The 144,179-nt window shown below is 37.5% G+C and overlaps 1 protein-coding gene across 2 annotated transcripts; it reads right to left on the bottom strand.

Annotated features, from left to right (window-relative positions):
• Window positions 1–55,945: 55,945 nt before the first annotated feature.
• ARSJ (arylsulfatase family member J) lies at window positions 55,946–120,547 on the bottom strand. Of its 2 annotated transcripts, XM_060298739.2 has the most exons (3): window positions 60,643–60,683; window positions 58,416–58,424; window positions 55,946–57,956 (listed from the first exon to the last, which is right to left on the bottom strand). In XM_060298739.2, exons 1-3 carry the CDS (start codon window positions 60,681–60,683, stop codon window positions 56,558–56,560), a joined length of 1,449 nt encoding a protein of 482 aa, XP_060154722.1. In that variant the 3' UTR covers window positions 55,946–56,557. The 2 variants fall into 2 exon arrangements, with proteins under 2 accessions (XP_060154722.1, XP_030719849.1); XM_030863989.3 differs by lacking the exons at window positions 58,416–58,424; window positions 60,643–60,683 and adding an exon at window positions 120,147–120,547.
• Window positions 120,548–144,179: the final 23,632 nt, after the last annotated feature.

Below are 144,179 nucleotides of genomic sequence, written 5' to 3'. Positions count from 1 at the left end.
CCTAGCAGCGAGAGTTTAAAAAATTATCAAATCCTTTAAGAGAATGTACTAATATATCCTGTATGTAGAGTACATATAAAGTTGCATGTTAAACTCGGTGTATTTCTCATTACAAAGTATAGGTTCAGTTAATTTAAGTAAACAGTTTGGTCATTTTCATTAAGTTCATAATGAAATAACTCATTGTTTAACATGGATTCCTAAATGCAATGACTCATATCTGGCTATTAGAATTAAAATTCTGGTGCTTTGATTGGCAAAACCAGGAGAGGGGAAAGTAACAGAATTAGGTCTTTATGCCGCATGTAATTCTGTTAAATTAGAGAATAACTTGAGGCTTAGAGAGCACAGGTAGCTTGTCCAATGCTACCCACACATGTAGAGAAAGCACCAGTCTCCAGGAATAAGATTGTTTAATGTTCAGGGTGTTTCCATAATTCGCTGCTGCTTCGAGTCTTAGGAATTACTGCGTGCCTTATCCTTGAAACTATTCAGTGTGTAAGGCACTATTCACAATAATTTTCCAGTGGATAGAAGCAGACTTTCTGTATTTACTCACTAACCATTTTTGTTCTGGACATTGGCCCCTCTTGATCTTTAGCTGTAATGTAAATATCACACTATTTTAAAAAAATATCCACTTATGATGGGAGGAGTTTACAAATGATGTTGAAAATAATTCTTCACTTTAATATCTAAGGAAAAATATACAACAGTTATCTATCAGCATGCTTAGAAATGTACAGTCTGGCTAAGTTTAAAGTCTTTTGCTGAATGTCTGACTGAAAGTGACATTCAGCCAAGGTATTAAAGATGGTGAGAAATGTAATAACTTCTACCTCTGAAAGGTCATTTGGTTCTGAGGAGAACACCTTAGCTTATGATTACATGATTATGCCAAAGTGTTTCTGCAAGAATGAATAGGCAACTACTGTCTCCATCTTAAGAATTATGACTTTGGTAAAATACATCATTTTCGGGGACTCCCAGGATCTAAGACAAATTATTCTTTAGAACTGCAGGCATTAATAATATCTAGTTGGAAAAATATTTTCAAAAGTTAGCACTTTTAGAATAGGCTTTAGCTTACATGTTTTTAAACTATTCACTTAAAAGAAAATATATGCCAAATGCTCAAAGCAATGATTTTTCTTAAAGTCTTGCATTAGGGAAATGATACAGACTCAACTTAAGTACACAAAAATAATCAAACAAATCGCCTTAGGGTCTCTAGCCTGTCTCTTCCAGCTTAGGCAACCCCTAATTTTATGTAGTTATCTTTAAGTCCACCACTCATTCTTTTTCACAAATATGCGTGAAAGTCATGTGGTAAATAGCTTTCAGGGCATTCTCAATCTCTTGGGCCAAATTCTTAACAGACTACTCCTATAATAGTCCCAAGAGCACCAAAAAGGTTTCTGCTGTTTTCAAGGGCAATTGGCTCATTAGCAGGGGAGCTGACATGACCAATTTAAGGCATTTTTAAGTCAGCCCCCACTAAAATGGACACAACTGGATTATCTTGCTGAATTTCACATAGCTAATTCAAAATGCAATTTAATGACTTAGAAAACATCCCATCTTGTTAAGCAATGCAGTTGGGCACCCACTGACTTAGGAATTGTATCATTCAAGAGCAGCCAAATGTGTGTATATACGTCAAGGGAAAGCATTAAGACACTATGATAAAGGTTAACAAGTAGTTTTTAAGACTAAATATGTTGCAGACGTGTTTAGATCAGTAAATATATTTTGGTTAAAGTTTTTTATATTTCTTGATTTATTGAAACATATAGAATAAAAATATAACTCACATGCCTATATGTAACTTAAAAGTGTTGGTAAATAGCATTAAATTGAATTATTTAAATTAAGAATATATTATGTATGGTTGTAGAGACTTGGATAATTTGGACCAGAAGGGATACTGGTCTTCAGTGCTATAGAATAATGGGAAGAGGAAAGAAGCTGGGGCCAGGGATGAGGAAATTAACCTGGCTTTGTGTCTGGGTTCCTGGCAGAGGGATGGCCAGCATCCAGTATACAGTGTTCAAAGGTGTGATGAAGACAGCTTGAGATCCCAGCTTGATAATGCAAGGCAGGAAGGCTTTGCAAGAGGAGGAATAATCAGTACAGGGTAGATGGCCCTATCATGGTTCCAGATGGTCTCTCCCTAAGCTGGGATTACAGAGAGCAAGATGCAGCCAGGACCCCCAGGTTCTAGTCTCAGTAGGAGAGAGTGCTGTTAAAGGCCAGAAATCACAGTTGTTATTATGGTTGTGGGCTTTGGAGTCAGTCAGACTTGGATTATAATCCTGGTGCTTCCATGTACTCACTGTGTTTTGTAACCTCTTTAAACTTAACCTCTAAACCCCAGTTTTATCATTGGTAAAGTGGAGCTAATAATATTTATTTCAAAAGATTTTTTGAGAATTAAATGATGTATAGTAGAATCTAATGGCTAAGAGTGCAGGAATTAAGAATGTAAAGATAAAAGATGTAGCTTTGGAGCTGGACTCCTTGAGTTTGCATGCTAGCCTGTGTTTTGGGGCAATTCACTCTCTTGGCCTCAGTTTCCTCATGTCTATGGAAGGAATGCTTAGTGAATCTATCTCTTAGGGTTTGTTGTTAGAACAGTGCCTATTATGTAATAGTAATTTAAAAAGTTAATTAGGGCTTCCCTGGTGGCGCAGTGGTTGACAGTCCGCCTGCCAATGCAGGGGACACGGGTTTGTGCCCCGGTCCGGGAAGATCCCACATGCCATGGAGCGGCTGGGCCCGTGAGCCATGGCCACTGAGCCTGCGTGTCCGGAGCCTGTGCTCCGCAACGGGAGATGCCACAGCAGTGTGAGGCCCGCGTACCGCAAAAAAAAAAAAAAAAAAAAAAAAAGTTAATTAAATTATTTATGATATTATCTCAACATACAAAATAATTTTTATTGTTGCTATTACTCTGGTTGATAAGGCCAGTCATATAGAGAGCTGAACATGGTAGTGATGAGGAGACAGCTGTGATTAGCAAGCATCTGTGAAACCAGGGCTCTGTCTAGATTGTAAAACCACAAGCCTCACCCCAGATGGACGAGGAGTCTGTGCTGTTCATGTGCTGTCTGCCATCTCCAAGAAGTCAGCATCTGAGTAGTGAGACCCATTGCTAAATGAAATGTCCATAAACTAAGGCTCAGCAAGGTAGGGGAAGTGAGGAAATAAAGACCACATGGTCAGTATTATAGTTTTAAGAAGAAAACCATATGTGTCTGCCTAAAATTTTTTTTTTATTATTCATTTATTTAATTTTTGGCTACATTGGGTCTTCGCTGCTGCACACGGGCTTTCTCTAGTTGCAGTGAGTGGGGGCTACTCTTTGTTGCGGGGCGCAGGCTTCTCATTGTGGTGGCTTCTCTTGTTGCAGAGCACGGGCTCTAGGAGTGTGGGCTTCAGTAGTTGTGGCACACGGGCTTCAGTAGTTGTGGCTCGCGGGCTCTAGAGCGCGGACTCAGTAGTTATAGTGCACGGGCTTAGTTGCTCCGCGGCATGTGGGATCTTCCCGGACCAGGTCTCGAACCCGTGTCCCCTGCATTGGCAGGCGGATTCTTAACCACTGTGCCACCAGGGAAGCCCTCTGCCTAAAATTTTGTTATATCTTTCTCAGAATTATTGCTTCATTCCTGGCTTGTTCTATTCTGATAAGAGGCTCCTGAAGATGTTTCAAAATAGGTCATTCCTCACTGGGAACATAACTTTAATTGCATTCTTTTTGAATTTACACCAAAGAACATGATTATACACTCAATTTCTCAATATCCTGGTTTTCTTAGCTATAAAATGGAGGGGTTGGATGAGAAATTCTGTAATAACCTTTCAATTCATAAATTATATGATTTGATGATCATATATCATATTTGGCTTTCCTTAGAACGCCACCTTCAGAGACTAGGACATATGATTTTTGTAAGCATGTTTAATAAAGTCCTTATGGAACTCCATGTAACTAAAAACCTTTGGATTAGGTCCAAGGTCATTAAACTACATTCTGTGATAGAGTGGGCTCTATTCTGTAGAGATTTTAGTTTATAACATGTGTGCTTTAAATAAAGTAATTTATAATGAACTAAAGCCTGAGGGAGATCTGACTTTTTCAATATGCTCTGTCTTATCTTTTTCTATTAGATGGTGGAATTGCCTATAAAGGAAGTTACCTTGACACTTATATCAATTATTCCTATTGGAAGCTTCTCACTTCACCTTAATCTTTAGGCCTTTAGCTGTTCTGAATTGTGTCAGGCAAATTCTGAAGTACTCTTGGCTTTGTAAACATCATATACCTTAATAACCATTATTATTTCTTCAAAGCATTTTGCTTCTTTCTCCAATGATGTATTAGGTCATGGTAATAGCTGACATCTCTGGGGTGCGTGGTATGTGCCAAGTTCTGTGCTGAGTGTAATACATTGCATTTGCTCATTTAATCTTCATGGGAACCCTTCGGGGTAGTGCTATCATTACTCCCATCTTATGGAAGAGCAAATCAAGCTTTGAAAGGTTGAATATCTTGCTCCAGGTCACATAAGTGGTTAAGTCAGGACCTCAACTACCAAGTTCATGCTTTTAATCGCTCAGGTTTCTCGATGAGCACGAGGGAGAGGTTGACAGTGAGGATGTCAAAAGCTTATGAATTTAGATGTGTGACCTTCACTAACAGAAAAACCTCAAGATACTCAAGTGTACTTTATTTGAGCATTGTAGCTATTTTGTAGAACTTGGGGATTCTTTCTTATGGCAAGTATTTTGCTTTCTTTAAGTCTGTTCACTGTATTTTTTCTCAGTTGGAGCTTAAATCTATTTTCATCAAAACTAACAATTCATCCATGCTTTCAGAAAGTTTGGCAATTATTTCTAGTTGGAAATGGCTTACACAACTTCCCTGGAGGATCTTTGCCTTTTATGCTCTTGAAAAATAAATTATTTTGAGTTCCCTCTGTCCTCAAAGAGCTATTATTACTAGCTGAATCCTTATCACCACAAATAGGCCAAAGCATAAGAGGCTTTCATTGATACTGTTCATTAAAATATTCATAACTAGGAATTTTAGATGCATTCCCTGTTGAGTGTAACCAAGCTATTATTGCATGTGTATATCTTTTACCTACTTACTTTTTTTTTAACATCTTTATTGGAATATAATAGCTTTACAGTATTGTGTTGTTTCTGCTGTATAACAAAGTGAATCAGCTACACATATACATATATCCCCATATCCCCTCCCTCTTGCACCTCCCTCCCACCCTCCCTTTCCCACCCCTCTAGGTGGTCGCAAAGCACCGAGCTGATCTCCCTGTGCTATGTGGCTGCTTCCCACTAGCTATTTTACATTTGCCTACTTACTTTTCTTAAAAGTGATTTTCTAAAGTATAAAAAATATTAGACTTTACATGCATATTTTTGTTTTGATATAGGACGGGTGATGTGAAGAGGGCACATAATAGAAGATTTTTTCCTCTAAGACGCCCCATCAATTAATTTCTTAAGCAATAATTGCAGCATGGTACAAGGCATTGGGTTAGGTATAGCGGTAAATACATGGAAATAAAAGAATAGATGGTCTCTAGGGCAATAGGATATATATTTAAAGGAATAAAGTGCAATTTACAGAGTCGCAAAAGAATACTGACAATACTAAATGCTTTAAAGAGAGAGGAATTTGCGTAGCGTTGTTATAGAAGATATTGGTTGGCCAAAAAGTTCGTTAGGGTTTTTCCCTTACAGCTTAACGAAAAACCCCAGTGAACTTTTTAGCCAATCCAATATAACAGAAGAGGTAAGAATTGATCTTGTCCATAAAAGATGAACAGGCATTTGATGCAGGGAGGGGTACAATGAACTAAAACCACAGGCAGGACCATGACATCAGGACATGCTCAGGACAGCAACTAAGTCTTCTTGGTTCACAGGGAAAGAATATGTAAGGGCTAAGTTAGAGAAAAAATGAAAAGTGTAGCTTGCAATCAGATAGTAAAGAAGTTTGAATGATAATCTATGAAACAGGATCTTAATCAATAATTCTAATTCAATTCTAATGTAGGTGGGGGTTTCCCACACCACCAAGCAATTTTGCAACACCAGCTGGGTGTCCTACCAATCAACTCAATTCTGACACTCTTTACCCAAAGATAGCGTCAGATCCCACAGTATGAGGGCTCAGTCCTAACAAGACTGCATCCTTCCTCCCACTTCAGATACCAATGGCAAGTTCAAGTTGACACCTGTGCTTCTGACTGATCAGCTACAGATTGGATGTTCCAATTATCCTCTCCTTGGGTTTTATTAATTTGCCTGAGTGGCTCACAAAACTCAGAAGCATTTTACTTACTACATTACCAGTTTATTATAAAAGGATATATAATTCAGAAACAGCCACATGGAAGAGATGCATAGGGCAAGTTATGGGGAAAGGGCACAGAACTCCCACGCCATCTGCAAGTGCACCACTCTCTCTATGTCTCTACGTGTTCACCAGCCTGGAAGCTCCCTGGACCCCCTCCATTTGATATTTTTAGGAAGGCTTCATTACATCAGCATGATTGATTAAATCGTTGGTCATTGGTGGTTAACTTGACCATTAGCCCCACTCCCTTCCTAGGAAATTAGGGGGTGGGACTGAAAGTTCCATCCTCTATTTATTGTTGGTTCCCCTGGCAACCAGCTCCCAACCTTTTCACAAGTCACCTCATTAACATAAACTCTGGTGTGGTTGAAAGGGGTTTGTTATGAATATCAAGACACCTTTACTGCTGTCATCATTTAGGAAATTTCAAGGGTTTTAGGAGCTCTGTGCTAGAAACAGAGTCAAAGACCAAATATATACATGTATATATATACACATACATACATATATATGTGTATATATACATATAAAATAATTCACAATATCACATTCATCAAAGAGACACTGATTATTTGAAAGTGGACAACTAACATGTTGTTGTTTAGGGATACTTTTTTTTTTTTTTTTTTTTTTTGGGATCGCGGGTCTCTCACTGTTGTGGCCTCTCCCGTTGCGGAGCACAGGCTCCAGACGCGCAGGCTCAGCGGCCATGGCTCACGGGCCCAGCCGCTCTGTGGCATGTGGGATCTTCCCAGACCGGGGCACGAACCCGTGTCCCCTGCATCGGCAGGCGGACTCTCAACCACTGCGCCACCAGGGAAGCCCTAGGGATATATATATATATTTTTTTTTCCTAGGGATATTTTTTAAAGAAAGGTAAAATTATTATTCTCCTACAAGATATAAAATAAACATGTATTAAATATTTTATTTAACTTATAATAAGGGAACTAGGCAGATGTTCAAAAGAGAATCCAGGGGCTTCCCTGGTGGTGCAGTGGTTAAGAATCCGCCCACCAATGCAGGGGACACGGGTTTGAGCCCTGCCCTGGGAAGATCCCACATGCCGCGGAGCAACTAAGCCCGTGTGCCACGGCTACTGAGCCTGAGCTCTAGAGCCCGCGAGCCGCAACTACTGAGCGCGCATGTCACAACTACTGAAGTCTGCACGCCTAGAGCGTGTGCTCCGCAACAACAGAAGCCACCCCAATGAGAAGCCCACGCACCGCTATGAAGAGTAGCCCCCGCTCGCTGCAACTAGAGAAAACCCGCACGCAGCAACGAAGACACAACACAGCCAATAAGTAAATAAATAAATAAATTCTTAAAAAAAAAAAAAGAATCCAAAGAACAGACAGACACATTAATTGATCAGGAGTATTGGAATAAATGTAAAAATGGAGACAAAACTGTTTTCTAGGCGTGTGTGGGGTGTGCTGTCTCTCCACTGGACAGAATTTATTGGCATGTCTATAGGCGAGATTTATTTTGCATTTTTATTAGCTATTTCCAAGTTATAAAATTGTAAGCAGCAGAAAACCCAGAAGAGTGTATAGTGTGTGCAGGTCGATAGGGATGGTTAGGATGCTTATAGTGAATGGTAAGAGAGGAAGGAATTCAAAATATGTACAAGTAAACATGTTGCCTGGATGTAATTGCATTATCAATCATGAAATTACAAGGGAGAATGAGGAATCCATGATTAATCTCAGTTTCTAACTTGTATCACTGGGTGAGTAATACTATCATTGACAGCATTTTTTAAATTATAAGATCAATTTTATACAAGTTGACTCTGAAGTGCCATTTAAATGGGAATGTTCAACTGCATCCCTTTTATTTCCTTCCCACAGTGGGAACTGCATGTTCTACTGTCCTTTACTATTATACTTTCTTTAGGAATTTAAATTCTGCTATAATGGTGGGCCCTCTCCTGTGAGGTGAAACTTTTGGGATGGTAAGTAGACTGCAGGTAGAAGAAGGTCTACTACACACTAATGTGTAGGATCTTATCATTGGATAAGGCATTTTATCTCTAGAAAGGCCCTGAAATGAAAATATATTTCCTTGCAGGTAAGAGCTTCCTTTCAGAAGCTAAAGCTATCATATTAATGTGTTAAAGAAAGAACAGATTCCAGAATAAATGTGACTCAGGGCTGGTAAATGCTTGGGCTGGAAAATAGCAAACACTACTGTGTTTTTTTGTGTGCATGGAACCGTGCTAGGCACTTTACTTCCAGGCATTAGTTCCTATTATCCTTACAGGATTCATTTGGGGTAGGTGATATTATATTCCCCATTTACCAGTGAGGAAACTAAGAGAGTTTGTTACTTGCCGGGCCTCCCAGATCTAGTAACGTTCGAACCAGGACTGAGCTCGGACTTGTGATTCCAGATACCACACAGATTCCACCAGACTCCACTGCCACTTGAAAGGAATGGAAGATGTGCAGTTATGGTTTTTCAAGGGAAGGCAGACTTAGGATGAGGGTCATAGTGAGAAGTCTTGCTCAGAAATTTGAGGGTACTGAGTATCTGGGGATAGGGAAATCAAGGCGCACAATGAAAGAAAGATCATTCCAAGCAGAGGATCAGGGGTATTTGAATTCAAGTGAAAGAGGATACGACATTTGGCTTTAGGATCACGTCTTTGCAGAGTATTGTTCCTTTGTTGAAAACCATTATTCTAATGGTTAGGTGGTTGGGCTATGAAACACCATTCATGAGTTCATAAATATCTCTGCCACTTACTAAGCTGTTTTAACCCTGAGCGGTGTGCTCTCTGTGCCCTCAATTGTAACAAGGGGATGATAGCTTCTCAGCGTTTTTGTGAGGAATCAGTGAGGTAAACTCTAAAGCACTTAGAATAATGCTTGGAACTTAGCAAGCATTCAGTGAATATTTACTATTATCATTATCATTAATTATACTAATGACACAGTTCACTTTCCAGAGTATTTGAATACATCGTGGTTGTCTCAGTCAGGGTTCTCCAGAGAGACAGAACCAATAGGGTGTGTATATGTAAAGATATTTATTTTAAGGATTTGGCTCACACAACTGTGAAGGCTTAGTGCATCCAAAATTCAATGGGGGAGGCTTGGCAGGCTGAAGACTCAGGAAAGAGTTGCAGAGCGCGTTCAAAGGCAGTCATGCTGGAGATCCAGGAAGAGCGAATCTTGCCGTTAGAGCCCAATCCCTTCTTGTTGGAGAGGTCAGGACTGTAACCCACCCACATTATAGAAGACAATCTGCTTTACTCAAAGTCCACCAAGTTAAATGCTAATTTTATCCACAAACAGCCTCTCAGAAACATCTAGAATAATGCTTAACCAATATCCCCGTCCTTTCAGGCTGTTATAACAAAATACTGTAGACTGGTGGCTTAAACAACAGAAATTTATTTCTCACAGTTTTGGAGGCTGGGAAGTCCAAAATCAAGGTCCTGGCAGACTCAGTGTCTGGTGAAGGCCCTCTTTCAGGTGCTTTCTTGCTGCATTCTGACGTTGTGGGGAGAGGGAGAGGGAGAGGGAGAGAGCGAGAAGAGTCTCTTCCTCTTCTTATTAGGGCACTAATCCCAAACATGGATGCTCCATTCTCACAACCTCAATGAACCTAATTACCTCTCAAAGGCCCCACCTCTTAATACCATCACATTAGCGGTAGGGTTTAACATATGAATTTTCTGGTGGGGGGGACACATATTTATTCTATAACAAACAAATGTCTGGTATTTGTTTTACAATGACAGTCTCGGGTAAGAAATTATTTTCTTGTCCAAGGTTAATAAAAGGGCTTATGATAGAGTTTGTAGTTCAGCTGAAATCTGATAGTACAGTTATTTTTCTTCCTTATCACCTGGTTGGAAATGCTTTTTCCTGGGATGTTGACTTGATGTTAATTTTAAACATCTTTTTCTTTTCAAATTATTTTCTTTCATTTTTTAAAATAAATTTATTTTATTTTATTTATTTTTGGCTGCATTGGGTCTTTGTTGCTGTGCGCGGGTTTTCCTCTAGTTGCGGCGAGTATTGGACTACTCTTCGTTGCGGTGCACAGGCTTCTCATTGCGGTGGCTTCTCTTATTGCAGAGCACGGGCTCTAGGTGCATGGGCTTCAGTAGTCGTGGCACGCGGGCTCACTAGCTGTGGCTCACGGGCTCTAGAGCGCAGGCTCAGTAGTTGTGGCGCATGGGCTTAGTTGCTCTGCGGCATGTGGGATCTTCCCGGGCCAGGGCTCAAACCCGTGTCCCCTGCATTGGCAGGCAGATTCTTAACTACTGTGCCACCAGGGAAGCCCCAAAGTATTTTAAATTGTAAAATTAATATCTGCTCACTGTAACTAGTGAAAAAATTATTAAGGAAGCGCTAACAATTTCCTTCCCCTTCCCTGAGGAGACCAGTGCAAATAACTTGATATGCATCCTTTAACCTTTTTCTAAGTGGCAAGAGCTTGCCTGCAGGCAGTTTATTCTGGAAAATGACCCCAAGGACCAGGGGTGGAAGACTGGAAAGAATGAAACAGGAGAGGAGGAAAAGTCAACCAGCGGTTTGTTTTCAACCTGGTCAGAACTGTGGGAAGCTGGGACTTCAGAGGAGCAGTGTAGAAGGCATCTCAGAGTTGTTTGCTCAAGGGACAAAAGAGAAACCATTTGTATACTGGTTCCCACTCCCTAGTGGTCAGGATATGCCCTGTGCCCTTTTTGATTTCAGGTTTGCACCTGTGTTGGAATGGCTGCGTTCCTACAAATGTCTCAAGTGTTGATGATAAAGACTCAGGGCGCAAAGCAAGAAATATGTGATGCAGCTGAAGGAAGGTGCTGTCAATTACACCGACAAGCAGCTGGTTGCTACAGCAACAGCTGGAGTAAAATGTGGACTGAGAGAATGCGAGATGATACCCAGGAGATATCTAAAACAAATGCATAATGTTCCATAATGTGTATGTACCACATTTATTTAACTATACACAATTGGGTAGGTATTTGTGCTGTTTCCAGCTTTATTTTTTGCCACCGCAATGTTGCACTAAACATTCTTATGCATATATTCCTATTAGCTGGTGCTTTGAGGTCTATATAATATATTCCCCAAAGTGGAATTGCTGCTTCAAAGCACTTTTCATCTGTTAACTGATTCCTTCCTTCCACAGCACAGTTATTATTATTGTCCTCCTTTTTCATATGAGGAATCAGGAGCACGTAGGAGTCTAGGAAATGAAAGCAGTTAGAATTTTTTATCGGGTACTGAAAGATTTAAATTCCAAAAATTTCTTGGACCATAAAAAGAAACGATTTTAATGTTGTTAAATCAATGTGTTCTTATTTCTTTAACCTGAAAATCATGTTTCCTTGCAGCCATTTAAGCATCATATTCCCAGGGAAGGGAGGAAGGTGAGTGCTACTTCCCCAGAGAGGAGTTTCTGACCTAGCACAACTCTTTTCACAATTTTCAAATTTTCTCACAATTTCTTTAGGTCAGAAGTCCAGGTGAGCTCAGCTGGGTTCTTTGCTTAAGACTTCATGAGGCTAAAAGAAAGGTTTTGGCTCAGCTGCATTTCTTACTAGAAGCTCTAGGGAAAAATCTGCTTCCAGCCTTATTCAGGTTGTTGGCTGCATTCACTTCCCTGTGTTTGTAGGATTGTCTCTGTTTTTTTTTGCTGGCTGTCATCCAAGGGCCACTCTTTGCTCCTTGCGTTGCCTGCAATTCTTTTTCATGCTCTCCATGTGTCCCCTTTCACCAGTGGTAGACCAAGTCCCTCTCAAGCTTTCAATCTCTGACTTCTCCTTTTTCATAGATCTCTGAACTCCAGCCAGAGAAAGGTCTCTGCTTCTAAGGGCTCCTATGACTAGATTGGGCCCACCTGCATAATCCGTGATAAACTATTTTAAGGTCTGTAATTTTATCTGCAAAGTCTCTTTTGCCGTGTAGTATAATATATTCACAGGTCTCAGGGACTGAGGCATGGGCATCTCTGAGGGTTCATTCTGCCCACTCCACATATTATAATAATAGTATGAACAAAGTGTTAATGGGAACACAGAGGAAGAAGATGGTAATTCTATCTGGAAAAAAAGGTGCTGCAAAGAAAGTCTTCATCGCAGAGATAACATTTGAATTGTATTTCTAAGGAAGAATGTGATTTCACTAGAGAGAGTGGGTACATAAAAGTTATTTCAGGCAGGAGCTTCCCTGGTGGCACAGTGGTTGAGAATCTGACTGCCAATTCAGGGGGCACGGGTTCGAGCCCTGGTCTGGGACGATCCCACATGCCGCGGAGCAACTAGGCCTGTGAGCCACAACTACTGAGCCTGCGCGTCTGGAGCCTGTGCTCCGCAACAAGAGAGGCTGCGACAGTGAGAGGCCCGTGCACCGTGATGAAGAGTGGCCCCCGCTCGCTGCAACTAGAGAAAGCCCTCGCACAGAAACGAAGACCCAACACAGCAAAAATAAATAAATAAAATTTAAAAAAACAAAACAAAAAAACACTTGGTCATGTTTGGGATTGGCGAATAGTCTAGTATAGCTAAAGTGTGTCTGAGTTTAAATCCTAGCTGTTCTGCATAACTGTCTCTGTAGTCTTAGACAAATCCGGCTTAGTCTTGGTTTCTTCTGTGAAATGGGGGTAGTTCGTCATAGTGCTTATTTCACAGAATATGAGGATTAAATAAGCTAAAATACCAAAGCACATAACATAGTGTCTTTCACATTATACATGCATATCAAAGACAGCTACTAGTATTAACATTCCCGTTATTATTATTCCTAGAGCTAGAGATGATTGGGAAAGAGTGGAGAAGTGGCAGGAGTGAACGAGGCTGAAAGTGTAGTCTGGGGTCAGAGTACAGTGTCAGAGTGGGACTGAATTAATCACTGTTCTTTCTGAGTCATTTTCTTCTTCCAGTTTCTCTGACATCACTCTTCCATGGATTTTATCTTACTTTTTTCTTTTAATTTTTATTTATTTATTTTTGGCTACGTTGTGTCTTCGTTGCTGTGCACGGGCTCTCTCTAGTTGTGGCGAGCGGGGGCTCCTCTTTGTTGTGGTGTGCAGGCTTCTCATGGCGGTGGCTTTTCTTATTGCGGAGCACGGACTCTAGGCGCGCAGGCTTCAGTAGCTGTGGAGCACGGGCTTAGTTGCTCCCTGGCATGTGGGAATCTTCCCGGACCAGGGCTTGAACCCATGTCTCCTGCATTGGCAGGTGGATTCTGTTAACCACTGCTCCATCAGGGAAGCCCCTTCTTACTTTTGAAGGTCTCATCTTAATTTTCTTGAATTTACTCTGAGTCCTCCAAATGTCTTCTGACACTGTGTCGTTTCTCTAGACAACTTAGCCTATTTCCATGGTTTTAATGACTATATTTTTATTTCTGGCCCCCACTCTCCCCTTAACTGAGACCTGCACTTGGAAATTTCAACCTAAACACCTCCACCCTCATCCATTGTTCTTGTGTCTTGACCACTTGCTGCCCTCCTGCCACACCATTATCACCATCCCCCCACACACCCAAGAACTATTCATATTCCAGTGTTCTCTGTCTTAGTTCTTGATATCAACATTCCCATCGATGAAAATAATTGCAACTAGCAGGTCCTGGAATGCTGTTTTATTCTTATGTGCTTTGAATATGCCATTTCATTTACTTGGCATACCCATCCCAAGCTCAGATATCTTTCCATTCTGAAGCCCCTAAAGTAAGTGACCACTCGCCGCCCCCCCATGCTGCTTCTGTACCTAGTGCACAATTTTGTGGTTGCACATATTGCATTGCATTGTAAATAGCTATCGATATGTCTGACTCTCCTGGAAGTCCACTGTGGGCGCCTTAAGAGTCCATGCTTTTTCATCTTTGTGTTCATTGTCCTTAATAGACTACATGGCTTATAATAGTAGATACTAAAAAAATGGTTGTTGAAATGACTTTGAGTTTATCTTACAGGCAACAAGTCAGTTTTTAAGTCAACGAATGGCATTGTCAGATAAGTGTTTCAGCAAGTAATTCTGGCAGCTGTGCTAGATGGATTGGTGGAAAATGAAAGACAGGTGGCAGCGAGTCTATTCAGGAGGTTCTCTATAATCCAAATGAGAGAAGATAAAGGTCTAGCAGTGACGGTGGAAAGGAAAAGAATGAACAAATTTAAGAGATTATTACAGGCAGGATTTCTATGACCTATTGAGTGATTGGATGAAGTAGAGGGGAGAGAGAGGGGTACAGGACAATGCTGCAGTTTGGGATTGGCCTAGTGAAATAAATGTTGAGTAAGGTAACTTAGAAGGAAGGCTTTGTTCATGGAGAAAAAAATACAACGTTTGGTTTTGAACATGTCAAGACAGAGGTGCTGAGGGACACACTGGGAGAAATGTCTAAGAGGAAGTTAGAGTTAGAAGTCAGGTATGTATTTTGTATGTTTTAAAATGTTTTTCCAAAAATCTGTTGATTTTGAGTGTTTAAGCAAATATGTGAAGCATTTCTTATCTTTTATTTTCTAAAATATAAGCCTTTATCTCCTTCTATACTCTCTAGGCATAGTGTACTCAATGCTACATGGTGAGAATCAATAGAAAAATTAAGTTGACAAGGTGTTGGCACCTCCTTGTCCCTCCTTCACTCTGACCCCCTCAAGGAGGAGAAACAGAAACACACACAACTGATCACCATGGAAGCAGTGGATACGCAGAGGTCAAGAATGGAACTTAAAGCCCTATGGCAAATGATAGTAGAACTTCACATTTCCTGGCTCCTTAAATGTTTATCTCAAGAGAGCATTAGACAAATATAGTTTGAATTTCTCAAAAGATGTTGGAGAATTTCTCTCTTCTCTCCTATCTGAGATCCAGCAACAATGGATCCTTGAAGGGCTGTCTTAATGATATTGTTTCCAGGGAGTATTAGGCTGTTTTGAAAACCTGTGACATTAGTCCTTTTGTTTATCTGGATTCTTGCGGTTGTAGACAAAACATTTAGGGCCACCTACCCTCTGATGAAGTGGGAGAGGCTAAGTGGTACATGTTTCCCTGAACAGGAAGGAAAAGAGAATCGTGAGGGATGTAGCAAGAAGCAGAATCATCTCCCTGAGGAGTGTGATTGCATCATGCAGGTTTTGTGCCTGCTTAGTGTCTCCAAATGTGGATTTAACTGTACTGTGATAGCATGTTCATAGTTAGCAAGAATATGAAAACAAGTAACAGCTTTCTCACCAGTAAGACATCTTATTTACCTATCCCTTACCAGCTGCATAGAAACCACAGACAATAAATCTCTCTTGAACATTTGTGAGGTTTCTTCTTAAAATTCAGGAAATATAGCCCTCCTACAGATTGCAAGCAATTCCAAACTCTTTTCCTATGCGATTTCTACTTAAAATCTTTGTGCCAAATGCAATTTATTTTGAGTACTCTTGAGTTTCTTAGGACTTTAATGAGTTTAATGAATGTTTACAATGATTTTTCACATCAGTGCCATGAGCTTTAGAGGCTAGTTCTTCATTATGGTTTACCAGACCAGCTCCCTCCCTTGCTGGCAGGTGGACATTAGGCATTTAAAAAATTTGACTATGCTGTATGGTGAATATCAAAAATAGTAATAATGAGTTCATCACAGTGTTGGCACCTGCTTGTCCCCTCTCATTTGGATCTCTCAGAGAGGAGGAACACAGATGCCTATCAAGGACCACTGTGGACCCAATAGACATAGAGGCACAAAGATGGTTCTGTATATATGCAGATTGTGGGTGGGGTGCACTATAAGGTAATGTGTCACCTAGATCATGGCAGTTGTACACTAAAGCTTTTATGGCAGAAGTGAGGGGGTTATTCCTGTAAGAGTCCTGGAGGCTGACTTTCTTCATTTGTTATCTGACTAATGGCTTTGAGCTTGGTGCACTTATTTTCCCCAGCTTTATTGGAATATAATTGACAAATAAAAATTGTAGATATTTATGGTATACAGTGTGTTGTTTTGATATAGGTATAAATTGTGAAATGATTACCACAATGGTAATCCATCACCTTACATAGTTATCATTTTTTGTGGTGAGAACATTTAAGGTCTACTCTCTTAGCAAATTTCAGTATACAATACAGTGTTATTAACTATAATCACTATGCCATACATTAGATCTCCAGGACTTTTCCACCCTGCATAACTGAAACCTTGTATGCTCTGACCAACATCTCCCTGTTTCCCCTATTCCCCAGCCCCTGGCATCCAGCATTCTGCTTCTATGAGTTTGGCTTTTTTAGATTCCACATATAAGTAAGATCATGCAGTATTTGTCTTTCTGTATCTGACTTGTTTCACTTAGCATAATGCCCTCCAGTTTCATCCATGTTGTCCCAAATGGCAAGATTTCTTTCGTTTTACAGGCTGAATAGTATTCCACACACCACATTTTCTTTATCCATTCATCCATGTATAGACACTTAGGTTGATTCCATATCTTGGCTGTTGTGAATAATGCTGCAAAGAATGTGGGAGTGCAGGTATCTCTTTGAGATACTGATTTCATTTCCTTTGGATATATATTCAGAAGTGGGATTGCTGAATCATATGATAGTTCTATTTTTAATTTTTTATGGAAATTCCATACTGCTTTCCACAATGGCTGTATCAATTTACATTCCCACCAACAGTGCACAAGAGTTCCTGAGCTGGGTATACTTTGTTCCAGTAGAAAATCTTGGTTTTAGTGAGTTAGCTATATGGGAAAGAGAGTGAAGATCTCTCTTTCACTCTCATCTCTCTTTCAAATTAAGCCTGGGAAGACTCCCAGGCTTAATTTGGCTCTAAGCTTGAAGGAAGAGTGGCAAGAGGGAGGCCAGGTGGGCCTTAAGGTTCCAGGATTATCTGATGGTTTTGTAGGTTGGGAGAGAAGGTATAGATTTGAGACAAAATACCTAGCTCAGTATGAGGAGTGTACATTGGCCTGAGCCATCACTGGAATCCAAGGACCGGCACCCACTCAGCTGAGGAAGGAGATGTCCTCACATATGACAGAGTAAGTCTAGTGGAAGAGCAATATCCATAAAACCCTCACTATAAACTACAAACTGCAAAATGGAAAAACAGAGTTGGTTTCAGAAAAATGTAATTATGTACCAAGCCATAGCATCCTGATTTAGATATTCATGTTAAAAAAGGCAATTATGAAGTTTGTCATGCAGTATTGGAGAAAATTTCCCTGTTCAGCTCTGGTATTCGTCAAGACGATTTGGTTTCCACCTGGCTGCCCAAAGAGAATTGCTCGGCTGCTATAGTAACTGTGTCCCTGGCTATATGGCAGTTGACAAAAACACTCTTTATATGCTGACTTTTATGCTTAGAAACATAGGCTTGGCTGGTGGGATGGATAAAATTACAAGCTGGATGATAAAATTGCTGTAATAAAATTGTTATAATACTTCTTTCTTTATCTCATGCCTCACATCTCATTCCTCACCAAATCCTGTCAACTCCATCATTCCTACCCTGGTCTAGGCCATCACCATCTTTCACAGGGATTTTGCAGTGGCTTCCAGACTGATCTGTTTCCTCTCTTGTCTTTCTTCCTTCCACTCTCTAAACAGCTGTAAGAGTGATCTTTTAAAAATTTAATTCAGATTATTCCTTTGATTCAAAGTCTCCAGTGGTACATTAGTCAGCTCTTGCTTCAATCAGGCCATTTAACAAACCGCCCTTACTCTCAGAAGTTGACAATAGTAAGCATTCATTTTTTTTGTCCACAGGTCAGCTGGAGTGGCTCTGCTTCAGGCTCCAGGATGGGTTTTGGTTGGTCCATGAATCTTATTCTGGGCCTTGGCTGAAGGGGCCTTGACTTCCTGGAGCCTACTCTTCCAATGGTAATCGGGGTGTGGGTGTGTCCCAGAAGCCAAGAAAACCCATGTGAAAACATTTAAGGCCACTGCTTGTGTCACATTTGCTAACATTCCATTGATCAAAGGAAGTCACATGCATCAGTGGCATGAGGAAATATTCTCTACACATGTGGAGGATATTGCAAAGAAATGTGGCCAAGGGTATGAGCGTGTAATCCTATTACAAGCAAGTGAAAAATTGGGACCAATAATCATAACTCCCCAGAATGACTTCCTATGGCACTCAGAAAAAACCCATTCTTTCTTACCTGCTTAATTCTTTCTTCACAGCACTTAGCACAACCTGTCACGTATTCTAAACTATTCACTGGATTTTTCTGTTTCTTCCATAAGCTCTGGGAAGACAGGGACATCGATGTTCGCAGCACACAGTGGGAGCTCAAAATGTAATTGTGAATAAAAAATAAACTGAATTGCAATATCCTGCCATGTTCCATTCATTCTCTGTTGCAGCACACAACCTTTGAAGCCTTGGGAATATAGCAGCGACTGGCCACGTAAAGACATAAAACACTCATAGGCCAAGGGCAAACTTTCTTTCCTTCTATAGATTTTTACATATAAACTTCTTGCACAAATGGAAAATACTGATCTAGAGTCAAATTTTTTTCTTGTATTTTCCCTTCTGAGTAGTTTTTGTCAGGTTTTTGAAATTGAAGAAGGCGTAAGGATTTTGTATGAGCTTCTATCAATCACTGCTTGAGCCAATGCACTTTTGATTGTGTGTTTGTATCAGGGATTGGCCAACTTTTACTATTGGGTGCCAAGTTTACAATGTCTGCTTTTTCTTGGTTTAGTTTTACTTTTTTTGAGGTGTGGAAATTCCCTGTCATGAATAGGGTATGTGTATATTTGAGTATACAATTGATATTACTCTCCAGGTCTGGGGGTTTGACTGGGAGTAAGTAATCTAGCCCTTGAGAGAGGCAGTGAAGTAGCTGCTTTCAGAAACAGCATCTCTTTAAAAAGAGGTACATAGGTAATCAAACTTATAAGCTTTTGCACAGCAAAGGAAATCATCAACACAATGAAGAGACAGCCTACGGAATGGGAGAAAATATTTGCAAATGATGTAACTGACAAGGGCTTAATTTCCAAAATGTACAAATAACTCATACAACTCAATAACAACAACAACAAAACCAACCCAACCAAAAAATGGGCAGAATACCTTAAAAGACATTTCTCCAAAGAAGACATACAGATGACCAACAAGCACATGAAAAGATGCTCAAAATCGCTAATTATTAGAGAAATTCAAATCAAAACTACCATGAGGTATCACCTCACACTGGTCAGAACGGCCATCATCAAAAAACCTACAAACAATAAATGCTGGGGAGGGTGTGGAGAAAAGGGAACCCTCCTATACTGTTGGTGGGAATGTAAGTTGGTGCAGCCACTATGGAGAACAGTATGGAGGTTCCTCAAAAAACTAAAAATAGAGTTACCCTATGATCCAGCAATCCCACTCCTGGGCATATATCCAGAGAAAACTCTAATTTGAAAAGATACATGCACCCCAATGTTCATAGCAGCACTATTTCCAATGGCCAAGACATAGAGATAACCTAAATGTCCATTGACAGATCAATGGGTAAAGAAGATGTGGTATATATATACAATGGAATACTACTCAGCCATAAATAGAATAAAACAATGCCATTTGCAGCAACATGGATGGACCCAGAGATTATCGTACTAAGTCATACAGGGAAAGACAAATATCATATGATATCACTCATAAATGGAATCTAAAATATGATACAAATGAACCTATTCACAAAACAGAAACAGGCTCACAGACATAGGAAACAAACTTATGCTTACCAAAGGGGAAAGGGGTGGTGTAGGGGATAAATTAGGAGTTTGGGATTAGCAGATACAAACTACTATATATAAAATAGATAAACAACAAGGTCCTACTGCATAGCACAGGGAACTATATCCAATATCCTATAATAAACCATAATAGAAAAGAAAATGAAACAGAACATATACATACACACATATATAATGTGAATCATTTTGCCTTACACCAGAAACTAACGCACATTGTAAATTAACTACACTTCAATAGAAAAAAAAGAGGTAGGTAGGGAGGACTGCCGATGGCTGAGAGCCCAGTTTCCACTGGGGATGTACAACAGTGGCATGCACACCATGGGAGATAATCCTTCCCATATGTAAGCCAACCCTACAATATCTTGTACCTATTCTGTGGGCCAGGACTACCCAAATATCAGCTGCAAGGAAATGGTATGTGTGGGAGAAGCATTGGAATCATTTCTTAAAAAAGAGCTCTTTATCAGGGTATAATGTGAGATGAAGTTAGGAAGAAGAACTGTGATTCAAAGTGCAGGGAATGAAGCCAAAAGTCTGGAACTGGGATGGCAGCCAATGAGTGTGTTAAGCTTAACAGCAAGGGAACCAGGGAACAAGTGAAGGTTAACCACGGGATAACAAGAAAAAAAAGCAAGGTACGACAGGGCAGTTCTGAAAGTCATTCTGTGAATGCAGCATGCAGGCCTTGGCGTTCCTTTCAGGCACAGCTTGTAACTGAGCTAGACTGGGCATATCAGTTATGTGTGCTCCGTATTTTTATAGGGATTATGGTTCAATTTATTTATTTATTTTTAATCGCCATTACTGTTTAGGTAGAAAGGCATACTTCAAGAGTTAGATATGTTGTATAGTTTCTGGTATTTGAAGGAGTCTGGGCTGCAAAATAAAAAAATTCAAAAGTGTGTTTAAAAGTTATACCTCAAGTCATGTGGTCCGTGAACTCTTAGACCTAATAAGAAGCAGGATTGATGCTCATTACTCCAATTAAATGTGAAAGAGAAAGGATGTGAAAATAGATAATTGGGTCTGTTTCTAAGCCCAATTTCTTCTTTCAGAACTCTAACGATATATTTAGATCCTAACTGAGGTGACATTTAATGGAATATACATTTATAAATTATTAAAGTACATACATGGTTTAACTAAAACATTTTTGTATATAACCAATAAATATTTCAACGTCTTTAAATTTTAATTTATCATCACCATTTTTATATCTTTATTTGTAGCTTTAGCTCAGTATGCCGAGAAAAAGGACAAGCTTTTGAAAAAGTAATATATAATTATATTCGCAACATTAAAGATAATGGTAAGCAAACAGGCCTATTCATATAATTGTTTTGGGCATCAGGTAGTTTTAAATAAACACTGGTTAAAATTGTATTTCACTAATTCAGACTGGTTTACCCAGTTTTTTCTCTTTGTGGAAAATCACATAGCCCAGGGAAAAATCTTCTATCTGAAACACTAAGTCACACTTTCTAGGATTTTCTTGGGTTCATTTAATTACTATTTCTACTCTGCCTGAGAGCATTTTATTTCCATAAGTTCCTTTTCTATATTTTCTCTCTTTCTAAATTAGCTTTAGGCACTGGATACTTTCATATCAATTGTTTTAAATAATATAAGTACTTCCTTGTTTATTCATGTTAAGTCTTTATCATGGTGTCTGGCACAAAATATAAGTATTCTCTAACATTAATAGCCATACTCTTCCCAGACCTATACATTTCCTTGTCATCTTCTATGTACCCTCATTCAATAAATATTAACTGAGTGCGAGACAGGCTCATTAAAAAATTGTATGATAATGAACTACCCCAGTGGGTTGTATTATTTCAGAGTCAGTCAAGATTATGATCAAGTTATATGGTCCATTTATATTACCCAGTATTTCTAAGAGAATTGCATGTTTTCAGTTTTACTCTTCAATGGTTCTGTAAGCAAAAGCTCTTATGAATTTCCCTAATCCTGCTACTAATTTCCCCCAAATAAAAAGTTATGATTCATTATTCATTTATACACATTTATATGAATTTTTCACTATATAACATTAATTTATTTCACTATCATTTTATTAGTTATCTATTGCTGTGTAACAAATTATCCCCAAACCCTAGCAGCTTAAAACAAGTGTTTATTATCTCACAGCTTCTTAAAGTTGGGAATCCAGAAGCAACTTAGCTAGGTGGTTCTGGCTCAGGGTTTCCCATGAGGTTACAGACAAAATGTCAGCCAGGCTGCAGTCATCTGAAGGTTTGATTGGGCTGGAAGATCTGCTTCCAAGATGGCGCTATCTCATGACTTTTGGCAGGAGGTCTCACTTCTTTTGGCAGGAGACCTCTTCATGGGGCTACTTGACATAGCTTCTAGCTTCTCCCAGAATTAGCAATCCAAGAGAGAAAGGGACAAGTAGCAATGTCTTTTATCACTCTTCTCAGTCACTTTCACCATATTCTATTCTTAGTAACTCATTAAATCCAGCCCACACTCAAAGGAAGGAGAACTAGATTCCACTCTTGGAAAGGAGGAGTGTCTAAGAATTTGTGAACATATTTTATCACAAATCAAAGAATCATCAAAGCTATCTGAGCCATTCTCCTACTTTGACAAATGAAGAAACTGAATCCCAGGGATGTGATGATTTGTAAAACTCTTATTACCCTCATACTTCTGCCCTATATAGAATTGAATTCTTTCCTTTTTTTACCCTAGGTCTTTGAACTTTCTGGCTTTTGGTGTTCCTTCTGATATTCCTTCTGTCCCTTTCACTGCTTTAACATCTTATATATAGTTAACTAAATAATAATAAATATTTATCTATAAGTTCTTCATAAGCAAAGGACACTTGTTACTCATATTTTTATATGAGTAATGTGCTAATACCTGGCACAAAGCCTGACACCTAGTAGGAACTCAAATATTTGTACTAAGCTTGTTAATATTTGCTCACCTCCCACCGGCACGCCTTTTAGGTTGGTGTGCTATTGTTTGAGATCTTAGATTAAAAATAACCACAGGATATCTCTTAAAAATTCCATTTTACAGTCCTTAAGAATGTGTACATTTGATCATGAAGATGTTGAGGCAGATAGCAGCAATAGTTGAGAAAAGTGTTCTTTGCCTGCAATTATTCTGCCGAAGGAATCATGTGGTTAGAGATGGAAAGGCAGACTTGTGAAAGGCAATGAAAATATTTAATGGGTTCATTAATGGCTATAGAGTTTAAATTGGTAACATTAAATAGAATCTGATTATCTAAAAGATATGAGATCAGCTACTTCTCAGATGTCAGGGTTAGCAAACAGCTAGTGTAAACACCAACATAACAGTAACTTGGTAACAGTACAAATTTTATTCAACAAATGAATGTGAATGAATCAGTGGTAAAGGGAAGACACTGTGTTTTATTTCCTATTCCTTCTACCAGAGTGGAGCAAACTCACAGAAATATGATACCAGTGTTGAAATAAGTCTACATCCAAGAGCTAAATCTTCTTATCTGCTGCTAGCTGGTTCCAGCCATCCTATTGCTTTCACGGAGCACAGTCCATCTCCAAATCATGTCTCTGAGACTATTAAGGAAAGCAGTCTCCAGAGGAGGCCTGGCGATTAGAAGCAATTGGGGCTGAACTCCCACTGTAGTTCTTTCTCACTTCATCCTCTCGAGTGAGATAGCTTCTAATTGCTATGAGCTATCACTAATGTATTCATTTAGTCATTATTTCTTAAGCACTGTATACATCAGGGGTCCCCAAGCCCCAAGCCATGGACTGGTACCTGTCCACGGCCTGTTAGGAAGCAGGCCACACAGCAGGAGGTGAGTGAGTGAAGCTTCATCTGCGGCTCCCCATCACTCCCCATTGCTCCCCAAGCTCACGTTACCACCTGAACCACCCCCCCCCACCCCATGGAAAAATTGTCTTCCACAAAACCGGTCCCTGGTGCCAAAAAGGTTGGGGACCGCTGGTATACATGATAGACATTGTACAAAGGAACTTAGAACTTAAAAACTATAAAGAAGACATGTTCTATAGTACTAGAGATATAATAATAATATCTATTTGCTTAGTGTTTTCCAAAGGCCAAGATAATTTATGCATCTGACCTACATTCATTGACATCAGCAGGGTAGGTATTATCCCCATTTTACACATGAGGAAAGTAAGACTAGCATTTAAAGTATTTGTCCTAAAGGATTGCAGCCCAGGAACTGTGAAATCTGAGCTCAAACTCAGGTAGTCTAACTTTACATAGAACATATTTTCTGTCCACAAGGCATAGCACGTAGTACACAGCTGGTGCCCAAAAATGTCTATTGATTTAAAAACAAGAACATGATTACTAAAATTCAAGGATGATTATAGTGCTGGATGAGTGTTGCAAAAAAATGTTTCTCTGGACCCCAAGTATGGAATGTGAGATAAGTTACATCTCAGGAAAATCTATTCATACCTCAGAAAAGGAATATGGGGGAAAAGCTTCTGTGAATCAACAGTCTCTATTAAGAATCTTTTTTTTTTTTTTTGCTTTAAACCCTTTAAAAAATATGCATTTGGTATAGTTAAAAATGTATTTAGTCCCTTCATCACTCATCCTTTATTGCTATTTTCTTTTCCTTTTATTCATGATATTATTTTGCTTACTTTCCTTTATTTTTATTATTTTTTGTCTTAGTTCCAAAAGGGAAGAGAAAATTCACATTTAAAAAAACAAGAGGGTGTGAGATGTAAAATTTTTTTAGATGCTTCTTACCTTTGTTAAAAAAGAAACAACAAGCCCAAAATGGAGTCACTTGTGCTAAGCCTCACATCAGCAAACCAAGATTAAATATCTAACCTAGGGGCTTCCCCGGTGGAGCAGTGGTTGAGAGACCGCCTGCCGATGCAGGGGACGCGGGTTTGTGCCCCGGTCCGGGAGGATCGCACGTGCCGCGGAGCGACTGGGCCCGTGAGCCATGGCCGCTGAGCCTGCCCGTCCGGAGCCTGTGCTCCGCAACGGGAGAGGCCACAACAGTGAGAGGCCCACGTATAGCAAACAAAACAAAACAAAGGTAAAAAAATATCTAACCTAATTTCAGCCTCTCCCAGGAATGTGACCTTTAACCAGTCAATCTGGAATTACCTGGTCAGCACTAATGAACTAATCTACCTGATAGGCCTCTGCCTTCCCCCAAAGGAAGGCAACCTTCCCTGAAATAATCTACTCTTTGTCAGAAGCTTCCTTTTCCCACCCACTTCTGCCTATAAAAGCCTTCCATTTTGTACAGCTCCTCAGAGCTCCTTTCTATTTGCTAGATGGGATGCTGTCTGATTCATGAATCCTTGAATAGAGCCAAATAGATCTTTAAATTTATTCAGTTGAATTTTTCTTTTTAACATCTGGTGGCTATCCATGTTTTATTTATGTGAGGGTATCAGGTCTGCGGGAAACAATGTTCTTAGGTATTTTTGATTAAATGAGCTACTCACATTATGGATATATGAGAAAGCAATAGTGTTAAATCCAATATATATATTTGTACTACATAAAGTTTAAAATTCTAATTTCTGTAGTTCAGTATAAATTTTTTTTTTTAATGTTATTTTCCCTGGAGAGGTAGAAATAGCATCTTGATGTCCAAGGGGAAATTACTTCATAGAAGCTGTGTAACCTAATTGGATTTATTTTTAATAATGTGTGACATAAAAAGGTTAATTTGAAATGTTAAGAAGCAGTGAATTCCTTGGAGAATTCACTAAAAATTAGCTTTACTTTACAAATTATTTTGTTGTACTGTCTTTCTTGCCTGAGGGTCATTTGGTACTGAAGTTGAAGATAGTAGGTATAAAATAATTAGAAGAAATAATATCACATAAAAAAACCCAAAATTTCACATTCAAGTGCCTGTTACAACATAAATTAAACCACCACTTAACATATTTTTCCATTACCTTCTGTTTATAGTATATCCCCTAAGTTTCAGAGCATTTTAAAAATTAAATGATCTGAACCTTACATAGTTTAGTTAGTAATCTGATAAAAAAGAAAGAATAATTAGATTTAACATACTAAGAACATTTTTTACTTGCTTTTTTCATTACAGTGAATTCCTTTTTGATTTAGTTTTTTGTATCATTCCTTAATGTGGTTTTGAAATATTTCCTTCAGTACAATTAACTGTATGTTTTGGAGCTGATAAAATAAGCTGAGAAATGTTTAACAATCCTGGTCAGAATTTAAATATGTTGTAGTCGTGTTCCAATAAAATAAAATAAAATAACGATCTTTTGTGTTAGACATTTCACTAGTCATTGACCCATTAATAACTCATCTCATAATTAAAAGTTTCAAGGTCATAACTTCAATATCATTTATAAAGTACACAATTTTATAATGATTGCCAGTGTAAAGCTCTACTAATATCTAAAGTAAGTAGTAGCAGCTAAGACTAACTCTTAGGTTAGTGCTTTTTTTTTTTTTTTTTTTTTTTTTTGCGGTACGTGGGCCTCTCACTGTTGTGGCCTCTCCCGTTGCGGAGCACAGGCTCCGGATGCTCAGGCTCAGCAGCAATGGCTCACGGGCCCAGCCGCTCCGCGGCATGTGGGATCTTCCTGGACAGGGGCACGAACCTGTGTCCCCTGCATCGGCAGGTGGACTCTCAACCACTGCGCCACCAGGGAAGCCCAGGTTAGTGCTTTTTGTGTTGCAAGAATTTCCTCCAGAATGTTAACAAATTCAAGCATACTTCTTTAACAAAATACATCCCTTCACAGGTACCTATAACAATGAAGAATTTGAGCTCTTGACCCTTACGAGGTACAAAGGCGAAACAGTTACTGGTTGCAGAGAGACTCAGATCCAAATTGGAAAAGGCAAGATGGAGGATTGCTTAGAACAATAACACATTATTATTAGTTAGGGAGTGTTAGCCTGCAGAATGCAAACACAGGCTCCAACTCTACTGCCAGTGTAACTGTGGGCAGATCAGTTCACCGTTCTCAGTTTGTTTCCTTTTGTGGGGAATATGAACCATCTCAGAGAATTGTTTTCAGGAGTAAACAGAGCAATATATGGAGATTTTCTCAAGAAAAAATGGTCTTTGTTTATTCATTCATTTTTCACTTGATAAATATTTATTGCATACCTTTATATTAGGTGCTAGACTCCCATACACTAGTGGATGAAGCAGACAGGGCCTCTCCTTTTAGGAATTTTACCATAATGGAGGAGAACGGTCAGCATTATGAATGGTTATTAAAACATCCCTAGAAAAATAATAGGCAAAAATGTTTAGGGTAGTCCCATAGGATAAAGTCATTTCTAGGTTTCACCAGATTTCTGTGCTAAGTTCGAACATTATTGTTTTTATTTAAGGTTTATTAATTGGATTTATATTATTATACTCACATTCTTTGAAAATATGAAGTGAAGAAAAAATTTGGGTTATTGATAATTATTCTCCAAATACAGGAGCAGTATGATGCACAGGCAGGTATCAGATCAAGAGTGAGGAAATATGAATTTTGATCAATTTTTCTAAAACTATTGCAACCATAAACAATTCACTTAATCTTCTTGTGACTTGAATTCTGCAGTTATTAAATGAATGGCTTGACCAAGGTCATTTAAAGAAAATGATATTAACAAATACTTATTCTGTGCTCAAAGTGTTTTACAACATTCTGCAGGTTATAGAAAGAAGGAAAAAGACAGTTGCCCAAGAGAGTTTTCAATCCAGCTAGACAGAAGTATTCAAAAGATGATAAGAAACTTAACAATGAGGCAGAAGTAGAAGATATAATATGACAGGAAATGCTTAATTGCTAAATGAATAATGCATATAATATTTCCTACAGGAACTAAAATCGGAAAAATATTAGACCATAAAGAGAAGGGAAGGATTCGTAATAAAGTTAGGGAGGCCACTGATTCTTGAAAGTAAACATTTGGATAGATGAAGAACGTCCAAGTGGAGAGAACATCTAAAGACACTGGAGGATCTATAATCCCCTTTAGGAACTAGAAAAAAAATTTTTAGCACCTAGACTAAATCGATAGACAGGACGTGTTTTCTTAACCATAACTAATTTTTGTCTAACAAGTTCTTTTTAATATGCCTTTAGGAATTTCTCATATGCTACTAACAAAAGAACACAAGTGTACACACAAACACATGCATACCATGCCATTTCCTGGTCAGATATTTAGTAGTGAATGATGCCTTAGCTTAACATATTTTATTTGTTGGCTGGTAACTGCTGACTTACTAAAGTCCATTCCTTATTTACAAATAAAATTGTAATCTCCTCAAATGTTCTCTATTAGTAGTTAGGAGTATGAATGTTGAAACTGGACTGGCTACATTTAAATTCTCACCTCACCACCTACAACATATGTGACTTTGGGCAAGTTACTTATCTCTCTGCCTCTTAGTTTTTACTTTAATAAAATGGGGATAATAATAGTATCTATTACACAGGGTTGTTGGAAAAATTAGTAAACATATATAAAGTGCCTAAAAGGGAGTCTGGCATGCAGTAAGCCTTATATGCATGTGAGCTACTTATATACATACATATAAAAAATATATAAGCATTTACAAATCAAAACCAAAATGAAGTATCACCTCACACCATTGGAATCACTATTAAGTGATTATGCAGATAACCCCAGGAGATAACCCCAGGAGATAAGCCCAGGAGGCAGTGTAAACTGATGGAATCTCTGGCTTTGTTCACTTAGAAATGTTTTAAAATTTCATTGGTTTGGGGTGAACTTTGCCATCTTTAGCAACTCCTCCTTTCCTATTCACATTTGCCTAGATTAAATGAGACTATAGACTTTTAGAAAAGTAGGCGCTTTTTCTTAGCAGGTTTGGGTTCACTATGTAATGTGAGAAAGAAGTCAAGCATGTATTATATATGCATTTGGCCACGAATGTGTGAAGCAAAGTTTCATATTTTATTTATAATTTGTTGTGATGAAAGGCCTGATTCAAAACACAAATATAGCCACAGAACCACTGTTAAAAAAATATCTAATTTTTTACAACATTTTGTTTCTATGAAAGAGGGCTGGTATTATTTCGGAAATGTTCATTTTTAAAATTAAATTAATTTTTTAAAAAATACTGAAGCCCAGGGAAAAAGCTATTTACTTTATTGGTCAACCTTAGTTATTATTTATATTCTTTCTGACTGTCTATGCTCCCTCTGGTGGATACTATTACATTAGAAAATTCTTCATTTATTTCCCCCTTTATTTCCCCAGGCCCTATATAGCCAACACAATAATAACAAACTTGACAAATATAAAACTCTGCTGCTGAGTGATACATTTTGTCATGTCCCTGTATCAGTGTAGAATTTCCCCCATCATAATTGTTGAAAGCTAAATGAATGGTAGCACAATTAACTATGTGTTAACTGTCCATAATTAATGCAACAATAAAAAGTTTTTTCATTCTCATGAGACAATTGACATGTCATGATTATGCCAGACTCTTTCTTCACAAAATACTTAGAATATATTTGTTCTATTTTAAAGAATTGAATAATACAATTAATCTGATTTTATCATCTCAAGATTTTTGAGTATGCAAGGAGTACTTTGAGAATTATACAACATTTCTCTACTGGTACTAACCAAAACAAATGCCCTGGCTTTTCTTTTACTTTTTTTGAATTTTATTTTATTTTTATACAGCAGGTTCTTATTAGTTATCTATTTAATACATATTAGTGTAAATATATCAATCCCAATCTCCCAATTCATCCCCCACCACCACCCCCCAGCTTTCTCCCTTGGTGTCCATACATTTGTCCTCTACATCTGTGTCTCTTATTTCTGTGCCCTCGCTTTTCTGTTTGACATACTTTTTAATTTTAAATAAAGCAGATTAGAAAACTATTGGATCTGAATATATTTTCTCAGAATTCAACAATTTCTTGAGTAAATATCCCTGTTTTTAGAAAACAATGCTTTCTTCCTGGCCCATTCATTAGAATGAGTGATGGTAATGTGCACAAATCCAAGAATTACTACTCAGAATAAAATTCATTAGTTATAAAATTAGTCTAGAGCAATAGTTGAATTTTTAGAGCCTGGTTCCTTTAAGCCATCTCTTCCCAGACGAAACACACACAGACCTGACTTGAAAACCAGTGGCCTAGACTAGAGAATCCACTTTTTTTTGCCTGTCCCTAAATCACTTTTTATACAAATTGACAGCTAGAGTTTTTAAAGACTTTGCATACGTATTGAAAACTAGACCTGTTAAAAACAGTTTACGTTCTTAAATCTCTCAACTACATTTTGGGATTAAGATTTTAAATGGTGAGTACACCATTCACATATACAATTATAGATATTATTTTGACAATTAGGGCAAAAAAGTGATACTTTCTGCCCATTATTCTCCATATCGGTTAACCCTCCCATTGTCCAATTTGAACTTTGCACACAGGTTAATACTGAAATCCTTAGTTTCTTTTGTGGAAAGAAAATGGAAAATGGAAAGCTATAATGGCTTTCCATTCCCATAATTAACCCATTACCAAATATTGAACAGAGGTTGTTCTGAGTTTGTTCCTTAGAATCTCCTCAGTGATAAGAGGGGCATGAACATCCTGCATGTAAGCAGACTAAAAATAAGATTTCTTGGTAAAGCCTCTTTGTGCTTCCTGCTGCTCTTCACCACCAGCTCATTCCCTAGAATAAGTCCCTTCAGTTCAGCTGTACTGCTCATTATATTTTTGTTCTCCAAAATCACAGCTCTTTGGTTGGAGGCTGAGAGAGATTGGTGGGTGGAAAAGTTATGTGTCTAAGTGAACACATCTTGTTTAGCTCATTCTCCATAGACATGGCTCCAACTATACACTGCATCATTCATGTCTCCATTCATCAAACATCCAGTGAATAGCTGATATTTGAATTTCCGTGCTGGGATTACAAAGACCAAAAAAAAGTGGTAGGAGGGATTTTCCCCATGAAAAGTATGACCACTGGTATAGGAAACATAATTACAAAAACTGGATAAGAACTTCAAATGGGAATGGGGTTCTGAAATTACAAAATGATGTAACTGTTTCACAGATTAGCAACCAGAAAACCAATCACTCACTAAATATTAGTCAAATGAACAAATATTTATATCATAACACTCTTCTGGAATTCTAGCCAATGTATAAGACATTAAATAGAAAAAAATAAGATTTTTATTTTGCAGTGAATGAGACAGTAATATATTTTTTTAAACATCTTTATTGGGGTATAATTAGTTAACTATGGTGTGTTAGTTTCTGCTTTATAACAAAGTGAATCAGCTATACATATACATATATCCCCATATATCCTCCCTCTTGCGGCTCCCTCCCACCCTCTCTATCCCACCCGTCTAGGTGGTCACAAACCACTGAGCTGATCTCCCTGTGTTATGAGGCTGTTTCCCACTAGCTATCTATTTTACATTTGGTAGCATATATATGTCCATGTCACTCTCTCACTTCATCCCAGCTTACCCTTCCCCCTCCCCGTGTCCTTAGGTCCATTTTCTACGTCTGCGTCTTTATTCCTGTCCTCTCCCTAGGTTCTTCAGAACCATTTTTTTCTTTTTTTTTAGATTCCATATATATGTGTTAGCATACGGTATTTGTTTTCCTCTTTCTGACTTACTTCACTCTGTATGACAGACTCTAGGTCCATCCACCTCACTACAAATAACTCAATTTCGTTTCTTTTTATGGCTGAGTAATATTCCATTGTATATATGTGCCACATCTTCTTTATCCATTCATCTGTCGATGGACACTTAGGTTGCTTCCATGTCCTGGCTATTGTAAATAGAGCTGCAAGGAACACTGTGGTACATGACTCTTTTTGAATTATGGTTTTCTCAGGGTATATGCCCAGTAGTGGGATTGCTCAGTCGTATGGTAGTTCTGTTTTTAGTTTTCTAAGGAACCTCCATACTGTTCTCCATAGTGGCTGTATCAATTTATATTCCCAGCAACAGTGCAAGAGGGTTCCCTTTTCTCCACACCCTCTCCAGAATTTATTGTTTGTAGATTTTTTGATGATGGCCATTCTGACCAGTGAGAGGTGATACCTCATTGTAGTTTTGATTTGCATTTCTCTAATGATTAGTGATATTGAGCATCCTTTCATGTGTTTGTTGGCAATCTGTATATCTTCTTTGGAGAAGAGACAGTAAATTTATTTGCTGGCAATACAGCATATACAAAGAATACTGAAGAAAATGATTTGAAAATTCTTAGAAAGCAGAAAATAACTCAATAAAAGGGTCAGGTATGTGAAAGACATGAAAAATGATAGATTTTCAGTAAATAATGATCACTTAGCAGATATAATGGAAGAAAAGTATTTAATTCCAAAAAGCAACAAAATACTACCACGGGATATATCTTAAGAAGAAATATCATGATCCACATTAAGAAAATTATAAAACTTTGCTGAAAAACAAGAAAAATTCTCATGGGTACAGACATAAATTTTTTCTTACGAGAATATTTTAATGATGTCAGTTCTTCCCAAATTAATTTATGTACTTCTTGCAACTCTAAGTGAAAATAATAGTAGGATCATTTTAATACTCTGAAATAAAGATTTGAATATTTATTTGGAATGATTAAAAAAGGAAAACTGAGATGATCTAAATTTATTTTTTCTTCTTCCTTTCTTTTGAGTGGAAAAGTTGGACTGGGATCTTGCCCTAATAATGAATAGATTTTTAAAATATATTATTATAAAACTAGAAATAATGCTATTCATTGCCATAAGAATTGGTAGATAAATTAATTAGACCATAGTATGTGAATGTGTGTGTGTATGTATGTATAGACAAAATATGATATATTACAATTTACACATATATATGTAATTGTGGATGGATGAATTCTTCAATAAATGGCGTTAGAAACAGCCTTTACTTCGAGGGGATGTGTTAGCTTAAACCTTCTCATTTCATCATATATCAGAATAAAACCCAAGTGAATAAAAAAGTTAAGTACAGAAACTTCTAAATTATACTAGAAGAAAATTTAACTGAATACTTAATATCTCAGGATGGGGGTGGAATATCTGAGGATATACGCTATGGGAGAAAATACAAATGAAAAGAGTGATAGATTTCAAAAGTAAGACATTTTTAAGTTTTTCTGGAAGAAAAACATCAGAAAAGCAGATGAGAAATTAGGGAAACATAATAAGTTATAAAAAGAAGGTAATATACTTTTTTACAGGAAGACTTTTTTCTTCATTGATTTTATTTATTTATTTTTTTTAAGTTAATTTTTATTGGAGTATGGTTACTTTACAATGTTGTGTTAGCCACCACTGCACAACACAGGAAGACTTTTAAAGATAAATGAAAAACAAATTTAGTTCCAACAGAAAAACTGGAAATGATGCAGATAATTCATACATGAAAATATGCAAGTGGCCAATACACATGTTTTAAAAAATATCAAACTCACTAATAATAAAGGAAAAGAAAAAATACAATGTCATAAATTTTAAAAACTGCAGAAATACCTAAAGGTGCTGAAGATATGATTAGAAAGACTGTTATATGCACTGCTGGTCAAAGTCTAAGTGGAAATAACATTTCTTGGAAAGAAATTTTTAGGAAAACACATTTATAGTTATTTATATACATTTATCTTTGCATGATTTAATGGGAAAAATTATAAACAACCTAAATATTCAATTATAAGGGAATAGTGTATCACTTTTGTTGCATCTATATAATGGAATATCAGGCTACTAGTAAAAATTCAGCTTTTAGAAAATTATATTTATTATTATTTTCTAATACAGAAGTAATATCATTTATGGAAAATCAGAAAATACTGAAAAACCTAATAAACAAACAAACAAAAAGATTAGCCTAACCACACAGAGAAATCTTCACTTTCTTCCTTTTTAAATTGAAGTATAGTTGATATATAATATTATATCAGTTTCAGGTGTACAATGTAGTGATTTGATATTTACATATATTAGGAATTGATCAGCATGGTAAGTCTAGTAACCATCTGCCACCATACAAAATTATTAAAATATTATTGACTATATTCCCACTGCTGTACATGATGTCCCTATGACTTATTTATTTTATAACTGGAAGTTTGTACCTCTCTATCCCCTTCATCTATTTCCTACAACTCCCCTTACTCCCACTCCCTGCCCCAAGAAGACTTTTTCACGCGTGATTTTTTTCCTATCTTTAAAGTTAGGATTAACCTTATATTTAATTTTTAATCTATCACTTTACATAATTTTAATCCTGGGAGATTATATATGTGTGTGTATGTGTGTGGTGCAGAGAGGGAGAGTAAGAATGAGAGCTCGGGGAATTAGAGAGCTAGAGGGTAAGAAAGAGGGAAAGAGGGAATAGGAATTCCTTGGTAAAAAAAAAAGACTTAAGTCAGACACTACTGTTGCCTGGCTGTCTTTTGATCTACTACAGTTTTTTCTAATCAGTGATTGGAATAGGAGCATCTATGTGCATCGGATTATTTGCAAAGATGGCCACCCCAAATTCCTTCCATCCCTGTGATACCCCTCCTTCCATCAAGAGGTAGAGTCTGTCTTCCTCTGCCCTTGAATCTGGGCTGGTCCCATGACTTGCTTTGACTAGGAGACTGTGGAAATGCTGTTGATTGAATTCCGGGCCTATGTCTGAAGAGACCTTGCAGCTTCTGTTTTTTCACTCTCTTAGAAGCCAGGCGTCATGTAAAGAATTTTAACTATCTGGCTAGGAAAAGTTCATGAGGAGATAGAGAAGGGCCTTGGAGGATGAGAAATTATGAAGGAAAGGAGAGAGACCTAGTCAATCCCCAGTCATTCTGAGTGCCCAGCTGAGTGCCAGGTTTGTGAGTAAAGCCATTTTGGATCCTCCAGCCCCAGCTGAGCCGCCTCTGCTAACATCACCTGGAGCAGGGACTAGCTTCCCCTAGTGAAACCTATCCAAAAGGCAGAATTGTCAGCCATTTCATTGTTGTTTTAAGCCATTAAGTATTGGGATAATTTGTTATGCAGTACTGAGTTAACTGAAATACTATATGAACCAGATTTGGCTAATGATGAGAGGGGCTTCTGAGGCACAGAGCCATGGGTATGATCCTTTTTCTCCCACCCACCCCCCTTCTTTCTCCTTCCTGAAACATGACAGTTACAGGTGCAGCAGCCACCATATGACCACAAGGTGACGGGTATAAAGATGAAGCCCTATATGCTAAGGAGAGCAAGAAGAAGGATGGAGAGAGCCAGACTGCTGATGGCATCCTTGAACTACTATCCTGCCTTACATCTGCCTCTCTCTAGAATTCTTGTACTTGAAGAAGCAATTACATGTTTAAATGTTAAACTTATCTGTTAGGTTTGCTGTCCCTTCTAGCTGAATGTAATTTAAACTGACTTAACAGGATTTTAAATTTTTGGTAAAATTTCAAGGCATGGAAAAAATGCATGATATAATTGTACGTGGCTGAATCAGGTTTCAAATACAGCTGTCCTAACAATAAGAAAAGTATATCTATCTATGTATCTATGTTATATATGTATCTATCTATGTATGTATCTATGTATCTATATATCTATCATCTATCTCTTTATCTTGCTGTCTATCATCTATCAAAATGAATAAGTGAATAAAAAATGAGATGCAATACATCCACTTTCACCTTTTATGATTAGCGGTCCATTCACTTAATCACTTAAGTAACTTCACTAGTCTTGTTTTCTTCATCTATCAGATAGGGGTAAGCAGTGTAGTTACTGTGCAGTGCTGTTGGGAGGTAGAGAAAATGTATGTAAGATGCTTAGATTTGTGTTCACACTAAGTAAGCGCTGAACAAATGCTAGCTATAGTTATTTCTATGAAGTTTTCATTTGTCTACTTTTTTGCTTCTTTCATTTTCTACAATAAGAATAATTAATTTATAATCAGAAAACAAAGCAAAGCAAAAAGTCTTGGAGAAAAATCTCTGCATGGTACTTATCTAATATTGAGCTCCAAAACAAATACAAAGTTCCATGGAGTAGAGGTTGAGTTTCAAAGTTTTGTGGCTTGGAAATATTTATTCACTACCTGAAATATTTATCAGTATTATTTAAATATTTTGTTTAATATTAAATGGCAAAAATAAATCTTTGTGGCAAATGAATCTTTATATCATGCTCATCTATGTATTCTTGACTAAATGTGTACTTTAAAATTGCCACAAAACCCCACCCGGTAAAGCTGCAGTGTTTCTAGATGGGTATTCACAAAACATCAAGTTGAACTTGTCTAAGATTTTTCTGACCATATGGCAAAAAGTGGGGAGCTAACACTTTGTTACTTATACTCACTGGATTTGCCTGGGTTGATATACTTCTGGAACTTTAATATTACTCAAAATAAAGTAGAGAAAACAGCACAAGGAATTTGATTATTTCTGACTGGTGGTTGATCCCCAGTGTTGATGGAAATCTGGCAATTATAGCAACAGAGTCTGATGGCTTTGGATTCTTGAATTTTAAGTTATTTCATAACTTGAAGGTGGATGTTCCAATTTCCGTTCTGCTACTGACTGGATGCCTATAATTACCACATTGTCCTGGTTTTTTTAATGTGTAAAATTGGGTTATAATGCTGAACTTTTCTTTGTTTTTCTCTCTTTCAGAGTGTTACTGTTTTCCAAATTCTTTACAGTGCAGTATAACAATGCATATAATGTATCCAGATAAAATAAAAATATGTAACTAAGGAAGTCAGCACAGCTGATCACAAGCTTTCTGATGGAGCACCTAGAGAGACATGGAAGGATTGTACAACTTTTAAGCAGTCTAAGCGACCACGTTTCTTTCAAATAAGGCTTTGTTAAGAACTGGATTGCTTTTACGACACATTGCCAGTTACACTTGAAGTTAATTGCCAGTTAAGTTTCAACGGACCTGGCAAGCAGAATTCACGTTCTCTTGTGCAAGTTGAGCTTAGCAAGCACGGTGCCAGAGCAGAGAGCCATCCTACTGCTTCATGCAGATGGGCTAAGGAGTCATCTGTGGGCAGGGCCAGGATTCTCCTCATGAACATGAGCCATGGAATGAGGTTGTTCAACAGAACAGAAAAAAAGTTAAAATGAAATAATAAATGAAAAACCAGACATTTAAGTAGGTGAAGTCTAACCAAAAGGCAGAAATAAGGTATAATTTTAATGCAAGAGAATTTATCCCAAAGACTCATATAAATTTTAAAATTTGGAAAAAGCAAGTAAGTTAAGAAAATGAAACTTGAAAAGAGACGCCAAAGAAGCTAGGTCTAAATGGTAAAAAGTTAAGAAAGAGGTTATTAAGACTAAAAGTGTTTTTTAAGACTACAAAATAAAGTTAAATTATGTTTATTAAAAATGTAGGAATAAGTGTTTAAGTTAAAAAATAAGCAGAAAATCTAAAATATAAAAATGAAATAAATTAGAAAAAAAATCAGGAGTAAACATCATAGGCGGTATTAATAATAAGTTTTAAGTCAGTGTTGAGGTGGTGAACCACAGACATCAGTTTTAGTTAAGGGAGATAACTCAACCACGCTGTAGGCAGGCTAGCAAAAGGAGCCCTTAGCTAGGACAGGTGCTTGGTTGAGAGGTGACCTCCCAAGTTGAGTCATCAGAAGGTGTTTCCTTCCTGAAAGAGCAGAGCTATGCAAATTCTTTAGCCTATATTTTTAGTTCAGGGGCTCACTCTTGTTAGAAACATTCACAATTATAAACAAAATTGTGATAAACATTTGTGTATCTACATCTTTACACATATTTAAAATTTTTTTTTTAGGAAAAAGTACTGAAAGTTTAGTAGGTTAAAGTATATACACATTTTAAAAAAGGTTTTTAATGACACATAGTGTCAATATGTCCCCCTGTGGCTGGGAGCAATTTATATTTAAACTAACAGTGCATAAAACATTGATTTCACTTCTCCCTTGTCTAACCCTGGTATTATACACTGTTTTCTTTGGTAATCTGATAGTTGAAAAATATCTTGTTTAAAATTGTATTTCTTTGACTGTTATTGAGATTGAGCCAATTCTTATGAAAGGAAAATTTATTTATTCAGAACTTTTCCCTTCCTCTTTTCTCGGTCTGCTAATCTTGATATAAACACTAGGATATTTCTTACAAGGTACATAACTTAATTGGCAAATAACTTTGGAGTAGTCACTACATACAAAACATGTTTGTTCATATTCCTTTGGTTAAACAGGTCTTTACCAAACCTCCTGCTTACTAGTTAGTTCTCAAATCTGGCTTGATTCATAAGAAAATGGAAATAATGATTAATTAGTGACAACAGTTGTTTGAATTCCCAACGTTATTTGGTAACATAAAACACGTTGACTCTTATGAACTTCTAGCTAGTTTAATTATAATTAAAAATGAGACAATAAATTAAACTCAAACTGCTCTATTGAAAAATCAAGACTAGTTGTCTTTTATGATAATCAAGTTGTATTATCAACTTTGGGTTTTAAAAAAATTTTTTTTGTATTATCAGAACTTGAAAATTAAAACAAAGTGACAAAATTAATATATTTAAGTTGCAGGTAATATACTATGCAATGCAAATTTTATTTTCTGAGTATAATTTATGAACCTACACATTTATATTCTTGTCTACTGCATACTGAGTTTTCTTTGGCTTTTAAAATGTTTTCTTACCACCCATTTAGAGGATATTGAGTTTTCAGAAGATAGGGTCGATAACTTCTGTATTTTAAGATCAGTGAATGAGAAAATTTAGTCTGTATATTAGAAATATTTACATCCCTCACACAAATAGTTTCAATATTGAAAAAGGAAGACAGATGTTCTCACATTTTAAAATTAGATTTCAGATTGCAACATATATAACTACAGGAAAGGTTTAAAATTTCTTAGAGAAAATAATAATTACAAAACATTTGCTCAAAATTTTCAAGTAGCTTATATGTTTGTGGCAATTGTTCAAAATGTACAAAACTGTTTGAAAACCCTAAAAAACTTCAAGATTAAAATTTCATTAGATACTATTTTAGGATTTTTTCCCCTTGCTTTTAATAGAGTTTATTGAATAACTTTCAGCACGCAAAGAGACATTAAAGTGTAAATCTAAGACTTTAATTTTGGCAAAATGGTTGACCAGTCGAGCAGAAAAACCCCTCCTAACATCAAATGCCTGAAATAATGGGTTAAATGTTAAAAAATATTTTAAAAATCATTGCTAATGTGGTAGTAAATTAAGAAAAACCATTAGAGGGCAGAATTGACAAAAAACACAAATCCAGAGCAGTAAGTGAGCACTGGAGTCAGTGTTTGCCTGGAGAAAACCTGACAATTGTCAGTAAACTTGGGCCTGGATTTTAAAGTCCCGTGCACCCACGGAGCTGGAGGCAAAGCATGGGTCTGAGTGTCCTAGAAGGCTGGGTCAGAGATAACCTCAAAAATCTGAGATGCCACTTCCCAGAGGACAATACACTCAGTGACTGAAAAAAAGAGGCGAAATCCCCTTTCAGAGGAAGATGTTGAGAGTACTTGCCTGTCTAGCCTTGTGTATTATGATTTTTAATATTTTATGATGCTTTTATATCTTGGGGCCTTGCTGATTTGGGAGAGACTGCCCTACCCAGGGGTAACTAATTCCTAGAGTTAGCAACTACCTGCGAGCATGCCTTTCATATGCAAAACAAATAATCCTGCGTCCATATCCTCAGCCACCTCCTTTAGGTAACTCTCACATACCAAGTTAAGATTCCTTTTGCCCTAAATCACCCCAAGACCATGGATATCGAGCATTAATTCATACTACTGTGTGACTTAAAACCCAAGCCAATAATTAAGTCAAAGTGATTCTGGTTTGGCAGTGACCCCAAGAGCCCAGCAAAAGAAAGCACAAATCTGCTATGGAGGAAAGAAAACACAATTTTTAAACATTTCTCAGAGTTCCAAAGAATATCATCCCCTAATAAAAATATTAAAAACGTGAAGAAATAAGCCGTAAGCAAGGTTAACAGAAACAGAATGTTATGAACCATATTTGCAAAGCCTGTAGATACTGTAATAATCAGAAGAATATAAATGAGTACTTTTTAGTTCCTTAAGGAAAAAGAGTGAATCAAAAATATAAACAAAGACCAAATTACTATCAATTAAGAACCAAACAGAGTTGTAAAAATTAAAATATAAAATTAGATTAAAAAACCTGATTGATGGATAAAATAACACATTACACAGTTGAAGAAAGAATCATTAAATGATACAAAGAAATTACCCAGGATGCAGCAAAGAAAGAAAAGGAAAGGAAAATATGAGAGGACAGAGGGAAGAGTTCCCAGACACTCCTAATGATAGTTCCAGAATAATAAAATATAAAGATGGTGAGAAGAAAATATTTGAAGAGATAATTGCCATTTCAGATACACCAATATCAAATTCAGGAAACTCAATGAATCCCAAGGAGGTAAATAAAAACAAACATACACCTAGACGTAGTGAAATTAAGATATTAATGAAGAAGAAGAGATATTTAAAATATTAGAGAATAAAATAGAATAATCACAAAGGACAAACTATTAGATTAAAAATTGGTTACTCAGCAGTAGAAACTGAGGCCAGAAAATAGTGAAATAATATATTCTAAATACTGAGAAAAAATAATTGGTACCATAGAATTACAGATGAAGCAGAACTTTCTTTTACAAATGAGATGTACGTAGGTATTTTACATAAGAAAAAGAATACAAGTTACTGGTTGTTAATATGAAGTCTTATCTACTTTAGAATATAAATCTTGTAATCAATATAAGCTCTCCTTTCCCCAGAGTCCAGCGACTTAGAAATTGTGCTTAATGATGGGAGTGGAAAAAATCTCTCATAACCCTGTGTCTTTTCAAGCCCTTTGTCCACTGGTGTTGAGGCAGGGAGGAAGAGTCAAAATGTGTAAATACGTAACTGCCTACGGATAATTGGCTGACATTTACTTTGTTAGCTGAAACTGCTCTCCCATTACTTAAACTAATCCTCCACGGGTGGATTGCTCTTCACTTTCTGTCACTTGCAGCCACTTCTCTGTGGCAGACATCTAAGTGCTGGTTTTCTAATGGGCAGGTATTTGCTAGTTCTTTGAAGGGCTCTGAGGGACTCTTACCCTTTGTAGTCTGGCTTGGGAAAGTCAGCTGATGCTTAACCACCTATTATCCCTCACTTCTGCCAGGGGAAGTTTGCTTCATTACCTCTTGTGGTTGGGGATTCCTATCCTAGTTTGTAGTTCTCTTAGGGAGTGCTAGTAAAATAACTCAATGTCTAACCTACACTCACAGTGACTGTGGGAAACAAAGATATCCTTTTCACACCACACAGTGGGAGTACAGGCTGTGCCCCCTTGTGGTTCTCTCCTCTTTATGTCTCTTGCCCTTCTCTTCTCTAATCAGCAGCTTTAAATCTAGGATACCAAATGCTCTGCTGGTTCAGTAGCTTAGTAACTCATAGTTTTTTGATTTTAGAATTTGACATTACTTGACATTAGAATGTGGATTTGGGCACTAATTCTGGGAAAATAGGAAGATATGCTTGCATTACTTGGTGCTACACTGTGGACCCTAAGGCATTAATCCTGGGACAGTAAGAAAGTTTTCAACTGGCGCTCTGCCAACACCATGTTATAACAACATATCATCAAAGACAGAAATTGTCTTTTGCATAAATATTATGCAAACATCATTGAAGATCATTGAATTCTCTGCACTACGTTAGAAATTAATGTTTGTGGTGATACAGTACAAGTTTTAAAATATGGACAACTGTGGTTTTTGGTGATAACAGTAAACTATAAATAGCATTAGAAATACACAATGAAGGTAAAGCATGTGCAGGTAAATATGGATAAGAAAGCATTGTGGTTTGCAGAATTGTCCAGAATGAATACTATACACAGCTACTCAACCTGAGAACTTTCAGGGTACTAATTTCCTTTATAAATTCAATTTCATACTTCTGAGACTTATTCTGAGTCCTAACCTACATAACACTTCCAAACTCATTTTCTATTCTCATTTCTATTCCCTCTATTCTTAGTCAGATTAGTACAGTAATAATAAAAAACTGGGGTGACTATGCAAAATGTTTTAATCTAGTCTTTCTATAAATTAGTATAAGAAAAAGGCAAGTTCTTTCTACCCAGAATATTCAGCCAAGGTATAATTAAATGAAAAGTTGAGCCAAGGCCCTGCCTTCTCATCTGATGGTCAAAGATCAGTTGAGTTTGTTTTTATTTAATATTTATTTCTTTATAAATTCTTACTGATTTTATACTAACAGTTATTTTCAGACTTTTGTCCTTTGAGAAAAACTCAAATCCCTGTCACATCTAGCCTCTTTCAAAGCCATTATATTTCTTTAGGGAAAAAAACAATTTAAGAAATCCTAACTTAAAGGTATGACAATAGGCTTATCCACTGATACGCTTCTTAATAATTAAAAAGCAAAGAGTAGTTGTAATGAATGAAGATTGATTCTGATGTAATGCTCAGCATATGCCTATGAATGAATTTAGCACACTTGTAGTTGATGTGATTAGGAGAAATGACGGCTCTTAGAAGTACAGCTAAGGCTTATGAACTGACTCTTTTCTGCTGCAACACCTTGAGCTCTCTAGGGAGACTTGATCACAAACATCTGCATCATATGAATGGCAGCTGGCTGAATGAAATTTGGCAATAATTGGTCTGTACCTAATATTTCCATATACAGTTAAAATAAAGAGCAATACTTTTCATAAATCCACAAAGCCACTCTCTGAAAAAAAAAAATTCATTTTATGGAAGAAATATATCTTCAAGATATATTCTCAGAACTTCATTTTCGAAATGTCTGTTACCTTATAATGATTCAAAACAAACATAAATGAAATGGTTCCCTCATTTACTATTTTTAAAAAGTAATTAACTGGTTAAGATGCATAAGAAAGAATATGTCCTCTGACCTCTTTCCCAAACCACCTATTTAAAAATCCTATGATTTATAGAAAAGAGCTAACCTTAATTAAAGTTCCTTAAGTTGCTTCTTCAGTTTTGAATATATGAGAGGAAAAGGCAGAATATTTTATTGGCAAGAACTATTGTTTCTGATTGTCCCTTCTTTTTGAGAAAACTCTACTGCTGAGAATGGTTTGTTTCAATATGCTAAGAAAATTTGCTGTTATAAAGTTTCACTTTTGTAAGCTATTTTTGCCCTTTTAACATTTTCATCATTTTGAATAAGCTAAAATATTATACTTCATTATGTTATTTGTGAACATACTTTTCTCTTCCAATATTCAATATGCGTTAATGATGCAAGCAGACACTTCTGGGGTCCTCTGGTGTCACTCTTCCTGTCTCTTATAATCACATGGAATAGTTTAATGTATAATCTAATGTCAACATTATGGCTTCTGATATTCTTTTTCTCTAAAATATTCCAGAACTTCTTGAAATATAGATGACTCTACCTCATAAGATTGGAAAAATAAGAATGGGTTTGACATATCTTAATGTTATCAAAAACAAGGATGCTTTCAGAAATATCTGAGGTAGTATGAAAAAAGGCAAAGAGGGTAGTTTATGAGAGGTCTTCCCATGCCCAGGATATCAAATTTAACATCAAAAACATCAAAAATCAAAAGGGAAAAAAATGATTACAGTCGATTTGACCATGTTAAGTATGTTAAAGAAGACATGATTCTGTGATGAAACTAAAACAGCACAAGTTAAAAAGTGGTTGTAATGCTCATATAGGCTTCCACTGATTCTATAAAAATGCAATATATTAACCTCAATTATTTGAGACATACACTGAAGTTTTGATCAAATATAAGCTTTTAAATTACAGAAGTTGATCCCTCTTTACTTTTTTAATGGAGATAAAAATTCTGAGACAGACGTATGTAAAAGATGGGAAAACGATCTCACTTTCAAGGTGGGGAAATGTATTTGAGTTAGTCAGTAAAAATAAAATGTCAGCGAATCAAAGGAAAAGAGTATAGATCAACAAGACCCTGTAAAAAACAGGAAAAATAATAAGCGAGAAACTACAGAACGCTTGCATTTTAATAACACAAAAGTGAGGCCACAAGAATACAGAAGGAATTTGACCAGGTAGCATCTGTTTTAAGGAAACAAATTGTGCATTTAGGTTGCCCTGGCAGCAGGTGTGTCTTCTTATGCCAAGACATTATAATGAGAAAATCACATGAACTTAAAGTGAATTACAAATAGAGGTGACCCTATCTCCCTTGGAAATAGGTTTGGAAAAAGAGTTTGGAGCAGGTGTATGCCATCAACTAAAGATGAAATCATGAGAGTGAACATTTGATGTTCCAGGGGGAGAAGTTGAGCCTGTATGCTCACAAGCTTCTGAGTGTAGTACAAACCTGTTGTTTTTTCCTACTGATTTCAGTTGAAGACAGGGAAAATAAATAATATACACACCTATTCACATCATTAGAATCACTGCTGGGAAGGAACCTTGGACTGGGAAACCGTGGAAGGTCATTTTTCTGGTTGTCTGTGTAAGGTGGTTTTGTACCCAAACTACTGTAGCAGTCTGGGCTCTGGGCGACTCTCCCGGCTCTAATTAACACACAGAGTCTGGATGTGTCTCTCGCATGTAATGATTCCACTTTTGTTAGAGTTCTCTCAATAGCAGAAACACAGTGTTTTTTGAGTCTACCACATTCCACTGAAGGCAGCACTAGTACTAGAAAGGTCTTGCTTATATTGAACTAACACTTGCCTCTCAGTAATTTCAGTCTGTTAGTCCTAGGTTTGCTTTAGAGAGTCACCTATGCAGTTTTAAAAACATTTTAATCTAGTCATGAGCTCTAATGAGTGAGTTTAAGCTAATGCCTCTTTTTTTAAAAATTAATTTTTTAAAAAAATTAATAATTTTTTGGCTGTGTTGGGTCTTCACTGCTGCGTGCAGGCTTTCTCTAGTTGCAGCGAGCGGGAGCTACTCTTCATTGTGGTGAGCGGGCTTCTCATTGCAGTGGTTCCTCTTGTTGTGGAGCACGGGCTCTAGGCACGCAAGCTTCAGTAGTTGTGGTTCACCGGCTCTAGAGCACAGGCTCAGTAGTTGTGGCTCAGGGGCTTAGTTGCTCCGCGGTATGTGGGATCTTCCCCGACCAGGGCTCAAACCTGTGTCCCCTGCATTGGCAGGTGGATTCTTAACCACTGCACCACCAGGGAAGTCCCTATAATGCCTCTTAAAATGTGCCTAACAATGATATGCCTCCTAGTAACGTATTTCTGTTATTAACCATAATAAATAAGAAGAATATACTTCTCTTATTTATAATAATGATAATAATATTATGATTTGTTATTAGGCACACACTACTTTATATTTTATAAACAAATAGGAACAGCAACATTCCCTGCGTGTGGGTCTCTCCAGGCTGGAGAATAAGTGTGACGTACTGAAAGGAGAAGAGTGGTTGAACTCATCATTTGACTGATTTCAGACTTTTTATTGTTTAATGTTCTGTTAACTACCTACAGCTAAAGGATGAGATGAGACTCAGATGAGACTCCTGAGGGATTTGTCAAGCTCAAGGAAATTAGTGACATCTATTTTTAAACATTATGATCTGTGAAAAATCAGTTTTGCCTTTTACTGTCTTACTTTGATTTAGTCCAAACTTCTCTTGTTGTAGGAAATTAAGGCCCTGTACGAATGGTTGGTCTAAGAGAACACAGCTTTCCTACAAAGTTCTCATGTTTTTCATCTTGCAAAAACCCCAAAAAATCAAAAAATTAAAGAACTGGATCTGAGTAGTAATTTTGTTGTGTCTTTTCTTTGTAGAGGACATACACCAGCAATGTGAAGCTTCTAGCTACCTATTTTTCTTCCACTTATGTATCAAGGTTGGTTTTCCCATTCAGAGAAGGCAGTAAAATAAATAAAATGAAGTTACCAACGTTTTTATGAAATAGGCATTTCCTCTCTTTTCACACACAATTATAGGAAGTTCATTTAGTAACGCTGGTTAAATTTTTGATTCCTGGAGAATTTCTAAGATGACATATATTGTGAATGTGAGGTGAGAACAGGTGAATGGTTTTAGCATGGCAAATTCGATCATATTGCTTATTATTTATGATACACTCAATCTTAAAGGATACTTCAAGGTTTTAAAATAGTAAGAGTATCAGTAGTACATTTTGTAAGATAAAGAGATATTAGAACATTTGAACAATAGTTGAAATCTATTTGTTCAAGTTCCTTCACTCCTTGAAATTGAGATACTAGACTTTGGAAGTCAGATTTCAGAAATTTATATTTTGCATGTAAATAGTATACAAAATACTTTTTTAGTATAAGAGGAAAGACAAGTAATGATAGGGAAAATTTTCAAGGATTTACTTAGTATTTCACAAGCATGTACAGCATCAAAATCAGCTGATGAAATGTCTCAGCTCAAAGGCATCTTACAAAGACATTTTAAAGACATCAAAAGAGAAAGATGTTATAAAGGGCAAATAAATTAAGAAGTAAATTAGCATTAATAACAAGTTATAAGGAAATTAGAATATTTCCATATTGACCCAAAATCCCAAAATTATTTAACAATTTTAAAGGAAACAAAATAATTCATGGCGGGGTCTTCCCTGGTGGCGCAGTAGTTGAGAGTCTGCCTGCCGATGCAGGGGACACGGGTTCGTGCCCTGGTCCGGGAAGATCCCACATGCCACTGAGCGGCTGGGCCCGTGAGCCATGGCCGCTGGGCCTGCGCGTCCGGAGCCTGTGCTCCGCAACGGGAGAGGCCACAACAGTGAGAGGCCCACATACCGCAAAAAAAATAAAATAATAATTCATGGTGGAAAAAATAGTCAAATGATGTTTAGAGGGAAAAGGAGAACTACAATGTATTAATAATCTGAAGTTTATTGAAACCATAACTTTGTTTTTAATAGGAAGGTTTAGGAGAAATTTAGAGGTAGAACTAGGTAATTCATAAAATAACTATGGTTTCTTTAAATTTATCAGTCAATTTAAGACAGTTTAGAATAATTCAAAATATATTCTACTGAAATTATCCCATAACACAGCCTATTAGGTAATTTGACAAATGTGTCATGATGGAAGTCAGTAGGATATAATTTAATAAACTACTTCTTGCTGGAAAGAATTAATGCAGCTTAATAGAAAATGGTGATTCATCTTTTTGTTCATAAGTACTTAAATCTTACATTGATTTTACTTACAAAAATGATCATAAATATAAAAATATTGACAATTCAGGCAAACAAATAAATATTTAACAATTCATAATCTAGAAAGCAGAGACTTGCTTATTGTTTTATTATGCAGGGTAATAATGTGAATCCAGTTAAAACTAGTTAATATCCTGTTAGTATATGCCTTTTTCCACTAGAAAATCTAACAAGACAAATTTTTGAGCTGCAAATACATTGCCTCATTTAATGGTCAGTAATAGCTATAATTAGTTCTGGAACCATAATTCAAGCAAACATTATATGATTATATGATTATAATTAAATATACAAATATATACACAAAGATATTTGTAAATCTGGCAATAGTAAATAAAGTTATCTTTTTTGAATATCATTACTACCTTTGACTGTAGGTAAAAATACAACTTTCAATCAGTAGTCTTTGTCACTCTTAGATTAGGTTGGAACATAAGTGGCAATTTGGCATAGCATATCCTAATGTGAAAGTTTGCTCAAAGACTTTTTTAAAGATAGGTGCACAGAACTAACATAAGTTAATATTAAATTTCAACAAGTGGGTTTGTTTAGTTTTTAGAGATATTAAATACAATATATTTATTGAAAGATGGGGAAGGAAAGGTAAGCATGAGAAAGGGAAAAGAGCCAAAGAGGAGTGGTAGATAGACAAATAGGCAGAAGAAAGAGTGGCAGTGGTGGAGTGGGGCAGGGCAGAGAAGCAGAAGGATAGTCACTGCAAAGATGAGAACGACAGAGAGGAATTTGAGGGGAATTCTCATTTTCTTAGTAGAGTATCATATAATCAGAGGAAGGCATATATGCATGCCTTTTAATTTCAGTTTATATTTATTAGCAATTTTGGTTAGAATTGAGTTTTAATTGTGATTATTAGACATGAATCAATTGTGAATGAAATGTATATACAGATTTAATTGCACTTACCATTCAATATATCATTCACACTGCCTCAGTTTCATGGTTTAATTTTAAAGGACGTAGATTTAAATAATTAAAAATTAGTTACATACAGTTTCAGCCAGTTGAAAGAAACCTGTTGACATGACACCTGGTGGCAGTCATCTGTAACATGTAATTGGAGAGATGTTTATTTAGGTTCCACTAATTTCAACATGCTAGTTAACATGGTAGGAAAATTATTAAAATATCGAGTGATTATATTAGGCCTTTTTTGTTCTGTGTTCAATGTTAATTAAATACTACAGTGTACAAGACACTTTGCTAGGTATGTAATGGTTTTATTACTGGTTTTGGGTAAATATCTGGGAGTGGAATTGCTGTCATAGGGTAAGCATGTAGTAGACATTCCTACTGTCAACCAAAATAAAATAATGCAGGATGCTGCAGATAAGAAAAGAGTTTATTTGGGGTCTTAATGAAACCATACACAACTCCCTATGTCCCCATCTTTTGAAATAAAAGGCTTTTGGTTTAGTCTCTCAGGTTTTCCCCGAGTCTCAAAAGCTGGTTCAAGAGTTAATGATCAGGAAATGTGAAGATGCAGAAACAAAGAATAGCTGTTGAGCTGGGAAACAGGTAACAATTTAGACGATAAATCAGCCACATAGCAGAGTCACCGAACTCCCAGTTCCCTCAAAGATATAAAGGTCTGACACACATTCCAAAGTTGTTTTTATAGGAACTAGACCCCTACCAGATGAAAATTGCTGACCAAAAGCATGTAGACCCCAGACCAGTTGAAACCAGAAGATTGATGATGCTGGAAACTTCACCTTGATGTCAGCCAATACTGGAATTGAGCACAAGCTAATCAGGCACCCGCAGCCCTCTCCCTCACACTGCCTTTGAGAACCCTTCCCCAGAAGCCACTGGGGAGTTCGGGTCTTTTGAGCATGAGCTGCGCATTTTCCTTGCTTGGTGCCCTGCAAATAAACACTACTTTCCTTCACCACAACCCAGTGTCAGTACATTGGCTTTGCTGCGCTTAAGACCCAAGTCCAGATTCAGTAACATTAAGAACTGCGGTTCGGGAGACACAGATTCTGGTAACCCTGAAGGAAGGAAACTGGTGCAAGTCACTATACTCAGTAATGACAATGACAATGACAATGACTCTGATCTCTGCTCTGGAAGCTTCATGGTTGCTTTCGGGATAACAATGAAGAACTAGAGTAAAAATGTATCAATTTTGCTGACAAAGATGGGTTCCTGTTTGAAACATGGTTTGCTGAGAGAGACGGAGGAGATCCTCACAGGCTGGCAGGATTTGAGAAAAGTCCACAGAAATCAGTAGCAGACATGTTGAAAGGACTGAGACATTTGCTGGCTGAGGACTGTGAGGTAGGATTGGAACGAGCAGTCTAAATGGTGCTTTTGGCTTTTGCTTTCTATTCCAGGCAAGGGAAGAAAGGGTCCAGGCATTCCCGAAATTGGGCTGTGGGTGGCAGAGAATGTTAGAAGCCTCTGTTGCTCTCTCCTCTATGCTACATGAGAAAGAGCAGGAATTCCCAAAGGTAAGAAACAATAGAGAGAAAGCATTAATTAGATCCCCAAACTGAAGCAAGTCTTTGGGCTTTGCAGCTGTTGAGCTCTTTGAACCTGAAAGGAGATATAGCTCACTTATGCATGCACAAACACTTTATCTGCTTCCCCCAATGGCCCACTCCCCTTCTACCTTGATCTTGGCTGACTTAAGTTTAGGGGTAGCGCTCAGGGCTTCTTGTCACCAGCAGATGGGGGTAGCTCTACACACCCACCTCTTTATTCCAGGGAACTTCAGGAGGGGAGGAATTTAAATGTTAATAATCTGTTGGACACAGGTGTCTATGTGCCTAGTTCTGGGGCAGGAAGGGGTGTGGGACTCAGAAATGGACAATAAAGGAACCAAGAATAAAATGTGAAGCCATGGTTCTATGTGAGAGGACATAAAGAAACAGTCCAGCCACAGCCCAGGTGCTGGGAAGTGCACAGGCATGGAGTCAAAGAAAAAAACAAGGGAAGAACCTCTCCGCTTATCCCCCTCACTACACTGTCACTGCAGCCACTTGTCCCAGTAGGGAGATAATAGCTTACCCTGGCATCTGTGACTGTAATCTTTGAAATGCTAAGTTAACTCTTAGGGCTTTGAGCAAAACTTGAAGAAAAGAAAAACAAGTTTAATAAAAAGACTGTATATTTTATTTTTACATATGCATGGGCACCTTCACAGGAAAATGAAGACCCAAAGAAGCAATCAGAGCTGGATGCTTATGTCCTGGGTTGGACAAAGTATAGTAAACATTGAGGATGTGACAAGGCAAAGGGGTTTGGGCTAGGACAGTGAATTGTGGAAAAGTGACTAGAAAGATGAGGGTTAGTTTAACAAGTTCTTTTGTACAGATTTCTCTCAGCTTTGACTTCCCATCTCTGGTGATAAGAATGTCTTCTTTCCTCCTGATACAGAGAGGGCACCTTTCACTTGGGATTTTTATCTCCTCCTTTCAGGAAGAAAAAGGAAGGTCAAGGTGTCCTGATTGATCTGCTATTTTTAAGGTGCCTTTAACTCACTCAAAATAACCAATATTCCAAGGGGGCATATTTTGGGATGACACGCTCTGAACCCCTGCATTTTGTTGCTGTTAAGTCTGAATGTGTAGTAGAAATTATGTGGTGTTATATGCTTATAATTCCCTACCTTCTTGATGCTAGAGACAGTTGATTATTCCAATCAGGGAAACCTTAAAATAGAGAAATGTTAGTGGGACATGTATTAGAGACAGAATGAGTCTCCATGACTGATGAGTTATGCTATCACTTTTGTTGAAAAGGAGCCTCTGGAAGTTCTGGTGATGGTGATATAAGAAGATACAGTTTCAGATTATTAAGTAAAATCAAGGTTTTACTTTTTTAACCTTTGTTATGAAAATATTCTTTCTCACAGTTGTTTAGAATTTAGATGTTCAGTCGAAAGTAATCCCCAGTCATTCACAACTCTTAAGGCTGAAGAAACTTTAATTATTAAAGTATTGTTTCCAGAGCATTAATATGTCATATTGGGCTTCCCTGGTGGCGCAGTGGTTAAGAATCCGCCTGCCAGTGCAGGGGACATGGGTTCGAGCCCTGGTCTGGGAAGATCTCACATGCTGTGGAGCAACTAAGCCCACGTGCCACAGCTACTGAGCCTGCATTCTAGAGCCCGCGAGCCACAACTACTGAGCCCATGCATCTAGAGCCCGTGCTCTACAACAAGAGAAGCCACCGCAGTGAGAAGCCCGCCCACTGCAACAGAGTAGCCCCTGCTCGCCGCAACTAGAGAAAGCCCGCGCCCAGCAATGAAGACCCAACGCAGCCAAAAAAAAATAAATTTATAAAAAAAAGTCATATTAAAAATTGTTTTTGGATATTTATTCTGAAAGATAAATTTTACTTTTATTTGATTCATTAGATAAGATGCCCTCCATTTATAATTAACAGCTAAAGAATTTCTGCAAAGAATCAATACACATTTTTAATGAGCATATGTTATTTTCTTGGACCTTTTAAGTTGGTGGGATTGATTTTATCCAAAACTGCATAACCCAATTGACAAAGAATATTATAGGATTGTAGTACATTTGAGAGGAAGGAAATTTCAAATCATAGATATGAAATGGAAAGTTAAGTAAATATGTTCAAGTCTACCTAACTCCCACGGACAACATTTTCATGTCGTGTGTTTTATAATGTCATATCTAATCAATGAATCAATGGACTTCACAGAGATACTACGACCAATAAAATACTTAAGAAAAACTTACCTTTAAAGAAACAGATTTCTTTCTTTGCCAATTTGGAGAGCTTCGTAATAAGATACCCAAGGATGTGGGATACAGTCCATTTGGCTTCATAATTCTGTGAAGACACAGAGGTTTATTTGCTATTTATATTTTTCCCTTCTATGGCTTGCTACAAAAATTATTCACAATTTAATCCCCATTTCTCCTTTCTGGAAACTCTCATTTATACTGTATTCTGTTACATTCAAAGTAGTGTTAGAATAATTATGTTGTACTCTGTTAGGTAATAAAGATAAAATTTGCTCTCAGAATTGTATGATTTTTGCTTGGTTTTTGCTGTTAACACTCTGTTCCTATAACTATACATTACTCAAGTTAGTTTTTTCTAATGCTAGAGATTTCTTCATTTCACAACAATGCTATTATTATGAGGAATGGTATTAGGGATGATTAGTTCTATTTTTCAACAGTGAAATTCCTATACAACCGTGGAAAGTGGAAACCCAAGCAAATGTAGCTGAACATATGAATATTTGTGATTATCTTACCTATTCATGCAAAAAATAAATATATATTGAACACTGACTAGGAGCCAGGCATTGTTTTACATACTGGCAATACAGATGTAGATAGAGCAGACATAACACTATTTTTGTTAAGAAGCTTACTCTCTAGTGGGAAGAGCCAGAGAATAAATAAAATATGTAAGTAAAATATGAAATATATTAAAGGGTGATAAGTCTATGGAGAAAGATCAAGTAGGGGAAGAGAGTGGAGAAGAGGAGGGTGTTTGGTTATTTGACTAATGGCTGTGTCTCCCAGGAGCATGCAGACTACCTGAAAACAGGGACTCTGTCTCATGTTGCTAGTCACCATATCACAGCGTTTATCATATGTGGCACTTACCAAGTGCTGAACAAATGGATGGGTAAACTTGGTGTTGATTGAGTCCTCCCCTTATGCTGAGCTACTCTTTCTTTTCCACACTACTTTATATAGTATATAATTTATTTATATAGTATATAATTTATTTATTTATGTTTATTACTTATTGTTTGCATCACTTGGCTAGAATATCACCTGCACAAGGAATAAGAATTTTAATAAGAATTTTTATTTTGTTCACTGATGGATTTCAAGCACCAAGAACATTGCCTGCCAAGCAGGCAGTAGGATTTAACAAACATTTGTAGAACGAATGAATTTTAATAAGTAATTTCGCTAAGAGGAAACAATGAAATTACTAACTTCTGACACAAGAATTTTGTTTGCTGCTTCTGGCAAGCCAGTTTATTCCTGCCAACAACACACATTCTGATGGCTACTGACAAATTCACAGTGTATGTACTCAAGAATCCCAGGAATAAAATGCTTAAGAAGCTAATCCTGATGCCAAATGCATGTACCTTGGAATATCAAATGTTACAATGTATTAACTATCTACTCATTCAGCTATCAAAGGGACAGTTTCTCCTCTATTCTTAAGATTCTTAAAAGGGAAAAGTGAGGGAAAAGTATGTAAATACAGATGAAACAAGACTTGACAGCCATGGTGTGGCTGTTTTTCACTGATTGAAAGGTACCACAGAGTTTTGTTTGTCTTGTCGTTTGAATAAAATGATTTAGATTCTTTCCCATCCAAGACACATAAGCCACATCCACAATTTATTTTCTGACAAAGCTAGGGGGATACTTATATTTCATTCCAGGGGTTTCCTTTGGTGTCCTAATAAAAGGATCAGAGGTTTTAAAGTGGTGCTATTTACACTTGAAAAAGCCACGGGCAACTCTCAGGTTGCAAAAGAAATGCAACCTGAGAATCACAGTTCAGGAAAATGAACTGTGAATAAAGGCCCCACGTGAACATAGTTTTAATGGTTAAGGCATAAAAGTCAAGTGCAGAGTATTTTCCTCCCTGGACATCTTGAAACACCTAGTGATTTGTTGACAGCATTTTGGAAACATTTCTGTTCATTATTTATACATGACTATTGTATTAGATTTTAGTTTCTTAAGGGCAAGACACAGACTTCTCCTAAATCGCCTACCCAGAGTCATGGGGGGGAGGGCAGGTACTCTCCTAAAAATAGTAAATAAGGTCCTTGAAGTCATTTCCAGGTAGAAAACTGTGGGCTAATTTATTTTCATTGAGAAAGTTATGGTCATTTACAGAGAATTTAAAATCACACCATATTACATAATATCTACTGGCCTCAAATGTGAGTTAATTTTCATGATCCTAATTTGCCTCTTTTCTCCTTTTTGTTTTGCTAGTGATTTCTAGAAGATTCTATGTTTACACTAAAAATTTCTGAGGTCTGTTCCATACTTTGCCTAGTCCTGTGTAATGTGCTATAGACAAGGGTTTTATGGTGAAATAAATTAGAAAACACTATATAAAAATTTCCTTCTGTTAGAGATTTACAAGGCAAGCTAAGATTTTAAAAACTGTAAGAAAGTCTGCATAAACTGAACCCTTTAACCTTGTTTAACTCCACATATCCTGAACTCATTTTTCCTCAGAACTCTTTTTTAATGTAATAATAACTATCTTTTGAATTATAAGATACTATCTATTTTATGACACCTCATTAATTTATGTGCCACTGAGAGGAAAACACTGACAGTATGCCTTTGATTTTTAAGACCCATTTAAATATACAGTTGACAAAACACAAACTCAGGAAATAGTACTTAATCCTATATAATAAAACGGAGATATATATTCTAGAACTGAAATATTAAAATTTTTTAAATATTAAATTATTTTTGTCCATTTTAGTAATTTTGGTAACAGTCTATCAATTCTTTTATAGATTTCCATGAACTGTGAGAAGCTATCCTCTGAATTCTGATATAAATGTATTTAATAGTATGCTGCCATACTGCCACGTACATTTCTTTGATCACAATTGTAACTTCACATATCACAGTTCTAGCCCTCTGTGATTTTTTGAGTGCAAACTATGAGACTTACAGGTAATATTAGGAGAGGGCACCTTAAAGAAAACTCCAGGGCCCATGGGAACCACATCAACCTGTCCTCACTGATCACCAATGATAAACTTCATTACAGATCACGTTCTTTTAATCCTCCTCATGGCATTTGCATGCGTGAGTTTCAAATTCAATTTTTAACAACGCCAGATAGGACCCATATATTCATTTCTCTGTATCTCCCCACCAAGTCACTTTGTATAAGAGTAGGGTCATTACAAGTCTTATTTATTAACAAGAGAACACTTTTCTCCATGCAGTGGCCAAGTGGAAATATCTCTTATTTGCAAAATCCATATTATATTACTATGGTTGTTAGCAAATCATACCTTCATTTGCCTATTTGCCTATTTGCCTATTTGTAAAGATTTGTTAAAATGAATAATATAATTCTATATAGATGTTAAATCAGAAAAGCCACACAATCTGCTAGTGCTATAAAATATGTCATTTTAATAATTAAGATACATAAATAAAGTGTTTATGACAGAAACAATAAAGTTGTCTCTCAATTCTGTACAAACGCTGAATTTCCAAGTAATTTGTAAGGAATATATTCATCTTATTACATTCAAAATAATGGTTGAACAATGATGATTATCATTTTTTTCTTTTTATATTCTATAAATTCACACACTATTAATTTATAGTATTACAGTGCTTGATAATCTTGATAATATGAAATAAAATTCTTCTAATGGTATGTAGAAAATAAAAATAAAATAATTAAAAGGCATTTGTATAACTATTTATGAAAACAAAATAATTAATATTTTTTCTGTAAAAATAAATTATGTACTTTATTCTGAAACATCATTCTATTAAAGTGTTTAGAAAATTGTTACATTCACGTTTTGGCAGTGTGCTCAAACTTTCTTATTTGCCATTCCCTTATGCATGATAAAGTGAGGTGCAAGCTGTTCACATGTGAGAAAAACAGCTTATTTTCACAGGAAAGGAAATGATATATGAAATAGAATTAATTAAAAAAACCCAAGTGCCCTATGATAGATATACAAAAATTCTCTAAGAAAAATATGTTCTTCAAGGCCTTTGAGGTGATGCAACCTTTGACTACACTTCATCAAAGGTGGTTTTTAATCATGCTGCTCTGTAACTTCCATCAAAGTAGCATGTCCATCAATTGCAGGTTACAGTCCAATGTTATAATTTAAAGCATAGTGTTTGGTCAATTGACTGAAGCACAACAGCTGGACTCGTCACTGACCACCTTTTATAAACGACCAAGAGAAACAAACATCTCCTTTCTGCTCTAAGCATGGCTTCCAAGAGTAGCACCTTTGGCACTGAGCACAAGTTTTCCAGGTGGCAGAAGTCTCTGGAGTAGCACAACACGAAAACAGCGAGGCTGATGGCAGGAATCCTACTGAGCCAAAAACATGCTGGTTCACCTAGAAAACTGGTGAAAGACTAAGTACTGATTTAAGTTTAACCAGACAGGAAAAAATTTGTACCTATCCACGAGGAACACCCAATCGGCAATTTGTAAACGAACCCACTTTCTGCTGTTTCTTCTTTGTCTTACTTTTCTTCTGCTTCTTCTCAGTCTTATTTTTGCGTAACTTCTGTTTCTTGTTTTCCTCTTTATACCATGGTCCCCAGACTCCTCCATTGAGCCGAGGGTTACTTCTGGGGTCTTTGGGGGGGTATCTGACAGGCACCGCGGTCTTGTTGAACTGTGAGAGCCTCCGGAGGAGCTGCTTCACAACTCCGGGATACCTGTTAGAAAGGTCCACTCTCTCGTAGGGGTCGGCTGTGATGTTGAACAGCCATACACTTTTGCCAGTTGACAACGTAATCCGTTCGTTGTGCCACCGGTTCGGCCCTAGGTTGCTGAACGACTGAGGGGGCACCCAGTCACTGTACCCGGGGTTCCCTGTGAGCAGTTTCCAGTGCTGCACTCTGATGGCCGACTGGATGGCAGTGTTCCAGATCCCATAGCCTGCCGCCCAGGAGCCATTTTTCGCCTTGGTATAAATGGGGTCGATGTTGTGCAAAATATCTATTCGGGGAGAACGAAGGCCTTCACTTATGGTCTCCCAGATGTCATAGCCATCCAGTTGAATGTCCTCATCAATTTGTCCTTCAGCCAGTGAAATCAGAGTGGGGTACCAGTCAGTGATGTGCACAAGCTCCTTACACACCGTTCCCTTGTTTTTCAGAAGTGGACTGTGCACGAAGCCAACAGCCCGGATCCCCCCTTCCCAGTAGGTTCCTTTGCTACCTCTGAGGGGCCAGTTACTTCCTCCTGCTGTGGGCTGGCCGCCGTTATCTGAAGAGTATATGATAATGCTGTTGTTATAGAAACCATATGTCTTTAGAGCCAGGGTCACATTGTTGATTGCTTCGTCTAAGCAGGAAAGCATGGCAGCATACCTGCGCCTATTTATGTTGATAATGGACCTGTAGTGTTCAAAATACCTGCCAGGGGCTTGCAGTGGAGAGTGCACAGCTTGGTAGGCAATATATAAAAATAGAGGCTTTCTGGGGTCATGAGAAGCTAAGATTTGCTGCACTCTCTGAGTGTACATCTGTGTGGAGTATATGCCATTGTCGTAGTCCCAGGCAGCATTGTCATTTTCGTACAAGTCATAGCCACACATCCCGGGACTGTCACATTTGTAGTGTGTATAGTAATCGCCACTTCCCAAGAGGGAACCAAAAAAGGTATCAAATCCTCTCTTGGTGGGCATACATTCTTTTCTATAAAAACCCAAATGCCATTTTCCAACCATATGTGTTGAATATCCAACCTCTTTCAGCTTCTGAGGTAGGGTTGCATTGTCCAGAGGTAAGCAGTTGGGCTGTGTAGGTCTTATGATAGAATGCTGAAGTCCGGTATGTATCTGATACCTTGACAAAAGAGTAAAAATTGTGTCAGTGCAGGATAAAAGATAGATTCCACATAAAACAATGATTCTTAAATTAAACAATGTTTCTATGAAGAGAAATGTACCCCAAATAAAATATGACCAATTCAGTATTCTACTGTTGCTCAAAAGTCCTACCCTAATTAGCTACATGTTTAACATTTGAAATGCATTTAAATCAGTACTTTTGAAACTAAGGTTTCACCACCTATCTCAAAATCTTTTTAAAGTTCTTATAACAGAATTAATCTGAATAAACTTTAATCTTTTAATTAATTACATGACATAACAAACTAACATGAGAAAGGAAAGTATATAAATTTCAGAGTGTTTGTAACCCAGCAGGATCCTGTGGAGCCTTCTCAGGATAGACCCCACCTCCCAGCCCCCTCCCACCATGCCATGTCCTCTGCCTGCTTCTTGTTCTCAGAAAAACTTTAGCCTCCGAGGCCTTCCCCAAGTTCCAAAGAATAAATTTAATCAGAGAAGTGAGAAAATGTAGAAAGAAAGGAAAACAGTCAAGCAAGACAAAATAGTAATAGTTTAGCCATTAAACAAAGTCAAGGACCTTTAGTTCCTCCTCAAGGGCTAGAGATAATATTCTGAGCCATATCTTTGAACTATTTTGTCGATTCTGAAACCCCCACCAGGTGGGAGAAGTTAACTGAATGCTGCCCACAAGCACATAGACTCCAGGCTGGTTGGAACCAGAAGGTTGAAGATGTTGACTCCTGGTTACCTCACCACCAACCAATCAGAAGAATGTCTATGAGCTGATCACACACCCCATAACCGTCTCCCTCACTGTGTCTTTAAAAACCTTTCCCTGAAAGCCATTTCAGGGTCTTTTGAGCACTAGCTGCCTAGACTCCTTGCTTGGGGACTGCAATAAATGCTGCACTTTCCTTCACCACAACCTGGTGGCAGTAGACTGGCTTTACTGGGCACTGCGCACAGGTGAGTGGACTCAAGTTTGCTTTGGTAACATGCTGTTGTTATTGTTGTTGTCGGTTTTGGTCTAAGGACCTCACATTAGTTCCTAAATCATTTTCTGAAATAATTTCCAGCCGAGTAGGAAGAACTAAACATTCATGCAAAAATTATACAAAAATCTCCTGTTTGATTGTCAAAACCTGTTAAATCTCTGTAACGAGAAAGAAAATATTTCTGACTCACAATACACTATTGTTGAAAAGCCATTTTAGGTAAATCTTTTAGCTAATGCTACAGAAGAATTACATTTTTCCAAAAACAGCAGGAAATGAATCCTTTCATATGTTTCCCACAGTGTCTCCTTTTTAAGAAAATTATATTCACTTACAATGTAGTCTAAGAAAACAAGGTAACTCTTTCTATACATTAAAATTAAGCAGTTGTTAGTTTCTGGTATTGTTCTCTTCCCAAGGATATTTTGCCAAGGGACTTTTTTCCAGAGAATGGTATGAATTTTCAATTGGGTCAAGATGTACCCATTAGTTCATGCCATTTTAAAAGTGATTAATATCTATAGTTATTACATAAGTTTAAAAAGACTTTTTAAATAGGAACTATAGAGATTCTGAGAAAATGAAGTTTTTAGAGAGTGTTAGTGTAAAAGTAAAAATATTCTTGGAATCAAATTACAAAGAGTAATATTGAGATCAAAAAGAATTTTTTTTTCCAAATCGATTGAACCTGAAAGGTCAACGTATCACACATGTCTTTGGTGAATAGTTCAATTTATTTTCAAATGTTCAAATGATAGTATAATGCAACTGAGAGTTCTTTCAAAGTGTCAACAGCAGTAACAGGCTGATGGTTTCATAGAAGTTGTAGGGATGTCCGGTCACTAACACAAGGCAGCATTCATATGGGTCCTGTCTACACAGCTGATCATTTAGCTGTCAAAGTTCACAATTAACACACTTGTGGTAATTTAAGTAATAAATTGTCAAAGAAATAAGCTTTTCATATGTATTATTTAGCACTAAATTCATAAAGTATTATTGCTCTTGATAATTATTGATTCAGTTCAGGATCATTCACTTCTGAAACCACTAAGTTTTGTATAAGCACATGACAAATTGGTAACACCTATCAATATAAACATTGAGGATATTTAAAAAGGAGAAATCTGTATGATGTAAGAATTTGAGGGAGGATTTGTGGGCATGGGTTACTAACTAATTACCTTATGCAGAAAATGTACTTGGCCAGAAATCTATTCAAGTAATTGAACAGGTAACCAACTAAAGTCTTTCTAATTAAATTGGGCATTTTTGCACCTAGTATTAAAGGCAAAGGGAATTGAGGCTTTTGAAATTGTAAAATAGAGAAAATGTTCATACAAAAAGAGTACGAAAGAAGAGGGCTGCTGCTTTCAGAAGATGGTACAGTGTTAGCAGATAAATAAGAGAGTTCAGCGCTATTAATCAACTATGTGGTTTCTGTCTTCTCCAGAATAGAATGGTTTTCATATTGCAAAATTTAGCATCAACAGTATAAAGGTTGGCAGCAGTTCCTAACAGAAGAGAGCTTTTCAGGGCAGCTCCTGCTTAAATGAGTTCAACCCTGTAGGGCCAAATAGGAGGGAGTATGAGGTAAAACTGGAGGCAAGGGTTAAGGGTATAGGTTTTGGGGCCAGACATAACTGGGTTTGAATTTGCTCGACTGCGAATTAGCTGTGTGACTTTGGGCAGTACTTATCCCCTCTGATCCTCAGCTTCCTCATTTGTAAAATAGGGATAATAATACATATTGGGTTGTTGTAGCATCAAAAGAGAGCACAGAGTCTGGTAAGGAGAGTACATTCAGTAAATGATAGCTTTTATTATTATTATCCCAGAGTTCTGAATCATATGTTACTAACACATTTCTTTAAAGTTTTATCATTTATAGGCCTTATTTCACATGCATTATTGCATTTAGTCCTCATTACAACAGTGAGAAGTAGGATTCTTTACGTTCATTTTATAGATGGAAGATAGAGACATAGAGATGTCCCCCAACTCCCCAACCTGCCCCCAGGCTGTGAAACATGTTCCTGAACAACAAGGGCTAAGCCTGATGCTTTCTCTAGTCTCTTAAAGAGTTAATTCCACTACTTCTTGAAAAATCAAGGAGCAGAGGAAAGATGCCACGTCAGTCTTGAGAAGTGAATCTGTTCTAACTTTCTAATTAAAGATAGGAAGAATTTATAAACCAAATAGTGAGGCTTATGCTGACCTCCCCAAATTTTGAGAACTTTTTAAGTAGATAATTTGTGAGCATTAAACAAACAAACACACAAATTAGGTAGGATCAAAAGAAAAGTCCTGCCAAGTTAGCTTCATTTTCTTTTTTAAAAAAGGATCAGAATTAGGAGAATAGCTTAGGAAAATGATAGGCATTTGAAAAGGCTGCCCATGATTCTTTTCTTATAAAATAACAGAAAATCAACTGTATGACAGCACTATATATTTGTGATAAGAATGATAATCTTACACTTTCATACCAGTTAATTGCATACAGAAACTTTTCATTTACATGATATTCTCTGGCTTCTACAACAGTGTGGAGCAGGCAGGAGGGCTCCATTTATTAGTTCCATCTAACAACAACAATAAAAGGACACTGAAACTCAGAGTAATTTAGTGGCTTTCCCAAGTTTTACAGCTGTAAGTCTTGGGTTCTATACTGGAATCCAGATTTTTGGCTTTGGAGACTCACATTGTACACTCACAGCTAACTGAACAGTTAGACCCATGTAAAGTTTGGGTTAATTTATTTGCATTAATCTTCAGTATTTATTCATTTCCGTAGTTAAGTTATATTACTGAGTTTATAACATGTGCTAAGAATTAAGTTTTTGTTTTGTTCTGTTTCTCCCCCTGCCCCCAGAGCTGTTATATTACAAAGTGGGTTGTAAGTAAAGATCCTACTGGCAATGAGGGTGACATGAAGCTAAGAGTTCTCTGAACCCTGGGATCAGACGGAGATGGTGCTGTCAGTCATGAAGAGCAGCATGCTAAAAATGCTAAAAAAATTTTTTCTTTCAGGAAGGAGATGGTTGGGCTCTAGGGAAAATCTTGATAGAGTTTTTGGCTTGTCAGTGACCTTGACTTGGCAGCAGCAACTAGCTGGAAGACTAATCAGATAATTCTTCAAAATAAACTAAAAAATAGTATATTAATTAATATTAACTGATTAACTGGTTGAGAATCCCCGATCTGGAAAGAAGTTTCTGGAGCAGCACAACTGGGCCCTTTCTTTGGCTTCAACTCATTGATTATTATTATCCACGAATTGAATAAAGATATAGAAGACATGCTTATTATGTAAGAGGAATAGTGAAAAGCGGCATAATGAAGATTCAAAGTAATCTAAATGACCCGAAATGTTGTTGAAACAGATGATAAAATGTACATAGAAAGTTAAAGAAGGGCTTAAAGACTGAAAGGGAATATGTCAAAAAGACGTAGAAACCTGAATTAAGGGGCTCTTAACTGGCCAAATCTGGGACAAGGCAAGCATCAAAATAAACAGTAATAAATTACACCCGCTGAATAAAATAGGAGACCCTGAGTCCATACTAATATAAGTAAATAAGTAAATGGGAAAAGTTTGGTATGCAATGGGATATTGATAGAGTCTCAAAGTACCTCCCCACAAAACACTTATTAATTATATATATGGAAAAGAGTAACCACACACTGGAAGTGCTTGATAAACACCATATTAATCAAGTGATCAAAGTTAACATCATCAGTAATCAGGATAAATCGATATCATGTGCCACCAGATAGGATGCAATGAGAATATAGCATTGTTTCTACAGTGTTCCACCCTAAGGTACACAATCTGAATCTAATTCTCAGTAAATATCAGGCAAAACTAAACTGAGGGACATTCTACAAAATAACTGACCTAAAATCTTCAGAAGTATCAAGGTTATATAAGTCAAAGAAGGACTGAGGAACTCTTCCAATTTGAAAGAGACTAAGGAGACATGAATAAATGTAATAACGTGATTCTGAATTGGAATGGTTACAATAAAGGACATACTTTGAGGACTAAATAGGAATAATAATGTTCTCCTGTTTTTGATAGTTCTTTTGTGGCTAATGTAGGAAAATATCTTTGTAGGACATACACACTAAAGTATTGGAGATGATGGGGCATCAGGTTGGCAACTAACTCTCAAATGGTTCAGGAAAAAATGTTTTTTGTGCTGTATTTGAATTTTTTCTGTAGGTATAAGATAGTTTCAAAATTTTAAAAAAATGTGTAAGAAAATCTAAATGGGTTAAACGAAAGGCACTACATGTTATTTAAAAAAATCAACTCTTTACATGTTAGTTATATAAGACTATGTAAATAGATGTGGGAAGTTGGATCTATCAGACTATGAATTTAATAAAAAGCAAAAAAGAAAAATAAGAGCTAAAATATATACACTGTACTAATTTATAAACATTATAGAAACATACAAAAATAGAAATTAAGACAGATGAGATAAAAATAAATATAAATAGAACTTCTGGTATCTCTTCTTACATTCTAATGAATCATCTTGTGTTGTCCTAGGGTGTCAGGACTACAATTTGTAGATCGTTGGTATAGGAAGGAGATTGTAGGGAGATGAAAATCGAAGCACAGAGGTTTTTTTTTTAAGGCTATTAAAGTAGTTTGGGTCAAAGATGATGGTGGCTTGGACTACCATCTAGTGGCAGTAAAAATGGAAGTAAGTGGATGGATCAAATGTATACTTTGGACTTAGAACTGATAGGACAATTTCAATGAGGGGAGGGAGGATAATGAGAGAGGAAAGGGAAGAAAATAATGACTTATAGATTTGTGGCTTTCATCATTCGGTGAATAGCAGATGGACCAGCTGGTCTCTGTTTTATTCCAAAGTATATAATTGGGACTAATGGGTAACATTACAAGGAGGCAGATTTCAATTCAATGCAAAAAAAAAAAAAAAAAAAAAATTCTAAAAAAGAAAAGAAACAAAGACCACAAAAAAATAGGTTAGATGATCATCTACCAAAGATTCTGTAAAAGATATACCTGAATTGGAAAAGAAGTACTAAATGACCTCTAAGGTTCCTTCTATAAAAATTCATGTGTCAAGGACTATAGCTTGGTGTTTCCATAAAGAACTCCATACGACCTCAGAGCAGCTTTACAAAACCAAGTTTATAATATTTATGTACAAGTATTTGATAAACAGGTTTCCACAATGCATCAACATATATTTAACTTCTTTCTTTGATAATGTAAAGTTAGATTAAAAAATAGGTTTTTCACATAATGCATTCTGAATACATACTGTAATCATGTTTGCTAAAAAATAAACTAATTTTGAAATTTAGTGGATTTTTTTGGTCTCCATCTGGCTACCATGTGAAGAAAATTCCATATGAACAACAGTAAAACTAGAGTTGATGCCAAATCTGCTTAAAACAATAGCTATCATTCTCACTTTCTGGCCAACTTACAAGAAAAAAGCTAAGTGAGCCTTTCAGCTTGGCATTAGAACATGTGAAGAGTTTTGTAATCTTTTAAAATATTAATTTATATTACTGAGTGCTGGCAGTGGCGGTAGTTTTTGAATTCTCCTTTTTCTAATAATATCTAATACAATATTATTATTTTAATCCAATCACATATTTAATGTATCCCTGTAAGTACAAACACTTACAAGGATAAAAAATGAATCCTAATAGTTTCATTCAGGCTCTAAAATCCAGGATGGTTACAGGGTACAAAAGCAGCCAATAGTGCAGTAGAAACTGATAGTTTGAAGGGAAGGAAACAGGTATAACTGACTATAGTTTACGAATCAAATGTCATACAGATATTTATAAGTTAGAAATATATAACTTATTTTCCATATGCTGAAAGGAGTTCCTTTATTACTTTCTTCCAAAGACTTTTTTTTATCTCAAAGACTATAATTCTATTTGTAGGCCTTAATTTCATTATTTAGTACTTATATATTCTGGTGGGAGGTGGAGGTTGTGGAGGGTTGTCATACCAAGTCTATGCCAAGTTTTTCATCTCATGAACAAATATCCACTCATTTATGAGATGCAAACTAGGCATAGTTTAGAATGAATTACTTATTTAACACTCTTTCATCCACCACGAGTCAGACACTGCTAGCTTTGGGGGGGTCACAAAGTTGAATAAGATGGGTTCTGCTCTCAAGGAACTCAGTCTATGTGAGATGCAGACGACAATCAGAGGATTATCACGACAGGAATAAATGCTACAGCAAAGACAACCACAGCCTTCTCTGAGTGCTCATAGCAGGATTAGGAAATGCTCTCAGAAGGGACCATGTTAGATGTGAATGCATTCACAGGAGTATCTGGGTGAATCTGGGAAAAGGACAGACATTTCAAACACTTGCAACAACATGGACAAAAGCAAAGTCACAGGGGAACACGAATCAGAGATGATTCTTGAGGGAGGAGGAGCCATCCAGGTAAAGGGCTGAAAGGAAGGCAAAGAGCATTTCAGTAAGGAGTGGAATGTTCAAATACAGAAAGGGAGAGAGAGTTTGGCCCTCTGTGGATCAACAGTTCAGAACACAGATTCAGACATATCTTGACGAGAGATGAGAGTATATAGACAAGTAGGTGCCAAATTACAGAGAGCTGTATTACAGCCTACAGCTGTACTAAGGTTTTTGTACTTAATGTAGAGCTCACAGGAAGCCACAGAAATGCTTTTGAAAAAAGAATAACATAATAAGTTTTGCATTAGAGAAAGCACTCTGGCTGTAGTGTGAAGAATGCATTGGAATGGAACAGGACTTAGGCAAGGGGATTTGCCCTAATCTAAGAGATAAATGTTGATTGTCAAAACTGAGATGGGTGACAGTAAGGATGAGAGAAGGGGATTAGAGATTATAAAGAGGGACATTTAATAGGGTTACAGACTGTAGGTGAAGAGCATGGGACAGAGAAATGTTGAGAATGAGGCCAGAATGTCTGGTCTGGGTGGCTGAGTAAAAGGAGGCTTCTTGCACTAAGAAATTCAGGAAGAGGAAAAGGGATGAGTGGGAAGACAATGAATCCTGCTCTGCATTAAGCTGGAGGCACCTGTGAGATACCCATCAGGAGGTGTACAGGATGACATAACATAAAGATCTGAGACTACTTAGCATATAGGTGGTATGTGAATTCACGGGAGCACATGACACTATCTACAGACAGAATGGAGACTGAGGGCCAAGGAAATAATACCATCATCTAGAAGAAAAGCAAGGAGCACCAGCGAAAGAGTCTGAGATGAAACAGCTATTGTGTGAACTAGAGCAGTGGAGGGGAGTTATACAGAGTGGCCTGTATCCCATACTGTGAAGGAGCCAAAGAAGGTGAGAACTGAACAGTGTCAACTGGATTTCACAACAAGCACATGGGAACTGATAAACAATATTTTAGTAGAACGGTGTGGGAAGAAGCCCAGACTTTTGTAAGTTGAGACATGATTGGAAAGTGAAAATGTATAGATGGTGAGCATAGACTACTTCAAGACTATAAATGGAAAAAGAAAATAAAAAAGGAGTATAGTGGGGCTCTAAGCGCTGATGCGGAAAAGTGCTTATGATGTACTGCTGCCTGGAAGGACATCTGGCTATGGCAGAATATCTTATTTATTATTAGCTCTTTATAATAAAAAATGTAAAGTCCCATAAGGGCAGGGACTAGTCACTGCTGTATCCACACCCCCTAAAACAATATTTGGCTCATTATAGGACATCAATAAATATTTTTTAAATGAATGAACGAATAAATGTGAGTGTGCATGTATTCGCTGAGAGAGAAAGAGAAAGAAAAAAATGTAAAGATATACACCAAACCCTTGGACATGATTATTTTCAGGGGAATAATAATTGTGGGAGAAGAGGAAGCTTTCACTTTCTGTTATATAAATTTATATATAGATGAAATTTAGATGAATGGGTTTCAAAATAACTAGCTTATTCTACTCAGACTAATTGTTAATACGGGATTAATTTTACCAAGGCAATTTGTTAGCAATTTAAAATAAAAAAACAAATCTAAATGCCAACAGAATGAAAAAACTCATTCATCTTATCAAGGAACGTTCTTTCTAGTAAGGACGTCTACTCGGAAGATTACCTTTAGACCAGAAGAAAGGGGATGGAATGTGCTAAATTAATTCTGTAATTATCCCCTAAAAGCCAGAGAAAATGTCTCCTTTCACTAAATAAACAAAAGGATAGATAACTTGTCACATAATTTTAAAAATTCCTACCTTTGAATGGTCTTTGCTGGTCATCGGAGGCTGCTGTTTATCCTTGCAATTGCCTTTGTCATCCACAAAGATTTTGCTACACTGATTACAGTTTTCCTGGTCTCATAAGAAACATGGCTGCAAATCACACGGTAAGTGGTTTCTTTCTGAAAACATTCTTTTTACTCTCATCTATAGTGTGTGTAAATTCTTGGTAGTTTCCATCAAAAAATAAGTTTAGTCCCTAACCAGAGGGACTTTGCCATGACCCCCTTTTTCCATGTTATCTTTTGGAAGTATTCCTTTTAAAGACCCGGACTTTCTACACTCCATTATTTAAACAAAATAAAGTTTAATACATAAATTAAAGACTACCAAACATCTATCTAAATGAACATTCACTTATATAGTTAACTGATTCCTCATCTATAAAATTATTTACAGAGTAAAATTTAAGAGGGAACTCCAGAGGTGCATTTAAAATGATTTAACTTAGACTTTTTCAAGGACACATGTATTCCAAAAAGCAAAGTGTACCCATACTGCCAAAATAAAATTTCTACTTTTCTTGCTATTTTTACTACTACCACAGAGTATTATTAAATCAATTTAGAAAAATTTTGATTTATCTCTTCTATTCTAAACAGAAAATGTGCTTTGAGGTGTAGAACAGAGAGCAGCTTAAATATTAAACCACATTTCACATTACCAACTTTGCCCTGAGACAGGATATGTTACGAAAAATATTCTTAGCTAATATTCTATTGATATTAGTTAAAATTATCAATGTAAAGTGCAGATTCCTTAGGAAAAAATTCTTTAAATTTTTTTGAAAATACGATCTATTCATTTTCCTCTGTATGCATCAGTCCATCATTTATTTAATTCCCCTAGAAATAGGACTGCCATATTTTCAAATGGTGGAAAAGTCCAATGTTTTCTTTGTAGTTCTGACTTTGAAGAAAAAAAAATTATGAAGAGCTTGACGTTTCTGTTCACCAGGTGTCTTCTCTAGAAATTAGCCCAACAAAAAAGTGGTAACATTCTTGCATTCTTGAGCAGGATTATCTCCTCCTACCTGTCCTTAGGAATTCTCTTTCAAATAACTGAGTATCTTTGCACCTGAAATTAGCCACACATAAGTGAAAGTACTTTATGTCAAACTCATGTGGAAGGCATCAGTGTCTTAGCTGCAAGCTATGTGAAAAGAAACTGAAACTCAACGGCTTAGTAGGGAAAATGATGGCAGTCTCCAGAAAAATTTACAAATTCAATTTAATAAAAATTACATTTATTAAGAACCTACAATATTCCAGGCACTGTACTGTGTGGGGAACACAAAAGATAGTAAGAATTTATGATAAATAAATCTATGGGGCATATTGTGATATACTAAGTATCAAAAGTAGAGAATAATTTTTATGTTTTAGGGAAAGTTGCAAAAAGAATATACTTGCTTATTCCTCAAGGCAGATGGCTATTACACTTTCAGTTAATTAGCATTACTTGTAAAGGAACTTTATAATTCTATGCTATAAAGCAGTTTCAACTAAAGATAATTATTGTGTAAAACTGTATTAATTGGTATGACTAAATTCTCAAGGCTAGAGCCATGCCTTTTCATGTAGGCATCGTTAGAAATAGAACATAGGCACCAACTGACATGTATTAAATAATTTCTTTCCCAAAAGATAAATTCATGGCCTTCTAATCTATCTGTGACTTTGCCCTTCTATTGGTATCTTTTCTAAATTCTAATAGCGATGACAATTGATTCTGTCCTAAATACAGATATTGAACTATTTTAAATAGCTTAGAACTTATTATTAAAATGACAGTATTAATAAGCAACTAATGCTGGCAGATAAGAATGTGGAATTGATATTTTATATTCTGAGCTGTTGAACTATATAAGTAGTTAAATGAAAGAAATTTAGCAAATTTAAACGTATCCTTGTCCAAATCATTATCATAGATCATCTTTCTTCTACCCCATGTACAATAGCATAGTTACAACTGCCTTAATTTTTTTTTGCGGTACGCGGGCCTCTCACTGTTGTGGCCTCTCCCGTTGCGGAGCACAGGCTCTGGACGTGCAGGCTCAGCGACCATGGCTCACGGGCCCAGCCACTCCACGGCATGTGGGATCTTCCCGGACCGGGGCACGAACCTGTGTCCCCTGTATTGGCAGGTGGACTCTCAACCACTGCGCCACCAGGGAAGCTCACAACTGCCTTAGTTTTATATAATAATTCTTTTCATTCAACTTTCTCCTTTATGTAGAAAAATACCCAGAGTATTTGTTAAATTATTCTTAAGAAGCTTTCGTATGTTTGAAATATTTCACAGTGATAATAATAATTTAAAAAACTGGAAATAAAAAAGAGAACTAAATATGCCCTGAAGATCCCTCCACAGGACTTTTTTTTTCTTTTTTAGTTGGGGTTATATGAAATAAAATACAGAAGACATATTGTAAATTGTAAAATTCTATACAAATGCTAGTTATAACTATTTATTACTACATCTTCTCTCTTCTGTGCCCTTCCCATCCATCATCTCTTTAACTCCATGTCTTTCTCCTACTGCTCTGTTGTGTGCAAGTGATGAAACCAAAACCAAAGCGAAACAAAACATAATGCCATCACTTGGGACTAGTGAATTAGTGTCTTGCCCATTGTCTTTCTTCCTGGCAGTCAGATTGGAATTTCCAGTTGTCAAACTGAAGCTTATGCCATGCAATTGCTTTTTTCCCCTTTTACGTGTCAGTTTACTTACATGTCTATGGAGGAATGCAAAGAAATAACACATTGATCTATAGGGAGACCCATGCCAAGTACTCAGCTTTATTTAAAAAAAATAAATGTTCTGAATGAAGACGGTTTGTAAAAAGAAGGATAGGCATTGAATCTATAGGAATATTTATGGTATGCTGAGCTGTAATGACATATTAGCAGAACCCACCTGATCTCTTTGTTGCCTGAGTCATACTTTCCAGTATTAATATATGGATCTTGTTATATTTCAGACATGGAAATAAACTTGTTCCCCAAAACTTTCTTTGGAGTGCTTTAATATTATTAAGTGATGCTTATTTTGTCTACCAGAGGGAAGATTTGACAAATAAATCTCAGCTGTGCTATTCCATCCAATTTTTTCTTATTCTTTACTCATACCATAACAGATAGGTTTCCAAAATATCACACAGATACTGCACCTATGACCCTGGGAAAGCATACTCACTACTGATCATAGGTTTCTCAGCTGAATGTATCCTGGAAAGCTCCCAGAAAGTACCATTAAAAATTCATGGCAGTAAAATTTGTTCTTGAAGCTGCTGCTTCTCTTACTGCCCGTTGCCCACTTTCCTGTACCATCAGAAGGAATCATGTGTCCTGTTAAGCTATACCTGCCAACTCCTCTAAAAATTTGTGTTGCAAGAGCCAAAACTGTCACTCCCATGTTCTTGAATTTCTGTAATCCTGAAAAGCTGTTAAGTGTTGTTTTAGCTGTATTTCTACTAGGATCCAAAATACAGATTCTCAAAATTAGTTTAATGGTATTTTTATAGTAACATAAGGGAAAGTGCATGCAAACATGTATTGATTTGCTAAAAATTATATTCAGAAGCTGAATTAATGTGGTTCTTAGAAGTCATATTCAGAAAAAATTATATTAGAAACAAGTTAAACATAGATCATTAATGACAATATAACTGGAGGCATACTAAGGGAATAATAAGTGATTTTGGCCTACTAACGGAGGACTGTGTGATCTCCCTTGGTAATTTACCAATTTATAATTAGAATGTTCAATATGTCATAAGATTATCAATAACTTTGCAATTCTATTACTTGTCCATGTTATTAGGGTTATTTTACTTTGAATTTACTATCTTGTAAAACAACAGAGCTGAAAACTAAAATGGCAAATTCACTTCAGAGAATCTCTGTGCATCAGTTTCCTCATTTCCATTTTTATGCCTCAGTTTACTCAGTTGCTTCAGTAACCTCAAAATGAAGTTAATATTAGCACCTTTCTCACTGAGTTATTATGAGGATTAAATGAGCTAATATATGCGAAGTGCTTAGAACAGTGTCCAGAACATAGAAACACAATAGAAAAAATTACAGAGTTCAATGGGGTTACTAGAGTTTTGCAGACAACACATTTTCCAACCTTTGGTTGTTGTCTGGTCTCACCTAACAATGAGTAAGAATCTCTAAATAACTACCACTTGACAAATTTTGGTATAGTAATCAAGAAGAGTATCACATGTATCTGAAAACACGACTCAAACACATCTCCCTTTTCCAGCTATATACCTTTATGAAGCTAAGTTTTCTTCACATACTTCAAACATAACAACAATGAAAATCTAATTATCTTCTATTAAGCTAGCCATTAAAGAGATAGTAAAATTAAAAATAATGCTAACCTTCTCACTATTTTTTAAAAAGAATATTGATATAGTCATAAAAAGATCTTATTTATGTTAACATGTAATTGGTTTGTCATTTTTAAATAAATATTTTAAGAAATTCTCAAGTTTTAATGTCTATTATGGTAAAAACCAATAGTATTAACTCATATAAGCAAAAGTTCTTTGGAGTCCTCAGTGATTTTTAAGAGTGCAAAAGGGCCCTGAGGCCAAAATGTTTGAGAACCACTGATGTCTTAATATTCTCTGAATTACTCTGATTAAAATTTTCTGAATAGATATATAAATAATTACCAAATCTAAATAACAAATACTTCTATGAAATAGTATTTTGTGGTACAAAGAATATGAGATTAGGAGTAAAAATTCCAATACTGAATCCATTGTTAACTCTCCAGCAAAATGAAAAAATTATTTTTTAAAGTCAAAATAGTATGCCAATTCTGGCAAAATTCATGTCAGTGGTGAGAAATTTCTGTATTGCTTTCTTCAACTTCTGGAGTAGCCAGCTTTGGTTTTTACAAAAAGTAAAATAAATAAATAAAAGACTATTTTTCATATCTGGGTTGCACTGAAGCTGAAAGGTATATTGTCCTAGGGAAAGGTGAGATTTAGCTGAGAGCAAGGGCTCAGCTGTAGGAAGAGATAACCATGAGACTAGTAATTAACAGAAATCCTTGGGAAACTACGGGACTTGCCACAAAGAGATGAAATCAATTTTAGGTAAATGAAATCTCAAAGGAAAGGGTAAAGTTGAGGATTAACAAACAGGCATTGCCTAAGGTAAGTCAATTCTCTATGTAACCATGTATGCTTCTTCAAAATGGAACAATAATACTTACCTCACAGCATTATTAAAGACATTAAAATGAGTTAACGTAAGTAAAATGTCTATGTAAATTGTAAAGTGCTAAACAACGGTTAATGTTGATATTTTTAAAGTAACAAGTGGAGCCCTGGATCTGTCATCAGAACACATGGTTTTCAGGTCATGTTCCATCATTTGGATCCATCACTAACCCTTCCTAAACCTAACTTTCCCCTCCTGTATGAGGGGCAGGGACATGTTTGATTCTTGTGGGTTTGGGGAAGGGGTAGTTAGTGAGGGCGAGAGCCAGAGAGATGGTAGAAACCCGTTGCTATGCAACATGACCCCACGTTTTCAGAAAAGTCAGTAATGCCTCAGAAAATTATTGGGAATCTTGTGGCAAAAGGAGGGGGCAGAGGTTCATAGCTCAGTGTGACTAGAGGAGAAAGCTGAAGGATGGGCAGATGCAGGAATGCAGCCCGGAAAGCCAAAGAAATGATGGGAATGGCCTTGGCCAGCCCTGACTATGGAAGAGGGCTGTGAATCATGGTTAACTAAATCACTGTTCCAAATGATATCTGACTTTCACTTAATATGGTCAGAATTGTAACACATGCCTTTCTCTTCAGGTTGCTGTGAAAGTTCAATGAGATAATATGTATAGAGGCCCTTTAATACAAGTTTAGTAATCATTATTAAGTAAGATAGGAGCAAAACAGAGTCCTGTAGATCCCGCTCATAGATACAATCTGGGTGTTGAAATAGTTTTGTATCTAACAGGATTCATGCTCTGTAAAGTGAATATTGTGATGCTTTATTAAAGATTTCTAGTAGGAACTAGAAACATACTGTTCTATGGAAAGGAAGCACTTCCTTCTGTGTACTGAACACTTTGTTCCACACCCCTTTGAATTTTAAAAAAGAGGAAGTAACTTGATATTCCCTTGTATAAAAGCCAACAGCTAGTTTCTGAGAGTTAGAAAAAAATGATACCACTATTCTGCCAAAGATCATAATTATTCTCTAACTCTCATAACAGGGCAGTTTCAGTATGAACGAAAAGACTCCCATAGAATGTTCATGTTTACCTGAATGTCCAAATCTCATAAAACATTCTCTAGAAAAGTGTTCAGTAGCCATTAGGTACAGGTGAACAGACTTAAAGTACACATTTATAAAACAAGGCAGCAAGAATAAAAATTATCCAGGATCACTTCACAAAACCTCTGTACACTGCAGACTACTGATACATTTGCAGAAATGGGTTAGAATAACAATTGGTGATACACTTTAAGAACTATACTAGCCAACATCAGGAAAACCCTTCCACAAAACTGTAAAACTTCTTGTATGAAATAAGGAGTCTAGAATTAGGAAGTCTCCAGGGCCTTTCTGTTCTAGCAGTCTATGAATCAGTAACTTTTACTAGTAGTTAGAAGCTGGAAGATGAACTGAATTCTCCTAAAATGAAAACTTTAAGGAGAAAAATCATAAAGTATCTAGAGGTCTCTATGTCTCTTCAGAGGCACAGACTTAGGATCAAAGTCCACATCAAATGTAAGTCCATGTGGGACATGAGTTATGACGATGGCCTTTTTTTTGTTTGTTTGTTTTTGCGGTACGCAGGCCTCTCACTGCTGTGGCCTCTCCCATTGCGGAGCACAGGCTCCAGACGTGCAGGCTCAGCGGCTATGGCTCACGGGCCCAGCCGCTCCGCGGCATGTGGGATCTTCCCGGACCGGGGCACGAACCCGTGTCCCCTGCATCAACAGGAGGACTCTCAACCACTGCACCACCAGGGAAGCCCCGATGGCCTGTTTTGAATGCCTATTATGAGAAAGTCAATCTGTACTTAACGTACCTTAATCACCTTTCAGAATAAGAATGAAGTTAAACATTTTTTGAATAGTCCTGAGGTCCAGGATAACCACAAATGTCACATTCTCATTCTTGAACAATTTAATCTGGGCCACTGACAAGCTTAAGAAGGTATTCGATAAAAAGCAATGGCACCAATAATGACATCCTAGAGCATTAAATCTAGGGTTACTGCATGAAATGGGACGACTGGACTGTGTGGGCATTGTATGGAGTTGAATTCGACTCATCAAACAAAGAGAAAGAGCAGAATATTGTTTAAAATTCTCTGAAATAGGGACTTCCCTGGCAGTCCAGCAGTTAACACTCAGTGCTCCCAATGCAGGGGGCACAGGTTTGATCCCTGGTCCGGGAACTAAGATCTTGCATGCTGCATGGTGCAGCCAAAAATAAAATGATCTGAAATAGATGTACAGATACACATTTTTAAAGATCATAACTGTGAAACCACTGGGAAACCTGAGTGTAGAAAGAAAAATTATAAGCTTTAAACTTTGAGTTATCTTTGGTTAAAATGAAAAGAAACTATAGAAAACCACTGTATTTGATGACAAGCCTTGAGAGAAAAGAATCTTGTTGACACAATTGCTTTCCAACTTCCATAAATGGTGCTGAGTATTACTCATTCCAGTAACAGAAGGAAGAGCACAAAGAACCAGGCTGTTAGGAGACTGGGGGTTGGGACGTGTGTGCAAAGGATTTAAGAAAGATTCTTTTAGTTTATAACACACTCTTCTTCTTATTATCTTGAATGACAGTTCCTGTGTTTAATTTTTTTGTTTGTTTTAATTTATTTATTTATCTTTGGCTGTGTTGCTTCCCAGGCTTCCTCTAGTAGCGGAGAGCAGGGGCTGCTCTTCGTTGCGGAGCGCCGGCTTCTCATTGCGGTGGCTTCTCTTGTTGCAGGGCACAGGCTCTAGGCATGTGGGTTTCAGTAGTTGTGGCTTACCGGCTCTAGAGCGCAGGCTCAGTAGTTGTGGTTTAGTTGCTTAGTTGCTCTGTGGAATGTGGGATCTTCCTGGACCAGGGCTTGAACCTGTGTCCCCTGCATTGGCAGGCGGATTCTCAACCACTGCACCACCAGGGAAGCCCTCCCGTGCTTAATGTTTATTGAGGGGGGCAAAGGTTCTCAGAGTTATTCACTTGAAACTACAAAATCTGTTTAATCTACCAGAAATGTAACTTTTAACCCAGAGGCTAGGTCAACCACAAAGCTTATTAAAAAGGCTTGCTCTGGGCTTCCCTGGTGGCGCAGGGGTTGAGAGTCCGCCTGCCGATGCAGGGGACACGGGTTCGTGCCCCGGTCCGGGAGGATCCCACATGCTGCGGAGCAGCTAGACCCGTGAGCCATGGCCGCAGGGCCTGCGCGTCCGGAGCCTTTGCTCCGCAACGGGAGAGACCACAGCAGTGAGAGGCCCGCGTACCGCAGAAAGAAAAAAAAAAAAAAAAAGGCTTGCTCATCTAGGCTGTAAACAAAGCCACCAGCTAAGTGATTATTAACCCATCATTCTAGGAATAATCTCACCAGCCTTGTGTTAATTAAACTCACCACATGGCATAGCTTCTCTTCGTAGTCAGAAAGCTACAGTCACTTTGAGTTCAGCTTTCCATTTCGCAAATCACTAAAATGAAGGCTGCGTCCAGCCACTTTTAATCCAAATGCAACATAAAATTTCATCTTCACAATAGCCACATGCAGATAGCCTGGTGGACAACAACCAGAAATGAGGTACCTTGGTGAAAAATTCAGGTGGACAACGAGTCTAAGTATCAATGAATTCTTGGGCTTCCCTGGTGGCGCAGTGGTTGAGAGTCCGCCTGCCGATGCAGGGGACGCGGGTTTGTGTCCGGTCCGGGAGGATCCCGCATGCCGTGGAGCGGCTGGGCCCGTGGGCCATGGCCGCTGAGCCTGCGCGTCCGGAGCCTGTGCTCCGCAACAGGAGAGTCCACAACAGTGGGAGGCCCGCGTACCGCAAGAAAAAAAAAAATCAATGAATTCTCATATAGTTCTAAGAAAAAACCAAATAACAATCACTATGCTGTACAACGTGAACAGGGCAGATGTTTTCTTCCCTGTGATCCATCTTCCTCATTCAAATATGAAAGAGAGCAATGTAAACATTATAGTTTGTGAAGGAAGTAATGTCTACTACAGGGAAGAACACTTAAAAATGCAGGAAATATCTCTGTGTCTACTTCTCTTCCCAAGGCAGCCCTTTGCTTAAGTAAAATCTCATGATTTAGTCAAAGATGTTATGTTAGGAGAGTACTGAGCTGAAATCCTTGGTATGAAATTAAAAACCAGACCAAATCAAGTATTGTTATTCATTTTAAATAGTTCCAATTACTAAGAGTTTGTAATCAACGAAGAAATGTAATTTAACACTTACTTTTCATATTTGAAATGTAAATAGAAGGATTATTAACAAGTATTTTAATTATTCTTTTAGGATTAGCTATTGGTCCATGTTTAATTACGGCATGTGTTACATAGTATCATCCCATTAGCTCTATCGTTATGCTTTTTTTTCAAATATATTAGATATGTTCTATAGTTGTGTGATGGAAGTAATGGTAGATTCAACTCCCCTGAATCACTGTGATATTTTCACTATGGGAAAATGATAATATTAGAGCAGTCTTCATACTTTTTACTCAGATACTCTAGAAAACAAGAAAGTAGTATTGATAATAATTAGATAGCATCAAAGAATTTTAGAATACTCTGAAACAAGTAACATTAAATTAGAATGCTTTATCTGATGATTTATTAAACATGCTAGTTTTGTTTGATTTTATGAAAGCAATTCAATTTAGTACTGGTTAAATTCCTTTCCAGTGTACTCCACAGAATGATGTAATTTGTTGAACTGCGTACAAAAATGTTACGTGAACTATGTGATGATTAATTTTTGTGTCAACTTGACTAGGCCGTGCTACCCTGATATTTGGTCAAACATTTTAAATATTTCTGTGAAAATATTTTTAGATGAGATTAACATTTAAATCACCAGACTGAGTGAAGCAGATTATCCTCCATAGTGAGTGGCATATTCTAATCAGTTGAAGGCCTTAATAGAAGAAGACTGACATCCTCTGAAGAAAGGGGAATTCTCCCAGTATACTGCCTTTGGACTTGAACTGGAGGGTCTATAGCCTGCTGGCTTATCCTGCAGATTTTTGGACTTGCCAACATCCACAATCATATGAGCCCATTCCTTAAAATAAATCTCTGTCTCTGCAATTATTTATATTAAAAGTAATTAAGTTAAACTAAATTAAAATTCACTTTCTCATTTATATTAGCCACATTTCAAGTTTTCAATAGTCACATATGGCTAGTGGCCACTATACTGGATAGCACAGATATAGACAATTTCTATCATTGAATAAAAGTTCCATTGGACCACATTTCTCCAGAGTAAGGCTGTCTAGATTCAAATTTTACTTCCAGGGCTTATTACCAATATGAACTTTGTGCATTTAGTTTCCTCATATGTAATATAATAGTAGTAGAATTTACCACCTAGGGTTGTTTTGAGAATTAAGTATTATAACTTATGTAAAGTACTTGGTTTTTTTGTAAGTATTCAATAATTGTTAGATTTTACTGTTAGTAATAGTACCATAGTCCCCAATTCTAATAAAATGTACATTTTTCATAACTTAATTAAAAAATTGTTTAGTATTATATAATTAACTTACATATTTAATATGATATTATTTAATATATTGGATTCTCTACTATAATGTCATCTTATAATCAATAAAATATGAAATATATTCCCAGAGCAATGTATATATTTGAAATTTGCATATCAAAGTGATATAAAATTCTAAAAGCACCATAAGATATAAATTAGGCAGGAACACTGAGATGAATAGCTTGGAAGAAAGATAATTTGTTTTTATTTTATGTCATAACTATAAAACTTCAAATTTATGTCCCTATCCTTCATATTATGAAAGATTTCCAGCAAATATTTACTTGTCTGTTTAAAGATGGAAGACCCAGAGCTCTTTAGGTTTCTTCAGTTCTATAATTAACTTTCTCCTTCTCTCCCCTCTCCTTCCTCCCTTCCCTCCCTCCCTTCCATCCCAAACAGTGTGCTGCTAAACAAAGGTGAACAAGATGTAGTGGCTTATCTCAAGGAGTTTACAGCCAAATAATAAAGGATAAGGTAAAGATCTAGGTAATTTCAATTCAGCGTGTTAAGTGCTTATATAGGAGTGATGACAGTGTGATATGGAAACTCAAAGGTTGGCATTTCAAGAAAGTTCAAAGAAATATTCCCTGGGGAAATATTTAAGCTGAGTTTCGAATATAGAATAGAAAGGTGAAGAGGGTAGGAAAAAAACCTTTCTAGCAGAGGCTAAATGATGTAAACAGGCACAATGGTGGAATTTTAAGTAGCTCAACATGGCAGGCAAGAGCCAGGGTTGAGGATGTTGGGAAGGGTTTTGTGTGGTTAAAGGATAGCTAAAACTAGCTAACTGGAATGTCACCTGATAGGACTTTGCCAGTAGAACTCTATAGTTTTCAAGATATTCTAGCTCTCAAGTTATAGCAAGAGAAAGTTCCTCTACTAAGGAATGCAGAACCATAAAGTTTCAAAATATTGACTGTGGGAGAGACAGGCAGAGAACCCAGGTGCTGTCCACAAAGGTCAGGACTAGGCAATGAGGGCACTGTACAATGGGGAAATGGAGCCCAGCTATAAGAGAGGGAAGTCCTGAAATAAAAGGTAAGAATGGCTTCCATTCAACAGGAGAATGAATGCAGTGGTTATGCCAACACAATAACATTCTATACCATATGAAAATTTGTATTTTAGGATAATAAATAATTTACTTGGTCTATGTACTTATGATGCCAGCTACTAAGTATATATTTCTTTTCTTTTTTTTCTTTGCAGTACGCGGGCCTCTCACTGTTGTGGCCTCTCCCCTTGCGGAGCACAGGCTCCGGACGCGCAGGCTCAGCGGCCATGGCTCACGGGCCTAGCCGCTCCGCGGCATGTGGGATCCTCCCGGACCGGGGCACAAACTCGTGTCCCCTGCATCGGCAGGCGGACTCTCAACCACTGTGCCACCAGGGAAGCCCCTAAGTATATATTCCTAAGAAAAAGATCCATTTTCCATGCAGTGGCTGAAAACTCAAATACCACACTCTGAATCATGAAAACTTAAAAGTTAAATATCACCCAATTAAGTACCAACAATTAAATACTGCTCTTTAATGTAATTTTTCAACATGGTCTGCACATGTTTCTGAATCTACTAACTGTAGGCAGTAGAAGTATAAATAAATATGCATAAAAATAAAGACTGTCAATGGCTCAGCTTCCTTTGCTTTGGCCCAAATTCAATATATTTTGAGCAAGAGGAAAAATAATGAGTGAATTTTTCCTATTCATTAACAACTTTACTCTCCTCTTGGACCTAGCATGATCCAAGATTAAATGAAAAGAGGAGGCAAAAGCAATTAATGAGATAACCAAAGCAAAGAAGGGTAGAGAAGAAGGAGGCCAATTGAGCTATAAATGGAGTAGCCACTTTTTCCACCTGCTCAGAAGAGAAGAAAGCCACCTTAAAGAAAGAATAGTTGTATTCTCCCCTATTCCATTCCTCATTTTATTTTGTTACTGAAATTAATTTAAAGTAAATGTATCCAATCAACTATTTTTCCCTGGTCATGATTAAATATAATTTTTGGATTATTTTGGAATGGAAGAAGTTAAATATCTTTCTCCTTTGAGGAAGCTTTACATGTAAGCAAGAACTCATGTCAAGGGGTTCAGAATACCTGCAAGAAAAAAGTAATAACTGTAAGAACAAATAAACAAATAAAAATTAGAATTGAATTGAAAAGCAGGAAACATCTTGATCCAGGAGAAATTAAAATACAGTTTAACTGCTGAATCAAAATACACTGAAATGTAAACATAGGGGCAATGAGATTATTAATCTCAATCAGGAAAGAATGATGAGAATTAATAACAAACCAACAAACAAACCAAGACTGGAACTGAACAACACAGCCTCAAAAGCGGCAATGAGGAGAATCCACTTGAAGGTCAGAAGAAAAGGAAAGGATGCAAGAAATGAGAGAAAAAGAAAATAGCTCAGAGACGTCAACAATTTGCTGTTACTTAGATAGCTGGCAATTATCTAATTTTCATTTTTAAGCAGGGGATTTAAGAGTGTAAATGTATCTTTAAATAATTAAAGCTGATGCATGGACCAGAAAATTGGTTCACTCAGCATACTAAGTCCCTGTAATAACCATGATAAAGCTAAACATTATTAGTGAAGCTTAGACTCTGGGCAACTGAAGGGAAATATGGGGAAAAGGATGTTATTAATAAATCATATTATGTGAAAGTCCAGATTTTCCCCAAGAAGTTAATGACCAAACATATATGAATTCCTGGAACCACAGTATCAGCCTAGATCTGGCAAAACCTATAAAAATCATTCCCTAAACAATTTTTTTCTTTTATAAGCTAAGAATTAGCTTAGGCTAAATTTCTACAGAATATCATCAACTTATAAATGGCCCAAAGCAGAATTTTCTAGCAAAAGTTAAGACTCTACTCTTACTCACATTCTACCTTTCCACTCATGAACATCAAAACTACAGTCTCATTTGTCAAACACACTTGCTTTCCGATAGTATATTCTCAGCTCTGCAGACCATCGGCAAGACCCTCCCCCATAACACGGACAGGTTCCCACCACACCCTGGATCAGCCCCCATCCCATTTGGTCTTTTATTCCTATTTAAGTCACACCCCAGGTGAAACCTGGGTTTCCTCAAATCTGTGTCTCCAGTTGCACAAAGGCTCTGTATATTCATTCCTCCTTTTGCTCCTCCATCTCCAACTCCTCCCTAACACACTGTGTCCTCTTGGAGCAGTTAGAAGAGAAGTTAATTCACTCTTCAATCTCTTCTTGAACGTGATCTTTATCTTCTTGTTGCCACTGAAAACTGGCTTTCTTCTGACAACACTCCTTCCCCCGTAGCTCTCTCAAGAGGTGGCTCTTCTTTCTTCCACACCTCTCATAACGCTGGGCCTGGAAGTGGGCTAAATACCCTACTTGCACTTCATAACTACTTCCAAACTTGGACTACATAACTACTTCCAATTCTCTTTCTCCTCCGTGTAAACCTGAACTTTGAATCCCATGTTATCAGACTACAGAAGATACTGCATCTCATTTTTTCATACCACTCTTCTTCAGTTTTTGAAGATTTTGGCTCTTAGTTTACTGTAAAACACTCTTCAACTCAACTTCAATATCCAGATGAATGATTCTCCAATGCCTTGAACTCAGTTCCTTGACATCCTCTCCTCCCATGATCTTGTCTCCCCAGCTATCAACTCCTGTGATCACATCCTAGAAGATCTTATCATTACCATTTATGGAAACCCCACTCTAATCACAATTTTAAGCACCTCATTCTCTAATCACCGACTCTCCTTTTTTCCCTGCTCATTCCTTCAAGTACCTAATTAAAAAAAAAAATCTGTGCCCACTGAGACTAGCAATCAATTTATTCTTTTCACTATCCTTATACCCATTGCCTAATTTAAATCCCATGTGCATTCTTTGTAATTACTTCCTTGTATATGTATGCAACTCTCTTTCCTTCCCTCTAACTTTATCACATTCTTTTGGTAAAAGTTTAATTTTGCCTAAATCCAACTCTCTGCCTAAGCCATTCCATGAAAAAAGAAAAACCTAAAATGATGTGTACTAGTCTCACTTTAAAGTCATGATCATGAATCGCAAGTGGGCCCTTAGTGCTGGCCATCAATCCTACTTTATTTTCCTTGTTCCTAGACAAACTTTTCATACCATACTCCTCTCCTCAACTCTGTAACAGCTCCACTGTCATCCTCACTCTCAGCGCATAAAGTTACTTCTTAATTCACAAAGGAAACAGAATGACTCAGATTCTAACTTCCACAAAGGACCCACCCCAATCTACCACTTCCTTGCCTCTGTGCTTATACGCTGTGCCTTCCTTCTTAATTCATGGATAAGGCCAATCCTCCACCTTACACATTAGAGTTCATCCTCTGTTGTCTACTCCGGAACATCTTTCCAGATATTCTGCCACTCTAACTTCAGCATCAGCAAATTCTTCCTTTCTACTGAACCAATCCCATCAGCTTAATAACGCTATTGCTGTTATTTACTCCATCTTATGAAATACCTTTTCTTGACCCTACTTCCCTTTCCAGGTACTACCCCATTTTTTTTACTTCATTTTTACATCAAAACCCCTTGAAATATTTGTTGACACTTGTCTCCACCTAGCTTTCTCCCATTCTCTCTCTCTTTTTTTTTTTTTTCGGTACGCGGGCCTCTCACTGTTGTGGCCTCTCCCGTTGCGGAGCACAGGCTCCGGACGCGCAGGCTCAGCGGCCATGGCTCACGGGCCCAGCCGCTCCGCGGCATGTGGGATCTTCCCGGACTGGGGCACGAACCCGTGTCCCCTGCATCGGCAGGTGGACTCTCAACCACTGCGCCACCAGGGAAGCCCTCCCATTCCCTTTTGAACATATTTCTAATAGGTTTCTCTACCCACAACTCCACTAAAAGATCACCATTGACCTCCATGTTGTTAAATCCAATGGCCCATATTCAGTCTTCCTCCCACTTGGTCCATGAGTAGCTTCTGGCAACTTGATCATTTGATTCTCCTTTACACACTTTCTTCGCTTGGCTTCCAGAACACTCTCTTGGTTTTCCTCCTACTTTGCTGGCTGCTTCTTTTTAAATAGTACCCTTTTGATTCCCTTAATCTAACAGACATCTTAACTCTGGAGTGCCCAGGTTCAACTTTGGATCCCATATAATCTCATGGCTCTCAATGTCTTTCACTTATACCTTCAGATATATAATCTCTCTTCCAAACTCCAGTTTCTTGTATTTAATTGCTTTCCTGAAAACTCCATTTTAATCTCTAATATGTGCCTCATACTTACCAAATCAAACTTTTTATTTACCTCCCTCCTCAAAAGACATAACTGATTTAAAACAATAAACAATTTAAATAAAGCTGCAGTGAACATTGTGGTGCATGACTCTTTTTGAATTATGGTTTTCTTAGGGTATATGCCCAGTAGTGGGATTGCTGGGTCGTATGGTAGTTCTACTTTTAGTTTTTTAAGGAACCTCCATGCTGTTCTCCATAGTGGTTGTATCAATTTACATTCCCACCAACAGTGCAAGAGGGTTCCCTTTTATCCACACCTTCTCCAGCATTTATTGTTTGTAGATTTTTTTTTTTTTTTGTAGATTTTTTGATGATGGCCATTCTGACTGGTGTGAGGTGATACCTCATTGTAGTTTTGATTTGCATTTCTCTAATGATTAGTGATGTTGAGCATCCTTTCATGTGTTTGTTGGCAATCTGTAAATCTTCTTTGGAGAAATGTCTATTTACAATAGCCAGGACATGGAAGCAACCTAAGTGTCCATCGACAGATGAATGAATAAAGAAGATGTGGCACATATATACAATGGAATATTACTCAACCATAAAAAGAAACGAAATTGAGTTATTTATAGTGAGGTGGATGGACCTAGAGACTGTCATACAGAGTGAAGTAAATCAGAAAGAGAAAAACAAATACCGTATGCTAACACATATATATGGAATCTTAAAAAAACAAAAAAAAAGGTTCTGAAGAACCTAAGGGCAGGACAGGAATAAAGATGCAGATGTAGAGAATGGACTTGAGGACACAGAGTGGGGAAGGGTAAGCTGGGACAAAGTGAGAGAGTGGCATGGACATATATACACTACCAAATGTAAAATAGATAGCTAGTGGGAAGCAGCCACATAGCACAGGGAGATCAGCTCGGTGCTTTGTGACCATCTAGAGGGGTGGGATAGGGAGGGTGGGAGGGAGATGCAAGAGGGAGAATATATGGGGATATATGTATATGTATAGCTGATTCACTCTGTTATAAAGCAGAAACTAATACACCATTGTAAAGCAATTATACTCCAATAAAGATGTTAAAAAACAAAAACAAAACAATTTAAAATTGTGTATTCTAAACCTTGGAGTTTATCTTTTACTAAACCGGAATATGAATTGATCCAAGAAAGTAAGAGCAAACAAAACCAGTTTTCTGGTGCAAACTCAATTCAGGGATTCTCTATGTCCTTGTTTTGAGTGCATGCTCAACCCTTTCTCTGCTTTCCCATTTATCCTAAGTATATAACATGATTCTCAAACTTCCCCTAAAATAGCAATTAATAGGGTCTGGGTTTCATATTACTTTTCTTCTGAAAGTCAGTACCTCTGAAAACTTAAAATGAATTTTAAACATTCTTTCTAATCTTATGTAATTAATTAAGGATACCAACCGAGGGAATTAAATGTCAGATAAAACCAAATAATTAGGGAACGTGCTGCCCATTATATCCTCACCATAATTCACAATGTAAATAAATGCAAAATATGATGCTTTAACCTAGAAAACACATACTGATCATACAGGTAACAACTCTGACTTAGTCTGACCTTTTTCTCATTCATGTAATAAACAGGTACTGAGCAATTTCTGTGGATAAGGCACAACTTTTGATGTCATGAATAATGCCAAAATATATAAGAAATAAAGAGCTAAGTAAGGAAGACAAGACATATATAGAAATAAATGCAAGACAAAAAATTCTTTGTGTGCTCTGAGGAGGAGGAAATTAATTCTGGCTGGATAGACAGAAAGAATGTCACATGGTTTACAATTTACTGGAGGGTAGAGTCTGAGTACTGGCTTTCTACTTCATACAAGAACACTGAAATAAAGGTTTTACTTTAAAGGTTATTGAATGAATGAGTGAATGAATAAATGAATGAATTTTGTGTACTTGAATCAGATTGACATTCAAAAGAAAGAGAATGTATCTGCTACCTTCTGAAAAAGAGGACATTTGCATGTAGAGGTAGATAACAGTGGGCAGATGTATTCCAAAGGGCAATCTGGTTTGGTCAGCAAAAAAAAATTTGAAGAACATTCAGAAAACACATCTACAACTTTCATTAGGTAGCTGCTTTTCACACTTCACACTTCACACACAGGCACCTGAGTTCGTAATTTCTGGTGCACACAATAGCTACTTAAGAACTAAATAGGGCTTCCCTGGTGGCGCGGTGGTTGAGAATCTGCCTGCCAATGCAGGGGACATGGGTTCGAGCCCTGGTCTGGGAAGATCCCCCATGCCGCGGAGCAGCTAAGCCCGTGAGCCACAACTACTGAGCCTGCGCGTCTGGAGCCTGTGCTCCGCAACAAGAGAGGCCGCGATAGTGAGAGGCCCACGCACCACGATGAAGAGTGGCCCCTGCTTGCCGCAACTAGAGAAAGCCCTCGCACAGAAACGAAGACCCAACACAGACAAAAAATAAATTAAAAAAAAAAAGAACTAAATATATTGAATGAATACATGCATAAGTGAAGGCTGAATGTTAAATAGTATTCTCTATCAACTCAACCTGTATATTTTCTATGTAGCATAATCTGAAGTTATCTTACTCATTGGGTTATTTGTTCCCTATATACTGCACACTGGAACTAGAATATAAGTTCCATGCAGGTGAGGGCCTTTTCTGACTTCTTCATCATTGTATTTTTGGTGCACTGCAAAGTGCCAGATACATAATATGACTGAAATAGTACAGCATGAGTGTTTTAGCATAGGGGTGTGGCAGAGTGAAGAAGGCAATAAAGTTAACTATTACAAATGAGGAAAGTTGACTTGAAAAATGGACACATAGCTAACAACTGATACTTTTTGAATATTCACAACTTGTGTGACATTGGGCAGGATGTTATATGGGATTTATACACTAAAAATCAAGCAAGGAATATAAAAAATTATAGTGTCTTTACCCTCTGTTCATAAAATGAAGACAGTAATATGATCTTCCCCACTATAACCCATAAACACAGAAAAATACATTTTTCATTAGACATAGAGAATTGTTCAGAGAATGTTACTACATAAAGAAGAGAAAATTTTAATAGCTAGAATTAAAAATAATGTTCTAATTAAAAAAATAATTTGGTTTCTACTTTTTATACTATGCTGAAATAATCTAACCACAAAAAAAACTAGTACATATTCTTTTAGAATTAGAATCAGATTCTCTGTAGGCTTTAACCTAAAAATAATTAGAAGGGCACTTTCATTAATCATAGAAGTGAAGATATTTTATTAGGGCTCAAATACCAAAACATTTTTGTTTTGCAGCTCATAAAAGCAGAATAATAATGAAGCAAAATAAATTTAAACAATACCTCTAAGGGGCTTCCCTGGTGGCGCAGTGGTTGGGAATCTGCCTGCCAATGCAGGGGACGTGGGTTCGAGCCCTGATCTGGGAAGATCCCACATGCTGCGAAGCAACTAGGCCCGTGAGCCACAACTACTGAGCCTGCGCGTCTGGAGCTTGTGCTCCGCAACGGGAGAGGCCACAACAGTGAGAGGCCCGTGCACCGCGATGAAGAGTGGCTTCCGCTCACCGCAACTGGAGAAAGCCCTCACACAGAAACGAAGACAACACAGCCAAAAATAAATAAATAAATTTATATATATTAAAAAAAATACCTCCAAGAATGCAATAAGTATTTGGTTGTTTCAAATGAAATATTAATGTGTCTTTAATATCTTCTGTTCATATGTTCACATCCCCACTTTTAGTTATATCGCATCAAAGTCTGTGAACACAAGAATATTAAGGCATCTAAAGGACACGGAAAACTTAGTGAGAATTAGGTCCTGCTGGGTTAAGCAACAGAGTAATGCTGAATGCCTAGAAAGCAGGGGTAAAGAAAGAGAACTCAGAGAAGGAGGTGTAGTTAACAAAGATGGATTTTATCCACTTTAAAACTTGGCCTAGAATTGGTTCTAAGAAAAAGTTACATTAAAGAGTAAATTCAAAATGGATTACAAATTTAAAATAAAAGAAAAATTTTTTTCATGTTAAATCCAAATATTTTGACAGGCTGTATACATACTTTTTGAATTTAAGTATATATGTTTAAAGCAGACTATTCTTGGGGTAAGGTTCTTAGGGACCCCTTACACAATTGATTTTCTTTTTCTTTTCCAGTTTCTACAAGGCCATCCTGAAGTAAACCTCCAGGTTTCAGAGGAAAAGGAGATAGCCTTCCGCTAAGTAGCCTCTGAAGGTTTATTAATAGATAAACAGATCTTTCCGTTTGGTTCTACATCTGAATTTCTTTGCTCTTCACAGAGTTGGGAACACTGTAGAGGCTCATAAATATTTCTAGAAAGAATGAACGCCATCTTTCCAGATGTAAATGTGATGTACACAGCAACATGAGAACACCCTCTATATTCTGAAAATAAGATGCACTAGTCAGAGTTTCTAAGGACTTTGAAAGTTGTAAAACAAAAAAGCCACTTTTCAGTTACATAAATAAGCAAGTCAACGTGTAGTTCTTTGGCATCTCAGAGAACTTAAAATGACACAAGCGTCACTTCTTCTGTGTTCATGTTTTGGTTCATCAAGTATTTATTTAGTTCCTACCATTTTGGAAGAAGTTCCTACCAAGTATTTATTTAGTTCCTACCATTTGAAAGATGGGAAGACATGGCCTATCTGCCCTCAAATGATTTACAATGAAATAAAGTATCTGATATTTGTGTGTTCCCCAGAAGCCCCCAAATAATCACAATTCAAAACAGATGTGCTGTTAAAAGTTATAAATTGTCACTTAATTCAAGTTAAAAACATGAATTAAATACCTAATATATAAGGCAGTACATGAAACTCTATGGTGGAAACAAAAATAATATACAATTTATACTTTAAATTATAATCTAGATGAAGCAATAACTCATATACATGAATTACTGAAAGCAAGACAAAATGTTAAATTAACATTGCCAAGTTAAACCTGCAATTCAAAAACAAGAACACTCAAAATATTATCATTCATTATCGACTGTAGCACAATTCTGAGATAGACATTATTATTATAATTACAGATTATAAATTAGAGGTTTACAGAGGTAAGAAATGTATGAAAGGTCATGTTTCCAGAACATGGATTTGCAGGGATGATGGTGGGAGCAGGATAGAGAAAGTGTCAGGGACCTGACTTCCCTGAAATACGATTAAACTGTTGAGATGCTAAAGGAGGAAGATGGGATACCAGTTACAAGGAATCTTGTTAGGTAAATGTGGGATGAGTAGTGAGTAATAAAGGCAAAGAAAGATTAGATCCTGGGGAGACTTGAAGACCTAGTAAAATGATGGTAACAGTCTCTGAATTCATGCTTCCACCCCTTCTTCTCACTTTCCATATTGTTCTACTCAGACTAATTTATTAAGCAGCTTCAGGATCAATATTTTACAAAATAAAGCCCAATGACATAATCCTGCTGTTAAAAAAAACCCAGTTACCTACAAAGTACACATAGTATAGACACTGCAGAATATAAGCCCACTTTGTCACTGTTTGAAATAAACCCCAAACAACATCACTCCTGTGACTTTATTCAAAATGAATCATTGTTCTGGAACCACTTCCATATTTAAAGGCCCATTTCAAATACCACCTCTGCCATGGAGTTTCCCTCTCTACTTCAAACACAAAGTAGAATACAATCAACAAGGGCTAGGGAATGTTCTTAGATTTGTCAAGGAGTGGATATGAGTGATCTTTTTACAGTATTTTTATTTTTGTGAGTGATCTTTTTAGATCTTTAAGTTGGTATATACACAATGGGCAGTGCTGCTAGAACTTGAGTTTTTTCTTAAAATGGAAAAGTCATAAAACTATGAAAAAAATATTTACTACATGTTTATTTAAATAGCACCCAAGATATATGTTCCATCATAGCCTAGAATAGGTAACTTTTGGGTAGAGCTAATATATATATGATATGTGAAGAAAATATATGGCCTAGTCAACATCACCAATTAACAAATAAGAAATTTCAAGTAGTGATAACTGTTATGGAAAAAACCCAAAAATGGTAGAAGAGAATGTTTCCTTTCCTACAGAAGTAATATGCTTGTGAGTTATTTATGACTTCATTCTAAAATACTATCTTATCTATAAGAGCCTGAAGAGGAAATTACTTGTTGAGATTTATATTCATTCATAACTATAAATCGGCAAATCCAAATGGCTTATAATCACCAAGAAATTTGAACCAGGAAAAAATTAAAAACTATTACTTTTTACTTTGGAATCTTCTTTACAATTAACATTGTAGATTTGAACATTCCCTGGAACCCTAAAGCTATACAAAATGTCATATTTTATAATGTCTAGGCAGCTTTACTTATTTTAAAACCAACCACTTAAAACTTTCTATTCCCTGATAATAGTTGCAAGTATGCTGTATTCTAGGATTTTTTCCAAGCATATCATTAGTGCTAACCTTATAGCCTTGAATTTTATTGTGCTTCACTGATATATATATTCCAGGAAACATAACAATTACATTACTGCAGGAGCACAAAGGGAGGAGTGCAGCCCAGTGCTGTTCCACATCCTCTTCCAGGCTTTTTGGATAATATCTGTCTTTGTTCTTAGAATTTTCTGTATCTCTTCATTTGGCTTTGCTCTTATTATTTTCTGTATTTCTTCACTGCAACAGATGTTCAACAAGTTTCTTAAAGTCCACCTTTAAGAAATGTGTGATCTCATCTATGACACCATTTTTTTTCTGGCTAGAAGTGAAGATACAGTGAATACCAGAGATCATCTCTTTCCTTTATGCTTGACTTTCATCAGAGGAGGGAAAAAAGGCATATGGACAAAAGATGAGGAAGCACACGCTAGAATCTGCCATTTCTCAACAAAGTTCATGATCTGCACACAGTGAACTAGGACTGGTATTCAATGACCCACTGTCATTCCACAGATACTCACTGATGGCCCCTTCAATGTCCAACTTAGACAGGAATGATGTTAACAGCCGAGTGTTAGTGAGGTTTGACTCTAGGCCTGTCCCTGTGCTAAGGGCTTTACCACCTTCTTCCTATGTATTTCTCATAATGACCCCATGGGTTAGGTATGCTACTGTCATTTTAAATATGAAGAAATGAAGGCATAAAGAGATGAAGCAGATGTTCTCATCACTAATAAAACACTTTTGAAATGTATAGAGTTACCCTACTCTATACATATCATATTAGTTCCTTATGCCTCCCAACAAGCCTGCAGAGCAGATGAAGATCATTGTTATTATGGCTCAAAGCCTTTCCTCCACTTCATATTTAAAGGCTCTTTGGAGGAAAAAAAAGTATGGAGGGATTTTCTTTCCTAGGTTTTTCCTACTTTTAACCTGGGAATGTCTGGGAATCAGACATTGTAAATGCCAAGACACTAGGGGTCCACAGAAATGCGTGCTACACAGATGCAAACTACATGGTTTTTCAGGAAATAAAAAGAAGTTCTAATAAAACGTACTGAAAAGTGATTACACAGGAATAATAATATGGGGCTGTCTGAAAGGAGAAACCTGCTTCTGAAAGAACAGCTTCTCTATTTCCCTCCCTTTGAAGGGATTTCAGCTGTCCAGAGCTGTCCTGAAGGAAATCCATCACAGAGAGGAAAGGACATTTCTATTCTACATCCTCCCCATTCTTTTTATGCTCCCCCTAAACCTGCCTCCTCTTGCACCCTCATGGTTGCTTTGCTGCCAGCTGGTGAAGGGAAAGCTATTCCTACAGCAGATGTAGGAAGCACCAGCCAGATGAGCCCTGGACCTGGCAGTCGGTTTGGTTTGGTAATAAGGAAACAGCTTATTCCTAAGAGAAACATAGGAACGGGACACTGAATCATTCTGAGAAACGTTATGCAACAGCTGTGAGATAAATCTTGAAAGAAAGAGGGGGAAAAAAGGTAGGAAGGGAAGAAAAGAAAGAGAAAGAGAGAGAGAGGTTGGTTTTGTTTCAAAAGGCCTACAAATTCTGGAGTTATGTAAATTCTATTTGGTTCTGTAATATGAATATCAAAATGCTGCTCACCAGCTCCTTAGGCTTCGGTGAAAGTGATTGTGTTCTCTTTATTTTTTTTTATTTTTTGTTGTTGCAGTACGCAGGCCTCTCACCGCTGTGGCCTCTCCCGTTGCAGAGCACAGGCTCCGGATGCGCAGGCTCAGCGGCCATGGCTCACGGGCCCAGCCGCTCCGCGGCATGTGGGATCTTCGCGGACCGGGGCACGAATCCGTGTCCCCTGCATCGGCAGGCGGACTCTCAACCACTGCGCCACCAGGGAAGCCCTGTTCTCTTTATTTTTATAGTCACTGATTATAAAGGCTTGCGTATTAAGAGGCTATGCTTTTCTGATTATCCATAACTAGGCATAGGAATAAGAATTATTTTTTTCTGGAGTCTGTTCTGGGATGGCATCCTATTCTTAAAGAAATCTGCATACAGTTGAGCACTGGCATACTGGTTTGGCCAGGATACTATGTAATTCTGTTTATGGCACTCTCTTGTCCAACTCTGCACAAGTCTGGGGGAAGGAATCGAGGAATAAAAGAAAATAAATGAAGGTTTCCATGTTTGAAGAAACAAATGTAAAAAAGGGAAAGGAACCAGAATCACAGAAGTTAAAGATATATGAGAAAGGCATTAAAAGCCCAAACGGTAAAGCTGTAAAGAGCCAGACAGCTCATTTTATTTCTGAAGAGTTTGCTAATAGAAGGTTCTTATTTGGATTGATCTAGGCTCTACTTGTCTGGAGTCTTAATAAATGCAGACTCTCTTCTACATTATAGTTCTTCAAATATGTGAAGACAGTTACCATGTTTCTGAGTTGTCTCAGCTATTTCAGCCAATCCTCACGCTCTGCGGTTGTCAGAGCTCCCCTTGGCCCGCAATCCAGTTTATTGGTGTCCTTCTGAAAAGCTGGCATGTGAATTGAACCTAATACTCCAGATGTAGTCTGAACAGTGCAAAGTTCAAGTGGGACTATTACCTTCCTTGATGTGCGATCTACACTTTGTGAGGATTCACATCAGTTTATTTGGAAGTTCACGTGGGTGGCATATGATGAGTTCACAGGCAGCTAAAACCCTAAGTTATTTTTTTTCATGTATAATTGTCTTAAGCCAGGTTTCCTGCATTTTGCAGAAGAACAGTTTAATTGGTGAATCTACACAGAGAATTTCCCATTTCCTGATTTTTTTTCTCATTCTTCCTGCCATTTAATGACCCAGAAGATACTTGATTTTGTCATCCAGTATGTTAGCTATTCCTCCTCTGTTAATTTTGGTAAATATGTCTTCACTTGAATCATGTGTTAAAGACTTTGAGCGGACAGCACTAACTCAGAGCAAAGTCTTATAAAATGTTACTGGAGACCTGCCCTCAGATTAACTTTGATTTATCACTCAATTCACTTTGAATGGCTCATTCAACTTTTTACTTACCATTAAGTCTTTTTTTTTTTTTTTACTTAAAAGGATTGACTTTTCTATAAACTTTGTTGAAACTGAGCTATTGTATACCTATAACTTCCCCTGATGTTGGCATGCCAAAAGAAAATTAAGTGATATTTGGGGGGCATGATTTCTTCTCCATGAATCTGAGGTAGATTCTAATGATCACTGATTACTAACTTAATAATAATCAATTGCCTAGTCAAGTAGAATTTTTATTCAGGGCACCATAATCAATTAAACAGTCCTGTTCCTAAAATCCAGACTTTTCTCTTTTTGACATTGGGATACTACACATCTTCAATATTCTGATACATTTACTTTTCAGGAGTCTTCAATAGATGCTTTTCAATTTTTTCACACATGTATTAATGTTCAAAATATGGCAGGTAATTTAATCCACTGTGGATTTTCAATTCAGCTAACTGTTCTTAAAATCTCTTAACCCCCTGGATGAGGTAGTGCTGAAAGCAGTCACTAGAGGGCAATAGAGGGCTGAGAAATAGGTACCAGACTGAGTGACAGCTGGTAGGGCCAAGACACCTGTAGGCTAGAGAAGACCAGCACTTGGTAGGAGAGGCATATCTTTTAGGCTTATCCAAAAATTCCAGTTTAGATACATGGTTCACATAAAAACTGGGACATGATCAAGATGGATCTGCCAGTCAGCATTCAGATGGAGAATACAGCAATGACACACATTTTTAGAAGTTTGATATCAATGTCAGAAAATATCCTTGACAACAGGAATCTTGGTGTCATGGTTGAAGTCTGTATTCAAAGCTAAGATCAAAATAGCACAGACTCAGCCATAACAGCTACAATTTATTGAGTGTCTACCCATATATCTAGCAATAAACCAACAATATCTCTCATTCTTGGAACAGCCTTTGGAAAGTAATAGCATCCTCATTTCATAAAAAGGAAAGTGGGGTTTAAGAAATTTAAGTGGAAGAACTGGAATCTGGATGGAGGTCTGTTGAGCTCCAAAGCATGTGTTCTCTATGCTGAAAGATTGTAGAGTATCCTGATTCAATAATTAGAACTCTGGGAAGAGAGTATGGCAAAAACTTATGACAATCTGCTTCAAAGACCTGCCCTTCTCTCTTAGAACTTGTGGAGAGTGGACACATCTTCTCATTTATCTTGGGCTTCTATTTGCCAGTAATTGTAATCATATTTCATCAATCTTTTACAGTTTGAAGTTCATTCTGCTTTCCAAGGAGACTGTAAACAAAATACATTCTATTTTCTTTAAAGTCTTGAGGCATATGTATACTTTGTAAACATAATATACCATTTTTTTTTTAGTTCTATGGATTTAATACAAACTTAATGCAATATTCTCAGTAATAGTTTGAATTTCAAATAGGACCTGTACCTTTTGGCCCCAAATATTATCCACATAAATGCAGCACCAGATGGACCTAGTGAAAATGCATACTAATTAATTAAGGGAGGAAATATTTAAAGAGGTAAAAAAGTATTTCCAATTTTAGTATCTGTAAAAAAATTATTAATGATAGCATAAGAAATGATTTTAAAACTGCTGAATGTTAAATAACTTAGATGGAAGTGAAGATTAAGTGCTCTGGGGAGAAAATAAGATTCAAAAAGTAGCAGAAGTGATGATAAGGTCACTGATGTCAAAGATGCGGGACATGTTTAAATAAAATAAAATTGTTTCAAGAAATGTGAGATTCAAAAAGGCAATGTTTTTAAATATATTGAAAGCATTCTACAACAAGCTTTAGGACTAAGTAAATGAGTATGGTTCTTTATAACTTTACTGTTCTGGGTTTCTAATGGCTTTCTCAGCAAAGAAGTAATTAAAATAATATATTAAAACCAAAATCTATTTTAGACTTTCTGAAAGGATGTCCTCTGGTTTCCTAGAGTCACTGACATCTCATTAGATAGCTGAACATATCCATTACATATCTGAATATACAGAAATCTATTAACAGTGGTCTCCCTTCTCTTTGCCTCCCTCCTTCCCAGCAAATAAAAAATATTCCTTGCAATCAATACAGATTTTTCCTTGAAATTAATATATAAGTTTTCCACAGTAGCTTTCTCTGATCTTAAAAAGTATAATCTGAAAGGAGTATGAAATAGAACAAAATTTCAAGCTTATGTAAATAAACCCATATTTCATATTATTTGCTTGTTTTCATCCTTAATGAGGATATAGATTTCAAATACTTATAAAAGAAAATAAATAAAATGTTTATTTCAAATTCTGCCTCAAACAAAATACTTAGGAAGCTCTATGTTTCAAAAAACCAAAATATCTTCATTCACTTAAAGTTCAACATAGATTATACTTTAGAAGCCCACATCTATCTCTTTTATCTCTCACTGCACTAACTGTCCCAAGGACAAAGATTTCCATAGTTACAGGCATTTTTTGATGTACAGGTATTACCAATAGGTGGGAATTTATCTCATAGTAGCGAGAGAGATGAAGCCAGTTCATACTGGCCAGCAATCCACCAATGGCCCACTTACTGAAAATAGAGCCATGCCTTTTAAATTTGTGCTGTTTCTGAAAGGTCCATGGACATTCAACACCTACACCCCAGGAGCCAGATGTCCGGAAGCTCTTAAAAATAATTTCCAATTTGTTCTAATGCAGTAATGCTTCCTCTTTATTATTCTCTGTGCACTTATCTGTCTTATGTTATTTCTGGTCTCCTTCTTTTCCCCTACAAACAGAGCTATGTTCTTTTTTATCCCCCCTCTCAGTTTCTTGACTGTTTTCTTTAGCATATGTGAGCACACAGCATCTGTTTCTGAGTCTATGCCAGATGGATGCAATTAATTATTGGATAAATCTGAGGAAAGGGAGATCAAGGTACTTTTAACATAGGCAGGGGATAATGGAAGGGTAGAACAGGAACTGAAAAACGGAGACACTCATTATCAGGAACACACTAAAGCCACTTCTCAGAGTTTTGTCAGATCCAGTGGCACTTATGTCTAGTTTGAGAAAGTCCTTGAGCAGTTATGGCAGATGTATTACACTTACCTCCCCCTCCCCTCCCCCAAATTCTCATTAAAATCTATTAAAATAAGTGGACACACTGGTTATTAGTTACATGTTAACTCAACCGATTAACCAACTTCTTTTAGGTCCTAAATCTACGTGGACTCATGGTAATCTAAGTGATTATGTAATTAAAAAGAAAATTTGGAAAAAAGAATCAACAGAAATACTCAGAAGCCCAGGTTCCACGCCATCTTGCAGGGGCTGTGCCAGAGTTTTTATTATAAGAGAAACTACTAGGCTGCAATCTGTTTGGTTTTTCCAAGCACCAAATTCATATGACTAGACCTCAGTAAATACCATGAAAATAATAATGACATGTGCAGAGTGCTTTCCAGTCTACATATTGATTTAAACTTCATAATTGTTATAATCCTCATTTATGGTTAAGGGAACTGAATCTTAGGGAGGTAAAATGAATTAGTTAGGATCACATAGTGAAAGACAGTGTTTTAAACCACAACTTTCAAAGTCCAAAATGAGACTTTCTGATCCCAAATCTTGTGTTATTTCTACAATGTCGTGCTGCCTTTCTTCAAAATCCTTTAACAGATTCTACATTGTAGGAACAATAATGTTGCTATTTTTTAATATTTTTTAATGTGATTTTTAAAGAAAATGTTGCCTTTTAGTATCTTCCAGCAACAGGGGCTATGGTTTAACATTTTATGAAGATAATGTTTCTAAGCCATTTGTAGTATGGTAACTGAGTCTTTTTAAACCAAAAGTTTAGAAATGTTATTGAAATCTACTTAAACATGCTTACTCGGTTCCACTTTATTTTATTTGGTCAGAATTTTTTTTTCTGTGTATTGAAACTTGCAGTTTCTGTAGACTGTAGCCTTAGCAAACCTAAAACCTCACCCAGGGATCCTCATGGTTACTGACAAGTACTTACCTAAATGTGCCAACAACTCATGAATAATGTAATGCCTCAGGATAAAGAGCACTGATTTAACCAAAATGTGTTAAGAAAATAAAGTTTCAAAGCACACTAATTTTGATTACCTTTGATTAAAGTGCTGTTACAATTATACAGGTTTCTGAACTAAAGATAAAGGACATATATTCATTGAGATGAGGGAAAAATAGATAACCATGTCTTTAATTAGACAATATAATCTCTAAGTTAATGTGTTTTCACATTAAGCATGTTTGAGCTCACACTTTTTATAAAAAGGCCTGAAATATCTCTATAGCTGAAATATTCAAAAAAAAGTTAAAGGCAATTGCTCAAATTTTAAAGCAAGTATGTTCACTCTGCTTGGGGCAAAACATAAAAATATTTAGCTGAATAGGGAATAGTTTATGAAGTTCTGAGCAGCTAAAACAAGAGTGTTTTTTATAAAAACATTGCAAATGACAATTTTGTAATTTTAATAGAAACAAAGAATACCATGAACAAGTCTCTTTCTTAGAGATTTTGATCTTGTCCAGAGGCCAAAATAAATGGACTCTTTGATCCTCACTGATCCTCTGATAGTACTGTACAGGTGCTTCAGTGAAAGGACTGGAAATGACCTGTGAGCTGCCTATTTATGATGCTGCCCTAACTCCACCAAACTCTTCCACTAGTGGCCTGGGATGAAGGACAAGGCCCTACACTTGCCAGATGGCCAGCATTAGATAAATAAGCTATGGAGGCTCCTGGAAACTACAGTGAGGTGTGGTGGTGTTCCCTGCTTCTGAACACTTGGGTAGGGTTTGGGGTAGGAGTGGGGAAGCTTGCCTTGGAAGCCTGGGGAGTCAGGCTACATTTGTGCAGGTGGGAGAGCGCATATTTTGTAGTAGAGGCTTGTTTGTGGATGAACGTTTACTTCTGTGGACCAGCTTCTCTTGACTTAGCCCAGTATTCAAGTGGCTATGAGAAGAGAAAGCAAATTCCACCCTATCCTGGGAGACACACTAACCTTATTTTGTGAATTTGGAGTCCTCTGCCTCATACAGTCCGGCTGAGGTACTGAAAGCAAGAAAAACCATTTTGAAATATAAATTAGATCATGGCACATCTGCTCAAAACCTTTTCTGTGGCATCTCATCACTCGGGTTAAGGACCATACATGGTCTGGTCCCTGATTTTGCCTCTGTTCTCATTTCCTACCATGTTCTGCTCATTCACTCCACACCAGCGTCCTGACCATTTCTCAACAACACCAAACCGGCTCCAATCCCAGGCCCTTTGTCCCTGTTGTTCCCTCAGCCTGGACCAACTGTGGGCTTACCTTATTCCTCATTTCATTCAAATTGCAAATGTTTCCTCTTCACAGACACCTACACTGTGTGCCCTATAGAAATAGGGCAATTCCTCTCACTCTCTTTTTCCTTAAGTTGCTTTATTTTTTTAATAGTATTTACGACTTCTTAACATTGTATCATCTTTTTATTAATATACCTATTAGGTATAAAGTGCCATTTTTATAGGTTAAAAAGTCCCAATATCAGAAACTTAAATGATACTGCCTAGTAGATATACATGCAACCTGTTTATCTTCATTGATGTATTTTTTTATGTGAAAAAATTTCATGTAAATTAACTTCTATTAGGAAGAATGCAAGTTGGTTGGATTATTCTATTCTATTTTATCTAGTCTATATTATTTTATAAGTTTTGTTTATTTTGTAAGGAAATTAGCTATTGTCACAAAATGTTCTTTTTGAATCACATACATTTATTATATATAAATTAGAGTATATCTATATAAACCATTATATAGTTTATGAAAACTAAGTGCTTTGCTAACATTTACTTCACATTGAGTTCTTATTACATGTGTAACCCAATCATGATGAAACAGAAAAACACTCCACAAAACAAAAGCTCAAGGAAATAAGGCTAAGGAATGAATTAAGGTATTTATAAGTTATGAAAATGATAGCTTATGGTAAGTATTCTAATCCCACTGAATATAAGTAAGGACAGAAGAAGCTTAACTGGAATTTAAAATTGGTAAGGAAGGGGAACTTTCTTGCTTATGTGGTTGAAAATAACCATCATTTTTTTAAATCAGAGAAGTTATTTGGATTTTCTTCTCTGGATTTTTTTTTTTTAATGAAAATTACCTTTTGGAAATTGTTTAGCTATCATGTAACTCCAACTTAAGCAAACTGACTATGTCCAAAGCTGCTACAGAAAGAAACAAAACTCATTCCCAAGTTGTTCTGGGATAATAACACATCATCTTACTTATGAGAAGACAAATTACATAATTCAGCCTCTCCCTATTGTATCTTGATTTTAATCAGAAAATTAATATATTAAGAAATGTAAAAAATAAAAAATCTTTTCACTTATAATAAGTAAAATTAAATTATTCAGTAAGGATAAAACAGTCTTGTAACTTTAAAAGTTTTGATTTGAAATTTATAGTACAGATATAAGATAACTGTTTATCCACAGGATATACTGATATTAGTGATAAAATACAAGTGGATATAAAATATCTGGAAAATGCACAATATATATTTATGCTTCTTTGCCAGTTATATCCAAATGGTAGCTCTTTGGATTATAGTCTGATGATAATTTCTCTTTTTCCCTTTCTCTTTTCGTTGTCTTTATATTTCCAACTGACTTAGGCCTCTCTCTAATTATCTGGAACAAGATATAATTTAAATTATAACCAAGTATTCATTGAACCCCATCTCTTAAACAAGACTAAATGGGTAGATGAGACAAGTTAACGAAACAGACTTGAATTGAAATATAATAATTTTTCAAGTCAACACTGGAGAAGTTGAATATTCATTGAGCTATATGCCCAAGCTTAAAAAAAATTAAAATATCTTTTAAAATTTCTTTGTCTAAAAATATGAGAATAATATTGGGGAGGATAGTGATTTTGCAAGAAAGTGAGATAAAGCCGACTCCATAAAAAAAAAAACACTTAGAATAAAAAAAAATTAGGATCCAAATTATTCATAATAATAAAGGAGCCTCCTTTTTTTTACAGGGTGTTGTTAATATATTGTTCCCTTAGAACATAAAGAGTTAAGAAAAAAAGAGGATCTAAGCTATGAAAAGCAAAAATATTAAGAAATATTACAAATATACTAGAAACAATTAAGACACATATTCACTTGATAAATAGTGACTGTTTACTATATGCCATGTAATGTCAGATACAAGGCAAATTAAAAATTTTAAGACAAGGCCTGTGCCTTTGAAGATCTGTAGTACTGGTAAGTGTCAATAAAATGTGTGAATAAAAAAGGAGAAACCCGTCTGCAGGAATAAACAAAGGAAGTAAAATTTGACTTGAGTTTTGAAGGATAAATCACAGGATGAGAAAGGGGTAAAAGGCATTACAAAAGGAACAGCATGAAAAGGCATAAAAGTATGAAAAAGAGATAAGTTCATGAAATGGTGACACGATCAGATGTAAGTAGGTACTTGGGTACTTGGAGGAGTGATGAGAAAGGAGTCTTGGAGGAGTGATGAGAAAGGAGTCTGGGAGGATAGCAAGAGGCTGGTTTGTGAGGGGTCTTTTGTGCCAAGCAAGACGTAGGCGCCCCATTGTCGAGAGTACCATCCAATATGCAATTTAGTAAGGTAATTTCAGTGGCTTAATGAAAAAAAATGGCAGAACGAAGAGAATGGTGGCGATGGACCATTTCATAAGCTGTTGCAACTGTACAGGTAAGACGAACCTACATAATTATGTATTTTGTCGTACATAGAGAATACATTTTACTTTAGAATAATTAGTGTTTTAAATAACTGTGGGCTGCTCATAATTATGAAATGTTTTTAGGCAAGGCTAGGTTTATGGAGGCAGCCTGAGGAGGACTCATTACATAGCAAGTTAATAGCATTAAGGCTTCAATGTGATGTCTGATGCTTTGGGATGATGACAGTTCTTTTATATTCAGCTCTGCCTAAGGTATTTTTTAATTTACATAGCTTTTATTTACATATCTTATTTCCATTTTATTTATGTATCTTTATTACCATCTCTAAACATCTTCTTTTAAAAAATTAATTTCAGAAACCTCTCCTGAGAAAAGTGAATACAAAAATAAATCCTGTATGACTGCAAAGCTAATAAGCAATACATTTTATTGGAAAATAAAATGTAAAATTAAGTCAGCTAGCCATTTATTTGAGAATGGCAATGGGTCTTTAAAGTTCTTCTGCAACAAATGTGCCTTTTAATTCCATCGAGTAGGAAAATTTTAAATCCATCTTTCCAGTATACAACATTGAAAAACAAAACCTAACAACTCCAAGTTCTCTCTCTATTGTTGAGCACAAAACCATACGCACAAATGCACAACATATGTTCTCATAGTTCATGCCCACTGATTTGTCTGTATATTGAACACAATGGTTTTCTTCTTTTACGTTTCTTTAAAAAAAAAAAAGTAACATTAACTTGCAAGAAAGACTCCAAATTGCCTATGTGAGGAAAAACCTTAAAAGTCAGACAGAATTTCATCTACATGGCTTAAATACATCTTTTAATCTCATGATGTAATGGCAGTTGTAAAACTTTTATGCATAAATAACAAATCGGTCAAGCACACAGACCTTCTAAGACATCCTCTCTGGACAACATTCCCTAAGTTAGGAGTCAGTGATTACCATTCTATGTTCCATGCTAAGATGCTCAAGAAAACAGCTTTGTATTGTGTGACATATACAAGTGCAGCAAACCTTTTTAAATTTTCATGTTGTTTTGGGAACCTTTTTAAAAGAAACTGTAAGCCAGCATACGGAAAATTATAAACATGGCCCAAGTCTGCCTGGAATCTAATTAGGGATGCCTTCCAGCTGTTGCCAATGCCTGGAGCCTCTATTTCATCTTACTCTCTCCTTCCAAACTACCATGGAAAAGAAAGTTGAACAGCAGTTCTACTGATGCAACTTGAACTGAATGAGGCGGCCCAGTAAAAAAGGAGATGAAAAATCAGCCACCTTACTTAGTGTTCCTGTACATAAAGCACTGCACTATGAAAATCCAGTCTAACTGGGGAGAGTTACAGAAGCAAAATTAGTCCTAAATAAAAAATTATATGCTTAACCAGTAGCCAAGAACAGTGTTATCAAGGTTATGATTAAAGACAGAATTCAGTCTCATGTTTCCCCATGTGTAGAGAGGTTAAGGAATCCATTAATTATTTTCTTATTTGTACTACATTCCCCAAACCAGACACCTATGATAATTAAAGAAGGTCTGTAAACCATTAGCTTTGATAAATGTCAGGTCTCTGCATCACAGATTTGCTCTTTTTTCTCTCAATATATTAACCTGAATATTTTGTCTTTAGCTGTTATATATATATATATATATATATACACATATATATATACTAATGTATATATAACAGGGCTTAAGGCATAGCATATTTGGAAAACACTGATCTGGATCTTTAAGGATAAATAAGATTTCAAATAGGCTAAGAAGAGGGCAACTGTGGCACGATTTTACCTCTCTCTTTTGTTTAATCACTTACTTTCCGCTAAATTCCCCTCTATTTTCTGCTATGCCTTCACCCACCTCTTCAAGTGTTTGTATCTTGAAAATACGCTGTCTTTGAACCTGCTACTTTTTAAATTACCACACTATTTCTCTCCTGCTTTTCTTTCAAGACCAAAGCCGTCACACAGGTTGCACACACTCTTTTTATTTTTATACTCCACTTACTCTTTTAATAATTTCTGCAGAATCAAAACTATTTGAGTTTTGGGAGGAGGATAAAATGATGACTTTCTTCTTAAAATAATGACTTTAAAGCACTATAAAAATTGTAATAATAACTAGAACTGTCTGAAAAGAATGTTTCCTTGCAGGCAAATGTTGTTAAATTAAGTAATCTGCCTCAAATTGCTGCAGACATATTTTTGAATGGCTCACCCAGAACATATACCTCATAAACCAATAGCATACTGTGGGGTTGGGGTGATGGAGAAATGATTTCTGTTTACCCTCAGTGCAGTGTTCCGTCCCATTAACAGCTTTACCTCTAAATATGCATGACATTTCCTTCAAAAAAAAATCTTCTGTTTAATGTTTCAAATGCACAGACCAGTCCTGACCTAGTGAATTAATTCCCTAATATTGAATCATTCTGGCCAAACATGAGTCAGAGTAATAAAGTTCCCCAAGACACTTAGCTGTTAGAACATCAGGGACATATGTGAACTTGTGAACAATTTCACAGTCTCAAGGGAGACAGAATATTTAACTTTTATGAAAGGCCAGGGTAAGAGAGAAACAGCATTTCATTTGTTTCATATCTTTTTTAAAAAATTGAAGTATAGTTGATGTTATATATGTTATAATACAATATTATATATGTTACAGATGTACAATATAGTGATTCACAATTTTTATGTTTCATGTTTTATCTTTTATGAATTTCAACATTTATTAGAGGAACCTCAGTTTGCTATCTTTTTTTATTTATATAGGTACAACGATCAGGTATAGCATTTAAACACAAATTTTACAGACACTCGCTAATGTTTCACTTTCTATTTATTTAGCTTGATTTTTTTTAGACCATTTGGCAACTACAATCAACATAGGATTAACTATTTCATCAGAATGTTGTATATGGTTGCATAGTACCAAATAGTATTTTGTTTCTGAAAAATGGAGTACAAATATGAAGCCAAATAGCGTGGCTTAAAGTCAGAATATTCTCCACTTTGAATTTTGATTAATGCCTATTTTGGTTAATGTTACTATGATCTACCAATCACCTGAATAGAACTTTTCTGAAAACCGTCTAGTTTCTCCTCTACTTCAAGCTATGTTCATTCAGGTATTAAGTAATGTCCATTCTATCACTAACTGTCTCTTAAATTTTTGTTCTCTTTTCCTCTCTTACTATTTGACTTATCAACTTCTCATTTCTCATCTGAACAACTGATTCTCCTGCTGTAGAATTAGAGAAATAATAATGAGTCATTTGAAGTATAGTAGGCATTTTATAAAGTCTACAAAGGAGAACAAATTCTAAATGTTAGTTCCCAATAACTGTTCTACAACATGTTAACTACAACTTAGTTATTGAATAGCAATTTCCTCCTACTCTTTTCTCTCTACTGGGATATTGAAATGGTATTTGATGACAAGAGAAAATCTTGAAAGTCTGACACCTGAAAAGCCTTTTCCGCTGTATAGGCATTGTGGTTTCATTATTATTTTCCACGTACCTCCATATCCCCTCCTTTGGGTGTTAAAGTCTTGCATGCCCCCTCCACTGTAGTATTATAATACCTCAAGATTATTACTGAATTGCCTCATCTTTAAAAGCTATTATCGATTCTTTAAAAGCATCAAAATGAACATCATAATTTGTAAAAAAAAAAAATATGCTGTAATCAAAGCATTTTCTTTAAGAAATGTGTTTAAGAGATTGGTGGCTTTTTGTTGCTGCTCCTTCTGTGTCATTATTTTTACATTTTATACACTGATGCCTGTATTCTGTATTCTTGAGAGAGATTATTGAAAAGGTACTCATTTATAGCATTCAGTCAGTAATTCATCTTCCTTGACATGTTGGAAAATTACTCCCAGAGTAGATTAAATAGGCCTGAGTATCTCAAACAATGACCCAGGAGCCCTGGAGACTGGGCAGAGGGGCCCTGAGTCTACCTTAGAAGGAAGGGGTTGAGGGTGGGAACCCCTGCCAGCAGCTCTGCTTTATATGTTTTGTATACTGGGCTATTCCATCAAAGAAATTCACTTGAATAAAAAGTTCCACAGTTAAAAAAAAAAAAAATGGAGTTTGTAAATCACAGAACAAGTTTTAAGTCCAACAAGGAAATAAACAAATTTACCTATGGCAGGCAAACATGTGTGAACTGGCCAGCTCCTTGAGATCAAAAATAAGTAATGGAGAAAGAGACAGCAGTGTGGTTCCTGTGTAGACAGCCAGGGATGTGATACTAAAATCCTGCTTCAGAGACCAGGGGAAGGCCTTCAGCACTTGGGAAGTGAAATAACACTTATGTGACAAGAGAATGTGGCTTGACTACAGTTTCACACAAAGATTTAAAACTAAGAGACTTACAGGAGGGATCTGAAATTGCAAAAGGTTCTTTTAGATTCAGCATTCTTTAAGAAATAAATCATTGAAAAATATCTTTTGCATCAGTAAGAGATTTTTTGCAGTGCTTGTCCTTAAAATCCAAGAAAAGGAAAATGTGGGTTTGCCGTTACATCAGACAAGGTTGGACCTTTTGATCTCAATAGGAGGGTAACTAAGGTGAATGAATGGAAGCAAACATTCCTCTCAATAAACCTTTTCTCAGGGTCTGCACAGCTGTTGACTGACTCTTTGGTCCAGAAAACAACAGCAGTAATACAACTTATTCAGGGCGGTTCATAAGCTATTTAGGAAGTGCTTTACTAACTTGAAGAACAAAAAGAAGAGATCACCAAAGGGGGACGTTTTATTAAAAAATGCCTGTTTTTCTAAAAATAAAAGCAGATATTCTATTTTTAGTCATTTTAAACTGAGAAACAAAATGGGTGTGCCTTAAATTAAAAACAATGTAATATAAGAAGTAAAGCATTAATATCATAACTCTAAAATTACAGGTGCAGGGCCAACCACAAAGCACTGTCCAGACTCTTTGGCACTGACATTAATCCAAGAGAAAGGGAGATATGTGTAGGTGTGTGCATGTTTGTTTGCAGACACTTGGTATTTGATCTGTCTGAAGCAGCAGCATTTTCAGCATGGTGGAAATAGAGGGAAATGTTGAGTTCATACTTCGGCTCTTCTTGTTGGTTTCTTTTTTCATCAACCATCTAAGAAACTCTGGATGTGCAGAGTTTGTGCCTGTAAATCCAATCCGGTAAAGTGATGGGAATGGTGAATTCACCCAGTCAATGCCATCCTGGGACAGCCTTGGGGCCCATGGACAGCCATCCTTGCCCTAAAAAGCCTCTTCCTCCACAATTACCTGTGCTGCTTTGTCTTTGTTTTTAAATATTAGTAAGTGGCTGAGCCAGAATCAAATGCTCAAATGCAGATCTTCTGACCCCCATCTACTACTCTTTCCCCAAACTATACTGTGAAATGAAATATATATATATTATATATATAATGAAAAAAATATTACTGCAATCCTTCAAACCTCAGGGAGTCAGGCAAAGGAGAATGGAGAAGCAAAGGCTAGTTTTCATTGATGGGCTTTGAAGTGTACAATGTAATTGTCAAAGAAGTTCCTATAATTTGTGATCAGTAGTAACTTTACCTGTTTGAGTGAGCACTTTTATTTTATTTTTTTTGATTTGTTTTTTTTTGCTTATAGCAGAATGAATGACCTTGAAGTTGTACTTGATTCCTCTTTTTCTTTCCAACCATCCAACCCATTTGTAGTCCATCCAAAAATTCTGTCTGCTCTACCTGTGGAATGTACTTAGAATTGACCCCTCTCCATCACTCCTCTCCACACCCCATCACTTCTCACACAGGTTAGTGCGATGGTCTCTTTACTAGGTCTTCCTGCTGCAAACCTTACCTCCAGGATCTATCCTCAATAATCTGCCAAAGCAATTCTGTTAACACCAAAGTTGGGTCATGTCACCCCTCCGCTCCAAGCCTTCCAATGGCTCCCATTTCACTCAGAGTGGAAGTCAAGATTCCCTGCCTTGGCCTTCATTGCACTACAGGATCTGGCTCCCTTAACCGCCTTGACCTCACCTCCTCCTACTCTCCCCTACCCCCTCTCTGATCCAGCCTAGCTGGACTGGCCTCTTGATGGTACTTGAGCACACCAGGGGTGCCCCTGTCACAGGGCCTGTGTGGTTACTGTCTGCCTGGAGCAGCAACATACGAGACTCCCTCCTTCACCTCCTTTCTTAGTGAAGCCTTCCCTGACCTCCATGATATTGCTCTCTTCACCCTTAACTCTTAACCTCTTAATTCCCATCCTGTTTCCTGCTATGTTTTCCTTCTCAGGGCATATTGCCCTCTAGCACACTATATATTTTATTTATTTGTGTCTCCTTGCACTAGAATAAATCCCACGAGAACAGGGATTTTTGGAGGTTGTGTCAACTGATATGTTTCCCAGTGCCTAGAACAGTTTCTGGCAGAGTAGGTGCTCAGTATTGAATGAATGAATGAATACTGAATGAATTTCAAGGAAACAAAAACAAGAAGCCCAATTAAATCAAGGGTCATTACCTCATGAACCATCAAATGGTAATGGGAAGCTTCATGAAGGCTTACACTGAGTTTGACAAATTAGTCAATGCATAGTTTTCTTCCCTATAGAATATCTAAGGATATGCATTTAACTTTGGGATTCTCCTTTACAAGAATGAGAAATAGTAACATTCACCTACCTCACAGATTTGTGGTGAGGATTAAGTGACAATATAAACATTTGCCTCAACAAAACTCTAAGTTACTTATGTTTTTTGTTTTGTTATTTTGACATCTGAGATCATTCAGAGCCGTATCAGAAAACAGACCTGAAAAGTTCTATTGTTGGAACCAAATCACTAAATTATTCTAGCAATTCTCAGACTACTGATCCAAATGGCTCAATTTTCTTTTAAAGGCAAACAATTACAATGAATTCCTCAGCTAATTCAGACTATGTACAACACTATAGAAAATTAGGATATACATGTATTCATCAGGAGACTGATGCAAATTAGATCAAATCCATAGTTTAATTTAAACAAGACCCTGAAATAAATGTCCACTTTCTTCAAGTTGTCATTGTAGTAGAAAAGTTCTAAAAGAAAAGAGTAGTGTGCCAAAATGTCTATCTCCTAGCATCTTTAATTTTAGGATTTAGTCCTTAGAAATTCAGTTGCTTTTTGCTCTTGAGTCAACTGCTTTGCCCAAAATAGGAATCTTTTTATCATTCATTCTATGGGAGAGCAGAAACACATTAATAGAGAAGGTGTCTCTTCAAAAGTTAGACCTTTGAGACCTGAAACAAGCTTTCAATTGTAGAACATAGGAGGAAAAATGCACTTGCAGCTTGGATAGTACTTAATTAAATAGTCATATGCACAGAGTAGGTGTTAAATAAATGGTGAAAAAAAGAGAGATAAAGATGGTAATAAATAGTCTTGGAACATTAAAGGCTAAAAGTATATTGCAGTGTTAATCAGTATGGTTTCTGACGAGCAACTTCACTATCACCAAGCAGCCTGTTAGTGATCTGGCATCTCAGGCCTCACCCTAGACCTTCTGAAACAAATTTCTGGGGAAGAGCCCAGAGGAATAAATGCTCTAACAAATTCTCCAGGTGGTTGATAATTTTATTAATAATTTAAGTATTCTTACAAATTCTAAAAGGTAAACTAATAACATTATCCTTAATTTATATGTGAAACAAATGAACAGCAAGAACAGATTCCAGTTTTCCCAAATTGAATGGGAAAGCCAGTTTGAAATGAGTTTCTGGTTCTTAGAATAACTATATTTAGGTTTTTGTTGTTTTACTTAAATAAGATATTCATTTATTTCTACTCTAAAGATAAGCTATGCAGCTATACCTAACCCCTCCTGTCAACCATCTGAATAATGTAGTGGAAAATCATAATTTTGGGGGTTGGAATTCTAGTCTCATTACTTACTATGGGATTTTGGCCAAGACACTTTACTTCTGTGAGCTTGATTTCTTCTTATGTAAAATGTGGATATTAATAATTATCCCCAAGTTATGAGGCTTAGAGAATATATTGAGATATATGTATATATATAATACATATATAGATAAATAGATTAGATAAAATATATTAGAGAATAGTATACGTATACAAAATATATTCCTTAAGTGTCACATAAATGGTACATCTCCACTCCCAATATTTTATCTTCAACTAAATGCTTTAGCTAGAAAATGTACAATTAAATTAATTTTATAGCATTACAAAGACAACCAAACAAGGATCAAAGAAAAAACTGATTTCAAGTATTTGAGCTTATATTTTTAAGTGTGTTAAAAAATCTAAACTAAATTAAACTTTAATTTGATGAGTATGAATTACTCAGTTTACATACATTTATTATACATTTATTATGGCCTTATCTATGCAAGAACCTGATGTGTTCAAAGGATATAACACTGTCTTTAACCTCATGATGTTCAATCTCAAAGATAATTTTTAAGTCTAATAAAACAATTAAAAAATTCTTGAGCTCTTCAGATTCAAGAATATGGCACAATCTTTTTATAAATTTGTAATAAATTACAGATTTATTAAAAATCTTAAAATTAATGATCATTTATGGTATACATTTATAGTATAATATACTATATTATAATATAGTATATGTTTAGTATAATATAGTATAATATATGTTTAGTATACATTATGGCATACATAATACAATTAATATAGCATCATATTATACTATCAAAATTACACTATAGATTGATAATTATAGTATAGACTAATATAGTATAAATTAATAATTAGAGCGGAGCTCGCAAGTACAGATAACTCATGAATTTTTGCTAGATAGGAGAGCAGAGAAATTGGGTCAATTAACTTTTTTGCTTTGCTTTTGTTTGTAGACAGAAGGAACTTAAATTCATTTACATGCTGATGGAAATGATTTTGTAGAGACATAAAAATTAATAACGAAGGAGAGAAATGGTAAAACTGTAGGGCTCAGGAGCGTGAGGAGGGGAGAAGGAGCTCTGGGAGCCACGTGTCTTTGACGGGTTTGAACACTTCAATGCCCTACTGGAGGAAGGAAGGCAGAGACATGGCTGTCGATGCCCGTAGGTCAGGAAATGTTACACTGGTGATAGGAAAGAGATAATTCACTATTGCTTCTTTCCTCTCAGTGGAATTGTGAAGAAAAGTAATGAGCTGATGAGGGGATATTGGCAATCTGAGGAGATGAGAAATCTTGAAATAGTAGTTCTGAAGAATTGGACATATACTAGAGGAAGGTTAGAGGATCACTGGGGCATTTATGCGTGCCTATTTCGGATTTGTGGTCATGAATTTAATTTAATCGAGTATTGGTTGCCACTCAGGTTCCTGCTACTGTGTCCACCTATTGGTTGGACCTTCTCAGACTCTGAACGTTGCCAAACCATGCTTATCCAGCTTGTATGGACACTGTGCATGGAATAACCCAGTACTCTCACAGGGTCCTGTTAGTTTCCCCAGCCTTTTTCTCATCCAGATCTGGTTCCCTTACTCTCTCCAGCAAGCTGGAGAACGACCAAGTATTGAGAAAGCGTATCAATGTATCTCCTCAGCAAGGGTACAATGACCTAGCAATTATTTTCTGGCTTTTCTCCTGCCAGGTGTAGGTGGTTAGTAGACTGGTGTTGGTGATATGTTGGATACATGACACTGATTCTGTCTGGTCAGTGGAGAGAAGAGTCCCATTTATTGCTTTAAAATGATCAATAATGTTCTTTGTTGGAAAAAATCATGTGCAACATGCCTTTGAATTCTAAGAATTCTATCACTTTTTTGGCTGCCACATTTTATTATACCCAAGAAAATGTGTATAAAGGTGTAAAATGATCAGGGAAGTACTGAAGGGGAGATGAGGGACATAGAAGGTCTGCAAGGATGCAATGGTGTTTCCCAGAGGAGAATGAAGAACATTCTAGCAAAGGGAATTCTGCTTAGAAGGGAACAGGGGGGTTAAGGAGCATAGCCCTTGTGGGAAAGTATAAGTACCCTGGCAGTGATAATCCACAGAGGGTATAAATGGAAAAGTGTTGGGAGATTGTACCCGAATCTTGTCAGAGGGCAGATTTTGAAGGTCCTTATATGGAATGCTTAGGAACTGGGCTTTAGTCTACAGGTAATGGCAGTTTCTAAAAGATTTTAAAGCAGGGAGTGGCATGATTTTGACTGTGCTGCAGAGATTTCACTCAGGTCTTAGGGTGGAGTGTGGATTCAAATGCTGCAGGCAATATAATCATTTAGGAAGTTAATGAAATAGTGATCATAAAGTACGTGAAATTTCAATCACCATGAAGCCTAGAACAATGTCTTATTTTAAAATTCTTTATTGCACACCTACTGAGTGGTAGTCCCTGGGGTGAGCAGCATTCAAAGCTGAATAAGATGTAGTAATGATATTCAAGAAAATGTTTTAAAACGATTGTTGATTGAAGGAATTTGAAGTAATTAATCACTGGCCTTTCCATTACCCAATTTTTAATTCTTCTCATTTAGTGTGGTACTCTTAATGTCACTGTTTAAACATACATCTACTTTTGCTTGTCACAGCCTTAGCAGGCTTCCAGCAGATTTGGCCAAGCATGACGACAGCAGCATGCCAAGTGTGACAACCAGCAACAACACACACAATCTCCAAGTGTAGAAACTTAAAAAATATACCCCTAATCACCTTCCTGGACATTTCAGAACAAAAATATACGAGAAATCCTGGTGGGTAAAATATATTAAAATTGAAACATGGAATTTAACTTTTTGTGCTTACAGATTGAAACTGGAAAAGAGATATGAGTATACCCACAGCTTTTATAAAGAACAAGTAGTCAGTTCTTTTAAAGTTAGTATGTGATTAAACATTATGGAGCTATAGCTCTAAATGTAGAAGAATGTTTACTTAAAAACTATGTAATACTTAAACGTTTTCAAACTATTTTCATATATGTTATCTCAAGTGCTATAACCTTTGAGATTATCATTATTCCTATCCTACAGATGAAAACATGGAGTCTCCGAAAGATTAAATTACTCATTCAAGGGTCATAGAAATTTGCTGAATCAGTACTGTAATTCGGATTTCCTCACTACATATTTTATGTCTTTTCTGCTCTGTCACATTGCCTGCCAGACGGAAATATTTAAATGATTGTTTGTTCATTTTTTCATTCATTCATTCGTTCCTTACATTTATTCTTTGTGCCTATTAGTACAAAGCACTAGATTGGCTGCTGCGTGATTTATGGAGGTAATAAATCAGTCTTGCTACTCAGGGGGCCAGTGTGTGAACCAGGTGGAAAATCATGCCTAATATGACAGTAATAGAAATAATTATGTAAGGTCATCATTGGAATAAGTATTTCTGGCTAAGGAATCATGGAAACCTGTATAGGGAAGGTGGTATTTTAGCTGAGTCTTAATGACTTAATGAGTGGCTGGCATTTGGGCCAAGTGAGATAGGGTGTGAATTCCAAGGAGTGGAAACGGTATGTGCAGAAGGAGGGAGAAAGTCAAGTATAAGCCGTGCTCGAGAAACAGTGAATCATTCTTTTCTCTGGAGTAGAGAGTTTGAAGACAGAAAAAGATAAGGCTAAAAATTTTTTTGAAGACAGGACTAAGGTACTTACAAATTTCATGGCAGATGGAATGGGGTGATGAAAACAACAAGGGTTTTGTTGAAGCCACACGAGTTTAGGTTCCAATATAGGCTCTGCTGCTTAGAAGCTGTATGACCACCCACAACTTGTGTAATTTCTCTAAAACATTCATATATCATCCATAAAATGAGGACATTTGTTAAATGTGTGATACATATTTTTTGAAATAATAAAAATATTTTACCTTCAGGGTGGATGTGAAGATCAAATATCAGGATGTTTGAAAAGCAACTAGCACAAGAAGGCCCTCAGTTAAAATCACTTTCTTTCCCCATTCTGTGGTAGTCAGTGGGAACTAGGAATTCCCTAGTTTGCCGAGGGTGGTGATGTAGTGATAGTCATGTTTGAGTAAAGCCAATGTGTTGGGTGAATTAGAAGACAGAGGGAATAAGGGAAAAGACACAAAAAGTGTTTTTTGCAATACAGCACACAGGGAAATGAATGTCTCAATGAAGTTACACTCCTGGGAATATTTAATATCTGGAATGAGAAAAGAACATTGCAACACACTCTAATTATATCAAAGTAAGGTACGGAAAAAGATTACATAAAAACTAATTCCATAATATTGCTATAGGAAAAAGTCCAAATGAAACTAAACTTTGAAATATAAGACGTTTTCATGCTGAGCTCCTATTAGAAGCAGGGGCTCCAAGCCTTTTTCGTCCTCCCTTCTTTGATCTCTAGGAGAGGCCATACGGATGAAACAAAATGATCCGAACCCTCGGCACCTGGATATATTTCCACCTTTCAGGACAGCTATTCAGGAAACTCACCAGAATTACCTGCATAGGGATTCACTTCAAAGGGTGTCTTTTTAAAAAGACTCATTTAAAAGTAGGGATTTTGATCATAAGGGTGTGCCAATAGCTTACTTGACCATGATTCTACTGTCAGAAAAATCCATATGTTCAAATAGGAAAAGGCAGCTATTTGTTGAATGGTGTTGTCTTTTGAGCCACTCTCTTTGAAATGGATATGTGAAGTTTTAAAGCCACCCTCCCCATTTGCTCTTACATTCATTTTCTAAAGCCGAAGTGAGGCTTGGGAAAAACTCCTGTTTCTTCCAAACTTCTAACCATAAACATTTTTCTAAATATTTATGTATTAACTAAATATTTATGAATGTAATACGTGAACTCTTAGTAACTGATCTTTATTGTGTACTCTTAAGTGGTAGAACACTACTTAAAACTAGGTCTTGGATAACAGAAGTGGATGGAAGAGGAAGCATGCATGACCCTTGATGTTTATGATCTAAGTGGGGGTGGGGGGGTAATATTTCTGAATGTACCACATGCCTATGAATTGGAATGATCAAACCCTACTCCCCTTTGCTTTCTTGAATCTTTCTCCTGTGAAAGTGACTGAAAGAATTCAATTACTTTTTCAGGGTTTTCAACACTAGGGTAATTGTTAATTGATAATTTCATATCTAAAAAGAATACTTTATAAACTACTGGGAGACACATTCCTTTGCTTCTATAGCCCACTGCAGTCCATAGAGGAGGTCTACATAGACCTTGCCTTCCTGGACCAAACCCCCAGACTTCCTGACTATGTGCCTGACTGTACACAGTGTGGCTGCAGTGGTTGGCTATGGACAGGCAGGAGGCCCAGCTCAATCAATCTCTAGAAAGAAGCTATAATTAAAACTTGACACTTAACATTTCCCAAGAGATCATCTGGAAAAAATCCCACCATACTTTTCAGGACTTTTTATTTGAATCTTCATCCTAACTCCAATCTTTCCAATGTATCTGCTTTCATTCATATTCTAATCTCTATATATCTCTGTACATTCTCTGCTCTAATTAAATCCTTCTCCCCTTCTAACTCCCTAACTCCTTCCAAGGAGCCTTCTGTTACTGAAAGTCTGTAATTAGCAAAATCCTCTATGATCTCATTTCTTTCCTGGACATTTCTTCCACCTTCTTGCTCTAGCTGATTGCTGGCTATCCTCTCAACTTAGCGCTGGTCTTCTACCCATACCCCAATTATCGAAGAGTCTGAAGCAGGGACTGGGTATCTTCTTAGTTCCTCACTGGCACTTCTACACAGTTTGGCTCCTGTTTCTTTCTTTTTTTTTTTTTTTTTTGCATTATGCGGGCCTCTCACTGTTGTGGCCTCTCCCGTTGCGGAGCACAGGCTCCGGATGCGCAGGCTCAGCGGCCATGGCTCACGGGCCCAGCCGCTCCGCGCCATGCGGGATCTTCCCGGACTGGGGCACGAACCCCTGTCCCCTGCATCGGCAGGCGGACTCTCAACCACTGCGCCACCAGGGAAGCCCTCCTGTTTCTTTTTAAAGGTGCAACTTTTTTGAAAAGTCAGGCAACAGATTAGAGACTCACTATCTTTCCTGTTAGAGTCCTTTATCCAATTCCAGGCCCTGCCCTCCCACCGCTCAGTCATAGATGATTCCAGCAACTGGCTCACTCTATGCTCTTTAATACAATTTCTCCCATTATTCTTAATGGTCTAAATATCCACCCAAGTGATCCATCCAACTTCCTGCCCTTCCAATACCTTGCCTTCCTCACTTCCAAAGATGTTTTCCTCCAACTCACTTTAGCACCATTCTCCTATCATTTCTAAAAACTGCACTACTTATGAAATTTTGATTCCAAGCATGCACTTCTCCAACTACCATTATCTATCTTTTCAGCTTTCCAAGTATACTGTGGTATCCTCACTTCAACCCTAGTCAGACAGTCAATCCATTGACCCTGGCACTTTTTTAGAGAACATAAACCCCTTATAGTTTTCCCCTTTTTCTTGCCAAGTTTAGAGTCCACAATCCCACTCTATTCATTTGGCAAAGGTCCAAATCTAGTTAAATCCACCTCTTCAACAGCGCTTCTTCTGCACACAAGTACCTGAACATGGCGCAAGAAAAACAAGCGATGACTCGTCTCTGTTTAAATTTATGACCACAAATCTCAGATGGGCTCTCATTGCTGCCCAATATTTTTACAGTACTGCCCTACTTAATTCACTTTCTCCCTTTCCTAGAATATTTTCTATCTCTGTCTTTAAACCTTAAGATCCTCATTCTCATCTAATGACCTCATTTGTTATTTCACTTAGAAAGTAGAATAATTCAGAAGAGAACTACCTCATATTCTCCAAAACCAAATCTTTCAATCTCTTTGAATCTGTACATCCATACCCTCCCTTCTTTCATATTAAAGTGAGTGAACTGGTAAAGAATAGCTAAAGCATTTTGGAAGAAGAAAAAGTAAAAGGACTTACATTCCAGATATCAATATTTATTATAGAGCTATAGTAGTTAAGAGAATGTAGGATTGGCACAAGAATAGACAAAGAGACTAATGGTGCAGAATACAGTCCAGAAACAGACCCAAACATGTATATTTATCTGATTTATGAAAAAGATGACACTGTAGTGAGGTAGAGAAAGTATGACATTGTTAATAAATAGTGTGGATCAAATGGATTTACATATGGAAAAAATATGCTTGAATCCTAACTTATACCATATTAGAAATTAATTCCAGATGAATTATAGATGTAAATAGAAAAATAAAGCTATAAAACTTAAAAAAAGGCCACTGTCATGATCATGATTTAGTCAAAGATATCTCAAATAGGACATAAAGAAAAAGATTATAAATAAGCCTACAATAAAGTTAAAACCCTCTGTTCATCAAAAAACTTAATTAAGAGAGCGACGAAGCAAGCCGCAGAATGGGAGAAGTCATTTGCAATACAAATATCTGACAAAGGAATAGAATATAAAAATAACTGCCACAAATCAATAAGGAAAAGCCAGCATCTGATGAAAAAACAGGCAAAAAAAATGAATAGATACAATGAGATATCCAAACAGTCCACAAAAATATGAAAAGATGCTCAATTTCTTTAGTAACCAAGGAAACACAAATCAAACCATTATGGTATACCAGTGCATAACAACCAGAATGACTAAAATGAAGAAGACAATGCCAAATGTCAGCAATGATGTGAAGCAAATAGAACTTTCCATACATTGCTAATGAGAGTGTATAATGGTGGAACCACTTTGGGTAACTGCTGGACAGTATCTACAAAAACTGAACATACACATCCTGATAATCCAGTAATCCCACTTTTTGATAGATACCCAAGAGAAACGTACCCCTGTATTCACCAAAAAACATTTGCAAATATGTTTACGGCAGCACTATTAATAATGGTCCAACACTGGAAACAACCCATGTCTTTCAACAGAATGGATGAATAAATTACAGTATATTTATATAAAAGAACACTATTCAGTAATTGGAATAAATGAATTATATCTACAGGCAACAACATGGATAAATTTTACAAACATAGTGTTAAGAGAAAGAAGCCAGACGTGAAAAAATACCTTCTTTACAATTCCATTTATATGATGTTTGAAAACAGGCAAAATTAATCTAAGGTGTTAGAAATTGGGAGTGTGATTACCCTTGGCAAGGGGCAGGGGTTGTTTGTAAAAAGAAATTGATTTATCAAATATTCTATTACAAATACACATTATTTGAGTTACCTTTGCATTTGTTAAAAATGATCATCATGGTATTTCAAGTGGGAAAAATGAATAACAAAATAGTAAAAACACAAAATTATTGCCCAAGATATGAATTCAGCTCAGACTGCCAATCTTTCCAACTCTAAAGTCTGCATAAAATACATCTAAATTTTGCAAAACTCATAATTCTCTTTCTGAGGCCTTCACTATATTCTCTTTTAAGAAGAAATGATGTCATGTCTACATGTCTTTATTTGAAAAACTATTTTTAAAAAAAGGTGAAAAAATTACTTTGAAATAAACCAAATGTAGGCAGCTGCTTTCTCAATCAACCTTTATATTACCAGTCTAACTTTGAACACCTACACTGTTGTTTCTCAAAGTCCAGTGTACAGAACTTCTGCATCACTACCTCTCTTGGAATCTACTGCCACAACTATTTAAAACGGGGTAACAATAGTTACTACCTCATAGAATGGTTATAAAGATTAAATGAGATAAAAATGCATTATCTTGGAACACAGTAACTGCTCAGTAGATGCTAGCATTTAATACTAACACTCAATTTATATTAGTACCATTATTAGAATAACCTGGTATGTTTGTTAAATTACTATTAATTTCTGAGCTCACCCCCAGACCACTGAAGCTGAGTCATTGGTTGGGCCTGGAAATCTGCACTTTAGCTACTACCATTTGGCTAATTCCTTCTGTGCAAATTTGAGAATCACTGTCCAGAGATTAGGGCTTACTTATTTGTTCCTCACAGTTCCAATACAGGGATCTGCACACAATGAATGCTTATTGACAGGCTGGCTTATGTTCAATATTGCCAGACTGATATGACATAAATTATTAAAGAATCTGGAATTTATTAAGATTTGTGCAGTATAAGGGAATAGATTTTTACATTTTGACTCCAGCAAAATATAAAGGGAGGATTGTTTTGTTAATAGTATCAAAAGTAGCTCCAGCTTCAATCACTTAAAACTCTTTCTTTATAAATGTGAAGATATTTGAATTCTATCATATTCCACATAACTTATTCTTTCCCTTAATATAACTCAGTCCATTTACATTTTTATTGCTTTTTTTAACTTTAGAGGATCCAGAAATCATAGATATGTACTCATGGAGAGGACAAATGACCACATTCTCTGGGCTTGCATTATGAATATTAGACCCAGAACTAGGCTTCTATAACCACTTTCTTTCTTACATCTGTGTTCATTTAAGGAAGGTTCCAGCAATTTGTCTAAAAGGAGAACTGAAAGTGCAAATGTCTTCAACTGTTTAATTCAAACAGAAATTTAAGTCAAATCACAGTAGTTATTTGAAATTTTTGTCTATAAGACAGTTATACAACTTATTACACTGAACAGAAAATTTTAATAAGGAGAATAAATCTTCTCATGAGATGTTTGCATTGAAAAGACAGGAGGGTCAACCTTTGACAGCAAAGAAAATGGAGGATTTATTTCCACCCTCATGTCTGCTTCATGTATTAACATAAAGATTAAAGGATAAAACCTAGATATTTTATCAGTGCAAGATAATGTTTAGGAACTAAAGAAGAACTTCTTTAGTGAAAAGTCTTAAACGAATGTTCTATTGTGAAAGATAAATTCATACAATTTAGTTACACGTTTTTCAATTACTCTTGGTTATCTGAATAAATCTAAATTCTATAAATTTAGTTTAAGAGGTTCAGGGAGACTTTATGACTCATTTATTTCATAAACCAAATATAAGAGTGTTTGGATTAGACATGAAGAACTTGACCCACAGGCCATCAAATGGACTTGTTATTTTCCAGCCAACAATCTTCTCCTTTATAAATACCAAATGCCCTTCACTTTCTGATGCCACAGTTAACCTTTAAAATGACTCTGAAGTACAGTGAGTCTTCTTTACTCTCCCACTAAAGAGAGGAAAGGACTGTTTTTTTTTTCTTTTCTGGCAGTGACGCTAACTTGTGACAGTTTGCTAAGCAGTAGAAATCGTATATTAAGCAAAAGTCTCTGCAAGACAGAGATTACTACAAAATAGTCTTTATTTTTCCAATGGATACTGGCTACTCTTATAGGATCCAATTCCAAGAACAACTTCACTGAAGCAAGGGTCCCCTGGAACTGAAATCACAAGACTCATACACTGAAACCACTAAGGCTTTTCTTCCACCTCTGTCCAGTGGCAGCTGGACCTCTGCGTCTCCTAGTTTATCTCAGTTCCACAGGCTGAATTTGGACATGCAAATCAGTTATAGTAACCTACATTCTGACAGGATAGAGTAAAAATATGAAAATGAGTGAACACCCTAAGTAGAATATTTAGCTGTTTAGCAAAGCAATGATAATACTAAAAACACTTACTTAAGCATCCTAATAATCTGCTTTTTCTTAGAGTTAATCAGAAAATTCCCAGATGTGTGAGGAGCAGCAGAAAACTTCAGATGACGTTTAACTCATGCTGAGCATTTACAACTGTTATCTTCTCCCATTTTGAGAACTACCCTGGTAATTACACATTGCCTTCCTTAGTGATCCTGTCAGAGAAAATTACTTATCAAAGACCCAAATAGAGTCACATGTACACTGGTCAGATTTTACACTGCCTTCCATACGTTTCTTTGGCCCCTCTTCTCTCTGTGATTACCTGTGGCTTTGATTATTCAGTCCCAGATTTAAGAATAAACCAAGAGGGACTTCCCTGGTGGCACAGTGGTTAAGAATCCGCCTGCCAACGCAGGGGACACAGGTTTGAGCCCTGGCCCGGGAAGATCCACATGCCGCGGAGCAACTAAGCCCATGCGCCACAACTACTGAGCCTGCGCTCTACAGCCTACAAGCCACAACTACTGAAGCTCATGTGCCACAACTAATGAAGCTCACGCGCTTAGAGCCCATGCTCTGCAACAAGAGAAGCCACCCCAATGAGAAGCCCGCGCACTGCAACCAAGAGTAGCCCCTGCTCACTGCAACTAGAGAAAGCCCATGCACAGCAACAAAGACCCAACGCAGCCAAAAATAAATAAATTTATAAAAAAAAAGAAAGAAGAAGAAACCAAGAGTCCAGAAAAAATTTGGTCTGTTTTTCTTATCAATGATGGTGACTGTGAATTCTATTGTGACACCTGAAACAAAATCTGAACATGCTCAAAAGCCAAAATAGATTTAGAAAAGGAGAACACTTCTGGAGACCTCTGGTTGGTAGGTGGGAGTTTACAAGTTCTGATCTCATTTTAAAACTCTGAAGGCCCTTCACAGCAGGCTCTGAGAGTAAGAAAAATGAGACTAAACTAGTGATGAGACTTTCAAGATCATCAACAGGACATCCATTTTAATTCCCACCACAACTAAATGCATTTGATCCATTCATTCATTCACTCATTCATACATTTAGTTCCCCATATCTTCTGCAACTCCAGTAAGTTAGGAGCTGGATCATAATTAAGTGCTTAATATATCTCCGAGGAATAAATATATGAAGCAGTAACACTTACTTTCCAGTAATAAACTGACTCCTGGACGGTGTGCAAATAGGCTGGACATAGTAGTTCTCCAGTTTAACTCCTTCGGCAGCAAGCTTGTCAAGAGTGGGAGTCTTTATCTCCGATCCGTGGTAACCCACATCTCTAAATCCCTGATCATCCGCTAGGATGAAAATGAGATGGGGCTGGGAGATGGTAGTTATGCTGGGCTCTGGTCTCTCTCCAGTTTGAGGTCGCATAGCCCCTTCCTCTTCCTCCTCCAAGCCCTGGCCCCAGGACAGGTAACCGTAGGTGAGGAGGCTGAGGACCCAGAAGCCTGCCAGCACCCCCATGGCTAGCATCTTTCCGGGCCAGACCCAGGCCTGCGGAGGAAGTGGCGGCGGCGGAGGTCCCGCGCAGCCCCTGGGGGCCATTCACTCTGGTCCCGGCTGAAACTCCAAGGCAGAACAACGCACCGCGCGCCGCCGCTGGCGCACACATGCACGCAGGAAGGGTAGAACCAACAGGCGGTGGAGGTGGAGGGGTCTCCGCCTGGAAAGAAGTCCGTGCTCCTCTCAGCTGTCAACACGTCCAACAACTTTAATCTTCTACACGTGGTGGCTTAGGGGATGGGACGTGTCAGAGATCAAGGAGTCGCTTTTCTCCATCAGATCGCACTTTTTCCTCCTCCTCCTCGCTCCCCAAAGTAGCTTCCACACAAAAAGTTAATGCCTCCACCCAAAAGTTCTCAAGAGAAAAAAAAAAATCAAGTAAGGAATTGATAATCACCTTGGGCAGGAACTTTTCGTAGCCATAACTTTTCGCCCTCGAGGTGGAGGAGTGAGGTTCTCCCAGGGGCGCGCGCACCGTTGGTTGCGGGGTCGACCGTAGGTCCGGCAGTCCGGTCACCTGGAAAGTACTGGGAAGTGGAACCGCCGAAAAAGAGCTCTTACCCATGCAGATAACAAGCAGCATGCAGTGAACCGGCCTCCGGATCACTCTCTCCACTTTTCCAGAGCTATTTCTCTCGGTCTTCTCCGAGGCGTTTGCCAATCTCCCCGACACTCACCAGGCGGCGAAATGACAAAACCAGCCCGCTTTACTGATCTCCCTCCACCGCTGACCACCTCTTCTCCGCAGGAATTTCGAGCAGCGGTTCCTTCTCTCCGCTGCTGGAGCGCACGGGGACCGAAGTGGGTCCCTGACCCCGTGCACGCTCCACGCCAAGCCCACTTGGTCTCCGCGGGGTTGGTGGCCCGGCGGAGGCGCCGCAAGCTGCGTGCGTTTTGTCAGAGAACTTACTTAGTTTTGGCACTGGAGTTCTCTGCTGCCTCCACCCTCTTTTCTCTCCAGTGAATCACAGAACTGTACTCTCTGCTTTAGCTCCCCCAGGAAGAGGGGGAGGGGTAAAGCCGGTTTAGAGGTTCGATCTTTTTCCTTTTCGGGAGGAGGAGGGAGGAGGGAGGGAAGGTTTTGCCGGAGAGAGAGCTGCCCGCTGCTTGAGCCCTGCTGGATCCAGGGGGATCCGCCTGGGCTACCGCTTCCCTGGGTCTCGAGGACTGCCCTCCATCCTCCGGAGAGGGGGAAAACGGCGGCGGGAACGGGGAAGGGTGAAGTGGGCGCTTCTCCTCACGGGTCTGCAAATCAAGAGACCGCTCTCCCATTCCGAATGCTGTGCATGCAAACTTTTTCTAGCTTTTGGAGGGAGTGAGAGAGGAAGAGCAGGAGAAACAACAAATTGCGTAGATAACACTCCTTCCTTCCTCTTCTGGTTTTCCTTTTCTAGTCTCTCTCCTCCCCCCAATTTTTCCTACTTCTTTTATTCCCGCCTCCTTTTTTTTTTAAACAGTCCCGACTACAAGTTAAGTTGAATTCCCTTTCCCTATTGCTGGCCTTTACAGCCTGACTTCCTCATTAGCGTCTCTCTACCCGAAGATACTGAAATCGCCTTCTCCTTACATTTCCACAAACTGACCCTTAGCGTGTCTCAGCCAAGAACGTGGGGGAGGAAGAGGAGTTACACATCTCGCCCTCAGGAACCACGAGGCCGGTCTGCACTCCTGCAGTACAGAAACCACCATTTCCCATCTAGAAATTCGGGAAACTTTGTCCCCCCCGCGTTTTTTTATAACTATGTGTAGTAAAGCAAAAGCTTGTCCTGATTATGAAGATATGCCTGCTTTTACTAGAGTCCTGTTTTTAAATCTCTGCTCAAAGACAGGAATGGGATTTATAGTATCTGTAGGGGGAGGCAATTAATGCCAAGAGCCACCGAGACATGCTTTCTCCCCTCCCCAAATTCATTCAGTAGTTATTTATTGAGCACCTACTATATGCTGGCACATAAAATGTCAGATTCTCCCAATTGCCTAGGTATAAATCTAAGTTTCATTTAGCCATTTACTTATTTTTATCTACTTATTTTATTGAAGTATAGTTGATTTACAATGTTATATTCTGTCCTGTTGCTAAAGTTCCTGTTAAGTTTCTAAGCAAAACATTAGTCAAATGGAAATTTAACACCGTTGAAACTTGTAGTGTGCACTATGCAGTTATTTTTGCTAACATGTGTAGCCTTCTACTAGTCTGTTCTCTTCCCTGAGGCCATTCTGGTTAGTCTGTAGAGAGATGGGCAGTTTTAGAAGACCAGCTTGGAAATGTGATCTTGGCAATTCTCTGAGTTAAATCACCAAATGTGTAATGAGTGAACTGAGTATTGGGAGATTGAAAGCACTGTGAGGTAATGCTCCCAGCTCTGTGGGTCTAGCCAGGTGCTTGAGTAGAAAAGATGAAAATAAACATTCAGATCAATCCAGGTACTTTTAGTTGGGGAGGGTCAATGACATAATACAAGAAGTGTCCGTGTTGCTATACAAGAAAGAGGGCCATTTTCAGTTCACATTTCAAGCAAGAGTAAAAAAATAAACGTTAACATTTACCAAATACTTACCATGTGCTAACCATAACACTCTATGTACTGATAAACACACACACACACATATCTGTTAGTATTTATACACTGTTTTATACACTTTGCCTCCTTTCTTTCTCCACCAACCTTATAAGATATCCACCCATTCAACAAATATTTGAGGAGCTGGGCCAGTGCTGGAAGCTGGAAATATAATCGTGAACTACGTCAGGTATAGCCTCTGCTCTAGTGGAACTTACATTGTGGTAGGGAAGAAATATACTGATAAACTAATCATTCCTAAACTCTAATACCTACTATTCTGTGGTATTCTGTATAAGTATCCAGATAAGTATTCAAAAGAGAAGGAACAAAATTCCAAGACATTTTAAAACAAAGTAAGCTGACTTAGTGTGGTTAGTGGGTAAGGTGGTACAAGGAAGTAACCTTAAAACTGAGGGAGATGTTATATTGTTTATTATCCTCTTTTGCAGGAAATTTAGACTTAGAAATCTGTCTGACTTTAAAACCCATATTTTTCAAAAGCTGTTCTTCCCACAAGTGGCTTTAAGATGTTTTCCAGCCATACAGCACAGAAAGAACACAGCTGCCAGAGTCAGAGAATTCTAATCCCCACACAAGGCATGCAGACTATCCACACACAGGATGGAAAGGCAGAACTCAGCCCTAAAAAAGCCATTTCTGGAGTAACACTAAAGGAGACTAAGAACTACTTACAGTTAGTAATAAGAGCCAAGAAACAAGAATGGTCATGCCATGGTAGACCAAAGGAGATGTGACTCAAAGGGGAAAATCCATCAGCTGAGTGCCCCACCCACGGTAGGATATAGGTAAGGATTATTTCCACATACATAAGACTTGAGAATGAAATCATAGGCTGTTGAATGGCCTATGCTTTATTGTACCTATATTGATATTTTAAATACATAAACTTTGCATTTCTAATTATAGGATTGGTTTCATGCACTCTAAGCAATAGTTTTAACATCCTTATGAAATCCCAAGTTAAAGACCCTCAATAACTTATGGTTCTTTCCTGAGCTGGCATCTTGGTGTTCAGGCATCAGGTTCCCTTGTGGAATCACATCTTAGGTTTATTTTGGCTTGGATGTGGTCACATTGCAAATACACTACTCTAGTTATGGAATGATTATATAAAAATTAAAGATACTATTTGATTCAGTTAAAAAGATGAGAAAAGCAGAATTGCTTAGAGGTGAAATTAGTGTGAACCAATTATTCAGGTAAAGCTTAATCAGGAGATGGGATTGAAGCTATGCCTTAAAGTATGATGGAAATTTGGAAAGGAGGAGAAGTTAAAGGAAGGACATTTCAGATAAAAGGAAAGAGAATACCAACTGGCCAAGACACAGTTGGACTGGGAGAGTTTGGAAAATAATGTTAGAATGTTCAAGTGACACCAGATATTGAAGGACTTGAAAAGCTATGAAGGGATGGACCTTGATTCTGAGGGCATTAGGAGTGATGAGGTCCTTTAAACAGGACATAATATGATAAAATATTCTACTAAATCTTATTTAGGTTATTTCTGGGATTTGTAGAGATAGAAGCTACAAATGAATTGCTTCAGTCCATAAAAGTTTGAAGAGTTGTAGTTTTACCCTGAGAAGACTAAGTCTATTGAAGTTTTTTGTTTTAGAGCAAGACGTGATGAAAAATATAAGAAATCACAGGATATTTTTAGGGAGAGATTTGAGGGAGTAAAGACTAGACTCACACAACTGCCACAATGTGTAAAATTTCTACAGCAATATATATTTTAGGATAAAGAACTATGCTATGGCTATGCCATCTGATGGGAGATGGGCATTCACTGAAAGTTTAGAAAGAAGTAAGTAATCAACTAAGAGGAACACATGGGACAAAGGAATAAGGGACACAAGATAGGACCTCCTTTGATTGGATAATGTTAAAGGAAAAAAAGGAGTAGGGTAAATTGGCAGGATGGTCACTACTAGAGAGGGGAGATCAGAATAAGGCACCACAGTGTGGCCTGGGGCTCCCCAGGGGACAGACCAAGGGTAGTAGATGGCTAGGAGTGGAGGGTGGAATGAAGGAGTGGATATGAGGAGCCTATCAGTAAATAGAGAAGCTAAGAAAAATCACAGATAAGCAGTAAAATGTGTAGTTGCACAGAATTTCTTTGAAACATTTATGTTAAGCCTCACCATAAAGATGACATTTCCTGTAGCACAGTATGCATGGACAGAATTGCCCTAGCTTACAAATTGCATACATATAAACAAGTTTTGTTTTTTGGTGTTTTTTCCCTAGTAGGATAGCATGCCTACTACACTGTTTCCTTTTCTTCTGTAGGTTATTTATTTTCAACTAAACATGTACTCAGATGCTTAAAAGATACAGCTAATTTTTAAATGCAGCTTTAAAAAAATGTGAAAATGGTCAATCTAGGGATCTACAGACTATTAAAAGATTTAAAATCCTAATTGGTGCTTGTTTGGGTTTATAAGTATATTAAGTTCTTAAAAATGAAGGCTATTACTAAGTTTAAGTTCATACACAAATTGTCTAAAACAAGTTTGTCCTAATATAGTCATCTTCACATGAATTCCATATAATAAACTCCTTATTAATCATTATTAACTCTTTTTGAGGCTATGGATCTAAGGCTACTTTGAGCCATTGTCACAAGAAACAACAGCTCGCTGAATAAGACCAAGTAGGATGGTTAAATGCCTGGTTTAGTAATTGAGATCACTTCCCCTTTTATGGAAAGTCTCTGTTGAAATAAGCTATAATAATTTATAAAGAAAACATGAGACACCAAAGTTTCAACTGTGTAAAACTGTGGTTACCCAAAAGTAGCAAGGTTTTTGACATGAGAAATTCAGAAAATCTGAAGTCTCAAAGAAGAGATCTTTCTTCCATTCTATAAACATCTTTATGTGAAAGCAGACTTTTAAACAAAATGTTTATTATGGGAAAGCATGGTAATTTCTATAATTTTAAAATCTGTTTTATTGATTAAATTGTAAATAAAATTCTATATCATTTACATAGCAATTTTCTGTTTACAGTATCAATTCCTAAGCCTGGCTGCTCAATAGAATCCTTTAGTGATTTTTTTAAAAAGGAAATTCCCAGCTCCACCCAAAAGCTAAATCAAAATACCCAAAGTCTGAAAATATCTATATTAGAAAAAACTTTCCGGGTGATTCTCATGTGTGTTGAGTTTTGAGCACCACTGATTTAGAACCTAAAGCATCAAGAAGCTTTAATGCGATTGCTTAATGGATAAGGTTGGTGCCATCTACCAAATATAATATGGGAAACACAGCGGAAAAATAGGTGGATAAGTCTAGAGTCAGCACATCTGAGGACTGAGCACCTAGTTCCTGTAAGATGGCAGGAAGAAGCACAGTTGGGATATGGCTAAACCACCAGGATCTAGAAAAGAAGGGAGAGGCATTAAAGTCTAAGGGGGTGATTATGTGGGACAGCAGTCTGTGCAGGCATTGGTGGATTCAGAAACACTCAAAGGGAAGACCAGCAGGAAGAGCTAAGTTTGGAATCCAGCTCCTCCATAGATGTCTTTGGGTAAAATTCCTGTTACTATCCCTGTGGCATGGACCAAAGGTGTAGGGTGCTGACCTCCTGATATTGATGTGGTGTGGTGTCTGGTCTCAATGGGGCTAGACAGATGTGAAATCCAAAGTCAAGGCTCACCAGTAAGAGTAAGTGCTTGATCAGATATCCAGGGAAGTAGCATATTCCTGATTATGGACTTTATGAATCTATAACAATCATATGAATTTAAGAATATAAGAATCAATTGAATCAAAGAATAAAAGTTGTATGAAATTTATAAGATATTCAGTAGTAAAATAAATAGAAGTTAGTGACTGGAGAAAAAGAATGAGGGAGGAATGAATGATTATACCTAGTTTCTGGCCTGGAGAAATTGAATGAATAGTGGTACCATTTATAATGGTAGGAGTCATGAAAGCACTAGCAGGTTTGGGAGTAGACAGCAAATAATTACTTTAATGTTGTTGAATTTGAGGTCTGTGAGCCATCTCAATGAAGGAGTGCAATAGTTAGGTGGATATATGGGTCTGGACCTCAGGGAATAGGGCAGAACAGAAAATTTCATCCACACCTAGAGTGGGTAAAATTTCCCAGAGAAAGGTGGAAAATGGGAGTGAGAAAGGGCCTAGGACAGAACTATTTAAGGATAGGGAAGATAAAATGGGGCCCACAAGGAGACTAAGAAGTAGCAAGAGAAATATAACGGCAAAGGGGGCGACATTTATTGAACATTACTTAATAATGGCATGGTGCCAGCACTATATAAAGCGGTTTTTCATGAACCGTCTCAGTGCTCTTCACAACCATACTTTACTTATACAGGTGTTATTATTTTATAACAAAGTGGGGAGCAAGAGAAGGACATCAAAGAGAATAGTATATCAAATAGCCAAGAACCAGAGAACCAGCACACCAGGAAGTGGGAGAGGTCAATAGAGTCAAGAGTAAAGAGGACAGTGAGATAAAGAACACAGTAGGTGTTAGTTCATTGGGATAAGTTCTCTGCGAATAGCTTACTAAAGCTTATTTCTCATCTGTGTTTACCAACATTGACAATGATAAAGCTCTAAAGTTTTGAAGTATTGATAACAAAGTAGGTTGAAAAATAAAACAAGGTTTTAGTCCAAAATCTATAAAGAAAAACCCTAATAATCATCAAATAATATAAATGTTAGAATAAACTAGATGAGACGTGTGGAGTCCTTACAAAGAAAAGTATATATTTATATTGGAAGATGAAAAAATTTGAATAAATGGTTTTGAATAAACTTTCTTCAAAACGAAGTACCAAATATTGTAAAGATAGTTAAAAGCATGCATCTAGCGCCATTCTGCCCATTTGCTAGCTAATAAGTTACTTATCTTCTCTTTGCCTCATTTTTCTCATTTGTAAAATGGGGATAGTAACAGTACCTAATGGATAGTGTGGCATATTACTTAGCTGTTGCCAAACAGTGCTGCTTAACAAACCGCTCCAAAACTCAATGGCTAAAAACAACAATAATTTAGTCTTACAGGTCTGTGCATCTGCTGGACCAGCTCTGCTCCAAGTGTTTCCCATCTCCTGCGTTCAGTGGGATAGACGCAGGTTCTTCTCATGGCAATGGCTGAAGCACAGAGAGCAAGCCCAGCCAAGCAAGCACATACCAACACTCAGCTTATCTCCTCATGTGCCATTGGCCAATGCAAATCTTATGACCAAGCCCAGAGTCAAGGGGTAGAAAATACACCCTTCCTAGGATTAGGCCAGGACAAAGCTGTGGATACAGGAAGAGTTGAAGAAATAGGGCCAATAATTAAATAGACCAAAGTTGTTTTTTTTTTTTTCCAAAGTTGTTTTGAGAATTAAATGAGTTAACATTTGAAAAGCACATAGAACAATGCTTGGTCCATTGTAAGCATTATTAATGTTTGTTTTAATTTGCTATTACTATGATAATTATTCCTAAATTATAAATTATTCCTAAGTTTAATGAGTTTAATGTCATTGAGTCAAAACCTCTATCTGATGATAATTCAGAACTCAACATAAGGTAATCTCAAGAAGAAGAGTTATAGGAAGGCCCCAGCCTTACCAGGTAGTAGAACATATTATTGTACAACAATAATTAAACACTGATTAATTAAAGAAAGAAGAGGCCAAAAATGGATTTGATGTTATAGGAAAACATATACGAAAATAAACTTTTCAAAATGAAAGGTTAAAGACAGAGTGATGAACATAATACTTGGATAATTATGTAACCATACTAAAAAAAATGAATAATTAGCACACACCAAGAGAAAAACATATCTAGTTGAAGTTGGAGAGCTTAAAAAAATTTAAATGAAGGAAACTCCAACAGAAAATTTAATTGACTATATGTCAGGTATATGGGGAAACTTTTATTTTCAGTTTTTAAATGATACAGAAATTTCAATGGTAAATGACTGATCATGAAATACTTTTAACAGACTATTACATCAGAAGTTTTAATAAAGGTGCCAAGATTCAAGCTGTGATTTTCCAAAGAGGTATGCCAGAACAAGATACCAGTTTTCAAAGGAGATTATTAAAAACAAGTTTGACAACTCTTAAAATTCTCACCCATGCCAAGGCAACAAAGGGTCAGAGTGTGTGGAGATTAGAAAGGATTTGTGAAGACATATTTTTATAAAGTTGTTGGTGTGCCCTGAGAACACCTAAACCTGCCTCTAAACCTGCCTACATGGGTCCAAGGTGGGAGATACTGACTCTGAGGTCCTGTGGTCTGGTACCTGGTTGTTGCTTGAGACACATCAGGACAGGGTGTCAATGAACCAAAGGAAGAGAGGGGTTTACAGGGGCTGGCCAGCTCTCCCAGAGTTTGGTGGGGCAAAGGATGCTCGAGTGTTCCCTGGAAACCAGATGTGGGCCACATGTGAAAGGAAGCAGGCCTGGAATTGTCTCAGGTCCTGTTCAGGAAGGTCTCCTGCAGGCTCAGGCAGACTTCCATAAAGAGAATCAAGGGGTAGCTGTCCATTCTGAGGGGCTGACTCTTTAGAATATGCCTAGAGACGCCTGTTCCCATGTCAAGGGAATTGCAGATAAGACACTGTGGGGGGCCCACATGAAGAAAAGTCACCCTGAGCACCTGCTAGGCCCAGATGCATCAGAGGCATCATTCAAGAACCTACTTGACTCACCTACCTGTTCTCCCTCCCTGCACACCGATCCTAGAGGAGTAGAAGTTGAAGTTAACAAGCTAGAGAAGGAGAAGTGGAAATACAAGGCAGGGAACAGGGAACTGGAAAAATACTCTAGGTTTCCAGGCTGAAGTAGTACTGATCTGGGGAACAGACAGAAGATTTGCTTTAAATGAAGCTCAGAGTTTTCCTAATTATATATGATTGGGGATCCTAATTCTGAATTAAGATCAGGTTCTGTGATGTACCACGACCACAGATTATTTGTTATTTGTGAGTGAGTCTAGAAGTCTGAGGGCAAGAGACATTAGGCCCACAGAATTTAAAGAAACACTGAGAAATAAAAACAAAGTTGTTAGAATCTGCTGGTTGTGCTTGTTCAACGTAATAGATATACAATTTTAACTGTGTGAAAATTAATTTACAAAGCTAAACCCTAAAAGGAAAATAAGCTGGTAAAATACTTCTAGTACTATAGCAAGAAAAGAGATCATATGTTTTCCATATAAAGAGTTCATTCGAATTTATAAGAAAAATATCCTGACCACCAATAATTAGTATGTAAAGAAGTTGGGCAATTAATGCAAATAGAAATGGATCAAAAGAAAGTAAAAACATTTATCTTATTTGTAATGAAAGGAATATAAAGTGAATCAAATTATCATACTCTTTTTTTTTTTTTTTTTTTGCGGTACGCGGGCCTCTCACTGTTGTGGCCTCTCCCGTTGCAGAGCACAGGCTCCGGACGCGCAGGCTCAGCGGCCATGGCTCATGGGCCCAGCCGCTCCGCGGCATGTGGGATCTTCCCGGACCGGGGCACAAACCTGTGTCCCCTGCATCGGCAGGTGGACTCTCAACCACTGCGCCACCAGGGAAGCCCTATCATACATTTTTATACCTATTAAGTTAGTAAAAAGAATGGTATATGATATATAATATTAGTAAGATTGGCGTGAAATTGGTACTCCTCTGAGAGCATTGGTTTGATATATCCTTTAAGCATAATACGTATCACAATATCGTATCACAAACGATACAGATATCTCAACATATTAGCTCAGTAACAGCATTCTTTGATACTATCCTAAGGAAATAATTCAGTGGAATAAAATAGGTATATTGATGCAAACGGTCATGGGAGCACTATTTATATATAATGCAAGGGAGTGAAAACAGTTTAACGGGACACAGCGAGAAGGAAAGCCTCAGAGTTGTGAATCAGATGTGGTTTCATGGTCATATTCTTCCTTCTGTCTCTTTGTGATTTGGGGCAATTCACTTAACTTTTCTGAGCCTCAGTGACATCAGGTAAAAATAAAGAGTGAGAAGAATTCTAGCCCTAAAATTATACCCTCTGTTTCTTTTTTTTATTCCTTTTCTCTCTCCTTAATAAAAGTACAGGCTTTCTAGGCCTTAAGCCTGTTAGATACCAGCTAAATTGATAAGGTCAGAGAGGTTTCAAAACAGAAGCCAGCGAAGAATTTATGTATTTTCAAAAAATACTATATCATCTTCTCACAGTGAAATTACATATAGGTATTCACTGTAGGTTCACATATCTTGTTTTATTAAAAAATATCCTCAAATTTTGTAAATATGGTACCTCTTTCCTTACTTGAAAAATAAAGTACATTTGAAGACTAGATTCAAGTTTAGTTCTGTTGTCCACCATGGTGCTATCTCTTTGAGTTTCAGTTTTCAGCTGTGAAGAAAGAAAATAATAACTTCCCCATCCACTTTTACAGCGTGGTTCTAAGAACCAAATTGAGATGATAAACATAAAAGTGTTTTGAAACTATCAAGCACCATATTGGTCTTTCATCTCTCCCCAGTTTCCTTAATTTTTCTGACTTCAGAAAACGCTTTGCCTCTGGGGTCTCCTGAACAAATGAATGACTCTGTGCCCATCTGAAAAGAGTGGGTGGAACTCTAAACCTAAGCCAGTGGTTGTGGAAAGAGTCTGGTTAACTTTCCACATAAAAATAAGAGTTATGGATACTAAGAAGTCCACAACCAGCCAAGATCAACCCATAGTGAAAGATCATTACAGAATCACAGCTTTCTAGTATAAGGTAAACATCCTGGCTAGGCCCACCCCTAACATTACAGAGCTGGTGTCAAGATTGAAAATGGAGGCCTATGTGCCATATATCTAAATATTTAATAGTTATGTCAAGCTAATAAATTGTTAAACAAAATAGGTTCTACCCTCCTATCTACAATGAATTCCTCTGGTTGGCTTCCGTTTGAAATCTCTGACTTCATCAATTTAGCTCATATCTAACTTGTTTCTGCCCTAGAAATCCTGCATTCTCCTATTATAGGACGAGCAAAGGAATATACATGGGAAACAAAGATATCATTTGAGAGCTGGAATGTATATTTACCTTCAAAATGATCTGGAAGTCTATCAAGATTAGAATTCCTGGACTTGTCAGAGTTCCCTGTCATTAGTTGGTGGTTTGAGTGGTCCTAAGTTCATGTTCATGCCTTTCTTTTCCTGTCCCTGCTCCTGCACCAGAAGGCCTTTAGATTCTTAGTGTGCAGACACTCTAGACCACAGGACCAAACTGTCCATATCCCCATAAACGGTTGTGTTCTCTCCTTGATCCAGGGAGCATACTATAGGTGTGTGGTCCACCCTCAGGAGAACAGACCTGCAAAAGGGATCTTTGCATGGAATTTTTGGGTCCCAAATGTGATCTAAAAGGGGGTATGTGGACTCTGTGTAGGCTTCCTGCCCTCTGGGAAGGAACAGAACTGAAGGAGGGCTGGAGAGTAGGCCCTTTACAGGGCAGGTGCTCCTCTTGCCCAGGTCTACAGTACTCTTTCTGGCTTTTTGATTTATCAGCCTCTTTAACTGCCCAATCTCTTTCTTACTTCCACTTTAACCACCCTTAGGCTCAGTTTCACTTTGGGCCTCCTAATCCCTCAAAGTGGGAAATCTTTGCTCATGCCCTACTTCTACTTTCATTCCTACCAAATATATTTTTGTTATAGTTCTTTCAGTGGATGATCATTTCCTTTCTTAACATGTGTAGGCAGGCCCCTCTCCTATTTATTCCTTCACTCAGCTCACATCCTCTCAATCAATTCAAATCAATTTCAAAAATATGCTTGTTTTATGTCTTTGTTTTTTCCTTCCTCCTGCTTTGCCATTTGTTAAACTATCCCCTATCAAGGGTCCACTATAATTGTCAGTCATTGGAGATACATACAACAGAGCATAAGACAGGCACGGTCCATGCTTTCATGGAGATTGCAGTTTACTGGTAGAATAAATAATGGCTGATTAGCTACAATTGTGATAAGTGCTTTGAAGGTGATATATCTAGTTCTATGAGAGTCTAAAACAGGGGTCCTAATCTATATGGGAGAAACCATATGCCAACTTTAGGTAAACAGCTCTATTTATTTTCTTTACTTTGGCTTCCGTGCTGCTGAGTATTGCTTGATTTCATGCTATTCAGTCTCAGGGGAGTTTTTCTTGCTGTTTAGTTATCCTTTTAATGATTTTGAAGGTTCTCTCCCACAGCTTTTGAAGACTAAAATGTAATCAATGTAAAGTAGGCTGTGATGTAATTGTCACCTACATGTGGTAATCTCATGCCAGAAGGATACAGACAAATTTAACAGAGAAAAGGTGACAGATGTAGGTTTTCCCCTTCATATTGGAGCCTAGATACTCTCAGCTTCTATCTACACCTGCATAAAATATCTCTTAAGAATCATCATATCTATATACCTTGATTCATTTCTCACTGCTTGACCTTTTATTACTATGCACATTATAAGGAAAAGAGAAAGCAGTTACCTTCACTAGCAAATGCAGCCTGTCTGGCTACTGAAAATATAATAATAAATTCAAAATAATAAACTAGCATTCTTATTTTTTTGATCATTTTCTTATAGTTTTGGTTAGTGTAAATTACTCACACATAAATTGCTAATCTGCTAATGCTTGGATGAAATAATACAATAGAGCTGGAGTTTCTGAACCTAGAATGCTGAGAATGTATCCTGAATCCATGTTAATATTACTGACACCATAAAACTAGGATGAGCTGTTAAGTTTTAGGTTTACCTCTGAAACTGCTTCTTCTAAAACTGTACCAACTATGGATGCTACCAGAGAAGAGCACGACTGGAAGAAGACCCCTAGGGTTTCTAAATGCTATGATCTGAATGAATCACCCCAAAATGCATTTGTTGAAATCCTAACCTCTCAAAGGTGATGGTAGTAGTAGGTGGGGCTTTTGGGAGGTGCTTAAGCCACGAGGGTGGAAATTTCACGGGGAGTAGTACCTTATAAAAGAGGCTCCAGAGAGATCCCTAGCTGCTTCCACCATGTAAGGACATAGCAAGGAGGCACTAGATAGGAACCAAGAAGAGAGACTTCACCAGAACACAACTATGCTGGCACTTTGATCTTGGACTCTTGGCCTTCAGAACTGTGAGGAATAAATTTATGTTACTTTTAAGCTACCCAGTCTGTGGTATTTCGTTATGGCAGCCCAAATGGACTAAGACACTAAGTAATGAAAAGGAGTTGGTGTCCATTTTTGTTCCACATATAATTTAAAACATCAAGATCCTATGTCATTATAAGGAAATCCAACTTAGTACTGATCTTTCCATTATAACCACTTTAATGCCTTCTTGAATTTCAAATATCAAAAATTTCATTTTCCCCTAATATTTGTGATGTCGTGAGTTTTTTTTTAGGCTCACCCTCCTGTGCAGACTGGTCATAAATTCTTCCCTTCTCTGTATGCTGCCCTTTGCAAAGCTTCTCCTATCAAGAGGAGGAATCAATATTCCCCTCCTTGAATCTGAGCTTGACTATGTGACTTCCTTTGTCCAATGGGACCCAAGTACACTTAAGGTAAACAGAGGCTTAAAAAGTGTTTGTACCTGGGGACTTGCCTTTCCTTTTTCTGTTTTTCAGAATCTTGAGATCTCTGTGATAGAAACCAGAACTAGCCTACTGGAGGATGGGAAACTGCATGAAGCAGAGACGAATTGTCTCTTGTTCCAGAGATGAAGCCCAGTAGACCTAACTAGTTATGAATGACGCCATCCAAAATCATCATCCCCAGCTGAGTTACCTTCTGACCATAGCGAAGAACTGCCCAGCTTACTCAGAGAATCATGAGCAAATAAAGTGGCTGTTACTTTAAGCTACTCAGTTTGGGTGTTGTTTGCTATATAGCAAGTCACACTGCCAAACAACCCTGTAGTTAATTTGCCTCTGCCTGTACCCAGGCCATGATACAAGGCCTGACAATAAAGGGCCATATTCGATGGATGCTCCTCCTAAAACAGCAGCATGCTGAAGTGAGAGTGGAAAGACCAACAAGGACTGATTCCAGGGACCAAAGTGAGGAGGAAATGAATTGAATGGCTTCTTAGAAAAGAGATGCAAACTAGAGGGAAAAAGTCACCTGGGAATAAAAGTTATGAACATAATGGACATGGTAGAAAGTCTATTCTGACCTTAACTTTTGTCATATAATAAAAAGGCCTTTTTTGAAAGAAATTCCTTCAATATTATGCATACAGAGTTTCAACATATTTCAGGCACATATCAGTAAATATTTGTGGAAGAGAAGTAAATTCAATGGATATTTTTCCATTAGGATATTTCAAGATTAATAATAGCATACTGTCCAGTGCTATCCACTTTTAAAAAATACTTGATGTCAGATTTTTGGGGCTTAAGAAACATAACGATATCCTAGTGATATCTTTCTTTAAGAGAATACAAATTATTATTATTATTATTATTTTGCCCCAGAGAACATTAATTGGGCATCAAGAATGAGATGATTTTGTGAAAGCATTGTGCATAGTACCTGGCAGGATGTGATATTTTCACCATAACTCTTTTACTGAATGGCTTACTAGTCCTAGGCACTTTCTTCACACTGTGTGTGTATTAACATATTTAATCCTTGCATCAGCCTTATGAATGGGTAGTGTCTTTACCTCCATTTTAGAATTAAGGAAACTGAGACAGAGGTAAGTTAAGTAACTAGCTACACAGCTAATATACTGGAACAGAGATTCGATTTGGTCTCCCAACCCACCTCTCTAAAACTAACAATTTTGTTTAGTACTTTTATATTTCAGGAATTTCACTAAGGTTTTACCAGTGAGTCAAGTTTTTTAACGCTCATAACATCCTCTGAGGTACTGTCGCCATTTGCATTTTATAGTAGGTGCTCAAAATGTGCTAGTTTTGTGTCCCTCCTTTCTCTTTTTCTCCCCTTTTCCCATTTCTGCCCTCTCAGCTCCTGGTTCTACAGTGACTGGAAGAGGACCTGTCTCCCAACGCACCCAACTTTCTCTGCATAGTCTCACCTGAGGTGCCAGGTGCCGTTCTTTCTTCTGCTTCATTTAGTCTGCTGTTGAACCCTGGTAGTGTATTTTTCGGTTCAGTTATTGTATGCTTCAGCTCTGTAACTTCTGTTTGGTACTTTCTTATATTTTCTGTCTCTTTGTTGAAGTTCCCACAGTTCATCCATTTTTCTACCAAGTTCAGGGAGCATCTTTATGACCATTATGTTGAACTCTTTATCAGGTAAATTATGTACCTCATTTCATAAGGTTTTACCGAGGTTTTTATCTGTTCTTTCATTTGGAACACATTCCTCTGTTTCCTCATTTTGCTCAACTCTCTGTTTCTATGTATCAGATGAAAGAGCTACCTCTCCCAGTTTTGAAGGAGTAGCCTTGTGTAGAAGATGAAACTTACTGTTCAACCTTGCCCCAGCTCTTGGTTGTCTCTGGAACCTTTGTGATTGTCCAAGCAGGCTATTTTATTTTTAATAGCTACCAGTTGTTGAGGGTGTGCCCAGACCTGTCAGTTTGCCAAGGGGAAGAAGCTTAGCACATTATTTCTGACTAACTGGAAGCCAGATTCTCAGGCAGCAGGTTTTAAAGTATGAAAATATATATAGTAATGTGGGACCACAATGGTAAATTCTGCTGACCTCCAGAGCAGGGGATCTGGAGGTACCTCTTGGGTGACAGTTGCAAAAATTGACGTTCCACGATTGTGTAAGCTCCCATCTGGGAGATACCAGCCAGCTGGAGTGACGTAGAGGAACAGCACAAACTGAGAACATCTTCCTAGCCTCTAGATGTGGGGCAAACCTAAAGCCTACCCCTCAGGCTGAAGCTCCAGGATGAGTAAATAGGCCTCTTTCACAGAAAGACTGTGGAGGAGTTTCAGTCTGTGGTCCGTGCAGTGCCCTGGAGGCGGTAGCCTGGCAAGAACTGTTTCTCCAATTGTTACAGTCCCCTGGGACCCAGGAATGCAAGTCCCACTGGCCCCCCAGAGCCGGGCGATGAAGGGGCATCCCCTGGGCAGCAGCTGCAAAAACTGGGGCACCAGACACGTGTAAGAGTTTCCTCCAGAAGATCCTGACGCTCTGGGGCAGAGGAAGAGTGTGAAGACAGCGCCCACCCTCTGAGTCTCAGGGGAGGTTGACCATCAGCCCTTAGATGTGTGTTGAATTAGGAGCCTGCCCTTCAGGCTGCAGCTCTGATGGAAAGCCGATAGGCTCCTTTCACGGAAAAACTGAGCTCCCGGCTCTGTTGCCTCTTGCTGTGCCCTGAGAGTGGTAGCAGTTTAAGGGCTCTTTCTCCCTTGGTTATAGTCCCGTGGGACCCACCAGCATAAACCCGCCTGGTCACCGGAGACAAGTGATGTAGAGGTGTCCCCTGGCAGCAGCTGCAAAAATCAGGGTACCAGACAGGGGGATGAACTCCTTCCCGGAAAAGGCCGGTGAGCTGGAGGGGGGTGGGGGGGGAGCACAGCTATGGTGGCGGCCGGCCTCCGTTCCCCGAGAGGACCTTCAGAGCTTCTAGAAGAGTGCCAGTCAGAAGCCTGCCCCTCAGGCCAAAGCTCCAGGACAAGAAAACAGGCCTCCTTCTCAGAAAAGCTGTAAGTTTGCATCAGTCCGTGGTCCTCTGTGCAGCACCCTGAGGATGGTAGTCAGCTGAGAACTCTCTCACGGATCGCTACTGTCTTGTGGGTCCCAGGGACGCAAGGCCCCCTGGACGCCAGAGGCAGGTGATGAAGCGGTGTCCCCTAAACTGCAGCCGCAAAATCCAGGGCACCAGACGTGTGTGAAAGCTCTCCTTCGGGAGCTACTGGCGCTGTGGAGGGCGGTAGAGTGAAGATGGCGCCCACCGACAGGAAAAATGGCGCCAGGCGGCGTAGGTAAGGTGGAGGGGGAACACGAAAAGGTCACCTGCCAGCACCTCTGTCCCCGGAGAGTAACCTGACAGGCCCTGCCCCTCTTGCAGAAGCTTTAAGTGTAGCAACTAAATCTCCTTCATCTATAGTCTCAGCACTTTTCAAACTGCTGCTTCTGCGCTGGGACCTGGGGCGAGTGGGTCTGTGCATGCGCCTTTAAGAACAGTTTCTGGTTCGCCACAGCTCCTCGGATTTCTGGATGTGACCCCGCTGGTTTTCAAAGACGTTTTAGGGGCTCCCTCTCTCAAGTTCAGGTCTTTAAAAGCTGGGGGGGCCCGATGTGGGGTGTGAACCCTTCACCCCTCAGGAAGAAGTTCTGAATTCCGCTCTGCGGTCGAGGCGTGCTCAGGGCATGTTTATCGCGAGACTGTGTCTCAGCCTCTCGTACTGTACCTGTACCTCGAAGTGGCCCTTTTCTCATTTCCTGAGGCGAGGGAGCTGTTTGGCTAGTTTTAGGGTCTTCTCCAGAGGGAACGGTTCCATATGTAGCTGCAGACTCAGTGTGTCTGTGGGAGGAACGGTGCCGTCCTGGACCACCTCTGGCCTGACGCCGTCCTGTGTGGTGTCCGCTGGGCCTGAGGCGCTGTGATGGAGCCCATCCCTTTTGGTCATAGACAGGCTCGGCCAGACCCAGATGAGATGCATTTATGTATTATAACATGGGAAGATCCCACCCAGACTCATGGACCCTGGAAACAGCTGGTAACTATTACTTTGTGTTTGCTTCACAGACATGTAAAGGGAGGCTTTGAGTTGTTAGTTGCCTTCTCAAGGTCACATAGAAAAATCCTTGACTAAAGAGGCAATGAAAGGACAAGCCTTCTATTGCTTCTGCTTTCGTGCTTTCCTTTTTCATGACATCACGCCCTTTATTATTTATTAAAGTGTCTTCCTTCTTGTTTATAAATTAAATGCCAGAAGATTTTAGCTTAAAGTTAAAAAACATAGTCCTCTGTAAAATATTATTAATGAAGTCAGTTCTTACGCTCAATTATTCGTAAGGAATTTGATTTTAAGAAAATAAGTGGAGGAGAGACCTTCAAGATGGCGGAAGAGTAAGACGCGGAGATCACCTTACTCCCCACAAATACATCAGACATACATCTACATGTGGAACAACTCCTACAGAACACCTACTGAACGCTGGCAGAAGACCTCACACCTCCCAAAAGGCAAGAAACTCCGCACGTACCTGGGTAGGGCAAAAGAAAAAAGAAAAACAGAGACAAAAGAATAGGGACGGGACCTGCACCAGTGGGAGGGAGCTGTGAAGGAGGAAAAGTTTCCACACACTAGGAAGCCCCTTCGCGGGCGGAGACTGCGGGTGGCGGAGGGGTAACTTCGGGGCCCCGGAGGAGAGCACAGCAACAGGGGTGCGGAGGGCAAAGCAGCGAGATTCCCGCACAGAGGATCGGTGCCGACCAGCACTCACCAGCCCGAGAGGCTTGTCTGCTCACCCGCCGGGGCGGGCGGGGCTGGGAGCTGAGGCTCGGGCTTCGGTCGGAGCGCAGGGAGAGGACTGGGGTTGGCGGCGTGAACACAGCCTGAAGGGGGTTAGTGCACCACGGCTAGCCGGGAGGGAGTCCGGGAAAAGGTCTGGAGCTGCCGAAGAGGCAAGAGACCATTGTTTCAGGGTGCGTGAGGAGAGGGGATTCAGGGCACCGCCTAAACAAGCTCCAGAGACGGGCGCGAGCCTCGGCTATCAGCGCGGACCCCAGAGACGGGCATGGGACGCTAAGGCTGCTGCTGCCGCCACCAAGAAGCCTGTGTGCAAGCACAGGTCACTCTCCACACCGCCCCTCCCGGGAGCCTGTGCAGCCCGCCACTGCCAGGGTCCCGTGATCCAGGGACAACTTCCCCGAGATAACGCACGGTGCGCCTCAGGCTGGTGCAACGTCACGCCGGCCTCTGCCGCCGCAGGCCCGCCCCGCGCTCCGTGCCCCTCCCTCTCCCCGGCCTGAGTGAGCCAGAGCCACCTAATCAGCTGCTCCTTTAACCCCGTCTTGTCTGAGCGAAGAACAGACGCCCTCAGGCGACCTACACACAGAGGCGGGTCCAAATCCAAAGCTGAACCCTGGGAGCTGTGAGAACAAAGAAGAGAAAGGGAAACCTCTCCCAGCAGCCTCAGGAGCAGCGGAGTAAATCTCCACAATCAACTTGACGTACCCTGCACCTGTGGAATACCTGAATAGACAGGAATCATTCCAAAATTGAGGCAGTGGACTTTGAGAGCAACTGTAGACTTGGGGTTTGCTTTCTGCATCTAATTTGTTTCTGGTTTTATGTTTATCTTAGTTTAGTATTTAGAGTTTATCATCATTGGTAGATTTGTTTACTGATTTGGTTGCTCTCTTCCAGATATATATATATATATATGTGTATATATATATTTCCTTTTTCTCTTTTTGTGAGTGTGCATGTGTATGCTTCTGTGTGTGATTTTGTCTGTATAGGTTTGCTTTTACCGTTGGTCCTAGGGTTCTGTCTGTCCATTTTTTTTTCCACTAATGTGAACCAATTCATTTGATTTTAATTACAGAAAAACATGGCCACACTTTGTCTAAATACATAGCCAGCTATTGAATAAAAAGTAGTTTGAAACATTTCACAGTCAAAGCAGTTTTTGTACAAATGACCTAAAATATTAGGTGTCTTTTGTAGCATAGCTCTATCATCCAGTCAAATTAAAGTAACTTGAACCCTCTGTTTTTCTTAGTGTCATCACTTCTTTGCTAGCCAGTTTTCCATCGTTCTCTAAAATAATATGGCTCTTTTATAACCCCATAACTATAATATCCCTCCGCCCAAAAGTCTCTTTTTACTCCTTATTTACTACATATTTACGTTAACTAGCATAAATGTTATGGCTGTATTAACCTCCCAACTCACTAAAGAAGTGTTATCTACCCTATTGTTGATGTCACAGCCTAAATTCATCATCTGTTATAGCACATTAGAGATTATATTATTAGTTATAACAATTTGATTGTTTCCCCTGTCAAACATGGATGATATCTTCCCCAGAGCAAAGCTCCTGGAATATAATTAATTCCTTAATAAATATTTAATAAATAGATGACAGTGTCATATCTCCTCTATTTGAAGGCCAGAATTAGGGAAACTGCTATCAGGTTTTCACTTCTGGGTCAAGCAGCATAAGACACAGCAGCTGAAAGTGTGTGAAACCAGAGAATATTGAGGAGTTTGTTTTAATTTGTGACTTTCAGGTCACAAGGAAAAATAGGTATACTCAAGTTTTCTCCAGTGATGTGGTTTATTAGTAGATAAAGACAAAATGTATGGAAGGAAACAAAGAAAGCGTATCAAGAGCCAGGCAGCTCTCATGAAGATTCAAAGCAATAGCCACTGCTGTTTTGGATTCAACAGCAATTGTAGTGGATCAGCAGTAATTTCACTAACTCAGCCATGGCTCTGGTGACCCAACCCATTTGTCTAGTGGACACCCAGTGCTTACTACTCTAGTGACTTTGTGACCCAGCTCCTCTTACCTCTGATATTTCTAAATTTGCTACTCTGTATACTTCCTTTGCTTCAACTCTGGGTTTTTCTCTAATCTACTTCTGCATCATCTGTCCGCTTTTTGTGTACTTACATTCTACATTTTTCAAGATTGTAATTTACTGAATTTTTTCTAATAGGTAGAATACTTAATATCAGGTCTCCTTATATGTTACTGGACTTCCTTCACCTAGCCTGTAGATGGTTCTCTTTACAGCATTATCTTTGCTAATTAAATCAGTTTTGGTCAATATAGCAAGATCATGAAGCACTAAGTAGGCAAAATAAGGCATAATTTCTGTATGTATGATAATGAAAGTGTGGTTATGTTAAATACTCTTATTCTGGAGATACATGTGCTGAAATATTGGGGGGGATGCAAGGCTTAGATTTCTGCAACTACTTTTCAATGGATCAGCAAAGATATATGTGAGAGAGAGAGAATGTTAATTACTGGGTGATAGGCAGAGAGGTGTGTATTATTCTATTCAGTTTTTTTTTCCTGTATGTTTGAAATTTTGCATAATAAAGTTGCAAGAAATAAGGAAAACATTAAGGAAAAATGACTAAACTGGATGCTTTTCATGCCAGGATTTTTTAAAGGTTGTTCTCTGTGTTTTAAGACATACATGGGAAGAAATTAAAAATGTAAGGTTATTGCTGTGGTTTTATCATGTCTTATATGAGTTTGGCTCATTCCATTATTCTAGGTAAATATTGAACATTTGTTGCCTGTTCAGGATGTTGCCAGAATTAAGGTGTTAATATCTTCATAATTCTCTGAACTCCTTAGATGAGAAGTGCTATGCAATTGAAACATATTGCTGAAATGGTGATCATCACTATTAACCTTGCATGGCACCTTGTATTTGAAAGTGCTTGGTAACCATTTTCTTTTAATTTTAAGTAACATGCCCAAGATGACATATATATATATTTTTTTTTTCTATGTCATAATATTGACATTCAGTCCAATAATCCTCCACTGTAACAGCTCCTTTACTTTACAGTGAAAATTGATTTGTATATTTTTTGCCTCTGAGTCCTTGTGGGATTTTTTTTTTTAATTCAAACAAAAGTCACAAAAATTATAATCATCCTCATCAGTTCACTCAGTCCCATGTAATTAATTTTTTTTATCTCAATCTTTTGTTAGCACTTTTATGAATTCATCAGTTTTCCATTAGAGTTCTGAAAATGCTTATTGATTCAGTTCAGCAGTATAGTCAGTTACCAGAAACCTGTACTTGTCAGTCTTTTCCATGAATTCCTTGAAGATGAAACCCTTTTATAGGAACATTTTTGCAAAAACATCAGAGTACACCCGAACTGTCTGTAAATGACAAGAGACTTAAAAATGACCATGGATAAAGATTTGATGAAAGTTCAAAATAATGCAATTGACAAGGAAATTTAGTTATTTCTGAGATATACATTTTAAAGTAGTAATTAGAATTATGATGTAACATTATACCAGAACATATAAGATTTTTAGAAATTTCCTGTAATGTCTGAAACATTTATATTAACATATATACATACATATAACCCAAAGAAAGTTTAGTATTAGTTGTTTTCTTGGTTTGTTTTTTTATACTGCATGTTCTTATTAGTCATCAATTTTATACACATCAGTGTATACATGTCAGTCCCAATCGCCCAATTCAGCACACCACCATCCCCACCCCACTGCTGTTTTCTCCCCTTGGTGTCCATACGTTTATTCTCTACATCTGTGTCTCAACTTCTTCCCTGCAAACTGGTTCATCTGTACCATTTTTTGAGGTTCCACATACATGTGTTAATATACGATATTTATTTTTCTCTTTCTGACTTACTTCACTCGGTATGACAGTCTTTAGATCCATCCACAACTCAACAAATGACTCAATTTCGTTCCTTTTAATGACTGAGTAATATTCCATTGTATACATGTACCACAACTTCTTTATCCATTCATCTGTCGATGGGCATTTAGGTTGCTTCCATGACCTGGCTATTGTAAATAGTGCTGCAATGAACATTGGGGTGCATGTGTTTTTTTGAATTATGGTTTTCTCTGGGTATATGCCCAGCAGTGGGATTGCTGGATCATATGGTAATTCTACTTTTAGTTTTTTAAGGAACCTCCATACTGTTCTCCATAGTGGCTGTATCAATTTACATTCCCACCAACAGTGCAAGAGGGTTCCCTTTTCTCCACACCCTCTCCAGCATTTGTTGTTTGTAGATTTTCTGATGATGCCCATTCTAACTGGTGTGAGGTGATACCTCATTGTAGTTTTGATTTGCATTTCTCTCATAATTAGTGATGTTGAGCAGCTTTTCATGTGCTTCTTGGCCATCTGTATGTCTTCTTTGGAGAAATGTCTATTTAGGTCTTCTTCCCATTTTTGGATTGGGTTGTTTGTTTCTTTAATATTGAGCTGCATGAGCTGTTTATATATTTTGGAGATTAATCCTTGGTCTGTTGATTCATTTGCAAATATTTTCTCCCATTCTGAGGGTTGTCTTTTGGTCTTGTTTATGGTTTCCTTTGCTGTGCAAAAGCTTTGAAGTTTCATTAGGTCCCATTTGTTTATTTTTGTTTTTATTTCCATTTCTCTAGGAGGTG

This window comes from Globicephala melas, chromosome 5, assembly GCF_963455315.2.
Source record: "Globicephala melas chromosome 5, mGloMel1.2, whole genome shotgun sequence".
In the NCBI taxonomy this organism is placed as follows: Eukaryota; Metazoa; Chordata; class Mammalia; order Artiodactyla; family Delphinidae; genus Globicephala; species Globicephala melas.
Note: the sequence above shows the minus strand (reverse complement) of the source record. Positions and strands in the feature narration are given on the sequence as shown.

Excerpts from the sequence above, each read along its gene's own strand:
- ARSJ (XM_030863989.3), bottom strand. The coding sequence starts at position 120,547 with ATGGCCCCCAGGGGCTGCGCGGGACCTCCGCCGCCGCCACTTCCTCCG. Across the intron at positions 57,957-120,146 it reads AGTCAGTTTATTACTGGAAA|GTATCAGATACATACCGGAC; the intron begins GTAAGTGTTACT and ends TCTTTTGTCAAG.